The sequence below is a fragment of the Lytechinus pictus genome, chromosome 11 (assembly GCF_037042905.1).
Source record: "Lytechinus pictus isolate F3 Inbred chromosome 11, Lp3.0, whole genome shotgun sequence".
Lineage (NCBI taxonomy): Eukaryota > Metazoa > Echinodermata > Echinoidea > Temnopleuroida > Toxopneustidae > Lytechinus > Lytechinus pictus.
The window spans coordinates 22,288,417-22,432,595 of record NC_087255.1 but is presented as its reverse complement, the minus strand read 5'-3'; the positions used below and the strand labels follow the sequence as shown (position 1 = coordinate 22,432,595).

The 144,179-nt window shown below is 35.4% G+C and overlaps 5 protein-coding genes and 2 long non-coding RNA genes across 8 annotated transcripts in view; 3 read left to right on the top strand and 4 right to left on the bottom strand.

Annotated features, from left to right (window-relative positions):
* Positions 1-19,569, top strand: part of LOC129271009 (histone-binding protein N1/N2-like) — a 21,332-nt gene extending 1,763 nt beyond the window's left edge. The window contains exons 3-14 of the mRNA XM_064107114.1: positions 342-559; positions 2,371-2,904; positions 4,136-4,185; positions 6,801-6,877; positions 7,984-8,148; positions 10,344-10,401; positions 11,252-11,336; positions 12,456-12,541; positions 12,954-13,100; positions 14,457-14,519; positions 17,074-17,250; positions 18,154-19,569. Coding sequence (XP_063963184.1) covers positions 342-559; positions 2,371-2,904; positions 4,136-4,185; positions 6,801-6,877; positions 7,984-8,148; positions 10,344-10,401; positions 11,252-11,336; positions 12,456-12,541; positions 12,954-13,100; positions 14,457-14,519; positions 17,074-17,250; positions 18,154-18,216 — 1,723 coding nt within the window. The 3' untranslated portion in view covers positions 18,217-19,569. The remainder of the gene's footprint in view (positions 1-341; positions 560-2,370; positions 2,905-4,135; positions 4,186-6,800; positions 6,878-7,983; positions 8,149-10,343; positions 10,402-11,251; positions 11,337-12,455; positions 12,542-12,953; positions 13,101-14,456; positions 14,520-17,073; positions 17,251-18,153) is intronic.
* A 2,869-nt stretch (positions 19,570-22,438) lies between these two features.
* On the bottom strand, positions 22,439-31,099 carry LOC129271014 (target of EGR1 protein 1-like). Its single transcript, XM_054908360.2, has 5 exons — positions 30,862-31,099; positions 29,393-29,690; positions 27,963-28,222; positions 27,021-27,204; positions 22,439-26,599 (listed from the first exon to the last, which is right to left on the bottom strand). Exons 1-5 carry the CDS (start codon positions 31,008-31,010, stop codon positions 25,850-25,852), a joined length of 1,641 nt encoding a protein of 546 aa, XP_054764335.2. The 5' UTR covers positions 31,011-31,099; the 3' UTR covers positions 22,439-25,849.
* A 293-nt stretch (positions 31,100-31,392) lies between these two features.
* LOC129271013 (adenine DNA glycosylase-like) lies at positions 31,393-43,790 on the top strand. Its single transcript, XM_054908358.2, has 13 exons — positions 31,393-31,581; positions 32,074-32,186; positions 32,772-32,882; positions 33,300-33,341; positions 33,891-34,076; positions 34,701-34,798; positions 35,804-36,045; positions 37,171-37,274; positions 38,588-38,660; positions 40,492-40,640; positions 41,251-41,460; positions 43,022-43,427; positions 43,702-43,790. The coding sequence occupies exons 1-12, from the start codon at positions 31,452-31,454 to the stop codon at positions 43,148-43,150; spliced, it is 1,587 nt and encodes a 528-aa protein (XP_054764333.2). The 5' UTR covers positions 31,393-31,451; the 3' UTR covers positions 43,151-43,427; positions 43,702-43,790.
* Positions 43,791-62,498: 18,708 nt separating this feature from the next.
* Positions 62,499-99,779, top strand: LOC129271007 (uncharacterized). The gene is made up of 8 exons (XM_064107112.1): positions 62,499-62,884; positions 72,247-72,381; positions 81,292-82,332; positions 83,547-83,682; positions 88,146-88,310; positions 88,783-88,928; positions 96,866-96,963; positions 97,307-99,779. Exons 1-8 carry the CDS (start codon positions 62,776-62,778, stop codon positions 97,541-97,543), a joined length of 2,067 nt encoding a protein of 688 aa, XP_063963182.1. The 5' UTR covers positions 62,499-62,775; the 3' UTR covers positions 97,544-99,779.
* LOC129271569 (HEAT repeat-containing protein 1-like) lies at positions 99,761-119,232 on the bottom strand. Its single transcript, XM_064107111.1, has 18 exons — positions 119,108-119,232; positions 117,730-117,975; positions 116,775-116,895; positions 116,088-116,278; positions 115,079-115,131; positions 113,244-113,367; positions 112,207-112,350; positions 111,435-111,653; positions 110,833-110,960; positions 109,725-109,824; positions 108,871-109,026; positions 107,728-107,862; positions 106,912-107,016; positions 106,134-106,299; positions 104,728-104,882; positions 103,738-103,896; positions 102,878-102,986; positions 99,761-102,187 (listed from the first exon to the last, which is right to left on the bottom strand). The coding sequence occupies exons 1-18, from the start codon at positions 119,213-119,215 to the stop codon at positions 102,099-102,101; spliced, it is 2,508 nt and encodes an 835-aa protein (XP_063963181.1). The 5' UTR covers positions 119,216-119,232; the 3' UTR covers positions 99,761-102,098.
* Positions 119,233-128,620: 9,388 nt separating this feature from the next.
* On the bottom strand, positions 128,621-136,382 carry LOC135156060 (uncharacterized). Its single transcript, XR_010295186.1, has 2 exons — positions 135,754-136,382; positions 128,621-134,984 (listed from the first exon to the last, which is right to left on the bottom strand). It is a non-coding gene; the product is annotated as an uncharacterized LOC135156060 (long non-coding RNA).
* Positions 136,383-140,409: 4,027 nt separating this feature from the next.
* LOC135156059 (uncharacterized) overlaps positions 140,410-144,179 on the bottom strand; it is a 7,136-nt gene continuing 3,366 nt past the window's right edge. For both annotated transcript variants that reach the window (XR_010295184.1, XR_010295185.1), the window contains exon 4: positions 140,410-143,818. This is a non-coding gene — a long non-coding RNA (uncharacterized LOC135156059). The remainder of the gene's footprint in view (positions 143,819-144,179) is intronic.

Genomic DNA, 144,179 nt, shown 5'->3' with positions numbered 1-144,179 from the left:
CACACAAATCAAAATATGAAGGAAAATATTCCTTTGAAATTCAAGAGTTGTGTTATTTTAGAGGTCTGTGATAGAATCCTAGTATTCAATTAATCTAATGATTTTAGTCTTTACTCCATTTCTTGCAGACCTACCCTTATTATTTTATACTAAATCAATTTGATTACATTAATTCTAACATTACAGAGTGAAAGTGTTATTCTTTTTAGTAGATAAATGTAACTACATTTATATCCCATTGTGTACTGAAACTGGGTGGTCCGTCATCGAATCTATGGAAAATGAAGATTTCAGAATCCATTAATTCAATCGTGTATATATCTTGCACATTTAAATTGCAGGTCATCTAAATATGGCGAGACTGCGGAGGAGTGTGGGGATGCGTACTATCAATATGGATGCTCCCTTCTTGAACTAGCGAGCATGGAGAATGGTGTACTTGGCAACGCTCTGCAGGGGGTCCCAGATGATTCAGCCGACTCGGCAGATTCCGACGAAGAAGGAGAAGGAAAGCAAAGTTGCACTGGAAGTAGGGTAGAAAGTGCAGACCAGCTAGAAGGTAAAATGGTTATTGGTATATCTTTATAGAGGATGGCTCAAGTTTATTTTTCATTGGAAATAAAGGACAGCTCATTTGCTATCTTGCATGTACATATATGGAGCATTAAAAATATTTTTAAAAGAAGCCCCGATTAATTCAATCTTTACAATTTAAATAGATAAAATGTTAGATAAAATCAACCCACTCTTTTGAAATAAAGTAATGGATAAATGCAACTGAAAGGAAAAGAGCAATGTGTAGAATTCACCCAAGATTAGATAGATTTGGATAAGTGTAGAATTAGCTGGAGGTGATAGATTACATTCCCTGGTATTTAGATGGTCAGTTTATCAATGGTCATTCACTGGGGATGATTGAATTCTACACTGTCTTGGATCATCCAATTTGAATAGGATGCCATTTGCTTTGTCTATTTAAAAGGAATCTAAAAGAATTTAAATTACAGTAATCTAAAGCGCTTATTGGGTGTGTCATTGACTTGTGAATTCAAGCTAAAGCTTCTTGAAACTATGAGCCATCTGCTTCTTTATTTAAACAATCAGTTGCTTCCATTTAGACTAGAAAATACTCTACTGAACAATAGGTTCAAACTAACAACATTTTTGCATACTTGGACAATTGTTCTCTACATCCAAAGAATTTGTCAAGTATCGTGACTAGTAAATTTATGCAAACTGGATTCTAAATAGTTCATTCATAGAAACAGCTTCATAGAAATGCCTCGTTACAAGGTACAATTACAAAGGATCTTTGTGAATTTTGATAGTCTAGTCTAGTGTACATCTACATTCAAACATTCTTTTGCTTGAATACAAGATTTTCTTGGTTTCTTTGAATGATGAGATCTGTAGTTCATGACCTTGATCTTTTCTTTGCTTGAAGTCATTCAAGCTTTTGTTAACATTCTTGCTTTCTCCTGGGCTTGTGAATTGATGAGTGCAGTTTCACTTTTAGGTGGTTAATACCTCAGTCACATTTGCTCTACGGCGGCCGTACGGCAAGTTGAAAACAGCCGTTTATCCTTTTTTTTGTACCAGCTACATATAGATAGTTTGAATAAAAATGAATAAAACTGCTGTTTTCGACTCGCTGTAAGGCCGCCGTAGGGGAAATGTGACCGAGGTATAAGCATGCAATTCTAGAATCTAACACTAATTTGTCTGATTTCACATCTTTGGGAGTGTTATGCTAAGATTTCTTTGAATGGAATGTACATGTAAGGCTTGCTGGAGAAGTTTGATGTTGAAGATTCAAATTTCTACCATGCATCCAGTACATTTTTTTTATAGATCGTGTATATCTCATTTACTGATCGCAAGCCAGAAATTTGTTTCTATCTAATAGAAATAATAACTGTTAGCTACATTAATGGAGTTATTGTATATTGCCATCTGTCTTCCGATGTTATTAATCATCTTAAGATATCTTTTATCTCGGAATTTGATATTGCCTCATGACTCTATCTGTACAGGTAGTGGCTTTTGGGGAATTTTCTACTTTCAGTTTCAGTACAGTATTAATGCAAGGGTATTTATGTCAATATGATAATTGATAAAAATAGTAATGAACCAGTCATCTTTCCCCTATTGAGAAACGGAAACAAACTCAAATCAGAAATGCATTTGTCAATTTGAGTACTTAGGCCTATAAGTTTTATGCTGAAGCTAAGCACCGAAACAATAGACTTCTAATCTTCTCTGCTAAATCCAAAATTTCTAGGGCAATTGTATTTTAGAAGGTATGATCATTAAGCACAATTCCAAAATAACTTTTCCATTGTCCAAACACTTAAATTATCTCTCCTTCAGCCAAAGAACGAGAAGAAGTGATACAGCAAGTTAAAGATGCCCTGGAGGCTAATATTGAAAGTGAAGAATCGGAGAAGGAAGATAAGGAAAAGGAAGGGGAGGGGGAAGAAGATGAAAAGATGGAAGAGGGTGGGGATAACAAGAAAGAAGAAGCTACAAAGGAGAAAGACAAAAAGAAAGAAGAGGAAGGGGAGAAGAAAGATCAAGAGAAGGTAGTTGAAGAAAAGGATGAAAAAGAAGAAAAGAAGGATGAAAAGAAAGAAGCTGCAAAGAAGGAGAAAGACGAGAAGAAAGAAGAAGAGAAGAAAGATCAAGAGAAGGTAGTTGGAGAAAAGAAGGATGACAAGAAAGATGTAGAAATGGAAGTTGAAGATCAAGATGCAAAGAAAAAAGAATTAAAGCAAAATAAAGAAAAGAAGGATAAAGAAAAATCTGACAAGATGGAGACTGAAAAGAAAGATGCTGAAAAAGTAGATAAGGATGATACTTCAATGGCAGAGAAGAAAGAAGATGAAGCCAAAAGTAAAACTAAAGGTATCAAAGTATTTTCATGAGTTTAAATAAGTGTCTGTGTCAAGTTATGTAATTCACCTCTAACATCAAAATAAATGCATTCTAAATCTTGAAATCTGCTTTGTTTGGATTTGAATTATGTAACCTGTGAACTTGTGAATTAGTTTTATTTGCATGCTTGTGAAATATTGAATTATTTTAGTATACATACAATTTTTGTCTAGCCTGATTAACAGAAATCAGAATTTTGAATCTCTCATGGTGGTGTTTATTGTTTTTGTTCAAAGGTAAATTTTAATGATTATTTTGTTGGATGTGCATTTAAGCATCCCCTTTTCTGCATGAAATAGCTTTGCTTTTTGTTTTCAGTGCTTTGGCCATCTTGTGTCACTTTCTTTGAAGAATAATAGGAATGTCTTTATTTAAAGCCAAATTTCTTTGTCTGGTTTTCACTGCAAACTAACCCATTTCATCAGACTTCTATGAAAATCCGAAACTCGATCGATTAAAAAAAAGAAAGATCATTAATGCCATCTAATTTTGGGGTCATCACTCACCTACAACCTGCCCTCCTCCCCATTCGCAATATATTTCAGGGTTAACAATGGTTTGTATCTCCAAGCCATTGAATGCTTTGTAATTTCCAGTGTCACTGTACCTATGGTAGTACTTAAAATGAAAGAAATTACAATATCCATTACTTTGATATTAATAATCTTTCTTATCAAATAGTGCATTTGTGAACCTGTGATATTTGTGAAGCTTGTGTCATGTTCATTTCATCTTTCTGCTTAGTTTTCATACATTATGTTATATTATTTGAAAAAGAATAATAACTACGGTAATTTTAAAGTAGTAAAAATGTGTTTTATCTCAATGTCTTGAGTATGAATATGTTACATTTTGTGTGTAAAATGAATTTTTAAAGATGATTGATTTTTACGAATGTTGATTTCAGAAAAATGTCTATTACCAACTTTTTTTTACACCTATACATGTATCTGTTTATTTTAAATGCTTACTCTTAAATCTTCAATTCGCAGGCATACTTGTCATGTTTATTTTATGTTTTATCAAGAAAAATGGATACCTAAACTTGAAAAAAAAATTAATTGAATTTTGACATTTAGTGGAACCTTTCACAATTTCTCATAGCCCCATGTTCCATACACTTCTTGTAATGGAATTAAGAAGCTATTGTAGTCGTACGTATTTAGTAACAGGACACAAACTACTATTTTTCATGCTACAGATGATGACGAAGATGAGGAAGCTGCTGGACCCTCTGCAGATGGTGAACAGGTGAGTCAGGATATATACTGGTAATTCCTCAGAAATGAAATTCTTAGGCTAGTATTATGAACTTGAGTATAAATTAAACCTTGGTTTAAAGTTGTGGTTTAACTATGGAGAGCCAATCAGGGCACAAATCCCTAACAGTACAGATCCAATTTATTAACTCATTTGACATCTCAAATTGTTCATAATTGTCTGGAAATGATAACTGAAGAATTTTGAATTATTATTTTTTCATTATAAAAGCAAAAGGAAACAAAATAGTAAACATATGAAATATACAATTTTCAAATTTTTGGCTCCCCATAATTCAGAATACAGGCCTAAATATCTTGGAAATATAACAACCTGTGGTAGTTAATACATAAATAATCCAACCTATAATTCAGTATAGGACACATTTCTTTATTACAGCCTGAATGGGGACGTGATTAAAAGAGCACCAGAAAAAAAATCTTTCAAGCCCAATGATAGGTATTGATGTTAATCAATCTGGCAGTGATGGCCTGGGATTATTTTGATTTTGGCAATGGCCAGGGCTAAACTTAATCCAAGACCGTGGCTTCTGATGTAGGGACAGTGATTTTCCGTTTAAAAAAATTGCCTTTTCCGTTTCAGAAAATCTCAAATTCTGTTTCAGCATGTCAGAAAACGGAAATTCCGTTTCCCCATAGACTTTGTACACACGGAAAAGTGACAATTCCGTTTACACATTGAATCGCACTGGTCAAAATTTGTATCTGCTACTGTACCAACAACACAATAGAATCCGTTCTAATCGGATCTATGCGGGTGCATAAAATATTTTTACAAACCCATTTAGCATGCATACATCCTCACCTTTCACATTATTAGCATTATTTCATGGTAAAATGATATTTCATCGATAATTTTGGGGTTTTTTGGACATCGTTATCATCAGTCAACGGCTTTTGCCAATCCGCCATCTTGGATTTTAAGACCACGATATCGTGCTGTTACATCTTCAAACGTAGAGGGCAGCAACACACGACCGTGTAGTTGAACGATATGTGTGCATGAAGCCCAACCCGGCCGGCCGCGCCGGGTACGGGACGGGTGCGGGGTACAATCGAGTGTGCTGATGTCGAGTGCAGTCACGATGTGTGAATTGTCATGATAGTAGCGAAGAGAGATCGTGTTTTATGGGGTTTTGTGGCCATTTAATATTCTCATTTTGTTGTGATTTTGGAGTAATTTCTGTTGCTATTCTGTGTATTTTGAGGGAAAATACGTTTTCCGTGATTTTCCGTTTGAAATGCCACTTTCCGTTTCAAAAGGCCCTTTCCGTGAATTCCGTCCGTTTTCCGCGATCGCGGAAAATCACTGTCCCTACTGATGCCCTCAGAAATGGCTTTGATGCCATTCCAAATATTTGTAGGCCAAAATAAGTTCCCCTTTTGGCCTGTGTCCATTGTTCCCAATGGTTATCCAGGTCATGTATCCCAATGGAAAGTAATAATAATAAATAATAATAGAGTATTTCTTAAGCGCCAAATCCACATTGATTATGTGCTCAAGGCGCTGCGAAAAGGAAATAAGAGAAAAATTACACGGTACAGGAAGTGACAAAGATAAAAGAATGACAGTCATGACAATGAAAGGAAACTACTGGAAGGCAATTTTAAACAAATGGGTTTTTAGAGTAATTTTGAAATTATCGATATTTGAAATACTACGAATGGAATATGGCAACTGATTCCACAAGGATGGCCCAGCATGTGCAAATGACCGATCCCCCATGATTTCTTGGATTTAGGAACTGTAAGCAATTTTGAATCGGAAGATCGTAAACGTCGAGGAGGATTGTATGGCATCAACAAATTAACATTACATTCTGGGGCAGATCCATGGATGCAGTGAAAAACTAACAATAATAACTTCAATACAATGCGGTACTATTGATCCTTTTTTTTTTTGCTGGCCTTAGATGCTTCCTAAAGTGAGCTCTGCCTTCCGACCCTGTAAGTGCCCCTTTAAAAAAAAAGGCCTTGCCCCTATGAATTTGTTATTCAAGCCCTGTATGATACATGTTCATTATTATTATTATTCATTTCAGGGAGAAATAAACACAATACAGTAGCAAAAGTAATAGTAAAAAATAACCCATTCATGTATAAATGTAAGATTGTAAATTGAATTCTAAAAATATCAATATGGCTCAGTAATGTCAAGCTTTTTGAGTTAATTTAGTCAACAGGAACCGTCATAATCGGGGAGCTGTATAAAAGTAAACATAGTTGACTCGGCTTTGTGGTCTCCATGTTGCCTTTCTGAAGTATTCCTTTAGGAATAATAAAAGATAAAAACCTGGCTTAATTGATGCAGTTGAATCATGATCCAGTGAGTTGTATTTGCAAAGGGTAGAGCTCTGTAAAGGCAAATGCAAATCACTAAAGATATTAAGATTGCCATGAAGTGTCTGAAATACTCACAAGGAGTGGAAAATGGACTACATAAGGTATAGGTAAGTTGAACTCGGGCCTATACTTGCCCAGAACTGTTATATTTCCAATATCTGGAATGCTCTTCATTGAATGATTGATTTGATTTCTATTTTTATCAGCAGTAAGCAAAAGTTAACATTTTTTTTTGTTTTGTAGAAAGAAGATGGAGATGACATCTCAAACTTCCAATTAGCCTGGGAGATGTTGGAACTCTCCAGAGTCATCATCAGCAAGTAGGTTATTATATTTTTTTTAATTCTATTAAAGGACAATTCCACCCTAACAAAAAGTTAAATTTGAATAAAAAGAGAAAAATCCAACAAGCATAATACTGAAAATTTCATCAAAATCGGATGTAAAATAAGAAAGTTATTACATTTTAAATTTTCGCTTAATTTAACATAACAGTTATATGCACATCCTGGTCGGTATGCAAATGAGGAGACTGATGACGTCATCCACTCACTATTTCTTTTGTATTTTATTATATGAAATATGATATATTCAAATTTTCTCCTCATTGTCAAGTGAAACAACAATTAATTCCTCCCTGATCATGTGGAATTAGCATTGTTTAATACTATATAGTTCAGTCAAGTTGGTCCCTATTGCCAAATTTCTAAAAAATGAAATTGTATGATTAAAACAATAAAAAACAAGAAATAGTGAGGGACATCATCGACTGTCTCATTTGCATGTCACTGAGTTGTGCATATCACCGTTTTGTGAAAAATAAGCGAAACTTTAAAATTTCATAACTTTCTTATTTTACATCCGATTTTGATGAAACTTTCAGCGTTATTCTAGTTTGATTTTTCTCTGTTTACTCAAATCAACATTTTTCTGTGGTGGACTTGACCTTTAAAATGAACTCTTGGATTTCTGCTAGTCAAACTTAGTGGGTTTTTTTTTGTATTGTACATAACTATAGATTAATATTCAGACTTTAGTCAAACTTTATTCAATCGATCAATCATCTTAGGCAGAATCAGTTGTATAAACAAAATCTACAAAGTAACCTGGGAGGTGTTTCACAAAAATTTAAGTATGACTTGAGTCGCACTTAAATGCCTAGTTGCGTTTGGTATGAAATGCATGACTGCATTGGTCAAATCATGCCAAGAGGACGCTCACTACTATGTATCAATCAATAAGATTGCGCGTTGCATATCATGTACGCGTTGACACTTCAGTGTGACTCTAAGTCATACTTCAATCTTTGAGAAACATCCCCCACTTGAGTGACACTCTGCAACAGTTACAAACATTTGCTAGTATATACAAGAAATAAAATGAGGTTTTGTTTATTCTTTGTTTTTATTTTTCTGATTTTCTCCAGGAAAGAAGATAAAGAGAGTCAGATGAAAGTTTCTCAGATCCATCTCAAGCTGGGAGAACTAGGACTAGAAACTGAACAATACGCACAGAGTATTGTAGACTTCAATGCCTGCCTTGAGATCCAGAAGAAGTACCTGGACCCAGAAAGTAGACTCATCGCAGGGACGTATCCTTTAAAGCAGAAATGAACCAGTAGCCTAATAGGGCCAGCTTAAGTCCTCAATTAGTCTTGTAATATAGGCCCACTTGAATGATAACATACTAATTCACCACTCAAGTGCTTTTCTACCACACTTATTATGTTGCCATGTAGCAAAACAGGTTCCATGACATTTACTCCGGCGACAATTGCTCCGCTGTGAATTCCACACACAAACGGAATAACCAACGTCAACCCTTGATTTAACACGATAACCCTATCCTAAACCCAACGTGAAACCCTATTCTGACCCTAACCCTATATCTTCAATGAAATAAAGCCCGGAGCAATGTCATGTCACCGCAAAACAAGTACTTTACTCTCTAAAAACTGTTAAGTAATAATAATAATCCGCATTTATTAACACATCGGAACGACGTCTCTAAGCGCTTTACAGATATATTATTTATATATATATATATATATATGTTTAGTTTCTCTGTATGCATAAAATAATAGGCTAATTCATTCTCTGTATTTTTATTTATGATTATCTAATGAGAGACCACAAAAAGTGTTGGGTCAGTTCCCTCCCACTTTAAAGATGAATGCCATACCTGGGCTCTGTCTTACAAAGAATTGCGATTGATCCGATCAACTACAACTATAGACGGCCAGCAACATCAACATCTAAACTGCAAATTTGTTCAAAACATTTTCTAGATATGATGTAAATTCATAAATTAATTATTTTCTTGACAATTTGGCGTGTTTCGCATTTGTTACAAAGGACATTTTGCAAATTTCCTGTTGGAAAAAAATATGACACTCATTGATTTCCATAGAGTTATGACTGATTGGATCAATCGTAACTCTTTGTAAGATGGGGCCCTGGTAATGTTCTCAAAATGGGTTTTTACAGAATCCAATAAAATTACCACCCAAGTGTCTCTATGTATGAATGAAAAATATGTGCCAAATGGCTCTGGGAGAAAATGTGCAATTGCTGAGAAATGAGCAAAAAAAAGCTTGCAATTTCACCAAAATGTAATAATAATAATGATAGTTATAGTAATGATAACAAAATTTATACCCAGTAGCCACTTCAGTTCCAAAAACTGTTCTCAGGTCTTTTTCCAAGCAATATTAGTACACTGTCCCATATACATCTATGCTTTTTTCTGTTGGTGATCTTCAGATTCATCGATTTTCAGCTAAGATTTCATGATTTCACAGAATTAAGTTTATGTTAATTTACTTGATCTAGATCTATGATAATATGGTGACAATTGACCTTGATTTTTAAAGACTTTCTCATGAAATTGTTAGGTGCAACTACTCGCTTTTACCTTTAAAGGGGGAGCGAACTTCCCAACACTGTATATGCTCACTCGTTGACTGTGTGTTATAAATATATGGTTTAAAAATATACCTTTCGAGATAACTGTCAATTACACAGTGAATGAATTAGCTGTGATTTTATTTGCATAGAGAAACTAAAATATTTAAAGGGGAAAAGTACTTGTTTTGCTAATTGTTAACGTTATTATTATTTGGTATGACACTATTAATGTATCGAGCAGTTAATTGATGTTTTATTCAAGAGGGCTTATATTACAAGACTACCCTGCTTAAAATGTTGAATTATGGGAAGGGAACCTGGCCAGATTTAGATGGTGTAATTATAGCATATCTTTATGAATGCACTATCATTACTATGACCGGTCCAACAGTGTTGCCGTTATGAATACAAGTACTTGGAATCATACAAGATTTTAAGTATAACAATTTCTGTTTTATAACTGGGCTATCCTGGGCATAGTTCATGCGCAACATGAATCATGCCCAGGCAATTATGCTAGTCTACAAATTTCAAATTTCCCCCAATGTTTGGGGGAGGGATGTCAACAAACTTAACTAAAGTAGTTTATAATTCTATTCTTAGATATATGCCTTCGTTCGTATGCTATTAAATTTGATTACTTCTCCTCGAAGACCTTTGCACTAAATATCTAACTCAATGAATAGAATACTGTAATTACGTTTTTATTCATTTGCTTTGTTATATTTGTATATTCTACTTCATGAATTTTTGTAAATTGACCCTTTCAGCTTGTGCTGCTGGTCAATTTTTATGTGCATATATACCAATAAATAAATAAATAATAAATAAATAATAGAACATCAGTTTGCTAAATATATTCTTTGACCTATTGCTACAGGCATTACAACCTTGGTCTTGCTTGTTCATTTGACCAGAAGTTTGATGAATCCATAGAGGTGAGTTCTGATTTTCTTTTAAAGGTCAAGTCCACCCAAAAAAAGTTGGTTTGAATGAAAAGAGAAAAATTAAACAAGCATAACAATGAAATTTCATCTCAATCGGATGTAAAGTAAGAAAGTTATGACATATTAAAGTTTCTATTATTTTCACAAAATGGTTATATTCACACCCTGATCAGTATGCAAATGAGACTGATGACATCATCCACTCACTATTTCTTTTGTATTTCATTATATGAAATATGAAATATTCTCATCTCATTGTCATGTGCAATAATGTTTTATTCCTCCATGAACATGTGTAATCACCAATGTTTTCACATTTTGTGGTTCAAACAAGAAGGTCCTTATTGTAAATTCCGTAAAGATTGAAATTATTGGCGGTGGTGATGGTGATTTGTTACCTGATTACTAAGAAAGCATGAATGCTTGTAAGCAAGTAACCAGAGGTCTGACAGCTTACGGTCCTCTCCGAAGAACCTGGTAATGAGGATTAATGCCTTGCCAAAGGGTACTAGCGCTCCAAGCGGAAATCGAACTCGGGTCACTGGACTCCGAATCCCCTGCTCTACCGACTGAGCTATCGCGCCTCTATTCAAACAATAAAAGACAAAAGGAATAGTGAGTGACATCATCATTCATAAACTCAAAATTTTACGACTTAATCCAGAGCTGGTCTGGACCAGCGAGTTAATGAAAGCGGTATTTGACAGACAGCACTAGTCATTTCAATCTTTGGACACATTCAAAATGATTTTACAGCAGCTGTTTAATCGTGCAGTCCAAGTGTCTATTAGTATATTTGCGACAAATTCATTTAATTTTCACATTCTTTTTATTTATACAGCATTACAGAAAATCCAAACAGCTCATTGAAAAGAGACTAGAAAGTCTGGAAAAGAAAGTTTCAGAAACGGAAGGGAAAGGAAAAGGTAGGTATATTTTATTTCTTTTGTGTTTTAATTTGTTTTATTGCACTGGCTCTTTGTTCGCATTTCAAAACAATCAACAATCATCAAATTATTTTCAAACACTCTTGATTTATACCTGAGAAGCTGTTGCATTCACCTGTTACATGGTATTTCAATGGAAGAAAGTGAATCGACAGTATACAAACATACTCCAATTTGTGCATACCTTCTGAAAAAAGCTTGCCAGAGACTTGTCAGACATTGCAACAAGTGATGCATTCAAACATGATTGATAAATGAATGTATCATTACTAGGCTCCTGGGGAAGAATAAATCATAAATGAGAATCACAACAGGTGTATTGTTTATTTACATTAGACTATTTAGCTATTACTAGATTTGGCACCCATAGCTTGCCCAATGTAACAAAACTTGTTACAGTATTCAATTAACATTCTATGCTAGTATATTACAATGTCTCCATAATGGGATAAATGAATCATTTGTGTTTAGACACCACACAATCATTTAAGCATTGAATTGAAATCAAATATTGTATGCATGTTTATGGCTTGCCTGCATAACATCCTGTATGTAGGACTACTTTTTTCTGGAAGCATCATGTATGCCAGCTTTCAGAACGGCTAGAAACAAAACAAGAAATGATATCTCCAGTTTTATAATATTGGTTAAGAAGGTATTGAATATTATGTATGTAGAGTTTCGGCCAAAAATATTTTGACATGTGTGGTTGAATTCAAAGTCAAAGTTAAAAGTCAATGTATTCAAAATCGCTCCTATGTAAAAAGCAATTGTTTATAAGATAGTTCATCTTTATTCCCTTTCCAATGATGCCACTTGCATAAAATTTTGAACACCCGTTACCACGCAAGGTCCATTAGGAAATGGGAGACCTCACACATTTTGACTGAAAATGCAAAAAATAGGCATGACATATCGTGAAAATCATAAGGAACACAGTGCTAAAAATCAAAATTTTGCTTTTATGATGCCAATTACCTTAAATACCAAATACGATTTAGGATGTTGGGTGAATTGACATTTATTCAGAGTTGTAATACCTGTAAATCTTGGAAAATTATAGTGGTTGATGACAGTGTGTTTCTTTTATTTGCTCAGAAAAAGCTGATGAGAAAGACCCCATAGTTTGTGACCAGAAGGAGATTGATGAACTCAAAGAACTGCTTCCAGACATTGTTAGCAAAGTAAGTCATCCCATTCAAGAAATTAAGGGGCATTCATACACAAGGGAGTTTTTTTTTTCTTCATACTATTCACACACTGGAAATTCTTGAGATCTTGCATGAAAAAAAAAATGCTATGATGAAAATATTTATCATATTCCTGTAAGAAATTTATTGAATTCATATTACATGGCATATGAAGGAGTTGCTTGTTTGTGATGTCACAACCATAACTTAAAATATCCATAACTCTCTCATTCTTTGATGGATTTCATCAGACCTTCACCAATATTTTTTTATATTTTATGCTTTTATTAAAATCAACTTATTTTGAGGGTGAGCTTCCCCTTTAAATGATAGATTTTAAAGGTGAATGTAATTTGTGATCGACTTCTGCGTAATTATTATATTTTTTTATAATATCTGTAAAAAGCTTGAGGATGCTAAGGAGATGAAGCTTCAGGCCGTAACAAGCGACGGAGCAGGACCCAGCTCATCTTCTGGTTTTGCCGCCGGCTCCTCTTCTGGCTTTGCTCCATCAGCCTTTGCCCAGTCATCATCAGCACAGCCAATCCAGCAGGTGAGCTTATAAACCAGGGTCCTGTAACACAAAGGACAGCGATTGATCGCATACTTGATTTTCATGATTGATTGTACATTTTAGTCGATGCAATCAATTGTAAAAAAAAGTTCTACGATCATTGCTAAGCTTTGTGTTATGGGCCCCACTTCGAGGTTAGCCCATGGAGACAAATGACCTCTAATATCCCAGTGATACCACTGAAGTCTGAATTCAGACACTTTCAACATATCTTCCACCATGGAAAACACCTTTTATACTTTTTTTTTATCAAGACTAAGCAGCATCTTTGAAAGATATTTCAGAACATGGAGAAATCGTTTTTTTTTAAATCACGAGGGACCAACAAATTAACAGAGTGTTGTCATGAACAACTATTTGATATCCTTTTTAAAAGTGAATTCTTGCATATGGACCTCGTAGAACACACCACGAGCCAACATATTACTTTCATAGGACATTCCAGTTGCTTCAGTTTCATAGGTTTTTCCAGTTTATGATAATGATGATGGGTTCTTGTAAAGCGCCGGTATCCGCCTCAGCTGGGCGCTCATGGCACTTGCTCAAAAATAGGAAATATCTCACAAATTGCAATGTCTTCAAACAGTGCTTAGGATTGTCATTCAGCAACTTTAAAATAATAACAAACTGTTCTGATATAGATTTATTCCAGTTTATGCATGCAACTCTCAGCTACAAGCACCTTGTAAAAAGAACTATTCACCCACACTTTTATCATCGATCATGACATGCTCACTGTCTATAATCCAGTCTGCATAAATTGCTATATCAGACAATCCTCATTTGATGTTAATGAAGTGGGTAATATGATATCAACTGTAAGAACAACTTGTTATTATTTCAAAGTTGCTTTAATGAGGCTGTTTTAGGATCATTGATCACCGAACACAATTATCAATTTATAGGCCTGTACTCTGAAGTCGGTTAAACTAATAGCATGCTCTATCTCTGGTAAAATTATGGGAAGCTGAAAATATCTCAAGTTTGTTTGAATTATTAGTTTCTTATGTAGATTTTGGTCTTTTCCCATGAATTGAAGGTGAAGAAAACAATGTCAGTTATTATTTCTTCACAAATATGAATGTCAAGTTGGCTGTTAAATTGAACTTGTACATGTACTGTTGGAGATTTTTGTCACAGTTAGCTATCCATAGTTTAACCATAACCTTAGACCAAAGTAAGAATTAAAAACAAGTTCACAATACGGGTCATAGTGTTGAAACAAAAAAATATGTTAGTATTTATAACAACATTTCTTTGCTCTCCAACCTTATATACTTGTTAGATATAAAGTGAAAATATCAAAACATAATCCAAACTATTTTGTTTTTTCAGATTGCAGTAAAGAAAGCTGAGAGCGTGCCGGTAACAGACATCTCACATCTCGTCAGGAAAAAGGTTTGTATATAAAGAATACACAAACAGTAACCACCCCACCAACAAAATGATATTTTTTTTAATGGAAAGGTGAACTAAACTTCGGGTTATTTCTATGCAAGCTTGTTTTAGGGAGAGCTTGCATTTCTTGCTATGTTTAGACAGACAATAGAACAGGGGAGTGTTTCATGAAACTTTTATTCAGTGATTTTCACTGACTATTGTTATAAGGTACCGAAATCCTGTCATCTGATCGGCTGATGGGAAATCAGGCTGTGAAAATCAATTCTCGCTACCCCAAATAGGAACAAAAATCTCATAATGCGCGAGACGAGATAATTTTCACTCCGTCGGGTCGTCATCACCACTTCCGGTTTAGAGTCATGCTCGCGCGAGGTTCGCGATACTGAGTTTTCCACCACGCTGAAATCGATGCCAATCAGCGTAATATGTACAGAGTATAATACTTTTTATTAAATTTGGTCAGTTTTGATTCCATTTGAATTATAAATAAAAATAAAAAATATATTTCACGTGAGAATAATTTTTATTCATGTTTTTATTTGGTTATAAAAAAATCAAACAAATAATGAATATCTTAAAAGTTTGCATTTAGCGACCGGCCTGACATCACGATCGTATTCAACTAGACACTAAATATATTCAGCATTCATTTCGTTCAATTTTTCGTCGACCACAAAATGGATAAAAATCAGTTTCGGAACTTAAAAAAATCTTAACTGACAGATGAATACCGTGCAATGGAAAGCGTCAGGCAGAATTAGTGACTTTAGCAGAAAAGGCTGTAAAACTGTTAGTGAAAGAGAGGGTTGTGATCACGAACTTTCCGAGCGAAAGCTACGTTGTGTTGTTGTGCATGACGGCATTGTTGATCTAAATGGCAAATGCAGTGCGTTGGACTTCCGAACAGGAAGTTGTAATACCGAAAAAGCTATCCCATAATGCAATGCACGTTACAGGGATTTTCCCGGATCTCGGCGAAATCGCTATTTGGGGTAGCGAGAATTACTAAACTTTTCATGAAACATCCCCCGGGCAGCATTCCAGGAAATTTTGTGTCAGTTATTTGTATCTTGAAACTATTTTTGCATGCTCTTTGATAAGTGATTGTGTTCTATATTAATGATGTTGTAGATTGTTTCTCTTATTCAGTTTATTGATCATTGCATGTGCTTGATATTTAGTAGATATTTCATTTTATAGCAGTGATTTTTATTCATTAGGTTTTAAAGCCAATTTCAATATTAAATCAGTTGTGAGTTTTTTTCCCGTGAAAAGTTGAAGGCACTGGGCCTTGTCTTCATAATTAATTTTGTTATGTAATCTGCATGTGTGCCATATACTCTTCATATTTCATTCATTCATGCCTGTGATTAATCCATTAATTTTGTTAATTCTTTCCTTTCATTCTATCATCTTGTCATCTATTTGGAATAAAAAAGGGGCAAAAATAAATGTTATTAATATGTTAGTATTAAGAGAATGAAATAAATTCAATGAAATCTAATTTTCTTTGCTGTTGAATAACACTGTTCGTTGTATACAGGCAATTGTGTGATATTCTAATATCATCTTCAGTGAAAAATATTTTTGTATTCTACCTTAGTAAAATGAATACATTAAAGAAATCAGACCATATTTGACTAATTGCACCATCAAAGTCTGTAATTTTCTTGCATATAATTAGATTTTGTTTAAAATCTAATTTTCCTGGTTCTCTTGTTTCTGCTTCTATTGAAAACTATATGTCAGGATAGAATGCCTTTATATATCTGCATTAATACTTTGTCATTCAAAAACACATGTTATACTCTCCTGGTAAAGTATTTGTTAAATCACTAAATCAGGTACATTATTTGTGCCATCTCGGGATGTTACTGTTCAGGAAAAAGCTTAAATTCTGGCCCAAGCAACTTATTTTTAGAGTTCAAACAGTGGGGAAAAAAGAACACATCTCTTTTTAAAAATACAAAATGCCTCAGCCTAGGCGATTTTCAGGTTTTCTTTATTCCAAGTGGCATGACTTTTGCATTGCTGTGTTATCAATCCACCTTTTACTAGTGTGATTGTTAATATTGTTTATATTAGGCCTAAAAAAAACACAATTATGTTGCCCTCATGTACCCAAATCAGAAAGTTGGGACGGTCATTTTCTGCACTGCACAAAGAAAATTGTGCATGTGACGTGCAGTCAAACATGCTTTTCAAAAGCCATTAAATACAAATTTGAGTTAATTCTTTCCAAAACTCTAAAATTATATCACATAAACTTGCATTTGTATATATGGATTTGCTAAAAAAAAAAATTAAAAAATTAAAGAACTAGCGACCCTTTTTTTCACATTTCATGGCTGGGTCGGATGAGTGCAACATGATTTTTTATTACCATTACCGGTACTACCATTTATGATTTGCGCTTCTGATCTTAGCCATTTATTTCTTTCACCCTTCTTTATCATCCATATACTAATGCATTGTCTGTTCTGCTGTCTGGCCTTGTTCTTCATTGTATTAACTAAAAACCTGACAGAATTGTTACAAACTACCACCACAGAGAAAACCAGAGGAGACCGATGCCGCCGCAGCCGAACCCAAGAGAAGCCGACAGGATGAGAACGGTGACAAGCCAGCTGTCAATGGCTCTGGAGACTCTGCCGTTGTCAATGGCAACGGTCACATGGCTAATGGTGACATGAACGGAGACAGCAAACACTCACCGGAGAAGCCATCTGTGAGTATCAACGATGCCGTTATAAGCTTCTGAAATAGTATCATTTGATTGTCTCAGAGCAAATGTGACAGAAATTTTGGTATTCCCATGTAAAATGAATGCCAGAAAATTTGCATGTTCAGATATTATAGATTTTCAAGTTCATATCCTCTCCTAATCTGATATTTTAGAACCTGATTTGGGATGGATTTTTATTCTTAGCAAAATACTGAAATTTAAAGCCATTTCATTGTCTCAGAGCAAATGTGACAGATTTTCAGTATTTCAATTTAAAATTAATGTCAGAAAATGCAAATGCTCAGATATCATAGATTTTCATGTCCGTGAATTTGAATACCCGAAGTGTTACTCTGATACCTTAGCATGTGCAACTATCACTGGATCATGAGAAATCTTACCGGTTGAGTGCAGGCAAGCCCACCTCCATCCTAGTCGAGATTCACTATCCACATCCTTTGAACTTGAAAAACCGGAATACTGGCTTGAAGTCATGTGATTTGAAAAGCAAGGGTTTTAGATGTCAGGTGACCTTTTAAAAATCAGGTCATCATGAACTTCAGTTTATAATTTTATCGATAAATGGTTTTCATTTTCAAGGTTTTAGCATCAAAATGGCCGAAATTTACTACCCTACCATGGAGGCTTGTGCGATAATACACGGCGGGTCAAATATGGACTATGCATAAGCTATTGGTGAATTTTACTTCTGTCAAAGCAGTGACTTTGAGACAAAATTTGAGATTATCGTTAGTACCGGAAGCTACATAACATCAGCCGGGCGAGGCTGGGTACCATCGGAGTAATTATGACAACTTGCATCTATCTTTGCTTTTATCTATCATATGTTACTTCTACTATGATTTCAGTGAATTTATATCATCTGTGATTCTCTTATTTCATCAGGAGATCAAAACCAAGAAATTGGTACCGGAGGGAGAGACACCAGCTGCCATGGAAACGTCTTGAAAGATACAGGGAAAAATAGTCTCTGTACCAAGAAGGCCCCTGTAGGAAGTTGAAAACAAAAACATTCCTTGATTTCTGCTTATTTCTGAACAAACCTCAAATAATGATCATGAATATATGATTTTATTTCTCAATGCATAGACAGTGTATTTTATTTGGATACAGCAGTTATGGATCCATTATTTTTTCTATGGTATGGCTGATATTTGTCACCTAGGAAATAAATTATGAATATTATGAACACCTTATTTGAGTAGTATCCAAAGTCTCTGGAACATCTGATTTTTCATTGCATGGGCAATGAGATTTTTTTTTAGTTAGAGCGGATGCTATTAATTTTTTTTTTATGGTAAGGCTGATATTTGTCACATAAGAAATGAATTATCGATATTAAGACCACTTTATAGGAGTATCCAAAGTCACTTGAATATGTAATTTTTCCATTGCATGGGCAGTGAGATTTTATTAAAGTAAAGCAGGGGCTTTTTATTATTTCATGCTAAGGTCGATACTTCATATTGGTAATGCATTATTAATATTGAGAATACGTACAGAGATTATTACACAGGTTCTTCACGGTAAATGATGAATTGATGGTTCTTTGAGTAATATTTAACTCCTTTGGCGGGGTAATGACCACATATCATTTTGTGAAGTAACAAAGAAAGTATGTATGGATATGAGAAAGGGAGAAAAAATTCTCAAATCTTTGTTTCGTTTACACAGACTTGCAAGAAGTAGCAACAGAATGGAAGAGCCATTTATATTTTGCTAATTGCACTTTCGTAATAATTCATAAAGCATCTTTACTTTGTATGGAACCAAAGTCACCTTTTATAGCAACAATCCTAAAAAGTAGGAAAAACTTGTAAATTATTTTGTACATTTTGTATAGTTTGTGTTACATTGTATGCATCTGTTAACTGCTTTGTGTATGTGTATGTAAAATAAGCCATTGAAAATAAAGTTTTCACATTTGAAATTGTTTTGTGATAATGCTTGAAACAGAACAAGTCAATATTAATTGCTTTGAAATTTGGTTATTTAATCAGAATGACAAGAAAGAAAAAATAGTATTTTCAAGTTAAACATAATTATGTATTTGAAGATTAATAGCATTAAATGCTTTCCAAAATTGAATAGGTCAAAAAGAATTTGATATTTCAAGAAATGATGTTTGTGGCATCTATTTGTGATTTTAAACTGGAAAATGAAGAATGTATTCAGGAAACAATATTGGCTATGATTTCATAATGATAAAGTATCATTTTGTTGCATAAGTTAACCAGAATATATATCTCGATATGTTGTCTGTGTCATTTTCTATGTTGAAATAAAAACAACGTACAGAAACATTTGTGTTCTTGTGGTTTGTAAATGACTTGGTGAATAAATTAGCTTTGGCGATTCAGATGTTCAGGTGTATAACAATTTTGATTCGGCAGAGAGTTACCATGATGATGGTGATGATAGTCGTAATGATGATGATATTGGTCATTATGGTGATGAAGACCAACGTCATGTTGGTGATAGGTATGATGGTGTTAGATAGTAATTGATGATGGCGAATGCGACAATACTTGGTAATGATACTTGTGATGATAGTAATGATAATCCTGATGGGGCTGTTGATGATTATTGTGATGGTGATGAAGGTAATGGCGGTGATGACCATGATTGCTATGATTAGGCTGGTGACAGTGGTGATGATTATCATAATGACTATCATCATGTTGATGAAGATGGTGAGGATAATGATCATGATGGTTGTAATTGTGATGATCTCATTGTCAGTGATGACCATGATGGGTGGGTATGATTAGAATGGTGACGGTGATGATGATGATGGTGATGGTGATGATGATGGTGATGACGATGAACGATGATGATGATATAGAAGGTGGTGATGATGATGGTGATGCTGGTGGTGGTGGTAGTGGCAATGATGAACATGGTATAGAAGATAAGGATGGTGATGAAAATGGTGACAAATGGCGTAAAGGCTGGGAGATCTAAACTCACAAGGCCAATATATGAACATTTCCTTCTGTAGACTTTCTACACATTACTACCCAAGACCTGCAAAATGTCAGTATCAACTTAATTGGCATTTTTGTCCAGTTCTTTGAAATCATTGATAATGATTGGCTGAGTAGCACTGTTTAGGAGCCTGTAACACAAAGCTTAGCAGTGATTGTAGAACAAATTTTCATGATTGATTGCATTGACTACAATGTACAATCAATCGTAAAACTCAAGCGTACGATCAATCGTTATGCTTTGTGTTATGGAGCCCTGGGTTCCGTGTCCTAAAGATTTGAAAATAATAATAATAATAATAATAATGCTCAATTCTTGTATAGCGCATCACACATAGCATAGCATGTCCCTATGCGCTTAAAGAAGGAATAGTGTAAGGTAAGAATAAAGTAATCAAGATATTGATATTGGACCATTAGTTCAAATAAATGCTCCATTTTTATAACAAATTTACTTTCAGCCAATCAGATTCAAGGATTTCAGTCATTTTTAATTGTTATTTCATATTTATTAACAGTTTAATGAAATGGGCCCCAGATGTCTGTCAAAGAATGACAACTTGTCGGTTCTTAGAACAGATTGGGGTAACTCAGTAGCACAAGAATGGGTCAAAAGTTGTGTAATGTAATGCTAAACTTATGAACATCTGGAATGTATTATTTTACGGGGTCCCCACATTAGATCAATTTTTCTATGGATATTAAAGGGGAAGTTCACCCTGACAAAAAGTTTCTTGTAAAAATAGAAAATATAATGTGAAATATTGGTGATAAGGTTTGAGAAAAATCCATTAAAGATTAAGAGAATGATTAGAATTTCAAGTTTTTGTTTTGTGACGTCATAAACGAGCAGCTGTCCCTTATGTTATGTAATATAAAATGACTTAATTTCATTTCTTAATGGTTAAGGAATTTACTTTTTATTTTATTTTTTAACAGCAGGTGTGAAATGTTTTTTGTATTGATATACTGAAGGTACAATAAAAAAACATTTTTAATTTTCTGAGAATTCATTGATTTTTTTACCATAAGATATGTAGGAAAGCTGCTCGCATATGATGTCACGATTCAAATACATGTTATCAGAATTATTCTTTGATGGATTTTCCTCAAACTTTCCCCAGTATATTTTTTTCTGCTATTTTTACAATACACTTTTGGTCAGGGTGAACTTCCCCTTTAACATTTTTTTCATGGATTTTTTTAGAGCAATTTTGAATACCTTGGAAGTAGCTGCTCATGACCATGTTACAATCAAAAGCAAGTTATATGCTCACAAGTCCATTACAGAAAGGGTTTTTGGGCAGTTGGACTTGCACTTGAGTATTTTAGATGTTTTCAAAGGCAACTCTACAGCGGGCCCCAGCACCAGGAACGTATTAATTCTGTCACACATTTCATTTTCCATCCTTTTCTATTTCTCAATTTTCTCTCTCCCAACCCATTTTCTCATCCCTGCTTATATTTTTCATGTTTCTCTTGCTTACCCCTTCCCCTTTTTGTAACCTTACTCCGCTCTTCCCCCACCTTTCCCCCTCATGCCTTCTCTCCATCTCACTCACTCATTCCCCTTCCCCCTTCTCTCTCTCCCTCCTTCTCTTCTCTCTGGTGGAGGCACGACAGCTCAGTCGGTAGAGCGGGGATTCAGATTCCAGTGACCTGGGTTCGATTCCCACTAGGTGCCCTTTGGTAAGGCATTTATCCTTATTACCAGGTCCCTCATAGAGGACCTTAAGCCGACAGTCCTTTGCTTGCTTGCATTCATGCTTTTTTATCAATCAGTTAAAAAAATCACCTCCATAAACTTTTCCTAACTCCCTCCCCTCTCTCGCACTCTTATCATTCTTTCTCCCTCTCTCTCTCTCCCTACTCCCCAACCCTCTCTTCTCATTCCATACTCTTTTCAAACTTCCCCTTCCTCTTGCCTTACTTCTACCGCTTCATTTTTCTTTATATCCGTCCTAATAATAATCTAAACGGGCGATTGGTCTAAGCCCGTCATGTGAGCCTAAAAAGTTACAATCACTGTCACAATATTGGGAAAAAACATTGCCATGAATTCCGAAATCTGACATCACCAGCCGGGAATAGTAAGTACCCCTAGCCAAAGATCTTGTAACAGAGGTGCCTGTACACTCGGTAATCAACTTTATCAAATTATTTCTCACTCAAAGACTGGGATTCCTTATTGTTATTCATTCAATTATATTTCCCATTTATTCTATTTTATAATAATACCCATGATGGATATAAAATAAATGTATACGACCTTCAATCAGAGGTTTGGTGAAACTATGGTCCTCGCAGTGACGCAAATGCGACTGTATGCGATAATGGTCGCATTCTGCAGTCACTTCGGGAACCATAGTTCCAACCACCTACTCTATAACGGCCATACATATTTGTTCAATATATACCTGCATATCCGAGTATACTTGTGTAAAAATATCATGCATCTATGCAAACTGACATAAAAGCAAATATATGCTATATATGCTGCTCTCTTAAAAAATGAGAGAATATATTTTATTTTGTCTTGGTAGAAAAAAAGTGACACAGATAAACTCTTTAGAAATCTGTACACTGTATACGATCTGAAATGACACACATGGGCAATTCCATAAAATATGTACATCCGATACATCCGACCCCCTATATGTGGGACCTTCATGAAATTTTCTGCCTCTTATTTCTTGTTCTTTTGACAGTCTGTAATGCTCTCAAGTGACCATGACTTGGTCAGTTTATGGAGTGAAGTAAATCTTGAGAAAAATGGGGTCGGATGTACAAAAAGTTTGATTATTTTACGGAAATGCCCACTAGTCATTTTTATTCTTCATTGATTTGGGGATATTTCATTCCACACAAAATGATAATCTACTGAATTAAATTTCCACACAAAATTATTAACTGAAAGTGGAGTCATGTTATCAGCATGACTGCGAATATCAACAAGAATATCAACATGGCAATGACAAGACTGAGTACCATATCACAAAAACAATTCCAATGACTTTGCCCTTTATGGAAATCTACACTTTGATTGGCAGTTGAACAATATTAATATCTTGGTTCCAGTTGGTTGAAAATGATTATTGATTAAATTTATGCAACCTTTGCATTGACTGAACCCATGATTGTTCAATATACAAATAGCGAATAGGCATGAGTGTGATGCTCTATTCAATGAGGCGTTAGCCGAGTTGAATATAGTGTTTATTTCTTTCATCGAATCCGAAATTTTGCACCATTGCACAAATAAGAATATTCGCTATTTGAGTTGAACAACGCCTCAAAAGTTAGTGAAAATACAAACAATAATCAAGTTTTTCCTATGTTCATCTATGAAAATAAGAGAGAAATTTTCGAAAGCGAAAGTAAAGTCCCTCCAACGCGCATCTGATCTGCAATGACAATGCATATTTAGCCAGTATACCATGCGCGTCTGCAACTACTTAGCGCATGCAATGCGTTGAATCTTTATTTTTTATTGTGACGTCATCTTTTGACCCGAGCAACGGTCGGTACATTATGGATGGTGCACCATGTGCAACGGCACAAATGTTTCATATTCAGCCTCTCATTTGCTCACGTACAACAAGCTAAGTAGGCGTTGTACAACATTTAGATTTTAGTTTTTGCTTCAAATAACAAAGGTGACAATTTGGACAAAAGATGTCACCAATATTATTATTTTTTTTAATATAATTCAATAATTAAGCACATACAGTGTCAAACAATTCCAAACAAAATTTAGAATATGGAATGTATCTGGTTAAAAACAACAGATATGAAAAAACGACCACTAAGTTCAAGTAACTGCCTAAGATGACCTTCCATAAGTCGAAATATCGTCTAAGATGAAGCAATTTTTTTTAGACCAGATTAATCAAAACATATGTTATATACCTTTTCTAAAGGGCAGCTCACACTATGCGATCCACTGCGATGTGATTTCTTTTATAAATTGCATCTCGCATTAATGAAAAGGTTCCAAAATTTCACAAATGATTTAATTTGAAATTCTGCATTATGTTAGGAATAATAAAATATCAATTTTGCTTTGCAACAAGCCGTGTGATCGGAGTAAAGTCGGCTTCAAGTTGCAGCTGATGATGACGTCATTACGATTTGAAATTGAATTTTCTTATAGGTATTTTCTACAGGTAGACCCAAACCAGACTGAATTTCGATTTCAGTACTCCTTACCACTATTCTGAACTCTGATCGCTACTATTTTATCGGCTTGAATGTTCATTTCAAATGTTATTATAATTTATTTCATATTCGGATCGCAACGAATCGCATAGTGTGCGCCGGGCGTAAGTCAAATTTTGTCTACCAGATTTTTCTGGTCCTATGAAATTAGGGAGAGTTACCTATATAACATATTAATAGACTCTTGCTAAATATGTCCTAGAGCAAACTCATCTACAATTTAAATACTGGTTCAGGGTTTTGTTCCAGGCCCAAAGAGGTACCTCGGTACCCCTCTCAATGACAAGAAGACTAGAATTTATCAAATGGTGGAGCATCGAGCCTTGCGGAGTGGCATGTGGGAACCGGTATGAAAAAAGGGAAAACATGAGAAAAATGGTTTAATCTACTACAGCAGTAACCTGGAATTGAGGTTTGATGATCATTTTATTACAAAGGGAAAACAAAAATTGCAGCTATATTTGACCCAACAGATAAAAGATAGTTTGAGAAAGTAGCAACAATTTTTCCAGACATGTCCCAGCAAGATCTTCAAGAACAACTCATCGAGCTCTGGGTTGACGATGAACTAAAGAGCTACAGTTCACTGGTCAAGATTAGGAAAAATTTTGGATTTAATTTATTGGTTCCCCTGACCTTAGGAGCATGTCAACTAATAATATTCACACCATTTTTGGATCAAAATATTCTTGTGTGAACAGTGATTTTCAAACAAGAACTTCGTAAAGAACACATACAGAAACATTCATACGAGCAACATTCTTCGAGACGCCATCACATCCAGCAAGCCTGATTTTCTTTCAGCCCGAGCAAAATCGATGTCACTTCAGTTACAAGATCTGGGTGCAGAACTGGTATTACTGCATTGTGAAATGTCAATAAGCATTTTTTTTCTTAATAAATTGTGTAGTTTGTTGGCATTTCTATATCTTCTGTTGATATTAATTAAGACCCCTCTTGGCCATTTAAAATGCCTGATATTCCAAAACTTCAGGGGGCTTTGTCCCCACACGACCTCCTGCAGGGGCCCCTGGATCCCCCCACGTTCATTTGCGTGTTGGATAGTAGAGCAGAGAAGATTCTAAACAAGAAATGTGGAGCTTCAACTAAAGTCATGGCTAGAATACTCATGGTGTGGACATTTTTGTGATACGTTGCAACTCTTCAACTGCACAAAAATGAAAATGCCCCATACATATACTTTTAAGAAGCCTGGCACAAAAATTTAATGTCTTGACCATTTCCAGAAGAATGTACCGCATGGTGAAACACCTTTAGATTGGGAAAATATGTATTGGATAAAAGAACTAAGCCATGAGGTATAATGTACTTTCAAATCTCAATTCTTTTTTGTCCATCGAACACCATGTTAATCCTCATCTTGCCATCAGCTTTATAATCATGTCCATCTTATCCTTATGCAACAAGGAAGTCTTGGTGAAGGAACTCTTGGCCACAGCTAGAGGATAGTTCTTACCGCTCAAGTACAACTTATTGGTCAAATGCCCAATGCCGTACCAGTCAACGCAGGATTTTGGCTGGTCCAACTGTCCTACACGACTGGTGAACTGTCCACCTTGTATCGGTCTGGCAGCCGAACTCTGCACCTGTCCGTTGCCCTCTGGAGTCTTCGCTGATCCAAATCTGGCAATGAAAGCCGCAGTAGCAAAGCCAGTCATGAAGGCGTCAAAGCCAGCACGGTGGCTTCCTGATTTCTTTGGTGCTAGAGATGTTGGTTTGGTCTGATTCGATCTACTGACACCATCTGTTAGAGGGTTCAACTCAGTTGGAGCATCGGAGCCATTTTCCTTGCCAAGATCAGGGTTATCACCATTCACCACTGGGACAGTTTCCTCACCAACTCCTGTACTTGCTTCAGGCGCAGTACTACCTACATCCAGGCTTTCATCTTTCCGCTCCTCCTCTCCCTCACCATCTCCATCTTTCATCCTTTTCTCATCAGTCTCTCCATCCTGGACGTCCATTTCCTGGTTACGATTCTTGCGATTTCTCCTTCTCCTCTTGCGCTTACGCTTTTCTTCGATGATGATCTCTTCGGAATCTAAGATTGCATTAGGATCATGAGACTTTGGACAGTGGATCCCCTTGGCGCAACATCCATGGGCCTAATTAATAAATAAATAAAAACATTATCACATTGGTGAGTGCAACAATGAATAGGAAGGAGAGAAATCAAGCTTTTATAAACACGAAAAATAAAGTTTATAGTTAACTATAAACCATTAAAAGGAGAATAAAGTATATACATCCTGTTATTGTTTCGATGAACAGAAAAAATGAAAATATTTCAAAAAAAGAACAGTTTGATCATATCAAACTAGGGTATAGTCTCAAAGGACACCAAATGGAAAATTCCTTAAATGTTGTACACTCTTTTATCCTACCACATTATTTAATTCGGCCCTCATATTTGGTTGGTAATGTATTTTGTTTTCTCAATCTTGATTCTTTTTCATTGTTGCTGTTTGCTGTAAGGCATAAAAATTTCCTGGAAACAAATACAATTATGATATATTAACCACATACCGCATAGATTTCGCAAACATCAGTAGTCTTGTTTCCAGAATTTCCTTTGTTTTGCCTCTCTTCGAAGTCTGCAGGTAGTAGGTAACTCTGGTATTCCACAGCATTCATATCGGAAGAGTATTGGCAGAAGACTACAGAGGCATGGGAGAGTCCCTTCAGCTTTCTTATGGCATTGTCTCTTTGGCTAAAACGAAGCAAAATAAAGCAATTTAAATGTAGCAACTCCTCACAGGTAAACAAAACATGGTGCCTATAACCACGCCATGAGGATGACAAGTGTTTTTCATGAAATCACATCTTAAAACCTGTCCTACTTTTCTTGTCTCAAGGATAAAGAGAATCACTGGTCACACAAAATGATGGGCCGAATACACAAAAGGTAACAATTACTTTCTGAATGTTTTCAAGCTCTTCGATTGAATCATTACACATAAGAATTAGCAAGTTTGTTGGAAAAATCTTCGTTAGACAAAATAGAGAGCACATATTCCTTTGTGTTCGCACTGCATCAATGTGAATGCTATCGTTGAAACAGCAATCAAATGACAGCTCATGTGCACAAAATGTAAAAGTTAAATTCAAGAAAATTTTCATAAGCATAATAAACATTTGCTTGAGCTCAATCTTTTTGCTTGCTTTAAGGCCAAGGAATGCTCAAGTCCGAGGCCTTGAAAAAATAGGTCTCACGGAAAAGGTTGAACATCAAAGCACTACAACAATCACTGGGGAATGATAATCATGATGGCAAAGATTAACAATCTATTTTTGTCTGGATAAAATCTGTCTAGATACTATTAATAAGATTCAAGATTCAAAATAATTTAATTGTCATAATTTTAAAAAAATGCATAAAATCATCCTCTGTAATGTCATGGTCTGAAATTTCAAGATAGTTTTATCACTTTTATGAAATCAAAGACTAATATGAAAAGCAGTTAATACCTCTTCCTGAAGACGTATTCCAAGTACGATGCAGGCATCCGGGCTTCGTACTCTGCCACATATTTGGTGTCTATGATTCCGCCAGAGTACATCTCGTAAAGATCTGCAACAAACTGGGCACTTGAGGCTGGAAGATCAGTGTAGAGGTTCTGATAGAGAAACACTAGGTCTACTAGACCATTGTGAAGGGTCAGGGGCTTCCTGGAAGCCAAGATGTGGTTGAAAAGAAGCCGGAGAGAAGGCCACGATTTATCCTCCTTCTAGTATTGATATGAAACAGAATAACAAAAAATACAACTTTATAAAATGAAACATAAAAAAACAACCAACTGATAATAATATGAGGCGTCAATTATCTAGTTGCTTATTCAATGGCGGACTATATGTTACCCCGGCTTTAGGTCCAGCTGCTAAAGGTGCTTGGTACATTCAATTAATTAAATTAATCCTACCAGGATTCATCTCATCTCACCTGGTTTGAGTGCAGCACAACATGGCTTAATTTCTTGCTGAAGGAAAACACACCATGGCTAGGATTCAAACCCACGACCCTCTGAATGGCGAGTGCCAGAATCACTAAACCACAACATCTCTACAAAATAATAAGATACCGGTACACAAAACAACCCCCCCCCAAAAAAAAAAAAAATTAGAATATGATACACTGATAACTGATTGAAATTACTCTCCAGGTAAAATCACTCCAACCAATCAAATTCTGAACTATTATATTACTGTAAGAACTAAATTTTGTGGATAACAATTTATTTATCATCTTGGTCATGTTCCATGATCTTCTGCAACAAGTGTCCGCCAATCAAATTGAATGATTTTAGTAGCTTGAAATTGCTATTCCAAATTTATTGTTTTAACAAATTATGTTATATTACTTACATCCGCCACTGTGTTACTATGGTAAAAACAGACTGTCACATATAGCATCCAACAAATCCTATCATGAAACTATACTAATTTTGAAGAAGGTTCAATGAAAAGATCAGCTTGATGAGGAAAGGGCTAATTCTTCACTGCCCCCCTGCCTCCATATGCCTCCACCTCCTCCATCTGGAGGAGCGTTGTGGCCCATTGGATTATTCTCTGGACTAGCTTTGAAACAGAGGGTCGTGGGTTCGATTCCCAGCCATGGCGTAATTTCCTTCGGCAAAATTTATCCACATTGGGCTGCACTTGACCCAGGTGAAGTGAATGGGTACCCGGTAGGATTTATTCCTTGAACGCTTTAGCGCCTATTAATATGGCGGCTTAGTTACAGCCGGGGTAATAATATGATACCAAGTATCAAAGCGCAGTTGAGTATAAGCACATAGTAACTGAGCTATATAAATGGACATATAATATTATCATTATCTCTTATGGAAAAGAATATATATTCAACTTTCTAAAATACTTTTAAAATGTTGATGGCTTACCTTATCAGGTCCCCTGCAGTACGGTACACCACAGGAATACTGCTTATTGAAATCAAATCCATGTCCCACCAAGAACTGCAGAGCCCCTGGCTCTACCATGTAATCCTCATTACACAATGTCAGGATGTTGAAGGTCTGGGCCAGGAATTTCGGACCCGGTCCTGGTCCCGCTGCTGTCTGGTCAGCTGGACCATTTTGGTCCTCCTCATCTTGGATCTTGAAGCAGGATAGCCCTAACGAAAGGATAGACCTGGTCTTGGCAACCTCGGCAATAGACTTGTATCTATCCTCAATGGATCTACAAAAGAAATGAACAAAACCAGACAATGAATTTACAGCAACAGTAGAAGCAAAAACTTGGTATATGCCAATGACTGTATTCAAAGTGATTTAAAATAATATGGGTACTGGGGTCCATTGCAAAAAAAGGCAGGTTAACATTATACTAACTTTGCCATCTAATGGTAACTACCATGGTAGCAATGATTAAAAGCCAATCAGAATCAAGAATTTCATGTAAGTTACCATTGGATGGCAAAGTTACTAAGTTATGTGCAAGAGAGCACAGATATTAAAAAAAAAAGTGAATCCAATTAAAATCTTTTAACAAAAGGGGAATAAAATATAAAAAGCTGAAAGGGAAAAATTCTATAGGGCATGACCACTTGCAGTCTACAACCACCTAGTCTGTTGAGTTTAGCTTAGGTAACAGTATGAAAAATTATATTGTAAAAAAATATATATTAGTCACATTGATCATCTTTCTATCATTAGAACTAGGTTTTTCTTTCTTTCACAAGAGAGCTAAAAAAAGGCCTCAATTTTCAGGATATTCTTATCTCTTCTCTTGTAGACAGATGTGGGAACATATCAGAGGTGAAACCAACAAACCTTTTGTTTTTTAATTAAAATGTAATTCATACAAATTAACTTACTTTTGAGGCAAGGACAACAGGATATATCTGATCAAAATTCATCCAAGGCAATACATCAACAGAAAATAAGCACACACAAAGAAATATCCAAACATCAAACATATTGTCAACTTAATTTCATTCACATGGATTTAATATACTAGGCAAGGTTATGTCACAACCGTGTTTGGATTGAATGAACAGGCCCAATGTTGTGAATAACTTAATTTTTCTTTCACTTCAGGCAAAACTTTTTGTTTTAAGGAATTCAAATCTATAGATTTATTTTGGTTTAATGGTTAAAAAAAACTTGATACCAGCACAAAATTATACTTTTAAAATTGTACATTCCCATTCCATCACAATCTTATTCTTAGATTTATAACAAATGTTAAAACATGAACTCATGAGCACTCCAGGTGATGAGCAAATATCATAAAATAAATTTTATCATTGTTCATTTTTTTCTCGAACCATTTTAGAAAAATGAAGAGGTCGAAATCACATCACAAAACTCAATGCATGGGATCATGCAAAATAATCAAGGATTCATACTTTGCCATTAGATTTCTCCTGCATCCTAGACCACTGAGCTCTGCATCAATAGCAATAAATGAAGCTGTCTGGATCGCTAAATTTATGGCAGGCCAGAAATCTGAAAAATTATCACGATGAACATCGATGATTGGTACATTTAACGACATTTTGTTCCTGGAAGCTGGCCTCAGATAAAGTGAAATCCTCGTCAACGTAACGTTTCTTAACGTTTAACCGATTTGTGACTTTTCTATATGGTCAACGTTAATCGGGTGCAGGGATAGGGTAGACCGTATTCATGCTGAAAAGATGTATCGAGACTACGCAAAAAAAGAAAAGGAAATTCAAATCAATTTAGTCATGATAGATCATAAATTAGATTGATTCATGCATTAATAATACTCTAATTGAATAAAAGAAGGGTCATAATTGTTTAAAAATCTGATATATTATCAATACTTTTAACGCTAAGCCCCTCTAATTGATTGAGTGGAATCATCCGGGATTTTCCCTTTCAACAAGGCGCGCGCCGAATCGAAATGCATTTCATAACAAACTCGTGGGCGAGTCGAGTGTCAAGCTTTGAAAGCTGTGTGCAGTGAGTACGTATGCATGGAATCAGACTTGGGATAAGTATCAGCTCCAGATTTGAAGATCTGAAGAAGCATCAAATATCAGTGATAATTGCCCGATTTATGTCCATGATGAAGAAGGCATCGAAAATCAACAGTATTTCCGGTAGGTAGAAGAGTTAGTCCTAATGTACTTACGTTTACCAAGTTGTGCTGCAAAAGTGCAAGTGCAAAAAAGGCTACATCATCGATGACATCAATCATGATGCTAACTGATACTCATGTAGTGAAGGTAACTAATAGGCTTATCAGTTTTGGACGCTGGACTATCTGATGATCTGTTATATCTCTGTTGGTGTTGACTTGTCTGGGGGAGCTGCTCCCTAAATGTTTTTGACTTCAGCCTGAGTATGCCAGATCTAGCTTGTATTTATTGGGAGAGCGAATTAAAAACAATGATGAGAGAAAGAGGGAGAATGCAGTCTATGTTATTTCCTTTCCAATTCATAAAGTGGAAAAATAACAACAATCGATCAGAGTTATAAATTCAGTTACTAAATTGCTATTCTATCTGTATGAACATGAGTAACTGTAATTAAGGATATTTCATGTATATTGTATTACTTTCTAATGGTAATATCATTCAAATTCTCATCAGATTCACAGGTACGAGGTCCTATTCACAGATTTTCGGAGACTGAAATCGAGTCTTTGCGTAAGAAATTACTGAAGTGGTATGATGCAAACAAGAGGGATTTGCCATGGAGAAACGTAAGTAGGCTTAGATTTGTGTTGGAGACTAGAACAGTAGGAAGACTTCCGTTATGCTATTTTGTTATTGATTTTCACTAATAATAGATGGAAGCTACTAATCATTTCATCGAATCTGCTTTGAGGTAATTTGTGAAAATCGATGACAAGATTAATTTTTCATGAAATGCTTTCCAATATAATCCTCATTAAAAATTAAAGTATATATGGTATTGATAAAAGTGATCTATAAACATATTTTTCAAATATGAATGAATGAATGAAAACTGTCCACATTAGTTATTGATTACCTATGCTGTTATTAGGAGAAAAATATGATTAAAACAATTTTGAGATATGATTAGGACATTTGCTTGGTAAAGTGAAATATCTCAAAACCTTATTTTGCCTTTGGCTGTATAGGTAAATTGAATTTATTGTTGTGAAGCATATATGAGCATCTTATTGTTATTTGAAATTATTTTTACTTGCAAGTATCTATTTTTTTTCAATATTCTCCTTTTTGCCATTAGTCCCATTTTAGTGATATGACTTGTCATATAAATTTGTTATTTTCCTTCATAAATTCCTTTTTATTGTTTGCAGATAAAAGGAGAAGACACTAATCATAACGCATATGCCATCTGGGTTTCTGAGATAATGTGTCAACAGACACAGGTTGCCACGGTGATTGATTATTACAACAAATGGATGAAAGTAAGTACATATAGCAAAATTGTTTAACCCCTTTTGAATATAAACAAATTGTGAAAGACATTGACTTATTGAGTTCTGAACAAGTTGGATTTTTTTTTTAAATTAAATTTTATTGGTCAATTGAATTACATGGAGCTTATTATTTTTCTTGATGATATTAACATTGTGAAAATCAGAGAATAAAATCTAAATAATCACAGTATGAAAACTATCACTAAATATTGGTTTCAAACACATTTTGAATTGATATAGACATTCTTTTAATGTGTTACAACTTTTTCTTTAAACAAGGTTTTTTTTTAAAGATTTTGTTTATCACAAACCTGACATTGCTCCATCGAATGATATAACGATTATGTAAATTAATTTCATTCGATATGATTACAATTTCTGAAATGTCTGTCGCTATCTTTCCAGAAATGGCCAACTCTTGAATCACTGTCAAAGGCATCTATAGAGGTGAGAATTATATTACAAACAGATAAGAAGAATTTGAGTCTAGTTTCATTTCACACATATATGGTGTAGATATTTATGATACATGTATTTGTACTTACTACTATTGATTACAATTATGATTATTTTTGATAAAAATCTTTATGATATGTAGAATAATGGCAAAATTGTCTGTTTCTTGTTCTACTGAATTTGAGCTTTGTTAGGAGCCACTCCAGCAATTTCATTCAAAACTTTTGAATTACTGACAATAATAAGTGACAATCTTATTAAGGGGCTGGAAAGCTGTGTGGAAGCTGATTATATCACTGAAACTGAGTCATGTACTAGGCTCAGATTACATTAAGTAGCATTTTCAAGTTAATGACATTGACTTTTGGAGTCTTAAGAGGCTTTAATGCTATTTTTGTTTTGCTTTGTTTAAAACAATTTTTTTGTCAGTCTTATGTGATACCCCAATCATTTGAAAGGTGATTTGCATTTACAATTTCTTTTTCAAGATACCTTTGGTAATGTCGTCCTTGTTAGATTAATTATAATATCTATTTATAGGAAGTGCGAGAAGTCTGGGCAGGTCTTGGCTATTACTCTAGAGGGCAGCGTCTTTTAGAGGGTGCTCTCAAGGTTAAGAATGAGCTCGATGGTCAGATTCCAGGAACCGCTGAACAACTTCAGAAGAAGCTGCCTGGTGTTGGCCGCTATACAGCAGGAGCAATAGCCTCAATATCCTTCAACGAGGTACTGTTTTTCAGCATCTGCGCATCATCAAATAATTTTTGTAATTTGTTGTAAGGCAATAATCTGTGTCGTTTTTAATCTTGAAAGATTTTGTATTATTATGTCTATTACATTTTGTTCCCAAGTAATACGTTATTAACAGGAAAAGCACATTTTGAAATGCCCATGTTACCCCCTGACATGTAGAATGTTTTTTATTATTTTTATTATTATATTGCCCCCACAAAATCAATCAATATTTACATTATAAAGGTTTCATATTTTCAGCATATAATGATGATGATGATTTCTGATTGCTAAGAAAGCATGAATGCTTGTAAGCAAGCAACCAGAGGACTGATGGCTGAAGGTCCTCTGTGAGGGACCTGGTGATGAGGATAAATAACTGAGGGCACTAGCACACCATGTGGGAATCAAACCTGGGTCACTGGATTGCAATTTCCGTTACTGTACCGACTGAGCTATCATGCTTCCTATCTGCATTATTTTGATGCACTGGGAGGGGATGGGATAGGGTCTACAATGTTATGACCTTCCCCTTCCTCAGTCACATTATCACAGATTTTCTTCACTTATTGCAATGTGAGATATGCTCATATTTTCTTTTATTGTTTTTTTATCAAGGCTACCGGTGTTGTGGATGGCAATGTGATCAGAGTTCTTGCCCGGTTGAGGTTGATAGGTGCCGATTTTACCAGTAAGAATGTCATGGCAGCAATGTGGTAAAGAAACTCTCTATTATATCCCTCCAATGAATATTCATGAATTTTCATTGATTTGTCAGTTTGTTCTCACATGGTACAGGTAGAAGATAATTTGTCAATTTATTGTCCAGGGTAGTACTGCAAATGCATAATGAAATAATGAACATTCTCAGTTCTGCCCCAGAATAAAAAATATTGAAAACTATTCGAATATCTCACCAAGTCTCAGGCACACAGATCAAGGGATTGTCTCTAGTTGGCATCATTCACGATATAGCAGCGCAGACACTGGTCTGCAAGAATTTGAGAATGAGTGATATATGGAAAAGCAAATATCTATCCTTTTTATTTTTATTTAAATAGTTAAAATGCAATACTTTAAATAGAACTATAACATGGAAGAAGAAGCTTATGGATAAAAAACAATCTCCATAGAAAAAAGTGTTTCATTTCAAAGTCATAACGAACAGCTTTTTACATTTATCTAACTGACCAAGGTCTTACTGGTTGTTTCACAAAGATTTGAGTGTGACTTAGAGTCGTATTTGAATTTCAGTTGCATGCAGTATATATAATACATCGGGGAAGTGGTCAGATCATCAGAACAGGATGTGCACTACCTCCTATTTATTAATAAGATTACACATACTATAACATACTGTGCGCGTCAGCATTTAAAGATAAATACCAGTGATGGTAATTCTATCTCAAAATTAGTTCAAACAGAATCCAATGAAATTACCACCAAAGTATGTGCCATTTTTTGTGCCGAATTGCTCTGGGAGAAAATGCGTAATTGCTGAGAAATGAGCAAAATAAGCATGGAATTCAGATGTCGGGTATTTATTTTAAGCAAAATTATTAAACTGTCCCACATGCTTTTCTGTGTTAGTGATCATCAGAATTATCGATTTTGAGCTACTCAATGCACTCAAACTCTTTGTGAAACGACCCCCTGGTGTTCTCTAATATGTTTTCTAATCACAGTTAATAGCTTCTTATTGTACTTTCTTCCATCTATAGGGACCTTGCCAATGCCATCGTCGACCCAGACCGACCCGGGGACTTCAACCAATCAATGATGGAGCTTGGGGCGACGGTCTGCACCCCTCAGGCACCCCAATGTAACACCTGTCCGGTCCAATCCCACTGTAAGGCCATAAAACAGATGGATCATCTGACCAGGGACCCTGCTACCAAACTGACCAAAAGTATTCTAAGTCAGCCGCCACTGAAGAAAGAGGAGATCCGAGATATTGAATGTGGTAAGGGCCCCGTGACCCAAAATTTAGCGATTAATCGCTAATTTGAAAGAACAATTTTGATTGGTTCCTATCAACTCTAATGAGCAAAATGCACATGCAACGATGACCTTGATAGGCCACTTCATTTAGCGATTAATCGCTAACCTTTGGGTTACGGGGCCTACGATATACTTACACTACTATAAGGACTTTTGATTTATGGTGGGGGGGACCTTAGGCTACGCACTTTGTTTACAAATGATAAAACTATGACAAATTTTGATATTTGTCTTACTCTAAATTGTGGTAAATATTCTAAAGATCATTACCCAAAAAGAAAATATTACAAGGCTCACAATAATGAAAATTATTTAGTGTTTTAAAAACACCTCTGGGGACTGCCGCAGAGTTTGGAAGGGACCTAAGGCTACGCACTCAAATCAATTTATCATGCAAAGTAATTGTATTTCTTGTGCCTCAATTTCTAAAATATGTTTGTATTATTGTATGATAATAAGATATTAAAATGAATATAACTCCCAAACTGCAAACAGTTGCTGCTCTTGGGGAATGCGGGAAAGCAACTATGAAAGGACACTAGTGCCTTTGTAGCAGGCTTCCATCTATAAAATGCAGTATAGACTTCTGACAAGTTGCCTTATTTGAAATTATATTGGGTGACAGGTCAAATTGGTATATTGCATGATGTGAAACTTAAAATCCAAGTCTTTCTGACAAACTGAGAAAGTTTTGATAATTTTCAGTGGTCTTTTCACTCTAAATTATTAATCTTTGGTGTGAGCTTTTACAAAAGGACAGTAGAGTTTATAGGACCATACATGTAGGTGATAGCTAGTGTACTGGTTTTATTACAGGAAGCAACAATCGGTGTAAATATGTTCTTGATTGGTTGGGATTTTTTACCTGATTGCTAAGAAAGCATGAATGCTTGTAAGCAAGCAACCAGAGGACCGACGGCTTAATGTCGTCTCCGAAGGACCTGGTAATGAGGATTAATGACTTACCAAAGGGCAATAGCGCACCAAGTGTGAATCGAACCCGGGTCACTGGAATACGAATCCCCCGCTCTACCGACTGAGCTATCGCGCCTCTTGGTATGAATTTGATAATTTGTATTTTAATTAGCTGCTGATGGATGCACACTCTGCTTGGATGGGCCTCCTGATACTAAACTAGGAGTAATGAACTACCCCAGGAAACCAAAACGAAAGCCATTGAGACAGCAAGTCGTAAGTTTACTTCATCTGTTTTGACTATTTACATAATGAAGTCGGGGTCTTCAAATCGGTTTAGTTGATACTTATTTAAGGATTGCTTAAACTGCAATCTTTTCTCTGATATTAGAGTACCACCCCTATAGCATTAAATGTCATATAAAAGGTCAAAGTTTGCTCTAATACAAGTTTCTGCACTAAAGGGCATAGCATTAAAAAGTATAGGGGAAGGTGGGGTAAGCTGTGACACTTATTGCTTTTTTGCATGTTAGAATTGATATGATTAATAATCTTGCAGAAATAGTTACCGTGCCTTAAAATTTAATTCTTTTTAAATATTTTTCACCTATATATAACTTTCTACCCCCACACTGAAAGTCATTGTCACCTTTGAAAAAAGTAATGTCAAATGGCTCAACTTGCCCCATCTGTGGGGTAAGTTTAGCCACCTTCTGGGGTAAGTTGAGCCACAAAAATTATGTACAAAATGTATGGGGGAAGAACCAGCATATCAATGTTTTTATTTAAAGTCTTTTCGCTTGCTAATTCTCCATAAATACTAACATCCTCTAAAAGGAAAAGAAGAGTCCTGTAAATTTGCTCTTTTCTGCCTGCATATCGATGGCCTTTTAGGGTTTTGTTTGTTTTTCTATACATTACCATAAGAATTACCATGGCTCAACTTGCCCCATGGTGGCTGGCTCAACTTCCCCCAGTCCTAACTTAATGCGATAATTTCCCATCCACACATTTCTTATGCATCCATCATGTAAAAGACTATGACAAGAATGAAGATCCATACCTGGACTAATAATGTTGTTCTTATGTCTTTATTATATTTGAAGACGTGTCTATATAAAAAGTGCTGATCTATTTCACATCCTTTTTTACTTTTTTGGCTGAAATTTCATTTTTTCCTCTAAAAAGTACTTTTTGTTTCAAAGTTGAAAACAGTGTGGTGGGGTTAAGGGTTATGCAATGGGTCATCAATATATGACACCACCACAATATCTGACTCATTCATTATTGGCCTGGGGCTGGTGGCTCAACTTGCCCCTATGCTCAACTTACCCTGCCTTCCCCTACAGGTATCTTTTTTAGCTTAAGTTGTTCTTGTTGCCCTAATCAGATGGCGATCTGGATAGGGGCAGCACCTCCCGCCTTAACTTGATTTATGTTTCAAGGGGGTTGACAAGTGGCAACAAAGACAAAATAAAAGCTAACTCAATAAGCTACTGAATCAAATTCTGCCCATTGTTTTGATAACAAGATTTCATAAAAGAGGAATTGAGAATTGATGCAAATGTATCATTATTTTGTTTTTGCAGCATGCTGTTTGCATCGTAGAAAGACAGTCAAGTCAAGATTCGGAATATCTCATGGTGCAACGACCAGATACTGGTAAATATCACCTTGCACCCTCAATAAACCTTTTCACCCTTGATGTACTTGTATATATTCATCTCTATCCACCCTTTTCTTTTATTTCTATATTTCCATTAAACATTAATTTTTTTTTCCTTTTTACTCTTTTTGTCATTTTGCTCACTTTCAGACTACACAGTGGCACAGTATTGTGAATGCTGTGTTTCTTTTATTACATTTCAGGATACGTATCTCCTTACATATTGAAATATTTAACACAATTCAAATCCTCTTCAGGACTGTTTTTCATCAAAGCACCTCCATAAAAGTCTGAGCAATATCTTTTACCATGATTTCTCACTTAGCTTTTTTTAAAACTATTTTATATTCTCCCATAATCTAGCACAGCTAAACAAGTGGAATGTTGGAATGTCAAAATTAAAGATCCTGAATGGGATATCCATCTTGAGACATGGCTCAGAGTTTTGAAATTTCCACTCATTGTCGTTGACTTCTTATCCTCCCATTCAGCAAAGCCAAACAATAATAAGTTCAAAATGAAAGATGCCGAGTACGAGGATTCCCACTGAGAGGCAGGCCTCTTAATATAGAAATTCCCCCTCAGCATCTTTGATTTCTTTTTCTCACATTCTGCATAGACAAAATAATGGGAATGTAAGAATTACAAATTTAAAGATGCTGAGTGTGATTTCCACCTAGTGGCATGATTCAGAATGAAGTCACTTTCATTCAGTGTTTTTGACTTCTAATCCTCCACTTCATTTAATCAAAACAGTGGGAATGTAGGAATTTCGAAGTGAAAAATGTTGAGGGAGATTCCCACTGAGATATGGCTCAGAATGTAGAAACTTCTTATAATAATGATAATAATATGGTCCATATTTATATAGCGCAGCTACTATAATTGCATATACTCTACTGCGCTTGATACTTAGTATTATATTATTACCCCGGCTGTAGCTGAGCTGCCATACAGGCGCTAAAGCATTCAAGGAATAAATCCTACCGGGTACCCATTCACCTCACCTGGGTCGAGTGCAGCACTATGTGGGTAAATTTCTTGCTGAAGGAAAACACGCCATGGCTTATCTTCCCATTCAGCAAAGCCAAACAGTGGTGACTTGTAAGAAGTTCAAAATGAAAGATGCGGAGTACGAGGATTCCCACTGAGAGGCAGGCCTCTTAATAATATAGAAATTCCCCCTCAGCATCTTTGATTTCTTTTTCTCACATTCTGCATAGACAAACAATTGGAATGTAGGAATGACAAAGTTAAAGATTGCTGAGGAGGATTTTCACTGAGAGACATGGCTATTTAGAAATTCCCACATCTTCAACTTCTTTTAATCCAAACAGTAAAAATCTAAAAATTTCAAAGTGAAAGATGCTGAGTGGAATTCCATCTGAGAAACAAAGGCCTGCATTCTGAAGTCTGGTTTATTTCGTCAAGATTAGTTCATGATATGATGATCGTGCTTATTCAACGATTGGCTCATTAGCATTTCTTTTGTATTCTTTGTTAAGTTTCTCTCACAGATCCCTGAAATGAGCATGGATTCAGATTCTCACATGAGTTTCCGCGTGAATCGTTTCTGGTATGCCTCAATATTTATTTATATGTGTGAACGATTTGCTAAGCCCTTTGTCTTCAATTAAAGATGACATTCCACTCTTACCATAAACTATAAAATTTATAGAAAAAACCTTTAATGATTGTGAAATCTATCTCTGAAAATTGGTTTCATTTTTTTGTAAAACGCACTGTATGCTAGCAGCCTCACCATTATCATTTTCTGATCTCATAAACATTTTATTCCTGCTGTCATCCTTGATAAACACAATACAGGTCTATTAGCTGGGATGTGGGAGTTTCCTAGTATAGAGATAGCAGAAGACACCTCTCCAAAGAAGATGAGAAGCAAGATGGATAACTATCTTAAGGGCACCTTGAATATGACCTTGAAGAATGTTAGAAAGAGAAGACACATATGTCAGGTAGGTAGTTAATAAATTAATTTTAAAAAAGGATATGGGGTATTTGCCCTGCTCCATTACATTAAAAAATGCCATCAATGCAAAATAGCCCATTTGGATTTTTGTAAGTGGGTTCAATGCAAATGAGCCCTTTCCAAGGACAAAATGTTTTGATCATGTAGTCCTTCACTAATTAAATTGTAATAAACTGACTCTAAACTTTTTACAACATTCGTACAACAAATAAAATGCAAATGAACAAAGCCAAAAAGCATTCCTACTATCCATTAGTAGATCAAGTGGCTGCAGAATAGTAAAATCTTCACTTTATTTCTAAAAGATATGCCTATCAAAACTAATGCTTTGGTACAGTAGCCAATGGAATTCCTATAATAATACTACTTCTGCTAATAATAGTAATGCAACTTGAAACATGCTTTTATTCACTCTGCAGAGTGATTTTGGGTCAAAATTATTATAAACCCAAGTTGAGTCGTAGCCCATCCCTCAATAGCTTGTTTCAAGGAATTATTTTTTTTCCTGCCTGGTACCCATTTACTACACCTGGGTGGAGTGCAGCATAGTGGTATACAACACTTCATGCATTTTTACTTTTCTCTCTAATTCCAAGTTTGTGCACATGTTCTCTCACATCCAACAAACCTACGAGCTAGAGACGATGATTGTCGAGGAGGAGGAGGAGGATGGATGCGAGAAATCTGAAGAATCTGAAGACACCCCACATCATCAGTGGGTATCAAGAAATGCCTTTGAGAATCAAGCTGTATCTACCGGTATGAGGAAAGCATTTGAAGCATACAATGGCAGGGCTATTACTAAGGTAATCATGAAAATTTAATGTCTTGTATCATAAGTTCTTATCTTATGTTATTTTCCTATACTATAGTTCTCATAGCATAAGTTCTTTTCTTATGATATAATTCTTACAGTCTAATAAGGTTCTTTTTTGTACCTTGAGTTTTATACATGTATTATAGGTACTTTCTAATACCATAGTTCTCATAGTACTATTGCTGCATTATGATTCCAATTCACCATCATCATTGGTTTTTCTTTATGATTATATATTTTAGCAAGTGCTTGTTTTTCTTTCTTTTTACTCAATTTATATTTTAATAATTTGCAGTCATCAATTCTGCTCATATAATATGATTATATAATCAATATATGTTTTGATTTGTCATATTTTCAAGCATTTTTGCTTACAGTGGCAATCCATCTTCTTGCAACTGATTTTATGTTCAATGATAGATTTATGTCTGATTTATTGTCAAAATGTATTTGTTATATATTCATGTTTTCATATCATATTGTTATGTAGAAGAAAAGTAAATGAATCAATTCAAATCATATCGAATTGAATAAATTTATGTCTTATACCATAATTTCCTTTATAGTATAACCTCATTTCTTTTAAAGTAATATTGAAATAGAGCATATATGTAGGTGTGAGGAAAGTTTTTGAAACAAACAATGACAAAGTGAATCATGGAAATAAAGGGTCTTATACAGTATAAGTTCTCTTTTTGAACTCTAAGAATTAGTGTATAGTATAAGCTCTTTTCCTTTATTGTAATTCTTAGTATAACTTCCTTATTATTAAATTCTTATTCTCTTATTCTTACTTTTTTTCTTATACTTTATCTTTACATAGTGTGAATCCTTTTCTTATCCTGTAATTCTTATAGAATGAGGAAGTTTTCCTATTCTTAAATTCTTAAAACATAAGTTACTTTCATAGAAAATTAGAAATAAGATATATCTTCATATATTTGAAAAAGCCTTTGATGCATACAAAGACATGCCTTGCGAAGGTGAATCCTGGAGATGAAACGTTCTATTGCATATTAAGTTTTTCTCTTTTAAGTTGATTATTATGAATAGATCATATATCTACAGGAATCAGAGGAAAGTATTTGATTTATACAATGGCAATACCATTGAAATTGATTGTCTTATATAGTGTGAGTTCTCTTCCTTTTAGTTGAATTTAGAACCAGATCCGTGTATTATAAAAACAGTTAAGATATGTCATGAAAATTAAGTCTTTTAAAGTATACATGTAAGTTTTTTCTTTTTAGTTGATTATAGAACTAGATCATGTATAGCTATATGAGATAAAATGATTGATACATTCAATGTCATAACTATTACAACAGATAAGATATATCATGGAAGTCTTACAAAGCATAAGTTATTTTCTTTTTGAGTGATTATAGCAATATTCTTCGAGAAAATACTCCTAGGAACATTTCATTATCATAACCATTGATAGATTAAACTCATCTCAAAGAAAGTTTTGGGGGATTTGATTTATAGTCAACAAATCTACTTCTAGTCATCATCTTTATGTCACATTTCTTCCTTCTTCCTCTGTCTAGAAATCTGGAAAGAAATCTAAGAAATCAGAAATGGAGAATGGGAATGCCGCCAAACAACGCAAACTCGACAGTTATTTTACAAAGAAAGAAGACAAGACATCAAGGTATTTCACAAAAGAAGATTCATGATGAATTTTTGTGAAGTTAGTGCCACAATGTCTACCAAGTCTAGCTAACCAATAATTATAGTTTATAGACAAATAGAGTGGGTCAGACAATGTCAGTGGATCTTTCCTGATTTGGCCTGAATATGCAACGAGGGTTACAAAATATACACAATCACAATTTGATTTTACACACTTTATCTCATTGTAAGTGCTCTAGGTCAAATGAGAAAGACGTAATATGATAACGGAAACAAATTACACAGGAGCTCCTGGTAATTTTGCCACCGAAACACTCGAAAGTGGGCGCGTTGTGGTCTAGTGGTTCTAAACTCTCGCCTTTTAAACAGAGGGTCGTAGGTTCGAATCCTAGCCATGGCGTGTTTTCCTTCAACAAGAAATTTATCCACAATGCGCTGCACCCGACCCAGGTGAGATGAATTGGTACCCGGCAAGATTAATTCCTTGAATGCACGAGCGCTGAAAGGCAGCTCGAGCTAAAGCCGGGGTAATAATAATAATAACAATGCGCCTAGATGGTGCTATACAAATGCCTATTATTATTATTATTAAAAGAGCCCTGGATAATAGCAAAAACTGGAGCCCCTTTAATTCCCCAATCGCTGCAATGTTAGTGCTTATCCAATGTTGCAGATTTAGGCAATTGTTTGTTGAAAAGGAGCCCCCCCCCCAAAAAAAAATATATATATATATATATATATTTGGCTATAATGAAACATCAGTGTGTTGATGATAAGAAATGACTACACAGTATGTGAATTCTCCTGATACTGTTCAAATTAAAAACCCATTGTAATATAAATGAGGTTTCCATGTTCATCATACTCCAGCCGCAAGACAGAACACAATTTAGTTGCTGAAAATTTTGATTACATGTAATTGAACACACTTTGTGCCCAATCAGAAAAAGCATAATATCAATAATAATGTTTCAGATGGTGAGAAAATGTCACAAAAACCCACACATTATTATCACTAGCCTAATCCGACTCAGCAGGGCCCAAGGAAGAGGGTCATCCCTAACTAGGTGGTTTCAAACTGCCTCGATCACAAGAATCCCTTTTAAGTTAAGAGATCTTTATCAGACAAAAAAATAACCGATAATGATTCTCACATTCACACCGCCCGGAAACATACCCTTCGGGAAAGTTCTAGAAGTTACAAGCATGCGCAGTAGGGTCTGATAAGCAAGCAAGGCGCGAGATTCAAAATCACTAGCTCAGTTGCCAACCACGGTGCCAGTGCCCGAATACACGCTGGGCTAGGAAAGTTCCCGTAATTTGCTTTCACACTGTCAAAATACCTGCGACCTTTGAAAAATCCCTGCTCTCGTAATTTTAACAAGTACCTTCTATTTAGTGGGCATTTTCCCGGGGTATTTTCTTTCAGGGATATTACATGTAATTTGCTTTCACACTGCCAAAATTACCTGGAATTTTCTGATTGGGGTAAATCAGGGCAAATTTTCTGATCAGAAAATACCTGGAACTGACAAACTTTGAGGCAGTCTGAAACCACCTTCTATGTTTTCTTTCCCTCGTTATTATTACCTGAAGAGCAAGTGGTGCATGAATAGGATTTAACAATAGGTGTATTCAGACCGCCCCAAAGTTTGAGAATACCAAGTTTTGTCATCAGGAACTTTGCCCTGATCTGCCCGATTATAAAATGCCAATATGAAAGCAAAATTCTTGTAGCAAATACCCACTAAAAAGAAGGTGCTTGTCAAAATTACAAGAACATTTGCATAATTTTTTTTTCTGAGGTCTTGGGTATTTTTGTTGTGTGAAAGCAAATTACAAGTCCTTTCTCAATACATTGAGCAGTTGGGTACCAGAGTGCCGTGGCCTTGCCTGCTAATCATACCGTACTGTGTATGCTTGTAACTTACCCAGAAAGGGTCTGCTTCGGGTTGGTGTGAATGGGAAAAATAATCATCGGGTATATCAAGGTCTAAACAAGTTTTAAAGGGTACTCTGGTAATCAAGTTGGTCTGAATATGCCTAAATATTCAGGAGGACGATATATATATTTAATACCTTATTGTGATAGGACAACTGGAGATATAGAAATACCCAGCTGTGCAATACAAGGTTCCCAGCCCATCAGGGAGACTAAGGACAATTTTAAGTCAGGGAATTTTACAAAAATGCCTGAAATCGCAAAAAGTCAGGGAATTATGTTTGGCTTCAAACCAGTGCTGAACTAGTTTGCAGACAGCAAGTGGAAAACAAGACGGTGAGTGTGAAAAAATAATGCAATTACTTCCAAGAACTGCTTGGCTGCTTCATCGACAGTTCAGGGTAACATGTGAAACTCGAAGTGAGTTGAAATAATTATGAAATTTTGAGACTTCTTATCAGGGAAAATCAAGAGAATTTAGTTTTCTTGAAACACTGGGAACCCTGCAATATTGTGCTGTTCCATTGTCAGCAGACATTTGTATGTCAGTAAGGCAGTTCATAGATTTTAAGGAATGCTTCTTTTTTTAATAGAGAATGAATCATGTATAGAAGATTACCTCATTATAGGAAGGCCATTAATTATTCTGCCATTTCTAATCATTTAAAATTTGTTCAGTGTATGAAATATAATGTGCCAAGTAGACTAGTTAATCAACCATATATGTATATATAGTTATTAAACTGGGTTAGTAGGGTAACAGCTATTATATCAGTGTCACTTATAATGCATTACTTTTATAGATAGGTATTCACTTAGATAGATATTATCTCTGATATTTTCTTAGTTGTAAAGAATTTTTTTATGCATGGCAGTTAATTGCCTTCGTGGTGTAAATAATCGTTCTATGTACATTGTTGATGTATATGTGCCAAATGAAAGTACTTTGTGTATTTCTTAGATCGTAATAATTGATAAATTCTAATTTCTCTTGTGGGATACCTTACTTGTGAATCTAAATCCTGTTGGTTATAAAGTGTAATGGTGCTAGCTCTAACATATTTTTTATGATACATTTATGTCAATAATTCCTTGTATTTCATAACATTCTTGTACCCATATCATGATTACTATTAAAATAATCGTTAAAAATAATTCAGATAATAATGATATTATCATGGGTATTGGTGCTGTAAGCCTTAAAAATGAAGTTGAATTACCATGTGGAACCATCAAAGATGTAATGGCAGATATATTTGCACAGACTACTGTTAATAACACATTTCACTGTATTGTAAAACTAAAATATACATTTATCACTATAGGACACCTTTGTCTAATTCAATTTCATTAATATGCATATTGCTGTTAAAAGTTTAAATTGCATTTTTTTCCATGTATCATAAATCAAAATCATTATTCTCGTTGAGACAAACATAAAAAAGTTTCAAATAGTTGTAGTGTTTCGATTCATTTCAATTCTATTTGAATAATCTGAATATTTAAATATTATTTTTCAAACCTCATGATGATGATAAGTTTGTATCAGAATTTTAAGAAGAGTTGAATTTTTCTTGAAAACATAATTCAGAGTAGTGTGTGAATGTAATTAAAATAATAATTTTTTTATTAATCGATGGCATACATTTTCTTATGATTACACAGATTTAACTTTTCCTCATTTTGCAAGCACTCAGTATTAGAAGGTGATTTTTATCATCAAATTCTCCATAGCCTAGATTTAACCCTTTAATTTTCATCAAAATAATTATTGATGATATTTTCATTTGGACAGTAAAAGTGTTGTTTATGTGCAATAGATAAAAAAAAAATGTTTCATGTATATTTGTGATACATGTACAAGATCAAGATTTGAGTTAAACATGAAGATCATTTGAGAATTAGATATCAAGCCTTGTCACTTTAATTCATTTTAGTAAGAAATTCATTCTGATTATTTGACTGATTAAAATTTCAATCATAAATTTTAGGTGCTTCCTCATATACAAATATTCTGGTACTGGTTAATGACATTATACAACATTTTGTATTAAATTGGTAACATTCCAAAAGTATGTTTTTATTTATTTTTTTTTCAGAAAAAAGGGAATTACTGGTACTTGATTGATTTACATTTCAATCATGAATGTTAGGGGCATATTGTACAGATATTCTCGTGCTGATCGGTTACATGAATTCATTGTATTAATTGGCAACATTCCAAAAAGTTTATTTTTGTATTGTACTTGTAAGACATTACAAGGGCCCTGTATTATCAAATAAGAGTGAAATAAAACGTTTGTTAATTTCATTCATAAATAAATTCTAATGAGGTGATAAATTTAACATTTCAATCATGAATATTACGTGCTTCCTTTACAGATGTTCAGGTGTTGATCACTAACATCAAATCATGGTATTAAATTGCAATATAACAAAAAGGGTTATTTTACTACTGTACATTCAACAGGGCCCTGTATTATCAAAAGAGAGTAAAATGAAACATATATTTTGTTAATTTTATTCATAAATGAATTGTAGTATGGTAATTAATTGAACATTTCAATCAGGTATATATTTTTTTTCTTTTACAGGTTTTCAGGTGTTGATCACTAACATGGTATTAAATTGACAACAGAACAAAAAGTTCAATGTACTTTGCAGTTTTAAGACATTCAACAGGGCTTTGCATTATTATCAAATGCAAGTGAAATTAACATATTTTTTTTTATGTTATTCATAAATGAATTCTAATAAGTTGATTAATTGAACATTTCAATCATGCATGTTTTGTACTGTATTTCTTTTACAGATTTTCAGGTGTTGATCACTTACATCATGGTATTAAATTGGCAACATTCCAAAGTTTATTCGTGATAATGAACTTCATAAGACATTTGAACATGGCTATACATGTCCCAATTCATCAAATGTCCACTTGGTCGAACACCAACTATTATTTTTTTTTCAAATTTGCTTTATTTCATTTTCACAGAAATAAAATGGTCGTTTATAATTACAATGACATATGCAAATGTCTACTATATAAATTGATAATCTGGTAATGAACAAAGTTTTCATGTTACAAAGTGCAAAATGAGAAGTAAACAAAGTTGAAATTAATATTAGACCATCTGGACATTAGTCCAAATTGATAATAGACCAAATGGCCTTTATTAGCCTTGTGATATTAGACTATCTGAAAAGTAGACCAACTGTTTTTAGACCAAGTTATTGTATACCAGTTAGTAATGATATACACGTGTCTTAAATAAGCTTTAACTTTAATTTGTGCCACACTTAAAATAAACTTGACAGTGGGTGATTTCAAGTTCAGTGTTGACCTCTTGGTGTTGGTGTTAGGTCAATTTTTACACGAGTATAACACCAAACATAAAATGAAGATGGTCCTGAAAAGCCACTCACTAGGTGTTGAGTTGTCCATATTTTGATCTGGATTATTTGTTTTAACTCAGAATAGGTTTTGGAGCTAGGAAACGCAATCCAAATTGTGCTTTCAACACCAACACCGAACTTAAAATCACCCGATATGTCCTAACTCCTTAGTATGCTGTATTTTGCTCGATTCAACATGGGGAAAAGAATCCCTCACTTTTATTGTAAAATTAATCACATAACATGAAAAACCAAAGATGTGGATTAAAGAAGCAAAGTTAAGTCATGCAAACATTGATACATTATCAATTATTTCAATGGAATAATTTGATATTCTTTTCACTTGCATATTTGAATGGTAAAATTATTACAACTTTCTAAAGTTTTTGTAAAAAAATGTTTTTACCCAGGAATTATGCACTTTAGATAAGGACAAGTGGGCATTTTTTAGTTTTGTTTTTAATAACTCTTTTTATATAAATAAATATGAACAACAATTATAAAAAATATAGGTATATATTGTTTACTCCTTCAATTTGTCTTGTTTTATTACATTGAAGTTAATCTGATGTAAGAATATAGGCATACTGTAAACTGTCCTCAGTATTTACAAAGGCATGTATACAGGGCCGTAGCCAGAAGCATTTTGTTGGGGGGTGTACCAGCTAAATTTGCCAACTAAATTTGGCGTGACAGCGCCAACGTGAGTACAGGGGGAGTCTGATGGGGGATGTGCCCCTCCCCTACAATAATCACATGCTAAAAGATTTTTAATTTTTAGAATTGAATTAGTGGCATTTGGTGAATACTTTAAGGTAAATTATACAAAGATATACAAAGATATTTGCACTTTAAAAATAAACATTTTGGATCAAAATAGAAAGGCTAGTGTGCCGTAGTTGCTAACTTGCAGTATAATGATATACCCTATGCATTAATAATATCAAAATCAAAGATTTTTTAATTTTTAATTGACCTTCTGTGCAAGATGTCTCAACTAAAATTTCAAGAGTGCTACTGCTAACAGTGGCGTACCGTGGGTCACGGCATTGGGGGGGGGGCACCAGCAAAAATTTAGAGTCATTAAGTGGGCGCGCGAAGCGCGCTCAAATTCAATTGCCAGGTATAATGACCTGATAGGGACATTTTAAGGACTGTGCCATTAAAAGGATATGTATCTTAGTGATCAAATAATGCGAGCGCGAAGCGCGAGCTGAAAATGTTTGATATTCAGTCCTAAAAAGGGACATAATAAGCAAAGTTTTGTAATCATGATACGTACCTGTCTTACAAAACAAACAATGCGAGCGCGAAGCGCGAGCTGAAATTTTTTTTATAACTTAACCCTAAAAAGGGACATTTTCAGGACTATCTTTGGGAATTTATGAAGTGCGTACGTATCTCATCATAGTCATCTAATGCGAGCGCCAAGCGTTTGCTGATTTTGTTAGAATTACACTGGCACATGAAGCACTTTTTGTGGTCATTGTAATCATGAACATGATACGTATTTCACTAATGAAATATTGCGGGCGAGAAGCGCGAGCTGACAATTTTTGAAATTCAGACCTGAAGAGGGGCATTCTATGGCTTGTTTGTAGGAATTTACTATTTCACTAAATTAAGTGATGCGAGCGCGAAGCGCGAGCTGAAAATTTGTTATAATTAGATCAGAAAAAGGGACATTTTAAGGAGTGTCTTTAGGAATTCGTGCACTGCAAAAACGCCGGTGTTGATTTAACACCAGCCCGGTATCTATATCGGTCCACACTAATGCGAACGTAAGCACAGACTAGAAATGTTTTATTAAGGCCTTAAAAGGGGGCAATCACTTTAAGTATATAGTCATGAAAAAAGCATATGTCACTACATAAAACAATGATAACTTGAAGTGCAAGGAGATAGTTTGGTGCATAATCTTTATGGGCTTAAAATACAACAGGACTATATATCTCATTAGTCAGACAATGCGAGCACCAGGAATGATGCAACCCCAACCTGCCCCCATCCCCACCCTAAGCACCTTCTGACACCATAAATTAAAAAAAAAAGTTTAGTAAAAATAACTTAGAACATTTTTGTGTTTTTTGCCAACTGCAAACTTGTAGACAAGTCTACAAGTTGTAGACTTGTCTTCATGAATTTGCCAACTGCAGAGTTACCAGTCATGTGTTCTGTTCTTTTCAGATCTGAAACGGGGCAGTACTTGTACATCACTTTGCTGACTGGTAGAGCGTATAGTGTTCTGCCACTTTAATAGGCCCACCTTATAATTTGCCAACTATACTTTGGCTTTGATTATTCAACTTAAACCTTGGAAATTCATCCCACCCAATATTTATGTAGCTAGTCTTGCCTCTGATTTTACAAAACTAATGTGTTTGTTAAATCGTCAATAATTGTGGTATAATTTGCAAACTAACAAGCTTGTTCATATTGGGGGAGGACTGGGGGCTTACTTTGTGTGTTATTATAGCTCCATCTGTTTTGTACTTAGTATTTTGCTGACTAGTAGGGCTCTAAGCCTGGCTACATGGACTTGGATTTGCCAATTGGTTGTCTTTACTCTAAAAAGTCTCGTAAAACTCTTCGAAGTTAGTACCCCTATTTTTCTTTCCTTTTCTTTCTTTCTTTCTTTCTCTCTTTCTTTCTTTCTTTCTTTCTTTCTTTCTTTCTTTCTTTCTTTCTTTCTTCCTTCCTTTCTTTCTTTCTTTCTTTCTTTCTTTCTTTCTTTCTTTCTTTCTTTCTTTCTTTCTTTCTTTCTTTCTTTCTTTCTTTCTTTCTTTCTTTCTTTCTTTCTTTCTTTCTTTCTTTCTTTCTTTCTTTCTTTCTTTCTTTCTTTCTTTCTTTCTTTCTTTCTTTCTTTCTTTCTTTCTTTCTTTCTTTCTTTCTTTCTTTCTTTCTTTCTTTCTTTCTTTCTTTCTTTCTTTCTTTCTTTCTTTCTTTCTTTCTTTCTTTCTTTCTTTCTCTCTTTCTTTCTTTCTCTCTTTCCCCCTCTCTCTCTCTTTCTTTTTTTCTTTTTCTCCCCTATCCTCCATTTTGCCAACTGGTACATGATTTTGCCGACTGCCACGAATGTTGGGGGGTGTCACACCCCCCATACCCCCCCCCCCCCCCCCCTCTAGCCACGGCCCTGCATGTATAGTTAGAGGTTAATAATCTTACTCTCACAATACCAGCAAAGGCTTTTGAATAAAGATATTGCAAGGCCCAAGTATTTTCCCTGTCAACAATACTTATGAAAGATCAATGAAATTGTAAAATGAGGGGGGGGGGCAAAGTCCTAATGACTACCTGTTGAGCCACAGTAAGATGGAAAATTGGAGGGGGCAATTGCCAGTGAATGTGTTGAAATCAATGTAGTTCTGGATGGACAAGAAAGCTTGTGAGTGCGTGGGGGAAATGTGCGTTTTAATTGTGGGTGTGTGTAAAGGCATAGGGACTGAGTGTGTGTTTGTGGGAGACTGGTTAGGGGATAATGGGTGTATATATATATATATTTTTTTTTTAATCAAAAATAGATTTTTATTAGAGCTATTTTTCCCCAGAAAAATCGGCATATCCAACAGAAGATCATGATGGATTCGGACCCCCATCCCATTCTGTTGCCACTTCTCAAAGCAATCTTTATGAAATTACATGAAAGATGCTATTTAAAAAATGCATAAATGTCTTGATAGATCAATGGCATATCCCCCCCCCCCATTCAAACTTTTCATGCAAAGATTATATACGGTTTACGCTTATAGCTGCACTTTATATATTTTACAGATTACATCTTTTCCACTTTCAGGGGCCGAGTGCCAACCCCCCTCCCCATGATTTTCAAGAAGTGGTGAAAAAGAGGAGGCAAAAGGGGAAACAAGGAGAAAAGGTAAGAGTAAAGAAAAGAGAGATGGGGGGGGGGGTCTTGGCCGTGTAGATGTATAATACCTCTATAATTCAAATAGATGTAAAAATATGAGGTCACCTTTAGCCCGCCCCCACCCCATCTTGGTGCAGCCCTGTCCACAACTTTTTTTTAATAATATCTTGAAATTCGTCATTATTCATCAGTTTATTCTTGTGCTGACAATGGATTCATCACGATCGTTTATACTGAACATTATGCTTTCTTCTCCGCTGGCTGGAAATTGAATCTTTAATCTTGAATTGTGATAATAAGGCAACCGGTGGCTGTATACTACCTGATCTAGTGCCATCTTTGGCCAAACATTGCCTGAGTAGCACATATCCCCTCTACTCCTCTTTTAAGCTATAATGTAACATTGGAATAAGTACACGTATATACTTGGTTTTGTCTAGCATTCCTCAGCAAATATAGGGTTGATTGACGTAATCCTTTGTGCAATCATTAGGTAACATCTTCCCTCTTTGCTCTTTTCCTCTGTTCTTTGCCCTATCTGTATCACTGTCTTGTTTTTCTGGTGCTCTCATTCTCTTCCCATCCCTGTTCTGATTCCATCATCCAGCTCTGCTTCCCCTCTTATTCAGAGGTGGATCCAGGGGGAGAAGTGCCCCTTCCTCCTTTATTTGCTGAAACAAGAAAAAAGGAGAAAGAAAGAGAAAGAAAGAAAGAAAGAAAGAAAAAGAAGAAAAGGAAGGGAGGAGAAACAAGTAGAACTAGAAGAAAGGTGAATAAAATAAGGAAAAGTTAGGAATTGGAAAAAAAAAACCTAACGATACTCCGCTTGCGCTTTGCGCCCGCATTGCCTACGTATGTAATGAGGGGATGATGCTAAAAATATCCAGCTTTGAATTCGATAAACTTATAATAAAACTGAACACATTTCTGCTAGCGCTTCGATCCTTCATTTTTGTTGTTAATGTTATGTAGAATACACATGTTCATGATTACGAAAAGGTGCTTAAAATGCGCCGTTTTCGGGTCCGAATTAAAAAAATTCAGTAAGCGCTTCGCGCTGGCATTATTTGATTTGTGAGATCTGTATCTGTGTCCCTGCAAACAGCCAGTGCAATGTAGATCTTTTTTTTCAAGATTTCCTAAAATGGTGCTCATAATGTTCCGTTGCAGTTCTAACCTTTACTTTGTAAAATTATTGAACCACCAACGTTGGTAAAATTAACATTTCGATTACTTATCTCGGCATTAATGGCGCTCGGGGTAAACAGTGAAGTTACTCCCCCCCCCCCCTAGGAGTTTGGAAACAGCGTGAGAAAATAAAGTAGGCAAATTCTTTAATTTGCTGACGAAGTCAGCAAATTGTATGAAAATGTCAATCATTTTTATTGCTTGCTACGCTCGCTCGTAAATCATTGGATTATTAGAGAAGTAACCCGATTCGGCAAGCGAGATGAACAAAGAATGTATCATAAAGCCAAATAGTAATTTGATGACGAATTTACATATCTGTCACCAAATATATTTACTCTCCCGTTGTGCTATCGTTGAAGGCAAACGAAGGAAATAAAAAGTATAAAAACGACATCATCATTTAGTTGTATGACGTTTGTTCTTAGTAATAGTATCTCTGTGGGACGTGTATGGAAAAATGCAGTCATGACAACGCTTTCTTCTCGTCAACTTAAATCACTTCAAGAAAGAATAAAACCAGGGCGGACGTGACGTCGTCTATTCATCGTTCAAACAACTTTTACATCATGTGTATTTTTGAGATCTATTATTTACTTTCTCATCTTAAAAATACATGTGGGTGAAAGTACATGTATCTATTGAAACGATCGCCACTCAAAGATGATCACAAAGACGAGAGGGGGTAAGATACAAGAAGATGAATAAGAATGCACAGTATGTTTTACCTGAATGTCGATTATATTTCCTCAAATTTCACTCTATTTGAGCAAAGCATTTCTCCGATTCAGAGGTTGATTGCTACATCTCTCCATTTAGCTCTCTCTGTTGCTATTCTGGTATATATACACCTTTGTACTTTGAGTCCACTTCAAATTAATCTGCTTTCTAAAAATCCATATACATGAATGTATCCAGGTGCGATAATCCCTCGTTGAAATACTCCGAGTGCATTTTAATAGTTGTATGAATATGTGCTTGTAGAGATTACAGAATATAATTGCATAGGATGAGAGTTTAATCCGTGAGAAAAAGAGAAAGACTTAACAATTAACGAAACTTTAGATATCACTCCGGCGGCGCTCTACTATATTATATTAACGGGGTAGAAATGAAATGAAAGAATATTTAAAATGTTCTTTCATTTCATCACTGCCCCTCCAATTTTCTTGTTTTGGCCATTGATTTTAATGATGAATAATGATATTTTATAATTGCGAAGAAAACCATGACCCTAATAAATTTACTAAGCTATAAGAGAGGTGTAATATTCTATGTTTGTTATCGAAAAGCATTTTCTAATACTAGAGGAGGGGGGGTAGAAGGTGTCAGAAAGGCTGAACAGTAACAATTATTCTGCACGTTTTAATATTCATTTGTTAATCCATGGATTAATTGGTTTAAAATACTTTGCTCCTGTGTGTTAACTGCGTGTTTTAGTATCTTTGCAATTTAAACAAGTATTATACCAGCCCTATATTCTTGAATCTAAAGACTCTGAAAATGCCTGATATATATGTATACCAATGTGCAATATTCATGTATTTATGTATCCACAAATTATTACCAACATCTATTATTTCATATTTCCAACTGAACAGAAATATTCATGAATATCAAACTAAGCATTCCAATAATTTTCACTTTCCTTTAACAAAAACTTCAACCTACCAAAATACAATTTTTTATAAAGGTCCATTAATTTGGAATGAATTACCAATTACAATAAGACAGAGTCCAACGCTTAATACTTTTAAAAGAAAAATGAAATCTTAACTATTACATAAGTACCTCTGAAATGTAACAGTTTGATATTTTAAATAAGAAATGTATGTCTGTGTGTTTGCAGGTGTTTGATTACGAATGGTGTATGTGTGTTGATGTTGATGTATGGGTGTTTGATTTAAATGTACTATTTTCAACTAATTTTACTTTGCTAATTTTAATCAACAATTCCATTTTTAAATCTTCTGATCTGTATGGAGATTGGCTTTTAATATAAGGCTCTGCCTTTCTGCCTCTCCCAATACTTTCATTTGTACATTTGTATTATTTGTTTTATATGTTTTCTTTATACTCCTTTATATGTGTGTATATATCTACATTGTTATATGTTTTTTTAATGAAAGTATTGAATAAATGAAATGAAAAAAAATGAAAATACCATGCACAAGTTTAAGTTCGCGCGTCGATCAACGCAGAACAAAATGAGAAATCATTATTATATAGGGGCAGTTAATGTACAGCTATGGACTGCTGGGATACCAATTGTGATGTGATAAAATTAAATTTAGATTCATGTCCTCTTTTCGGTGGCTTGGCTTCAAGCTAAATGATACTTATCCTACACTTTTGCAGTTATTATCGTAAACACTTGATTATTCTAACTTTACTGATTTCTTACATAGACTCTGCACTTAAGTTATTAAATGTTTATGTTCAATGGCACTTACGTTTCTGATTTTTCTGCATTGCGGCAATAACCATTTTATGTGCTGGCCGATTTTTTTTAATGACTTATTAAAAACTTGTGTCTGAACGTGCAAATGACTGAATGAAAGAGATTGAAATTAGAATTCGTATTAATTCATCTTCACCCTAACAAAACGTTTAACTTAATAAATGTATTAAAATTCAGCGAGCTCAGGTATAACACTAAGATCGGATTTAAAAAAAATGAGCAAACTTCTTAATTTTTAGCTAATTTGGTAAAAAAAAACAATCACTATTTCGATTGTATTTTATTATGCTCAATATTCAACTTCTCCTCCAATAATGCATTTCCTTATCAAACTCGTAAAAATCATTATCACAATGCGCTCAATACATGTGGAGCAGATCTAATCATAAAATAAATATTCTTGATAAAAATTGGGTTACTTTTGTTGTAATATTGAAATACAAAATGGATTCCAAATATTTTTAATCAATAATGATCATTATTGATATAGTTTTGATTCATGGAATATATAGTGATAATAATGACAAGGAATGCAAAGCATGATTCTTTCTATTTCTATTTTTATTATTATTACAATCATGATTTAAAAAAATACAAAAAAATGTGCACTTGGGGTACTTGTTATGTAATTCTGGAAACCTTCTGGACCCGTGAATTGGAATTCCCTGCCCAACGATTAAGGGATCTCCAAGCATCGATACTTTCTGACATTAACTGTAATAAAAGAAGCTAATTTGTCAATTCTTCACACCAACAAGTCAAGCTAACATGACTAGATCTACAAGAAAAATTCTACGTAGATATATATTTTTTTTACTTTACCTGCACCCCCACTCTCTCCCCTTCCTTTTCTCTCTCTCATCATTCTAACTTTATTATTGATGTTATGGTTATTACTATAATTTTCTTCTAATCTATGTCACTCAAACGTTGTAACTCTTGATACCTTGTAAAAATGTTTTTTTTTTGCATTTTATTTTGTAGTTTTGTAAACTATACGGACTATCGTAAAAGTGCTTGAAAGGGCAAGTAAGCTCCGCCCCCCCAAAAAACGATGTTTTGGAGGTCAAGCCTTTCACACGTAAAATTCGTACCGTAATTTGAGTGCCAAACTTAACTGGAATTCACCTCCGGAGTAGAATTTGAATTCGTGATTATGATTAGTGTTCGTGAGTCTAGTTTGGTTTCACACGTGCTAAAATAAGTTATTAGCCTTATTTTTCACTGGAATCATCATCACTCAAATTACGATTGTTTTACCGTGTGAAAGGGTGGTTATAGAGGTGGGCTATACAGGGGTTAAAATGGGTGGTATTTCAGAATCAAGTTTCACATATCTCATTTGAAGCAGAATGTTGTCCTGATCGATATGGCACCAATAAGTTATTAGCCTTATTTTTCACTGGAATCATCATCACTCAAATTACGATTTTTTTTTTACCGTGTGAAAGGGAGGTTATAGAGGTGGGCTATACAGGGGTTAAAATCGGTGATATTTCAGAATCAAGTTTACATATCTCATTTGAAGCAGAATGTTGTCCTGGTCGATGTGGCACCATTTTTAAGAAAATCGGTTGAACAATGGGACAGTGCGAGTCAAAAAACGATTTTGAGGGGGCGTGGCCGGCCTAAAAGTGCTGAGTCATTCGTCTCTTGAGAATGAAAAAAAAACCCACCATTTTCTTATTTGAAGGACTATTGAGCTTATTCTGGTGTCTATTTTTGTTTACTAGCCTGATAAATCCATTGACATTGTCAAAATTGCTTTAAATATTCTTAAAAAATATTGAACAATTAAGGCCATTCTGGTTTTAACCCTACAAAGCCGTAGGGGCCATTATGGCCCCACCTCTCATGTGCGTGTGGGGGTATGTGTATAAGAACAATGGAAAACCACCCACATTTGAGGACAGATTTCCGCCCATGTTGACAAGCCCCTGTTAAACTGTTAAATCAACATTCGTAAGGTTGGAGGAATGACATGTTTCCAAATGTTGCATTTACCACTTAAAATAGTTCGACCCAACATTTAAGATTATACTTCGTAGTTCCGAAGATTCGTAATTCCGAAACATGTAAATTGCCTATAATATGTACCTCGATTTCGTTAATCTGAAAACGGAAAAAAGGGTTCGTTAATCCGAACATTTGTGGCGTTATTCCGAAGGTTCGTTAATCCGAAAATGAAATATGGTCCCTTATCCCGAAGCTTCATTAATCCGAAAAATGAAATAATCTGTGGCGAAGCAGGGAAAACCGAAAGGGCAAGCATGGAGGGGGGGGGGGTAAGAAACACCGTTTCATTTTCAATTGTTGAGGAAGGGAAGGCAGGGGCGCGGCGAAATGTATTTTCGTTTTTTTTTTGGGGGGGGGGACCAAAAAGAGCCCTATATGTCAAATGGATCTTTTGGTGATATTTTCACCATGAGACTATCATCCGCGTGAAGTTGCTGCATGTTTTGTAGTTATTAAGTTGAGCAAAGCCTTTTTGAAGTTACTTCTGATTATTATAAAATTTATATTTAGGCTTTTTACCCGGTTTGGAAAAATGTTCAAATCTGAAGTTCTAAACTTGCTTTTTTTGGTCAATTATGGGGCTAATTAGGCCCTACTGTTAAAAGGGCATTCTCGTGAGATGTTGCGAATACTAATCGCAAGCTCAAACTTTTGTACATTTGAATAAGAAATGAAAATTAAACATTCCGAGCAGTCCTTGAAATCATGAAAAAGGTGTGTATCTAACTAAATAATTAACGCGAGCGCGAAGTGCGAGCTGAAAGTTTTATTATGCTGACCAGCAACGGAACCTATTAACGACGACATTTAGCGACTCATGAGTATAGGATACATATTTAACCAATCGAATATTAATGCGAGCACGAAGCGCGAGCTAAAAATTTGTGATATTCCAACCTGAAAACTGGACATTCTAAGGGTATCTTTATAACCAGAAACAGGGTGAGTACCTTACTACATATCGACTGGGCAAGCGCGAAGCGTGACCCCAAAATCGCGATTTTCTAACCTAAAATGTATTGTGTTGTATTTCAAAAAGGGTATTCAATTTCGAAAAAAAGGCACATTTCATTTTGAAAAAGGGACATTTTTTTCCTACTGGGATTTTTTTTATCATAACCAGCAAAAGCTGTATAGGAATGACATCCTCCCCTGAAAAAAAATCCCTTATTTGGAGGTTATTCACATGTGACCAACACACAGTCCCCAACATTCTTAATCTATTCGCTCAGGCAGCAATTGCTCAGAGAAAATAAAAATTAAGATCATTGATCCACGCGCCAATTCTTGATGAAATATACTATTGAACCACAACACCATTTTTGTTACTAAAATAAATTTATTTCATTTTAGGAAAAACGGACCTTCGGATTAACGTACCTTATTGCGTTTTCGGACTAACGAACCTTATTTCGTTTCCAGACTAACGAACCTTTGGAATAAAGAACCTTATTTCGTTTTCGGACTAACGAACCTTCGGAATAAAGAACCTTATTTCGTTGTCGGATTAACGTTCCATCTGAATTACGAACATTCGGAATAACAAATGTAACCCACATTTAAATTGTTGGATTCAGCTTTATGCAAGATTGGATATAATATTTGCAATAGGTTGGTACTCCTCCAACTTTTCAAATGTTGATTTAACATTTCGGTTTTTCGAGTGCAACTTTAGTTCGCCTCAGTTCCCGTTTATCAAATCTTATAATTTTATGCATTATCACAAGTGACATTGTGATGTTTGACTGTGAAGTGTTACTTTGATTGCATTTTAACCGAAAATGGATAAAATCTCAATCTCAAATCTTTCTCAGCTAGCCAGGGGTGGTGGACTTGTGCCAACGTATTTTGATATATTCCTCCTTCCACTCTATGTACTTGAAAAATAGGGAGGGGGGAGGGCGGTCGCTCCTGCCCAAATGTGGTTCAGCCACTATATTCCGAACTAAAAAGGTATAATGTGCCTTTTCATGTCTTTGGCAAACAGAATCGTGTGTTTAATATACAATAAATATTTTTGATCTTTGAATGCTTGAATTATTTGCTACTCTGTCATCAATGGCGTAACTACGGGGGGCACGGAGGGGTTCCCCCTATTCGCTGGCAAAAAAAGGGGGAGGAGAAAAAGACGGGGGAAAAGAGGGAGAAAGATAGAGAAACGTAGTGGGGGAAGAAGAAATGATTGTATATTGTATCATATTATGTTATACTATATGTTATTGTAGGCCTATTACATAAGAAATAGTTATTCATAATTTTATGAAACATAATTTGCTAAGGGTCTATGTGTTCATCATTTCTGGTGCTGGCATTGTCTGTTTTTTTATCCTTTTGTACTAAAACATCCCGTTTTCAAGTCAATATACGTCAAAAAGGCTTATATTTCCTCGCACTTGGAATTGTTTTATGCAGTGACATGCAGTGCTTCTTTGTCATGACTATACTTAAAGTGATTGCCCCCTTTTGAGGTCTAAATATAAAACATTTCCATATGTGCTTACGTTCGCATTACTGGTTTGGCGAGATATGTCTGCTCTTCATGAATTCTTGAAAACAGTCCTTGAAATTCCCCCTTTTCTGGTCTGAATATCCAAAATTTCAATTCTAACAAAATCAGCAAGCGCTTGGCGCTCGCATTAGATGGATATGGTAAGATATGTATGCTCTTCATGAAATCCTAAAAGATATTACTTATAATGTCCCTGTTTAGGGTTAATATGTGAAGAAATTTCAGCTCGCGCTTCGCGCTCGCATTGTTCTTTAGAACATGGTCCTACTAGGTCCATGTTTAGGGAGACAGGTATACGTATCATAATTAGCCTACAAAAATATGCTTATAATGTCCCTATTTTAGGTCTGATTATAAAAAAATTTCAGCTCGCGCTTCGCGCTCGCATAATTGATTAGTGAGGTACATATCCGTTATTTGCACCCTCCTTAAAATGTCTCTATTATAGGTCAATGTACCTGTCAATTGAACGCGCTTCGCGCGCCCACTAAGTGATGCTAAGGTGGTGCCCCCCCCCAATGCCGTGACCCACGGTCTGTCATGTCCGTTTGAAATCAAACATCAATTTACTTGACCGAGTGACTAAGCTTCGATCCCGAGACGTACACCACCCCCCCCCCCCCCCGTCTGACCAACTAAATAATAGCATTTTGGTATATTTTGTTACTGGGGCTACAATATCACAACAATCATTACAATGTAGATCAACAAACCCAATTAATATGTTAATGCCATACACCTTCGATTTTCTTACGTCATAGCGGAAAGAAAGAATCTAAAGACAGAATAATTGTTCCTCTTGAAGACGTATACAGCATGTGCAAACTCATCCTTTATTCTTCTCCCCGAAAGAAAAGTCTCACCGTTATTTGTTCCAGACCAACGAAGGCCATCACGGCATGAGCGAATGATAACCCCATCCACTGATGACATCATGGTAACAACGGGACCAGGCCACGCCCATCAATAGTCTATCATACAAGCTTGGCAATTTTTTTTTTAATGGTTTACCCCATCATTCCAAAAGAAGCACGGTTTCAGAAAACATGAAATTGGTGAGTACGTAGGATCGGTTTAAAATAAAATATGGTATGGTAAAATAAAGCAGAATAAAATAAAGGAGGTGTATACGACAGAGCAGATAATAAGATCAGAAAGATGTGACAAGATGAAACGCAACAGGTCAAACATAAAACATAAAGCATTAATATATATATATATATATATATATATATATATATATATATATATATATATATATATATATATAACACATAAAACATACACATAATTGACATGAGACTTAAATCATTAAGCATTAAACATTAAAAACTAAACAGAAATTCAGGAAACTTAAAGAATGAAATATGAAACACAAATTAGTCTTTCGTTGGATATTCATTTTGATTTTTTATATCTAGGTTTATATTTTCTTACATCCTCATACTTTTGTCTGTGTGCATGTAATAATTGTTATTTCGTTTTCGGACGAACGAACCTTCGGCATTACGAATCTTATTGTGCTTTCGGAGTAACGAACCTTCGGAATAACGAACCTTATTTCGTTTTCGGATTAACGAAAAGTCTGAATGACGAACCTTCGTAATATTTGAACCTTCGGAATAACGAACCTTCGGAATTACGAATGTTACCCCTATATTCATGTTATTATTGATTTGTATAAAATGGATGAAATGTCAGTGGGAATAAAAATAAATGTTGAATTGAAATTAATCATCATTATTATTAAAACAAAAGAGATTGGCGAGACGGAAATAAAAGTTAAAGAAAGAAAGATGAGATGAGATGGAACCATCTAAAAGAGATAGTGATATAGAAAGATGAAACATTCTAAATTAAGACAAATAGTATTATACGCATATATGAAAAACTTGAAGCTTTAAAAAAGAGTGACGTCATGATGGAACACTTCAAATTATAGGGACAGGGAACACTTTCAAATAAGAAAAAAAAAATGTGGCGAGATTAAAGTCAGCCAGTCTTGAAATTAGTCTATACTCCAAGACAAAGTTTGCCCCCAACTCCTCAAGACATCTTTGGATCGATCTGTAGACAGGATTCACTCGACCATGAAGTTGAAGATGTTTGCTCAAACTTCTTACATAACATCAGCGAACACGCATCAAACACCTTCACAGCTCAGTCCCCGCTGTCTCTTGGTGGGTCGGCCCGGATATTCCACCGCATCTCGCGCCTGCTTCAACCGGCTTCTCGAAGTTCTTCGACAATTCTCCATTTCGTCTCGTGATCGTTCTCTAGAAAATATCCACGATGTCGACGGAGAATATAACAACCCTCGATGTCTCGTACATATTAAACGGCAGACAGTCAACCATTGGGCAATCCACATCTATGTCTTCCCACGGAATCACGAGAAGCGGTAAGTTATATAATAGATAGACTTCATTCTTCTTCTTAAGTGAGGTAGAAAATAAAAATCGATGAAACAAACAGCTGGTCGAAAGTAGTTTTCGCTGTTCCAGTGTGTCTTCTTTATCGATACCATCAGGAATGCTACTTTATGTTTGTTAATTATATTCTTTGAAAAGATTGTAATTGGAAACCTGATTGGAATGCAACAATAGATGTCCCACGGCCACGAACAAAAGACAATCCATGGTTAAGTTTTTCATCCCCAGTTCATGGACCTATTAGAGATGGACATTCAAATTAACGCTATCATTTATTTGATCGAACGAAATCCGTTGCCTAGTGATTATGTGCATCTTATTAAGAAGCAGACGATTTTGTGACATAAAATATGATATTTTTTGATCCGCACACTTCCGCACGCGCATAATGACCTCAATAACATTAAGAGATGAACGATCTTGAGCCATGTATCTCTGGAATATTAGGAGAGAAAAAATGAAAAATGGGATTATAAATAATATACAGTTAATGCACAGTATGAGGGTTCTTATAATAGGCAATAAATCACAATATTGCCTCTATATGCATACATTTTCCCAAATAAAACACATGGAACTAAGATTGCCAAAGGTAAACCAGAACTGCACATCAATTTTCCAGGATTTAAGTGATTTATCATCTTCTGCGCGTACAGTTTGCGCAATGTCAATGTCTAATCACAAAGTGCTTCTTTCAACTCATGGCCTATAATTAACGACGGCGGAACACGGTAGGATGAAAGCAGAAAATTATGAAGAGAATGTTTTTCAGATCACAATCACGGACACATGCTAGTGAATATTAACTATTCGATGATTGTCCATCTGTAATTGGTCCAAGTTCAGATTTACGGCGAGGTATCCATCAATCAATCATTAATTTTATTTGGAATACATTCTTAATGACTTGTTCCTATATGTCTTGCAAGCTAGCAAGCTAGCATGTTCTTGTGAACAAAATGTACTATGAATTTATTGTCAAAGTAACCAACTGACACAAGTTGTATATCTCCTACAGTTGTATTTATAATCTACAGAAATCCCATGCACATTTGAATTTTAGCTTTTTCAATTTGGTAAATAATCTTCCTTGTTATGATCTGAGATACAAGACTGAAATTTATAGTACGTAAACTGTTACCACCACAACGAGGGTGACGACATCGATAAAGATGGAAGGGTACCTATGGGGTCGGAATTTGAACTCATTGTGGTGGTTGGATGTTTTTAAGGGTTGTGGTGGGTGATGCTGCATGGTGAGTATGATGATATGAATAATGAATGCCGAGGTGGTACTGGTTGTGGTGCTGGTAGTGGTGGTTATTGCATGGATGGGATGAAAATGATGATGATGCTGCTGATGATGATGCTGATGTTTGTTTGTATTTATTTTCATATAAAAATAAAATATATACATGCTCAATTTAACATAACGTACAGATCATATGGAGGATGGCCCATTTCAGCGGTATTAATAAAATACCACTGTTCTTCCATGGGGTCCTTTGTTGATGATGATGATGAAGATGATGTTGATGATGATTGCGATGATGATGTGGTGGTGGTCGAGCTAGGTGGTTAAGTTGAAATTTAGATGATGAATATGGGAAGTGATGGTGGTGGTTCTGCAAGGTGATAAAGTGGTGTTGGAAGATCAAGCTGGCCATGTACTTTATGAAAAAAATACAGTAATGACGACGGTGATGGTGATCGATGGTGGGATGCGTTATGATTGGTGGCGGTGTAAATTGTTGTGGTGATTGGGGTAATACTGAGCCTGAGGTACAATAGAATTGGTGTCAGTATGGTAGTTAATAACTCGGTAAGTGGTAATGATGACGGCGACGACTACGACAGGGGTGATGGTGATGACTGAGTAATGTAATGATGCACCCGGTCCGAAAAAAGTGCGATATATTATGTTGGGCCTTTTTAATATTATTATTGGCAAGCTTAACGATATTTGGTAATCACGATCATTGATTCTACACGAATAATTATCTATAACTATTTCCCTATATTGAGACATTCAATGACAATCTGCACTGGAAACAGATTTATGGATAGGCACTGAATAATACCCTTATCATTCTGAACTATTTTGTTTTGCATACTCATAACGAAATGTGAAACTTCAAAGGCATTTGGAAGTTTCTCTTGAACTAATTCTTCTAAAATAAGCCTGTTTTGAAAGCGCAACCAAACTCCTCGCTATATACTCACAAAGGCAGTCGTTTGTAAAAAAATTTAAAATTGATAAGAAAGTAACGATAGTGTAGCCGTATTTCATCGAAATTTTGAAAATTGAGAGGACATAAGTAACAAACAGTGAAGATGAAAGAAAGGGGAATTATTTGATATATTTTGAATTTTCGTATTTTGCTTAAAGGAATACATGGGGCCAAAGGGAAAACCCAATTTCCATATATTCATATAGGTTCTTAATTTTTTTTTTTTTTTATATCGCAGTTGGTTCAGTTGCATTCCAAATACACTGAGCAAAATGAAGATTAAAAAAGAATAGCTCATGAATTAAAGTGATTTGAAAGATGAACATATCCCACTGATTTAATCACATTAACGTTGAACATTTACCAATTTGAAGATGGAAAGTGATTTAAGAATTGAAGAGCAAACCAAGGTAACGAAGAAGAGGCAGAAGGCGATAGATGTATATAGGAAAAGGGGAAGGAAGAGATGAGTTGTGATTTGAAATACTAGTATCATTTGATGTAAATGGTAGAAAAAAGTGGATACGAGGAGGCGTGCTGGAGACGAGCAAGAAGAGAGGAAGATATGAATTGTGATTTGAAATAACTTGCGATGAAAATGATGAGAGAAAGTGGGTATAGAGGGCGGGGGGGGGGGCGTGTCGGAGATAAGTAAGAAGAGAGAAAGAGATACGATGTGATTTAAAATATATATTTTTGAAAGCTATAAGCAAAAGTGGATATAAAGAGGGGGCATGCCGGAGACAAGCAGAGAGAGAGAGAGATGCGATGTGATTTACAAAACAAATGCGGTGAAAAATGATAAAAAGAAATATAGACGATAGAGGGGCGTGTCGGAGAGATGCGTATGAGGGCCGGGGAGGGCAAGAAGAATGTTGAGGCGGAAGAGTGGAGGAGCAGAGTATAAAGAAAATGAAGAGATGCAAATAGATATGTCCCCTCCACTCCCACGACAATGTGACCATTATTGATCCATCGCAGGTCCACGTGACAGTCAGCATGCCCTGGAAGTGTGATATGGGTCGAGTTTTCTTATTCTTTTTAGAGTTTGCAGAAAGGATTGACCCACGTGACGTCATCCGCCATTCTTTGCTCCATATAAGAACATGCCCACAATGGAAAAGAATGCCAAGTTGTGTTCCCTTTTCAATCTATTTTGAGCGATGATGGTGACGATGAATGTCCCCATCCTCCCACGCTCTGATCATCAGAGACTCGACCGAGATGAACGCGTTGCTGTGGTAACGATGTCTATCGTTGTGTTTTATTAATGCAGGAATATGATGTTGAAAAAGGCGCCATTTATTTTTGACACTTCGGAAAAATAAACTTTTGAGAAAGTTTGATATCAGTACTTAAAAAATAAAAGGCACAATTTATTATTCAGCGTGTATAGGCCTATTGTTAATCCTTCAAATATATATATAGCCTCATGACTATATAGACATTATACTTGTTTAATAACTTGATACAAATTCGTTAATCAATCAACTTTTTAACTGATTGTGTTTATTTTGTCTTTTGGTTTTGCTGCGTAGTATTATAAGTGCCGTGTTAACAAACATTTACTTTTCGAATACAGTTCCCTATTGGCTTCTCCCTCTGCATTTCTGTCATCTATTTTTTTTATTAAAAGAAAATATTTTTCACGATTTCTCAATACTTTCCCGTACAACACAAACCCGTAAGTATTAAAGCTTATTTCAAGTTTTTGTAAATATGAAGAGCTTTAAATTGGCAGTCAGAAAAGATAAAAGAATAGCCCTACATGTACATCACTAAAATGATGTGGAAAAACCCCGATTAAGATCTGAAAGATATTAGTAAAAGTTAACTTTTTGTAAATACCAAAATGTTAAAAGTCCGGATCCCAGCAACAGGGCTTTTCTTTTTGGTCCAGAAATACTTCTCAAGCATTAGAATTGGATGGTAATTTCAGGAATATTCATATATAGCATATTGATATTATATACATTTGTGATAACTAAAGGAAGTGCGAAATATGACTAACCGTTAAATCCAAATTGTCATCAAGATTCAATCAATGGAAAAGGATATAACGGTCACTAATGATACACTCTTAAAACAAATCAGTCAAATTGACCAGACAAGTAGTCAGCTGGGTGCAACTGATATGCTAGTCATATTTCTGACATATATTCTAATTAGAAATAACTATGTTCTAGTAAAATACGACAAGAAAATAGTCAAATATGACTAGAATAACAGCTGCACTCAGCTGACCCTATTAACTAGTCATTTTTGACTGATTTGTTTTTAGAGTGTAGAATATTATTAAAAATTTACCAAAGCTTTAGACCTTTAGACTGATTCTCTTTTTAATGAAGTTGACCGCCTTCATTTAAATTATTTGAAAATCTTCCTATTGAAAATTGAATTCTAAACATTATTCGTGATCACTATACTCATTATGAAAGAACCGAAATGTTAAACGATTTCCAGCACTAAAAATATATGTTTCTGATATTCTTGCCCCCCCCCCCCAAAAAAAAAAAAAAATCAAAACTAGTAAGTCGCTCACTGAGCAAGTCGAATCCTGCGTATGATCGAAATTTCTAAGAATGAGTCAGCAAAAAATAATCAAATTGTCCTTGTTCAATCTGTGTTATAACTTGAAATACATGTAGCTCGAATTTCTACTTCAATCTACATAATTTATTAAGTCTTGCATATGCATGACCTGTTGCTATGTAAGACAGTCCTCATGAAGAGTATCAGGTTGTAATAATAAAATTTGTTTTATGATATACATAAAATGTGAAAGCATGGAGAGTGCATTTTATCTCACTGGTGTATTCATATACCGGGCGACATTCTTTCGTATTTCCGAAAAACGTGGACACAACAATAATTGTGCATTATATTGGTTTCTGTACACTGTAAAGAGGCATGTTGAGCTGTCTGGCCTGGTTCTACGTTCAGAAGGTCAATAGTCAGTTCATAAGGAACTATATTATTATAAAGAGATACCTTTTATTACATGGAGGGATGAGGGATACAAGCACCCAAATTCGAAACAAAGCCTAAGTTTAAAGAACAAGTCCACCCCAACAAAAAGCTGATTTGAATAGAAAGAGAAATATCAAACAAACATAACACTGAAAATTTCATCAAAATCGGATTTAAAATAAGAAAGTTATGACATTTCAAAGTTTTGCTTAATTTCACAAAACAGTTATATGCACATCCTGTTCGGTATGCAAATGAGGGAACTGATGACATCACTCACTCACTATTTCTTTGGATTTTATTACATGAAATATGACATATTTTTATTTTCTTGTCATTGTCATGTGAAACAAAGTTTCATTCCTCCCTAAACACATGGAATTCCATTATTTTAACATTTTGTGGTTCAAGCAAGGGGGTCCTAATTGTCAAATTTGTAAAAAATGGAATGTTGTATAATTTCAACAATAATAAACAAAAGAAATAGTGAGTGAGTGATATCATCGAGTCTCTCACTTGCATATCACTGAGTTGAACATAGAACTGTTTTGTGAAAAATAAGCGAAACTTTAAAATGTCATAACTTTCATATTTTACAACCGATTTTGATGAAGTTTTCAGCGTTATTCATGTCTAATTTTTCTCTATTTATTCAAATCAACTATTTTATTGGGTGGACTTGACCTTTAAATGGCAAATTAAAACAATCAGCTCAGTATTAGCTTTTGTCTTATAACAGTTTTTATTTCTTTAATTCAATATAATACAGAAACCTGTCTATATCTTCTTCAGATGGGTAATTTGGAAAGTGTGTATATAGGCTTGTGAATAGGATAAAAAAATGTAAGATGTTTGACAAACATTTCAAATTATACATCTCTTTTGTAAATTGGAGAATAGTGTTCGGGCTGGAACGGTGGATCGCTCCAGTTCGCTTACGTAAAGAATGTTTGTGCAAGGTGTTATGTTTTTTGTTGAAGTTTTACATTTCTATAAACTCAGGGTCGGTGATCAGATATGTACATTGCAGAGACGCTTAGTCATCGGAGTGTCAACTCCAATTTGATATTATCATGACACGAATCATAATATAGAAATCCTATTATGCAATCATTATGATGACTAAATTATTATATTAATAGAAAAAGGAGAACATTTCTTTCTATAATAATTTCATTTTCCCCAAATTGATCAAAGTAGAAGGAAAATTATGAATATTTCGAGCCTATCAAGAAATGACTGGGCGGCAGAAAAAAACAAAGCATGTGCATTTAATTTGTTGTTGAATATTTTTTATAAAATAATTGAATTTTAGGGCTTGTGAATTTGTCATTGCATACGAAGATTCCTTTAGATATAAAGACCATAAAAATGGTCTTGAATATTTGCAATTTTCAGATTAAATGCACATCCGGAAAAATGATAATACCGGATAATGATAATAATGGAGAATTGATTTCAAGGGCGGCGGCGAAAATGAAAAGCAAGCGTATATCATTGTTTGTAATTCAGTACCGGTGATTTGCAAATGTTACCGAAATATATATATATAATATGTTTTTTTTTCTTTCTGAATTTTCCTTTCATTTCATTGCTTTGGCATTACATAGAGACGTCCACAATACATATTATAATGAATCTTCGAATTCCTCATTCTGCTTCTTTAGAAAAAAAAACCCATTGTGATACTGAGCTGTGATGGTGACGTCTACCGTCTATACTCTCACATATGTTTTCTTATTGCGTCATCAAAGAAGAACCTTTCCTCCAAGGAATTTATTTATTAGGGCCTTATAATACCTTGTTGGTGTATGATTAGGAAAATAAAGGGGATCTTGATTTTGGGGGCCCCTGTAGTGTATGATTCCCTTACAAAGACAAATTCATTGCAGTACTGCAGCAAATGGGGAGCTATAGGGGTTAAAGTGTCATCTGTTTGGACCAACAACTCTTTACATTTTTAGAAAAAAAAAACACGAATTTGAACCCTTTTGTCCCGTGATTTGGAACCCTCGAGAAAAAGGGTTCCCCGAAAGGTCCTTTACGTTCTCAAGAACATTGGTTCTATAAAGAACCTCTAAAGGTTCCAAAGTTGTTGTTTATAACCTCTTATGGACCCTTTGAAGGTTCCAAGTACGGGACAAGTATAGAATCCTCTAAGAACCTTTGGGCAATTCCATAAAATGATCCGCCTTTTTGTACGTCCGACCCCCATTTTTCTCAAGTCTTACTTCACTTTATAAACTGACCAAGTCACGGTCCTTTGAGAACATTACAGACTGTCAAAAGAACAAGAAATCAGACACATAAAATTTCATGAAGGGCCCCCATATAGAGGTTTGGACGTATTTTTTTTAAGAGTGTACCTCGAGTGCATGACCTAAATCAATGAGCTTCGACACTATGGACCCAATTCAAGTAAACCATATATATGGTGATTTGATTTATTACGACCACATGGAAGATTTCAGTTGACGGAAAAGTTTAAGCCCGGAGACAGCAAACATATGTTGGATAACAAAAGGAAGACTTAGAGGAGAGCAATCATTGTGTTACAAATATTGTAAAACGAGTGGTTCTATTCAGTACCAAGACACCACAACAATATTTGGCCTAATGACATAACCAACTATCTGCTTGAACGCAGGGGGGAGTTAAGGACGGGGTCTTCATACACATTCAGATGACCCCCTTCAATTCCCTATCTTGGGGCGAAAATGACAATTTTGATTTAATTAAATGTTCTCTTATGCAACAACATCATTCATACAATACACATTTCATAACATAACAAACGTATCAATTACTGTTGTTGGCATGTTGTTAGAAAAAATGTACTAAAAAATAAAATATAATTCCAAACAAAAATGATCTACTACCAAATTATTATTACATTTACACTTTGCAGGAGAAGGATTGCCATCATAAGAAGATTGCTTTAAAAAAATGACAAAACCCCGGATTCCAACTCATTTGAAGAAGTAAGATAGTTTGTAACGGACGGACATTATCATATATATGTCCATATTATGGATGTTACAGATGGACATCTTTGAAAAGATCATCTTAAAATTCGATTGTTTGCAGGGTACCCCTCTGACTTATCTGGATTTGAAATAAATCTAAATCGACTTTAGCTCGGGACCAATCTAATTCTGGATTTGACGTGAATCTTACAGATTTGTTATCAAATCTCGAAGATTTAGAGTCAAAATCTTTGAGATTTAAGAATAGATCTTTAAAGGGTAAAAATCTATGGATAAGCTACCTATGCACTTTAAAAAGTTCATAATTAACTCAAGATAATCATGGAAATTGCATGTAATGTATTAAATGTGTTAGCTATATGTTGATTTATACTTAAACGTCATACTTTTGCCTATTATTGATTGGTTGCTTTTATTTCTGTATTCATCAGATAAACGTTTACAAGATAATATGTAAAAATGTAATATATAACAAATATATGATATATTATGGTCAATACAGTATAAGCATTGGATCAATAATATATTTTGGAAAAAATGTATTAATCATTAAACAAAATGACAGTTTAAAAGAATGCAAGAGACCGCCATCATGATCGATTGGGCTTGATAATGATGGCGGCCTCGTAAAAAAGGTATATGTATTTCTTCATTGATCAAAGGGTGCCATGCAGGTGCAGTATAGGGAGATGCTATAACCTAAAAGAGTGTGATGCATAAGAGTGAATGGTGTTTCTTTTAAGATTAGCTTTCAAGGAGTATATTGTTGAGCATGATTTGATATTGCTTGAAAAATTGTTATTATCATTATAACTAAATGAACCATTAAATCTGCCAATGTCTGATTTGGAGTTGCCTTAAAGCGCATCATTCCGAATGAATGGGCATAATTATCATGATTAAACATAGTTGAAAAATCAGTCTCATACAGTTAGCCTATTATGAACTTTATTAGAATTTATTGTCCTTGTTTTTTAAAAGGTGTCACTGATTGCGCATTGATGTTTGTCAGAGAAAGTTTTAGTGATCATAATAACGCTATATTAATAATTCTAGTCAATACAAGCAAAACTTGTAATATTTATCAATGATTTATATAATAATATATCATTATCTTTTTATATTCTGCTATTTCCCCGTCAGATCTGAGGAAATGGCGTCTGTCCGAGAAGAACAAAGTTGAGCTGTTTGGAGTATTCTGTCTTGGGATACTGATCTATCTATCATGGCAACTCATGTATGGAGTCACACCAACATACCTCTTATATTTCTGCCAAGGTAAGGACTATTTCCTAAATTCTCAAATCAAATAAAACTATATGATAAGCGTAGATCTCTGTCCGAGGAGACCTTAAATCACCTGTCGATCTGCTTTATGCCCACAGAGAGAGAAGGGGAAAGCACTAAGCAAACGTAACAGAAAAAAAGTATTGATATGATACATCCATTTAAACTTTCGCCAGGAACCTGCATGTTGCCCCAAAAGTATTTATAGTAATTTTTCTATCCAGTGGTAACTACCAAGAAATCCTTAATTCTAATTGGCTATTGAGCATCATAACCATAGTAGTTACCATTGGATGGCACAGTCAGTCTGGCCGACTTTGGACGCAGTGGCGTAGCTAGGATTTTTTTCCTGGGGGGGGGGGCACTGGGGGGGTCCTTGCTTTTTCAGGGGGCACCTTTTTTTCTTTGTGTGTGTGTATGTGTCACAAGGGCGGATCCGACTTTTGCCAACAGGGGATGGGGCCCAAAATTATCTTCACCTATATTTTCCCCGATCAGTCACTTCTTAGCTTTATTCTTATAAAACAACATAAATATGAAATAATCTCATAAGCTCAATATAAAAAAGTGCGAGCGCGAAGCGCGAGCGATTAAAAAAAAAATCTTTCATGTATTTTGTCCTGAAAATTTAACATTCTGGGCAATGTTTGTGACCCTGAACAAGATGCGTATGTAACTAGATAATTACTGCGAACGCCAAGCGCGAGCAGAAAGTTTTAATAAATGTTCTAGCATGATCGGAAAGGGACCTGTTAAGGACTGTTTACAGCTACCTACAAATACGGTACAACTTTTCAATAATGGGAGTGCGAAGCGCGAGCTAAAACTTTTTGACATTCCAACCTAAAAAATGGATATTCTAAGAACTTTTTGTGATCATAAATTGGATAGGTATGTAACTAAACAATTGATGCGAGCGCGAAGCGCGAGCGGAAGAAAATTGAGATATTAGACCTAAAAGCGGGACACTCTATTCATATTTTGTAAATCATGAATAGGATAGGCCTATGGTTTATTGGGTATCATTAATAATGCGAGCGTGAAGCGCGAGCAGACAATTATTGATATTCTGATCTGAAACAGGATAATTTAAGCATATTTTAAATAAAGAACATGCAGGCTGTCTCAATAAACATGTAGTCCAGGATAGGCCCCATAGACAAGGGGTCGAACCTTGTTTTTTTAGATATACAATGTTTTTTAATGGTTTCTTGTCAATTCGAGGGTGCTGATTCCGAATCCGAATGATGCCACTCTTGTAACCTTGAGCATTTTCCGCAAATTGGCAAAATCCAATATGGCCGCCAAAATATGCAAATTACCCATGAAAATCATAAAATTGCCAACACATTAGCTATAAAATGCATGTAGTTGTTGTGCAGAAGTGATATACCAATTGGAAAAGCGATATTTGACAAAATATTTATTTTATTGATATTCAAAATGGCCGCCATAACCCCTGTATACTTTATTATGTAGAATATGAATGGGGAAAATATTTTTTCAAACAAGAGCACTATTATTGCATGTGATTGTGACCTGCGAGTGGACTACTGTCTGAAAACATGACTATTAACAAAACTATGTCATTTGTATACTATCTAATGTGCTAAATGCTGTATTATGATATTCAAAATGGCTGTCATAGACCCCTTATACTGTGTACAATATATAAAAGGGGACAAATAATTTTCACAACCTTTGAATTTGTTTGACTTTAAAATGCCAATAACTGCGAAATATTGGTGTAACACTGTCTGACAACAAGGATTTCTAACGAAACATATAATTTCCCTTGCAATTTCGGTAATTATGCTGCATGTTGACATTCAAAATGGCTGCCATAGGCCCTATCTGTATTATGAACAAAGCGAATGAAGAAACTAATTTTCACAAGAGTAAAAACAATAAAATGAATGTAATTGTAATCTATACGAGTGAAATATTGTCTAAACACATGATTTCTGGCGAAACATATCATTTCATTTTTCATGCATAAGATAAATGCTGTATTGTAAAATTCAAAATGGCCCCTATGGGCCCTTACAGTATTATCTACAATGTAAATGGGGACAAATACTTTTGAAAGAATTAGGATTTGCCTGACTATGAAATCCATATAATTCTGTTGTATAAGGAAAATATTGTTTGAAAACGTGATTTTTTAAATGAAATATAACATTTCCTCTCCCATAGGTGATAAATACTGTATTTTGACTTTCAAAACGACCGCACAAGCCCCTACAAATTCTGTAACATGCGTATAGGGAAACTAATCATCACCAGAATGAGAACCAAAAACGCACGTAACTATGTGATGTATAGGTAAAATTTGGTCTTGAACATGATTTCTGACTAAATACATCACATAATGGTTGAGAAGGTAATAAAGGCCTTACTTTGAAATTCAAAATTGCTGCCATAGCCCAAAGTAGTATGTACATTGTAACTGGGGACAGATAATTTTGATAAAATTTTTATTATGAAAATGGCTTAATTTTGATGTAAGTGTTAAGTATTGTCTAAACCCGATGATTTCTAACGAAATATATCATAGCTTGTGTCATAAATGTGATGAATGCAGCCTTTTAAATATGAAAAATGGCCGCCATAGTCCCTTATCTTAATATGTAAATTTTGAATGGGGAAAGATAATTTCCACAAAGAAACATATTGCAGCCATTTTGAAATTTAAATATAGCATTTATCACCTAAATAACATAAGAAATTATCTATTTGGTTACAAAATCATATTTTCAGACGATATTTCACTCATACATGCAACACCATTTAGTCAAGCAAAGCCAAATTCTGTTAAAATTATATGTTCCCATTCACAAAGTACATGATAGGCCTACCGTTAGGGCCTGTAGCGGCCATTTTGACTTTCAAAATACATTATTTATCACCTACCTGGCAGAATGAATGATATATCTTGTTAGGAATTATGTTTTCAGACAATATTTTACTCTTAAATCACAATTATATGCATGTTATGGTGCTGACTCATGTGAAAATTGGTTTCCCAGATCGATTGTACATAATACAGTCAATGTCTTTTGGAGGCCATTTTGAAAGTCAAAATACAATATTTAACACAAATATGAAACCCGAATAATATATTTCGTTGCAAATTATATTTGAAGACAGTATTCCACTAATTTACCACAAAAAAAATACGTTTTAGTGCTCACCTTGTGATTGTTTTTGTCCTCTCTCACATCGTAGATCATAATTTTAGGGCCTTTGGCGGTCATATTAAATATTAAAATACAGGGTTTATCACATACATGGCATGTTAAATGATAAATTTCGTTAACAATAATGTTTTTAGTCAGTATTCCACTCGTTTATCTCAACAAAATGCATTTTAGTGCTCACTCTTGTGATTTTTTTGTGTCACCATTCACATTGTACATAATAGTGTTAGGGCTTTTGAAGGCCATTTTGAATATCAAAATACAGGATTTATCACATAACTGACATAACAAATGATATATATCGTTAGCAATCATGTTTACAGACATTGCTTCACTCATAGATCATAATTACTTGCATTTCAGTGCTCAATTTTGTAAAAATTAATTTTCCCCATTCATATTGTACAAAGGTCTATGATGGCGGCCATTTTGATATAAAGAAAATAAATATTTTGACAAAAATCATTTTTTCAGATATTATTTCACTCCGGCAGCACAATTGCATGTACTTTAAAGCCAATGTGTGGACAATTTTATGATTTTCATGGGTAATTTGAATATTTTGGCGGCCATATTGGATTTTGCCAATTTGCAGAAAATGCTCAAGGTTACACGAGTGGCATCATTCAGATTCGGAATCAGCACCCTCGAATTGACAAGAAACCATAAAAAAAACATTGTATATATAAAAAAACAAGGTTCGACCCCTTCTATCCTGGACTAATGCGGGCGCGCGTTTTAGTTTTAGATTTAGACCTAGAATCTGGGCATTCTGAATACATTTTTTAAATCATGAAGATCAATAATGCAAGCGCGAGCTGAAATCATTTGATATTACAGTCTGAAAAGGGTCAATTTAAACACTATTTCAAGTACTGTGTAGGAAAATTGAGAAGTGGATATTGATCACACTTAATGAATGATGCGAGCGCGAAGCGCAAGCTGATATTTTTTGTTATTGTTTTAACAAAGGACCGGGACATTCTAAGGACATATGAAAATGATGACTATCTTTCTATTATTCCTAAGCTTGTCGATATTCCATTCTGAAAAGACCCAAATTAGTTAATAGGAATTCATGAAAATTATATTTTCTTATTTGTTAATCTAATATGCGTTGTGACAGTCTGGAAGTTGTTGGTTTTAAGGCTTGAAAACTAGAAATTTTAAGCATTTCTTAATTATGAATACGCATTACAATGGTTAATACGTTTTAACAATTAATGCGAGCGCAAATGGCGAGCTGAATTCTTTTAAATAAAATGTAATGAAAAGGCCTTGGGTTTTTGTTTGCTTATATAGAATTAATTTTATCATACAAGGTATACTGGTTCAGTATGCCTGAGGCAATTACACGTAGCGAAGTAGAGACCATAGCGGAATCTATTGCTGATGACGGCATGAAGAAGTTTGTTGATGGTGGCGCCTTTCGAAAGATAATACGTCAATCAGTGCATGACGCAGTGAAAGATGCATTCAACAAGCTCACTAATCGGATTTAGGTCAACGAAGGCAAAATTTTGGATTTGGCATGCAAATTAGCAGCAAAGGAGAATGATTTAAGATCCCTATCGCAGACAATTACTAAACATGCATCGTTACAATTGCTCCGATGGATCTCAAACGATCAAGAGCAATATAGTCGACGCAATTGTTTACGTTTCTATGGAATTTCAGAAGCTGGCGGAAAAGACACTGATGAGCTAATCTGCAAGATTGCAAGGGAACATCTAAAGCTGTCCATTTCAAAGAATGACATCGAGCGGTCACACCGATTGGGCGCAAAGAAAGAAGTTTTGGAAAATATAGATTCGGCTGAGTTACGTCACACGAGAGTTACACGAAGTAGATCAAAAGATCCTCACGAGTCGTCGAAGACAAAGCCTCGGGTGATAATCGCGAAGTTCGTGTCATATAGAGTGCGACGTGCAGTCCTTTCTAAACGCAGTGAACTAAAACATGGGCATTGATGAGGATTTGACGAGGGTCAATGCAGACCTTTTGAAAAAGACTAAAGCAACTACTAAAGTCATATCTGCCTGGTCATCGGATGGCAGAATAATAGCCCTACTTCCAGCAAGCGGAGGCAAAACTGTCAAACGTTTGATCAGGGCTGAGAGTGATTTGGACACTATAATCTCTTGATGTATCCTTGATTAAACAGGACTGACATTACTGATGAAGATTTTAATCAATGCAGGGTTGATTACATATTAATCATTAATTTTCATGGACCTGATGTAATCCTTCGTTATCTACAACTAGAACTCATAGTATTAACTTTACGGCTGTGTATTCTTTTTATATTGAATAGTGTTTTTAACTTTTTGTTCTACTTTTGTGTAGTTTTTAACTAATGGTGAAACAATTTCCTTGCGTCAGTTGCCTTAAAAGTGTAAAAAAATACTCAAAGAGCTTTACAATGTACTGTCTGTAAAAAATGGGTTCACACATATTCACAATGTGATACCACATTGTGCTGCACTCGACCCAGGTGAGGTGAATGGGTACCCGGTAGGATTTATTCCTTGAATGCTTTAGCGCCTATATATGGCCGCTCAGCTACAGCCGGGGTAATAATAATATACCAAGTATATTTCAGCGCCTTGAGCACATAATCAATGTGGATTTGGCGCTTTAGAAATACTCTATATTATTATTATTATTATTATTCCAGCAATATATGAAAACTATTTATCATATCTTGACCGTTTTAACAAGTATATTGTCACATAATGGGTGATACCAACTGTGACATCTTAAAGTCTCCATTATCGACTGACACTAAACGTTTACAAGAAATTAATAACTTATATTCTTTAGATCAAATTAATATAACCGACTACACAAGGGTCACATGCAATTCAATGACTCTCATAGATCATATGATTAATAATTCACTTGAAAATATAAATAAATATGGTGTTATTTACATTGGTATCAGTGACCACTCAATGAGTTACATGATATGGAAATCAAAACATGAAGACGCTTCTCGAATTATTAACTTCAGAAAACTATCTGGTATTGATCTAGAAGCGTACATGGAGAGATTAAATGACCAGTCTTGGCATGAGATACTTAATTATGATAATATAAATGAAGCATTTATCAAATGGGAAGAACTTTTAATGTCAGTTGTTGACTATTGTATGCCTATCAAAAGTAGGAGAATTCGGAGTAAAAAATCGCCCAGGATGAACTCAGAAATTGATTCGAGAAAGGGAGAAATTGAAGAAAAAAGCCTGGAAAAGTAAAGATGAAATTAAAATGATAGAATATTGAAAGATCAGGAACAAAATCACTTACCAAATTAGGAAAGAAAAGAAAAAATATTATATTGATCAAATAACAAAACTAAAAGTAAATGCTGGAAATATATGGACTGTTATGAAATCATTATTACCTTCTAAGAATTAGATTAATCTGTTAAATATTTAGGCATGTATCTCGATCCAAAGTTGAAGTGGGATACTCATATTGAAGAACTGTGTAAGAAAACTAATAAGCTTGTCAAATATTTAGCACGTCTAAGACATTTCGTAACTGAAAGTAATCTAAAATTATTGTATAGTTCAGTTATACTTCCCTTATTTGATTATGCTGATATTGTATACGAATCCACAAATAAGAAATATACTGAACGTCTTAAAACAATTCAGAACAGAGCTGGCCGTATCATTTTGAATGTTAAACCGCAAAATCGAATATCAAATAGAGAAATACACCAACGACTCGAATGGAGGTCATTACAATCACGAAGAAATATTCATGTATATACAATGGTGTTCAAATCATTGAACGGCCTGGCTCCATTATACTTAGCAGATTCATTTAAATATTGTAATTACTCATAAAATTTAAGAACCGTAGGTAATGTAATTATGCCCAAACCAAATACAGAAAATTGCCGTAGAATGTTTATATATAGAGGTTCACGCCTATATAATGACTTACCTTTAGATATGAAATTAATCAAAAACTTAACTACATTTATTACTTCTTTGAGCTCTAAGATTTCAAATTACATTGTAATTTGATCTCTGAGCAACGCGTTGTTTTGCCGGGAGGGGGGTGTATTTGCTTGTAGCTTGAACTCATAACTTTAAATGTTGTTTTATGTCTATTGTCTAGTATTCATTACTTTATATTTGTTTAACAATGTTCTTTTATGTTGTTAATGATGTTTATAATACAATCCGATCTATTTTATTATGTTCTGGACCCCTAGGCAGAACAGAGTGGTAATAATTACCACTCTGAATGGGCAATCCAGCCATTCATATGTATTTATTTTATTTTGTAATTATATCTGATGTATTTTGTTTGTATTTTGCATGTTTTTATGAATGGAAAATAAATACAATACAATATAGAGTACTCACCAATCAAAATGCGAGCGTGCAGCGCTAAATAGGCCTACGTTTTGACAGTCAAATCTGAAAATTTATATTTTGAGAACTTGTATGGAATACACAAATTAGACAATATGAACTTTGCAAATCAAATAATGCGACCACGCAGCGTGAGCTTAAAATGTTGATATGTAGACCATATTAACGGACATTTTACAGAGTGCATTCTATTTGTAAATGAAAAATATATATATAATGAAAGCTCGATGTCCGAGCTGAAATATGTTTTGTACATTGACTTTAAAACTTGATATTTTTTAAGCTCCATATCAGCCTATTGAGCAAGATATACTAAGAAATTTGTAAACTTTGATGCTACTACTGTGGTAGAGAAGCAAGTAACAAATAACTCCAGTGTTTCTCAATAAGACATTGTAACACAGAGTAGTTAAGAAATTCTTTTTTTTTTAGAATACAACGTTGGCCTGGAATCAACTCCCTAACGAAGTTGTCAGCAGAACACCACCAGAGGTGTTTAAAGCCAATTAAGATCGAAGAAAGCCACCTACGTTTTGACTAAACTCATTTGCGCCCTCTCCTAACCCGGTGCATTATACCTTACGGTCCTGCACTGTATTACATCCAGATTAAGATATGAATCTTATCGAGCGCGAAGCGCGAGAGAAAATTTTATTTAGTAACATGAAATATATTTTTTTTACAAGTCTTCCCCAAAAATTATTTTATTCACTCGTCTTCCTGCTCTTATTTTCCTCTTCTTTTTTCCTTCTGTCTTTCCCCTTCTTTTCTTCTTTCTCCTTTTTTTTGGCTCCGCCAATTTTTTTCAGGGGGGGGGGGCACCTGGGAGGGCACACCAAATCGCAGGGGGGGGGGGCACGTGCGGCCCCCATGCCCCCCGTAGCTACGCCACTGTTTGGACGTGAATTACAAACACAAATGATTTCCTGATCTTGCGCCGATGGCATCCCCAAAAGACTTTGGTTATATTTCCTTTCCAGATTCAGTAACTTTGTCATAAAAAATTGAATGATCGGTAATATTAATAAATTGTGAAATATTAGAATAGATGGTTTATTTCCTTCTTGGGAAACATTGTTTATTAAACACACTCATACATCTACTACCGGGCCGAACAAATTTTTTAAGATTATGACAAACTCACGAAAATGACTTAAAGAACTACAATGAGAATCTCAACTTTGAAAGAATAAGAATTCAACATTGTTTCATGACCTGGTTTTCAAACAGTGATATGCTGTTTGTGGATATTGTCTCCTAGATTTTTCACCTTTGTTCCATTATTGTTTTTTTTTTTAAATCAACAGTTTTTGTCCTGACGGGGGCAGCCTTGGGAGCATTCATAGCAACTCACATCTCACTCAGTCTAGCACCTCACTGCACCCCAGCTCACATCATGATCATCCAGTACATCTTCTTCCAAATCAACAGTCTTATCGGAGCCTACTTCCTCAGGAAACTGGAACGTGACAGCGCCAAGTGTCAGCAAAGCCAAGAGAACTTCCTCCTGAACCAGTTAAAGATCCGAGCCAATTCGCAATATGGGAGGGACTTTGAGTTTGATACCATCAAATCGGTTGCAGAGTTCAGGGAACGCCATCCCCTGACAGATTACTCGCACTACGCAAAGTATATTGAGCGAGTTGCTGACGGGGAATCCGATATAGTCATACCCGGTTTTCCATCAAGGTTAGGTATATCTTCCGGTACGACTGGGAAACCTAAACAAATTGCCATTTCGAAGGAAAGAAATGTCGCTTTCCTGTTCAAGATCATGCCGATGGTTTTTCATTTCGTTAAAGTGCAATACACACCAGCGTTGTCCCCTTTACAGAAGAAATGCTTGCTGTACGTCCACACTGAGCCTTTGAAATCTCCTGGAGGGTTGTCCATCTGTCCGACAACCATGCTGTCGCTTCCTGACATTCTTAACCGGATTCAATTCAGTACCCCACCAGCAGGGATGCGACTGACTAACGAACGATGTGCGCTCTACATTCACGCCCTCTTTGCTCTCAGGGACCGTTGCCTTGGCAACCTCGGAACCATCTTCTGCTCCACGATGTTCACATTCTTCAAGGTGCTTGAGAGCGATTGGCCGAAACTGGTCAACGACCTTCGGCACGGACAGATCGCCAAAGACCTTCGGTTAGAAAGCAGTGTCCGAGGGTCTCTGGAAGCTGAACTGCAAGCTGAACCAGAAAGAGCAGATGAGGTGGAGAAAGAGTTTTTGAAAGGTTTTGATGGCATTGCACTTCGTCTGTGGCCTCATCTTCAAGGAATATTTGCTATCTCATCTGGAGCGATGGTGGTTTATGCTCGAAGACTCAAGGACAAGTATACTAAAGGTAAGAGCACAATGGTGAAAATTAAATTTAGGTCTACCTAAACTTTTTCCCTTCAGTATTGCCATGAGTCTGTCAGCTTATGGGGAATGGATTATTATTTGCTGATCCCAGACTTTGTGTAAAGCATTGGAAATGCGTGTAACAGATCGAGACATATTTTGGAAGCAACTCGGTGTCCCATTAAAAAATTATTTGGCAAAGCATGCATGCTTGGAAAACTGTCAGGCCCCACAGGAAAAGTGAAATTATGATTTTCCCATAAAGCAATTTTCAGTGGCATTACATCTGCTGATCATGAATCTCGTTCTATTCTGGGGGATTTTTTTTTTCCGAGTGGCGTCCTATTCCTCATGAAACACACGATAATCTGATTTTAACAATTGGTAATAGCAAATTGAAAACTAAAACCAAATCTACAAACTGAACAATAACGACTTTAATATTTATCAAGGACTGAGTAAAAACTTGATACATTTTTAAATCTGGAGTCTCTCTCAAAAAGGATTTACGATTTTGGCACACTAATAACAGGGCTCAGCAGCCAATTAAAAAACAAAGTCATATTTGAGTTACTATGATCACAAGTCTTTGTCTTTTCTGATACTGATTTTTAAGGCAAGGACAAAATTATCAACATTTTATCGCTCGTTTTGCAAACGTACATATAAAATCGATTTGAATAATGGGCTGACTTATATTATCTTTGTTTTTGACATAGAGGAATTCTTTTACAACGCGTCGGCTCCCCACACTGTTTTAAAAAACCTGATTTTACAGAAAAAACCCAAGATTTTGCAGAAAGCAATAACAAAATCTCTCTGTAAATTCATAAAAACGGGATTTTTTTTTTTCAATTTAACAGAACAGGTCTGTTAAAAAGGGGAAAAGGGTGTTTTATTCAAGGAAATTTGTAAGGTTCCATACACCAAATACCAATATCCTGTAATTTTACATGATAAATGTAAGATTACAGGTGCTCTCGAGACTCTGCTGCAGGAACTTCTTTTATTTTAAGGATAAATTTTCTAACAGTGCGTATAATGATATGTGTTTGTCTAAGTAAATATTCTGTCCTAATTTTCACTGTTCATTTCGTTGTATATTTCATCTCTGGAGCATGTACGCTTTCATTATTTTCATATCGTTGTGGAAATAATAAATTTGATATTTAGGAGCGTATGAAAATGATAATTTTATATATCATTTTTCATCAGGTCTGCCAATCTTATCAAGTGTATACAGTTCCACTGAAGGCACTGTAGCCATGCTGTACGATGTCAAAGGATTAGACTCAAAATATATCATGCTTCCATCCGATGTCTTCTGTGAATTCATTCCCGTCGAAAATGGGTAAATATATGCACAATAATGATTATTTCATTTCTTTTTTTTAAACAAGTGCAGACTTAGTTACCAATAATGGGTATAGCATTTTCCTTTATTTGACTGCAGGATAAAAGAGCATTGTTGATCAAATATACCCTTCCTCACGGACATAAGTGCCGTGGCCGGGGTTCGATCCCCGGACTTTCAAGTGTATCGTCAGGCGCCTTAGACCACTCGGCCACGGTACCTCCACATTAATAATGATTATTGTGTAGTTATTTTTACACAATTATTGTGTATACCTCGTTCCCATTGCCGTGCGATCCTTTACACACACCACGATTGGCTTTTCGTAGCTGATCGCAATTTTTTGTGAACCATTCAAAAATTTTCTACGATCAATGCGTTTGCCACAATCTGATCTGATTATGATCTGATGCGATCTGATACGATCGCTACGATTACTCTACGATTAAGACCATTGTTTCAATCGCAGCGCAATTCAAATGTAATATAAGATCTCAGTGTTGAAATCAAGAATATTACTCGCCATGAGATATTGTAAAACACTTAAAAATAGCATGTTGTAATTCGGCCGGTCATTCTAACAACACGTTGTTTAAGCTTTTAAACAATTGTTTATACCTAAAAAGCTAATGTATGCATGGACAAAGTAACAAACCTGGCTCATTGCATAGCCCATTGAAAGTGCTTTTATGATTTTTTTGGACCCCCCCCCCAAAAAAAAAATGACTGCCATAAGTTGCAGTGCTCTGAAGTATTATTCATTTATAAATGTTATTGACTCCCCAGCCATTATAACGGACCTTGGAATCTATTTTTAGAAACCTTGTTCTTTCATTATTTCATGGTCATTGCGTAATAGTCTCACCACACAAACAACGGGGTATTATCATCCATGCACCCACTATTTAGATCCTACTCTTCTTTTGTTTGATGTTCGTTGTTGACCCCTTCTTTCATGTTTGTTGCCAATCAAATAATGTTTGTTTGAGAAATACTAACAGAGCTATCCAAAGCTAAACTTCCCATCGTCATCTTACGATATCTCTAAAGGTATCCACAGAAAAGGAATCAAATATACATTATTAGATAAGATTGTGCGAATATTGTTTCTAGCAAGTTATAATTACGGATGAATCTGATTATCCGGACTACATAAACCAAGCAAAGTAACTAATTTGGGAGAGATTTAAAGTGATAAGATTGTAATGTAGTTTACAATGATTATGACTTTAAAAAAAGCTCACTCATCAGATAGCACTTCTGGCTATATATTATCCCACCGTGTAAATGTGAATAAAATATGTAGCTACAATATATAGAGACATGATCCCTCCTCTATAAATACATTGTACTAGATCGTCATAGCATAAGTTGATTCCACTTGAATACAATTACTTTCTCAGTAATGACATAAATTGCAATATGGATTATCTTATTTTAGGTATGTCTGGTTTCTCTTAGATCACTTAAAAATATACACTCAATTCAATTCAAATTCAAATAAACATTTATTTTCTTCCATTTCATTACATTTTTCATAAACATTAATTCATACAAAATCAATTTGTTATGAAGAATGTAATGTATGCAAACCTGATATATTTGACAATTCATCAACTTTATTATGTTTATACATGATTTTTCATCTATCTTTAAAAAAAATAATTCTATTAACAATGATCTTGGTTCAATTTAATTATATTTTATTTTCTTAACGCACGTACTTGTGTAATTCGGGGTTATTTATTTCAAATATTTAAAAGAAGGGTAGCCCAATCAGCAACAAGCTGGTTTTCGTTGGAGCCCTTCGTACCATGGGTGTCGATCACGGGGGGGGGGGGATGGGGGATATATCCCCCCAATATTTCAAGTCGGGGGGATGGCCTGTATTATCATCCCCCCCAATAATTTTGGGTAGAAAAATTATAATAATGATGATGAAAAAATGAAAATTTTGATCATGATGATTATAGTGATGATTATGCCATCAATCAGTTTGTTTCCTTCGCAATTTGTGTATATTGTTATTAAATAAAAACATTCTTTTTCAGGACTATTAAACAGATGGGTGGAGGTTCAAGATGAAAAAGAGTGAAATGTTTTTGTATATGATATTTTTAACACATGACATAAAAGGACCCCAACGAAAAACAACTTTTGTGGATAGGGTGTTCCATCCCACCAGTGGTGAATAAATTGATTTTAATACATCAATGATTAATTCAAAAGGGTGGACAATAAACGGGAGTAAAAGGGTGGCAAGATAAATCGTCTAAGGAATGACCATACAGCTATTACATACAGTAATAGCTCTATGGAATGACGGTAAGCCCGATGGCGCACGAGAAGCCACACAGTTTGTCATTTGTGCTAGTCTTAATAAAATTATTGGTCCGAATCTGCATGTTATCATCATGCATTAAGAAAAAAGATATTGCCAGTCGGGTTAGATTTAAGAGAGAAGTTGTATACACAGAGGCGTCGATCCGGGGGGGGGGGGGGGGGCGATCACCCCACCAATGAAAATATTTAGGGGGAACATATCGTTTTGCCCCCTCCCAATAATTCCGCATGTGCAACTAAAAAATAAGATTGTAATGCTACACTGAAACCAGCAGCAAGCGAGATTGAGATTCCAACTCGATTTTGATTTAAAATCGTACTCAAAATGTCTGCTTTTAAGATTGGAATATAAACATTTTCAGCTCGCGCTTCGCGCTCGCATCATTTCTGTACCAAAACCCCATACTTTTCATGATTAAATAGGTGAATAGAGTGTCCCGTTTTCAGTTATATACCTCAAAAGAACTCCCGCTTCGATTTGCAATATTTTTTTGTTGGATATATATCTTGTTCTTTATTAAAAGCGTCCATTAAACTGTCTTTTTTTCCAGATCGAAATATCAAAATTTTCAGCTGGCGCTTTGCGCTCGCATCTATTATACCCATCTTAATCATTGGTACCAAAAATGCTTAGAATATCAAGCTTTCACGTCAGAATATAAAGAAATTTTAGCTCGCTCTCTAGTGAGATACATGTATTTATGCTCCTCATGAGTTACTACAAACAAACCTATACAGGTACATTTTTCCTGTTTTCATGTCATACTAAAAAATTTCAGCTCGCGCTTCGCGCTCGCATTGTTGGTGAGGGTGGGTGGGTGTAGGGGTGTTTGGGTGAGTTTGTTCGTTTTGTATGATCGAGCGCCTTTGGAACGTTGATTCATGATTTTGCCCCCCCCCCCCAATCTGAAAAATGGATCGACGCCCCTGTGTATACATCATGCTCAATAAACAGATCACTATGCACATGGTCCAGACAATTTTTGTCATTTTTTCTTTCGTATGAGTTTAGAATAGGCTTACTTGTAACACAAATTGAATTTTCAAAAAAAAAAATTATATAAGTACAGTACACTACAACAATGAAGGAGTTTCCAAGAACACCATGCATATCAATTACTCCAAAATGTCCTAACTTGTGATTTTAGTGGGGGTAATGTTGAAAGATCCCCATCCACAAGAACTTTTGTGTCAATCATCCCCCCAACCAAGAATACCGATCGACACCCATGCTTCGTACACAAACACAAATATAAAACATGGTGACACATTCAAATATAAACAAAGAATAGAGCATAAATACTAATATTGAAAAATTAAATAATGAATAATCATAATTAACTATGGAAAATAACCAAAAAAAAATATGATACTGCACAAATATTACCTAAAAGTAAACGAAAATTATATATACACATGAAAAAGATAAGATATGTACAAAATGAGGAGAAAGAATAGAATAGATTCCACCATTAGTCCCTATTACATATCAAATGTTTTTCCCATTCTAATTAACTGCGGTATAGGGTTGTTTATATAGTTGGAATTTTGTAAACATGGCTTTTAGGAATGAGTTTTGTTGAGCATTTGAATTAAAAAAAACATTCCAAAATCAAAGCTAACTTGATCTTTTTTGTGTAGAAATAGTTAGCATTATAACCTTTTCATAATTAATAATTCTCATTATTCATTTATCTTTTTGTTTATTTATTAATCAATTAATTTATTTGTTTAAATATATTTTTATTTGGGGGATTTGTAGTACATATCATTATGCGATGTATTAGAAATGGAAAGTTTATCAGGTATATTCATCTTGGTGCATTCCTTTAAAAATATTTGCCTCTATAGGTATGAAGAGGAGGGGGGGGGGACATGGCCCCAAATGTTCCATCATCAAGGGGGAAAAATGAGCAATGGAGAGAAAAGAAATGAAAAAGTTGAAATATGATATTAGTTTCTATATTCACAAAATATATCACAAAATTATCAAGAGGGTCAATTGCATATACTGGTATTGGTAGGGGTTGTGCCTTTTTGTCTCCACTAACTAAAAAATATCATTTTTCTTAACATTATTTCCAAAATGGAATCTTTCCCCTTTAATCCACATGCAGTCATGAAAATCAGCCGCAAACTTTGTTAGCCGAGGAGGTGACGGTCGGACAGTGTTATGAACTTGCTCTCACAACGGTCGACGCTCTCTATCGATATCGCATGGGCGACGTCGTAAGAATCGCTGGTTTCCATAACAAAACACCGCTACTGGAGTTCCAATATAGGTCAGTATTGTGGGTCCGGGTGGCATTGAAACTTGGGCATCGATTATATTTAAAATACCACTGAACGCTGCTCTACATTCAGTAAAAAAACCCTTCCGTTTATCCCCAAAAGCTGTGTATTGTTAGAAGTCTAGATATCGCAGGTTCTATCATGTTTTATTTATTAAAATGAAAGAATGTGCACCATCAACAATATATAACAATTTCATAGATAAAAAGATGCGGAAGTACATTCAATGTATTGGAATTATTATCATATTACAATAATTATGAATTGAAATTATGGGCATTGTATTATAATCATTACAAGTTGAAATTATCAAATGTATTGACAATATAATCATATGCAGATATTTTTGCGATAACATTAACAAATACAAAGTTATCATTAGGCCTATAGTTTTGTTTGATTAAGATTTATGAAATATGCACTTTAGTAATATCTTCATCATATCAAAATTGTTTTGAATAGAACGGGAGAAGTATTAAATGTTCGATCAGAAAAGACACCTGAGGCATCCGTGGCGGGCGCCATAACAGCTACCTTGGACCAATGGCAAGGATTAACCTTAGTGGACTTCACTGCGACGGAAAGCCCGCTTTATGAAGAAGCCATGGGTAGGTTGCACACCATACACCACTGGCGGATCCAGGGGGTGGGGGCACAGCCGGCCCGTGCCCCCCTTTTGACTTTTGAGAGGCACAATTAAATTTTGTAATGTAAAAACGCCGTTAAAACAGAAGTGTGCCCCCTTTCTTTTTTTTTTTGCTTGTCAATTTTTTCGTGGACGAAATACCCTTAATTTTTTGTTTTTTTAAAAAATTTCTTTTTTGCTTGCCAAATTTTTCCTCGGGGAAAATGTGCCCCCCCCTTCGAAAAATCCTGGATCCACCCCTGAGTTTGTCCCACAAAAAGGAAAACCGTCTTTAAAAATATACATCATAGTTTATTATTGAATATGTTTGACAAAATATTTAAAGGGGAATGAAACCTATGGAATAAGTAGGCTTGTGTCGAAACAGAAAAATCAAAGAATAAGAAAAAAGAAAGTTTGAGAAAAATCGGACAAATAATGAGAAAGTTATGAGCAGTTGAATATTGCAATCGCTAATGCTATGGAGATCTTCCAATTGGCAATGCGACAAGGATGTGTGATCACAGTGAGCCACTGCAGTTTTTTCGCCCTTTTTTCGCCGTTTTGTGTGTTATAACCTATGGGAAATTCAAAGTTGCAGTTTTTTCGCCGTTTTGAAAACGGCTAGAAAAGGGCGAAGAAAGGGAGAATTTTTGGAGAAAAAACGGCCAAAAAACGGCTACATTAGGTTTCCTATGTAAACATTGAATTATTATGGAGTGCCATCATTGTTCAATATAAGCGGAGCTATTTATTTCCCAATAAAAACGGCGAGAAAACGGCGAATGTTAAGGACAAGGATCCTGTTAGAGGAGTGAAGATACTGATAGAAAACGGCTAATAAACGGAGAGAAAAGGGCTAGAAAACGGAGACAAAAGGGCGAATGGGTAGTAAGGTGTGTGTTGCATAAAAGGGAGAGAAAAGGGCGAGAAAACGGAGACAAAAGGGCGAATGGGTAGTAAGGTGTGTGTTGCATAAAATGGAGAGAAAAGGGCGAGAAAACGGAGACAAAAGGGCGAATGGGTATAAGGCGTGCAGTGCATAAACGGAGAGAAAATTGTGAATGGGTCCCAAGGAGTGCATTGCATGAAAGTGAGAGAATGTGGCGGGACAACGGAGAGAAAAGGGCAGATGAGTTGTAAGAGGTGAGAGCATGAAACAGAAAAAAAAAAAAAAGGGCGAATGGGTAGTACGAAGTGCATTGCATAAAATGGCAAAAAGAAATGTGAAAATGTGTGATATGCATTAAGAAAAAGTGACTATAAAACGTAAAATATATATTTGCAATTTTTATGCCAACTTAAGATTTTCTGAAGAACTCCTTTTGGAAATAAGCTCGTTTTCATGGGTAATATTTAATAATAATTCTCATTTCATTCATGTAAACAATTTTTTATTTTACTTTCGGGGGGGGGGGGTTACGCCTTCTTTCATAAATCTTATTTACATATTGTATAGGCCTACTACATTAATTTTTTTTTTTCAACATTTTTATATTTCATGTGGAATTTGATAAAATGTCAATCAAATGAAAATAAAATTTAATTGAATTGGATTGAAACTTCTTTGAATACTTTATTCTTTACTCTTATTTTCCCTTCTTCATGGGCGGGAACCCGAGGGGAACGCATGATACGCATCCCTCACTTTTTGGAAAGGGGGCATAATATCTTCCCCCTCTACTATTTGTGGTCTTTTATGATGGAGAACAATAAATCATTCAAAGTCGAATGTAGTTAAAGAGCTTAAATTTGCCCTATTTACTAAAAAAAATGCAAAATTTCTCACGCCGAATATTGGCACGCAGGTTGTCAGGGAAGTAATCTACAAAATTGCATCGTAATTTGTTTCATGCAAATCGCTATTAAGTAATTATGCTAATTCATGCGTAATTAGTATGCAAAATCATACTTTTTCCTCTAACTCCCTTTATAAAGTTTAGAATGTTCTATTTTTTTTTGGTATAAGAACTCTTTGTCTACATGAACAAAATTGTGATATCAGATCAATTTATTTTGTCTTATTGTTTTTTGCAATTCCGTATGTATTTCTTTTGTTTTTTACATTTTGTTTTTCATTATTTTTTCGATTAAATTTGTTTGGGACTCTTCTGACAGAGCTGCCAACCGTTACGTTCTTGCCGTATTTGTTACGTTTTTTCACCCACGACGTTACTTTTTTTCTTTGTAAAATACGTTTTCTTAAAATTTCGATCGTGTAATATGCAGGCCGTCGATGCCCCTATAACTGGCCGTGATGCCTTTACAAAAAGTGATCAAGTTTTTTCTACCTGGCCGACGTGCCCTTTTTCAAAACTGGTCATGCCCTAGCTTCAGTGTAAGATTAAAGTTTACAAAGTTCTCCCATATTTCACAAGCAAAAATACAGAAGAGAGAGAAAAAAAAAACAAAGTTAAAAAATAACTCAGATCAATTAAAACTGCAAGCCATTTTCCGTGATTTTCTGGGATCTACACACAGACACACACACACGCAAAGTTAGCATACAGTGTACATGTACCAGCTGCCGCACGTGGCTTGGCCTGCCTGCCTGTGTGGTGTGTGGCAGGCTTGCATGATCGGAGGAGATTTGCAAACTCTGAATCAAAGTGAACAATCTCACATGATTAACAGTTTTTTCCCACAAAATCGGCAGGACATTTTCATAATGACATATATATGGATCCTCAGATTAATGATTTGGTGATGGAGTCGTAGGAGCAAGTTATCGAGTTTTCATTACTAGATCGATCTAGTTGTTTCAGCTTTTGTTTTGAGTGAAAATGAGTCTTCTCGTGTTCGCACCGATAACAAGAAGAAAATACAATGGGGATAAAGATGGTGTGATGCCGCGATGTTCATTTGATTAAAGTTTGACAATGTTTCACCTTCAAATTTTATTTGTTTCTAAAAAAATTTAGTTTTCTAACAATTTTTAAATATATTATAAAAAAGACAAATATCAGTAAGATTTTTTGGTTAGATGATTACATTTGTTTTGTTTGCTTGAAGCTTAAATTTTTGTTTTCTCTTTAATTCTTTCTTCATTTCTTTCTTTATTGCTTTCTTTCGTTCATTTTCTTTCTTTTCTATCTTTTTTCTTCATCCTTTCTTCTATCCTTCCTGCTTGCTTTTTTTTGTTCTATCTTATTTCAAATCTTTCCTAGTTTTCTTTCCTGATCCTTTCTCTCTGTTCATTTTTTTTTCTTACCTTCCTTCCTTACTTTCCTTTTATTTCCTTTCTTCTTTCTTTCCTTATTTTTGGGGGTTCCCTTCCTCTCCTCTTCTCTTTTCATTCTTTCTGCCATTCCATATTTCTTCCTTTCTTTCATTCTTTTCTTGCTTTCACTCTCGCATGATAATGCGAAAGGCACTTTTCATGTTCCTGATGCTGCAGTCACATTTCCACTACCACGGCTATGGCGAGTCGAAAACAGCCATTTTATTAATGTGTAGATGGTACAAAAAAGTCTTAACGGATGTTGTTGACCCGCCGTAGGGGAAATGTGACTGGGCCATTGGTCATGTAAGTAGTATCCAACAAACCACTTTGATATACTTTAATTTTTGGGGAGGCATACATCAGCCTCCATGATGTCATGAGCTGGTTCGATCTCGTTGATATATTGGTCAAAACTGTGTTTTATAGTGTTAAAGACCCCAATGCACTTGAGCTACTTCGTTTTATAGGAAAGCTAACTTTTAAAATGTATAACAGAAGCTTTGGAGTGAATGCCCTAGCTGTTGCGACTTCTATAGGCGGTGCTGCACCATCCCGAGTTTGCTCAATCTCGAGATTTTAGCCCGATCAGCCCTCTTCGCGATTAATCTCGAGATTCAAGAAACCCCGTCTGCACCATCCCACGAAGAGCGATTCCTGCTCGAGCGAGGCAACAAGCCCGATATTACGAGCATGCGCACTTTCGGATCTTGGAGTTTCAACGGCCCGCGCTTTTGAATAACTTCCCGCGATATGCAAGCAATGTACTCCTTTCACTAGCACTTTCGCCGAATTCAACCGGTGTTATGCAACAATCCTCTCAGCTCAGCGAGTGAAGAAGTGATGTATTCTTCGTTAAATATGATGGCGGAGTAGGAGGCAACGACAGAGGGGGAGAGAGGGAGAGAAGGAGGAAAGAAATGCTATTTGCTCACATTTTTCGAAGGAATAAGACAACACTGCTGTCAGTGTTGTTATTGAATATGACCATCGTCGATGAGCGCCTCCCCCTACGGTCTGGTCTCTCCCAAAATCCATTCACTGGTGGGACACCATCGTTGCTTATGAACGCTATTCGCATGTATAAAGTTGACTTTCGCACGTGTTTATGTTTTGACCAAGGCGGAAGTGGAACGCGAATTGCATTATGGACTGACGTCATGAATAAATTACCCCGAGTCCAATCTCGAGTGCGTCTGCACCGACGAATTAGCGGGATAATTCGTAAAATAGCGCGCTATTTTGCAAATAAACCCGAGTTGACTTGGGATTGCAATCTCGAGATTAATCCTACGAACTAGCGCGATAATTGCGTCTGCACCGCCAACTATCTCGAGATTTTTCAGATCGGGATAATTTGCCGGATCAGAAATAGCGCGCTAATTTGAAAACTCGGGATGGTGCAGACGGCCCTAATGGGGTCAATTAATTACACCGTCTCGCACGTTTTGTGAACAATGGAAGGTGTGAATGAAGGTGTGAAGATTGCAGTGAACACCTAACAATAGGAAGAATATGTTTCAATTTAAGTTACGCAATGATCACTTGTGATCTCTCGTTGTGTTTCTTCAACCCGGATGAATCCCCAAACCACATTGTCCAATCACGGACCTACTACAATAGTCAGCGTTTGTGAAAACGGAATGATAATCGAGGATGATAGTGTATTTTTTATGTAATTAAATAATGATGGTGGTGATAATGAAGGGGGATAAAGAGGAAGAAGAGGACGAGAATGATGGTGGTGGTAATGATTTTGATGGCGGTGATGATGATGACAATAACATAATTATTTTTTTTCTTGATAAACATATTATGTGTGTAAATTTATAAAAAAGGATGAAATTTTCTTAAGAATTATGATATAAAAAGGACACATTCTTTTTTCCAGACCCGGTTTTGGAAAAGACTTATATTATAATTTCTGAAACAACTGGGTCTGGAAAAAAGACTTTGGACTTATATTGTACTTTTTGAAACAACCGGGTCTGGAAAAAGACTTTGCACTTTTGTGCTTTATCAACATATTACTATAGATTTTAGTTTAGAACGGATTCGCCTAAAATCCCTTCAAATTTATTATATTTGTGGGTAAAGTGCATTATTACATTTCTGGGTTTAATTGGGTAAAGTGTTATTACATTTTTGGGCGATCAAAAATTATTACATTTGTGGGTAAAGTGTTATTACATTTTTGGGCGTTATTACATTTGTGGGTAAAGTGTTATTACATTTGTGAGCGATTATCACATTTGTGGGTGTAACAGGCCCCCCCATATGTGCATTTCTACCAATAGCCTATATCAATATTATGTTGTTGTTATTATTTGATGAATAATTTTCATAGAAACAACTGGCTCAGAAAACTATTAAACACAGCCTTTCGTGAAAAGCTCCCCTGGTTGTCCCGAGAAGGTGTGTTTATTTGACTCCCTTCCCTCATCCCACCCTTTCGAGAAAAGCTATCCTGGTTTTCTCGAAAGGGTGCGGCCATTCCCACTTCGCAAACGCAAACGATCGTAACAAGCCCAAGATAAAGAAAATAATACAGTACAGTATAATTGAATACATTTAGCACATTGCAGCATCTTTCCAAAAGAAAAATGATGAAAAAAAATCATATTTATGAAGTATCAATTTTTTAAACATAACAAAATACGGTGAAAATGAATTTATAGATTTTTGTTAATTCTCTTATGACAGCAGAAAACACGTGTTTGATATACGAACCACAAGTGACAAAAGATTTTACACTCGAAGAGGGGCGAAATCGGAAGCTGAGAATTCTATTTTCAGATAGAGGCCGATTGATTTCAGCCATTTTAAAATTCTTATTTTTAGTAGGTATTTGTGATTACTTTATGGTGGAATTTTGATGAATTTTAAGAAAAAGTTAGATATGATTGAAAGAAATGAAGATTGTTCGGTATTATACACTTCCTTACATTACATGAATGTTATTCCAAGTTGTCTCAAGTACATGCACTCACCCGCTTATGTGGTACAACATTATTTGCTGATTTGTACTTGTTTAGTCCTATTTATTACTAGTTTTATTACTTTTTTGTGCCTTTCGTCATTTATTAGCAGTTTTGAAGGCTTTTTTACCGATGGGGGTATTCACCCTTATATTAGCCGTTTTGTAGCCGTTTTCCACAAGGGAGGTATTCGCCCTTTATTAGCCGTTTTGTAGCCGTTTTCCACAAGGAAGGTATTCGCCATTTATTAGCCGTTTTGTAGCCGTTTCCCACAATGGAGGTATTCGCCCTTTATTAGCCGTTTTGTAGCCGTTTTCTCGAAGGGAGGTATTCATTATTTTATTCTGATGAAAATCATTGTTGCATACAGTTAGCTTTCCATAGTCGGTACACTTTTTTATCGCCGTTTTTTAGCCGTTTTCTAGCCCTTTTCTAGCCGTTTCCTATTGGGAAAAAGGGAGAAAAAACGGAGAAAAAACGGCGAAAAAACGGCGAATCACCCAAACCAGTCTGGCTCACTGTGGATGTCACATGTGAACAACTTTCCCTTTGATGGACTATAAAATACCCTCAAAATGTATCTTTCTGCTTTTTCTTGTGGTGATACAAACTCTGTGCCCATGATGTATTCTTTAAAAATCTGTATTACATGCCCTCCTATAGAAAGAACACATGATCTACTGATAGATGTGATAAAAGAGGCAATTTAAGTGAAATATATACTAAAGTAATGGGGAGAGTTGTTCACAAGTGACATCACACATCTTTGTCGCATTGCCAATTCGAGGATCTCCATAGCATTAGTGATCGCAATATTCAAATGCTCATAACTTTCTCATTATTTGTCCGATTTTTATCAAACTTTCGTTGATCTGTTTCTTTGATTTTTCTGTTTTCACACAAGCTATCTTGTTTCAAAGGTTTAATTCTCCTTTAATATCAATAGGAAGAATGAAATTTCTTTTTTTCATTTAAGACCAAATACTTGTAATAGTTCATACATTGAGGAGTAAAAGCTATGAATAAAGAGCTATGTCAGATACAGTTTGCGCAGAAACTCAATGTGTGAATATTAATCCAATCTCGTTTTATTGAAATAATAATATAGTAATGATCCGCCCCTTTCTTTCATACGCAAGTTCGTAGCATCCTTAACAACTTTGGCATTGTATTTTTAAACTCTTCTTGCTCATATATGAGTGAACTATTCATATCATATCTGCCATCAAAATGAAGAAGAATGACTGAATTGTATGACGATCTACATGAAAGATCACATATTGAATGGCTTTGTTGAAAAGAGAACTAGGAATCAAAATTTCCATTTTTAAAGGACGAACTGCATATTCGGTTTGTTTGCCATGTGTGGTAACATGGAGCTTGTTGAGGAGGAAGTTAAGACGTGGTGTACTGCCGAGGTGGTGTAATGTGTCTGCAATTGTCAGACAAATTAGTTTCAAACTTTCTTTAAAAAACACCCCAAAACACACACAATAAACGATGTACTTGTGCCGTGTTTTACCTGCAAATAAGTGTGGTATAGTGAAACTTAATTATAAAACAAGTTCACATCTTATTTAGATATCATATTATATAATTGCATGCATTTATCTGTTCTTGCACATTTAAGAAGAATAGCGTGAACAGATTTTTCCTCGACCTTGTAATCTTAAGTCTTAATTGTGAGTTTATCACCTTTTCTGTATTTTCCTTATTCCACAGATATTAAAGACTGGAGTTCCTGCGGATACTACATGATTTTCATAGAATTAGAAGAACCTTATGCAACATTTGGGAAAGATCTGAAACAGAGAGATAAGGTAAATATCTTACCTGATTACAACACATTTATATGCAATATTTAATATTCTTTTATCACACTTGAAGCATCTTCTTCCTTTTTTCTTGTTTGGGATGGGGGGGGGGTAGGGGATGATGGTAACATAATTCATAGTGGGATCTTTCTTGGAGGTGTAGGGTAGGAAAAAGCGATTTTTTTGTAGTCTATGTATATAAGCATATTGAAGAAAACAGGTGGATGCATAATAAAATACAATAATGATAAATAGGCACAATGTCACTCTTGTGCATTGTATTAAGCGCTAAATAAATGTTATAAAAGTTGCCTTTTATTATTTTCCAAAATCATCTGATCTTTTTCAGTTTGCGGCCGACTTGGAAGCCAATTTGCGATTAAAGGCCCAACGCTACAACCACTATCGCAACATCAACGCCATTGCTCCCATTCGACTGATCTTCCTTCAGCCCGGTGCCGTGGACGAACTTCGTCAATACATCTTGGACCGATCCTCGGCCACCGTTCAACAGCTCAAACTCCCGCACAAGCTCCGCAAGACAGAATGGATTCGTCTTCTTTGCAATCGTGAACTTATTCAGTGATTAGAAAGTATCTGTTTAGATCTGTTTCATAAAATCAGCAGTTTCATTATCTTGGGACATGTCATCTTGCACTGCACAGTGGCTGCTGAGCCCACGATCGATGAAAAATTTGGCCAAATTAATATTTGGAGGTTTTCTATATCTCTGATTTCTATCTCAAACAATACAATATGGATTTTCAGATTTTCACTTTCATCTTGGTCAAGCACTGAAACTATGCTCTTGAAAGTTTTGAGGTCAAAGACTTAAGAAAATAATTTTGAGGCTTTCTTTGCTCATTCATGTGATTCATTTCCCCCAAGATTTCTCTGTTTTCTTTTTTGTAAAACCGTTTTTTGTAGCCCTCATAGAAAAGACACCTGGGTCTTAACCCCCTTTATTACCGACTCTCAAATGATGCAGCTTATATCATTAAATTGCAAATGTGCATTCATAGAGTATGCAATATCCTGCCATTCAATAATTACGTACAATAATCTTCAATCATAAGTAAAGTACCTTAAGTCATATTGCGACATAGACAAATATTGATATGAAGAAAAGCAATATCTTTTTTTTTTGGTAGCTATAAACCCAATAAATTTTTACACCTTGTTCATATTTGTGGGAGAGTTAGAGTAACAAAATTGTTTCTAGGTTTTAGTTTTCAACTTGTCTTATTCTAACGAAATACGAAATATTTCACAAATGGCATAAGTTAGATACATAAACAGCTATTATATTTGTATTTATTGAACAAATATTTATTTAAACAACACAGATATTCATTAAATGAAAGTCTTTGTTTTGTGCTGAACTTTTCTAAGAGAAATGTGAAGATGTACATGTAATATCTAAAAAGGTATGTTATTTGTTATGGATTAATTTGCCTATGGCAAAATAGTGTGCTATCTATTTAATTAAATTCCTGGTGGGCGTTTCATAAAGCTGTTTGAAGTTATGAGGCACTTTACAAATGACTGGTGGTCCTATCTTAGGAGCAAAACCATTCCAATGAAAATCTCTTGCGCATGATTTCCCTAAAAAAAAAGGATACCAGTCATTTGTTAAGTTAGTAACTTAAGAACAGCTTTATGAAAAACCCACCAGGTATTCTGTTTTATAAATTGCAAGTTCCATATTCTTTGAGGTTCTAAACTTCTAAACATAATATTCTGTTTTCTTCAATGACATGGCTAAATCTTACAATAAATTAATATTTCAATAGTGGAATTTGTTTTTTTAATGAAAAGTACACTTGCATTATATAAAAACAATGCAATATTCAAATAAAGCTTCGCAAACACATGCGAAATGCAGTTTCAAGTTCCATGATTTTCAATATTTTAGTAAATCAAATTTTTTACTTGAAAAAAATGTGTTTTTCTGTGAAATTCTGTGCACTTCCCAAATTTGATGAAACTTTTGTGTCTTCAATATTGTGGAAAATTGGGGACTTTATTCTAATTTAAATGAGGTATGGTCTGGTGATAACATTGATAAGCAACCACTTGAGCTAATCTTATTCTATGATTCATCATTTGCAAGCATGCTGGTATAGTTCCCAGAGTTATCAGAATCATCATTTGAGGTATATATACATGATTGCCTCTAATGAAGGTCATATTTCATTTAGCTTTCACTAAAACCCTTACGGTACTTTGTTATCAGTGCAGAAATAATTTTATATAAAATATTTATCTCTAGTGCATGCAAAGGTGTACTAGTATTTGAATTATTTGTATTGTGTAGACAATCATTTGTTTCTTATTTAGATGCCTTTGGAAATGTTTGAAATTTGTTGTTATATTATTCCATGCCTTGAGAACAAGGAACTTTGTATAATTCATTAAAGTTTTAAGGCATAAATTAGAAATTTCGAAATGCTTGCATGCTCATCAAAATAATAGCATGCCTTTGAGATTATAGAACAATATAATTGTTATCATTCACTTGTATATTGTACATATTCAGCAATATTTGTACATTTCATGCAATGTATTTTATAATTCTAATTTTCAGTGCACATGATCATATTTCATTTGCGCATTTATGAATTCTGAAAAGCAATCATCTGTAAATTATGATTAACTTCTATCTCATATTGATATGTGTATAAACATGGTGCCTTCTTTTATATCATATATAAGTCTTTTCAAATATATTGGGTGCATGTGGATCATTTTTTATATTGTTATATATATAGAAGGTAACAGACTCAAATGCATGACAATGAATAAAGAAAAATACTATACTATTTTTTGTATGTCTCGAGCTGTATTTCTTATAATGCCATATTGAGTATGTATATGAAGCAAAAATATATTCCTCTGCGGAAAATATGACAAAACAGAGAAAAATCATGATTTTACCAGTCAATACCCGTCATACAAAGAGCTACGAGTGATCAGATCAACCTTAGCTATGTAAAAATCCATCAATGTCATAATTTCTACTACAGGAAATTTGAACAACGTCCTTTGTAAATAAAGAGAAGCCAATTGAATTTTCAAGAAAACTATGAATGTATAAATATACATCATATCTGGAAATGTTTTGAACAAACATGTATTTTATATGTTGCTGGCTTTCCATAGTTGTGGTTGATTGGATCAATCGTAACTCTTTGTAAGACAGGGCCCAGTGATATAGTAACTAATAATGATTATGATCTTAATGTTTGACATGGATGAATTCCAATCTGAATCATTTCAAAATAATGATCAGAATGATTCGTTATGTACATCTTAAACGTGAAAAAATCCTATTGTCTATTTCTTTTTATCCTATTTTCAAGCCTAATATCCTACTTTTCTTTAAAAGTTTAAACAAGTGGAATGCCTCTGGCCGTCTCACCTGCATCACGCGATTCAATATAGCAGCAGTGCTGATTTTGAAAACTACTATAACTCACACAAGATGTTCAGTGATACTTGGTTACTCTTATTTCCACGTTTTATGAACTAGACCAATACACTTATAGAGATATGATGGCAATTCAACAAATACCCCCAACGTGGCCAAAGTTCTTTGACCTTACATGACATTTGACCTTGATCATGTGACCTGAAACTCGCACAGGATGTTCAGTGATACTTGATTACTATTATGTCCAAGTTTTATGAACTAGACCAACACACTTTCAAATTTATGGCTGTAATTCAACAAATACCCCAATTTGGCCAAAGTTCATTGACCCTAAATGACCTTTGACCTTGATCATGTGACCTGAAACTTGCACAGGATGTTCAGTAATACTTGATTACTATTATGTCCAAGTTTCATGAATCAGATCCATAAACTTTCAAAGTTATGATGGTAATTCAACAGATACCCCCAATTCGGCCAAAGTTCATTGACCCTAAATGACCTTTGACCTTGGTCATGTGACGTGAAACTCATGCAGAATGTTCAGTGATACTTGATTAACCTTATGTATAAGTTTCATGAACTAGGTCCATATATTTTCTAAGTTATGATGACATTTCAAAAACTTAACCTTAGGTTAAGATTTTGATGTTGATTCCCCCAACATGGTCTAAGTTCATTGACCCTAAATGACCTTTGACCTTGGTCATGTGACATGAAACTCAGGCAGGATGTTCAGTAATACTTGATTAACCTTATGGCCAAGTTTCATGAACTAGGTCCATATACTTTCTAAGTTATGCTGTCATTTCAAAAACTTAACCTCAGGTTAAGATTTGGTGTTGACGCCGCCGTCGCCGCCGCCGTCGGAAAAGCGGCGCCTATAGTCTCACTCTGCTATGCAGGTGAGACAAAAAACAGACCAAAAATCATCATTCTAACAAGTTTCAAAGATCCTATTTTCCTGGGGGAAAATCCTACTTAATTTCAATTTCCACTTTAAAAAAAATCCTAGTTAATTAGGATAAAATCTACCACTTGGCAGCTCTGATTAAATCACATGTATTTGTGATTTCTAATGATAACAGAGCAATTTCCATTTTTTTAAAGACATAAATCCACAAAAAAAATTTAAGGGTCTTTTTTATAAAGTCACATGTTTAATTAAAACAAACATGTATTCAGATTTGAAGATATAGATTAACATGCTCCTCCTAAATTATCGCTTTGAATTTAAAATAAGATCTAATCATTAAGAGGTCTTTTTATAACCAAGATAGTACCTTTGATGTAGGAATTTAATGTTAAAACTTATTTGCCTCTCATTTACATCTAATGAAGAGATCTGACTAGAACACTGTATTCAAAGGGAATAATCACTCAGCAATGCATAGAGGATTCACAAACAGAGTAAATGTATTATCAAATGCCCGTCAAATGACACAGAACTAAGAAGTCTTTTTGTGAACCAAAACAGCAGTTTCGCTCTTGATTAAAACAAAACATTTACTCTGTTCTTGATTCTTCAATATGTCGCTGAGCAAGAAGTCTGTATTTGCACTGTACAACATGGAAACATGGACAAGCAAAGGACTCTCCTAGATCAAAATTTATGTAACAGTTGTGCCCCCCATTTCTGGATCTACCACCTGGGTGATGTAAAATGGTACCCAGTAAGAAGTGAAGAACTGTGGAGTTGGATGATTTCCTAGAAGTATTTCTGAAGTGGTTCTCCTAGAGTCTTCTCCAGCTCTGATACTACATCCTGACAGTGCTGTTCAACCTCCTCAGATTCATCTGTCAAACAAAACAGAAAAAACCCCATAGTAAACTCATGGTATGGTGGAGCGTTGTGGCCCAGTGGATTAGTCTTCGGACTTTAAAGCAGAGGTTTGTGGGTTCGAATCCCAGCCATGACGTAGTGTCCTTCAGCAAGAAATCTATCCTCATTGTGCTGTACTCAACCTCAGTGAGGTAAATGGGTACCAGCAGAAAGTAATTCCTTAAAAAACTACGAGAACCAGAATCAGTAGCCGAGCTTAAAAAGGGGTAATGTATGAGGGCTTTGAGTACCTATCATGGTGGATACATCATGCGCTATACAATTACAAATGTTTCTTTCTTCATTGTTTCTTCCTTCCACCCTTCCTCCTTCCTCAACTATCTTTCCATCATTCATTTGATCTGTCCCTTCTCTTTCCTTCCTTCCTTCTTTCTTCCTTTCTGTTTGTTTGCTTGGTTGTTTCTTCCTTCCTTTCTTATTTCTTCATACTATCCAAGTACTTCAATTAACTGGTGATTCATACAAAATTGTCAGCACTGACTACATTGTCGGTGCTGACAACTTCAGTGAATCCTTGGTTTTGATTTGCTGAGAGGCACTAACCTTTAACTGTTACTATGGTAACTGTAAGAGAAAGTCAAATTGTCAGTGCCGACAACTTTCATGAAACCGTCCCCTGATGTAATAAGCTATTCCTGACTTACCTTCCATGAGTTCAGCCAAGAATGGAATAGTTTCAGGCAGCAGTGAGAGGTAGTCCTCACCCAACTGAGAATGAACGGCCTGAAGGACTGTGAGGGCAGCATAACGAACCTGGAAGAACAGTAACATTCTACAAGTCAACCAATAGTTTCAGTTTGGCAAACATCCATGGTCATCAAGATTACTCTTTTGTGAACGCTCTCAGAACATGTTTTTACATCTTCAAAAAGTTTTTGGTCATGTAAGGGGGTATGTGAATTAAACAATCCAACACATTGGACATTCCAGTAAAAAAAAAAAGGATTTAGAAACACAGGAGGTACAGTGTATTAAGGAACTCCTTTATTTTTGGTCACCTAGCTACATAACATTAAATCAAAGGTTGTGTATGATATTGTGAATGCGTACAACCTTTAGTGCGCAATGGTGCTATTACATTAGAGGTTTTATATGCAAAGGTTAAGGGGGCATGGACTTTATGGAGGGCACAAGTAATGCATACACTACATTTTTCTACACTATAGTAGTGATGATATCATGAAGGAAATTGATGGCTTAGCTTAATTGATTTATTTTGGAATTTTTGAAAATCGTTCTAATTTGTAACCAATTACTTGGCGACGTTATGATCATATTATCAACCCGTTTTACAGAAAAAAATTATGCACAAGTTTAATTGTGCAATGTTGGTTCCAACTCAGGCATTTCTAGTATTTACGTTGTGCAGAAGCTTGCAGCAAGCCTTATGCTTCTTGTACTAATGTTAGCACCCACTGGTGAGCTGCATCACCACTAACCGTAATACCTGTGCATCATTTGTTGTATGATATACATGACAATGAAGCCATGTAACAAGGCTCACCTTTGGAGAAGAGTTTCTTGTCTTGAGAAGGATCTGATAGTTCAGAGGTTGCCAGGTGGAGGGGTCTCTAGCGGCAACCATGAACTGAACGATGCATGGTGTCAGGTGACCTGTGATGCGGTCCTCATAGGTGTCATCTCCTCCTTGTGTGTTCTCAATCTGCAGGAAGAGAATCGGAATAAATGTGACAACTTGGGAGTGTTTCACGAAAGGACTTGTCAGACGTTTTAACCGACAAGTCCTGTTTTATCAGACAGTTACCATAGTGACAGTGCATCTCAACCAATCAAAATCAAGTAAAGTTGTCAGATCTGACAACTTGTCAGACAAAAACATTGATAAAATGCTCCATTGGAAGTTTATAGTTCAGTTGGTAAATCAGCGGTCATAAAGGAAAGCAGAACATAGAGCCAAAGGCATATGCACATTAGGATAGTTTTATGCATATACATGTACCTTTTCATCAAAGGGGAATACTTAGTGTGGATTTATTTAAAAAAAATTGATTTAAACAATAACTGTACTAGTTATAAAAATATTTATTGTGGAAGAGGTTTATGGTACACCGTGTAGCAGGTCCTAAATGGAGTACGAAAAGTAGACAGAGATAGAAGTGAAACAGAGAGGCGAGAAATTGGAAGATTGAAAGGTAGAGTACTCTTTTCTGAGGTGAGTGTAGTCTTTAAGAGGACTGTAAACCAGAAAAGTTTGAGAGGCTTGAGTAGTTAGAGAGATGGGAGAAGGCTGGCTTGAGTCGGCCAGTGGAGTTGTACAGCAGGGAGAAGAATCACCATTTTTTCCCAGCAGTTTGACTGTCCATCTTCAGGAGCCTCATGCATCTCAAAAAAAGATTACTCTACCTTCCAACCATACCATCACGCAAACCTTCAAACATCATCCCAAACAAATAATAATAATAGCTGGACTTACAAAGCACTTTTTAACAGAGGATAAAAAGATTACAAAATAAACAGACAGTAGCGTAGATACCTGATCAACAAGAGGCTGCATAAGTTTCTCAAATCTCTCTTTGCTCACAAAGTCTCCCTTATCATAATGAAAACACTTATGTAGACAATCGAGAGAATAACCCAGAAGACTGGCTGACTTCTCTTTTATATGAGGGCCATCATAGAAAGGCTTGTCTGAAAAAAGAAGGGTTAAAGAAAAAGGTTTACTTGTGGAACATCTGAATGGACATAGACATATTTCTCTTTACTATGAGGGTCATCATAAAAAGGCTTGTCTGGTACGGTGATAGGTTAAAGGTTTATACGGAACATCATTTAAATGGACATAAAAAAAAATTGATAAAAAAAAAGCTTTATCAGTGTTATTTAAAGCCCATATTAGTACTTTGAAGGATGTCACCAGGCTCATACAATCAGACAATTTTCTCTTGTAGGTACATGTATGTAGAATTAATGCTTCCCTTGTTCACAAGTTAGCAGTTCTGTAAGTGCATGAACTGAAAAGATGTAAGAGCAATAGTTTCTCTTTGAGGTAATATTATACAGAGCATTTCTTTAAAAATAAAAATTATTCCAAATTTGGAATCTGCAATTATATAAACTTACCTTAGAATTTTAAAGCTGCTGCCATGTCAGGCAGCCATTGAAATAATCAGGTAACATATCTTATCAGCAGCCAACCCTATGGGTGTTTAGTAGGTCCATATGAATAATTAAAAATCCATTTAGTCTTTCTATCGTACCATGTCAGGTAACGTTAAAAAAATAAGATGCAACATTTATATAGCGCTTAATACAATGCTCCTACGCGCTGCATACTGTTACCCTGGCTTTAGTATGGCTACCCTAATCAGGTGCTAGAGCATGCAAGGAAAAACTCTCTTGCTCCCTGGGTAAGCTTTAGTTTTATTGGAAGGCCTCTTGCTTATCTAGGCCATAACTCATATTAAAATTTGTTGAATAAAAATCTACTGACTCATCATCCAGGTTTTAAATTTAGTCCCTAAATACAGGGGTGGCTGGATTCAACTTCCACTCACAGAGATCCCCCTGACATCATCCCTCCACTTTTTCATTAATTATCATTACAACTCGTATTAACATACACATGGCCCCGTCTTACAAAGAGTTACGATTGATCCAATCAATCGTAACTCTATGGAAATCCATCAGTGTCATAATTTTTTTCCACAGAAAATTTGCACAATGTCCTCTGTAAACAAAAAGAAGCACAGTAAATTTTCAAGAAAACAATGAATGCATGAATATACATGATAGTTAGAAAATATTTTGAACAAACATGTATTTTAGATGTTGACGTTGCTGGCTGTCCATAGTTGTGATTGATTGGATCAATTGCAACTCTTTGTAAGATGGGGCCCTGCTGGGATATGTGCAAAATCTTGAACTAATCTTTAAACTGACCTGTTTTGATGACATTATTAGCATCGAGGATTCCTGCAATGTTTGCTACCAGGTGACCAGCAAAAAGACAGAAGAGGCTCTTCAGTTTCTCTGCTATACTATCGGCAAGGCGATAGAAGGTGAGGAGCCTCTCTGGGTTGCTGCCACGAGTCGCCCATTCATATACCTGAAGGAAAAGAAGTATAAGGCTATATCTCAGTCTCACAAAAGTTAATTGTAAGAAAGCGCGATAGCTCAGTCGGTAGAGCGGGGGTTTCGGATTCCGGTGACCCGGGTTCAATTCCCAAGTGGTGCACTAGTGCCCTTTGGTAAGGCATTTATCCTCATTACCAGGTCCCTCGGAGTACCTTAAAGCGTTGGTCCCCTGATTGCTTGCTCACAGGCATTCGTGCTTTCTTAGCAGTCAGGTAAAAACTTCGGTATAACATTAATTATATGAGAAAGCATGGGATTTTAAAGTTAAAATGTACCTCTGAAGCTCTAGAATCAACAAGGAAAGTTCAAACAATATGAAACCATCTTAAGCATAGTGCAGTTTTTAAGCAACAAGGTAACAATACATTATCATCATTTATCTAACAAAAAAGTTCCCAAAAATATCATTCCCCCAAAAATATATTATCAGAAAGGAAAAAAGAAAATAAAGAGAAAACAGAAGGAAATGAAGATAAGGGGGCTTTCACATTTGATTGTGCGATCGTTTGCAATCATTTGGTCACAATACATGTTGCACACAATCGCAACGGTTGGAAAGGTGAAAGAAAATTGGTGCTCCTACCTTGAGAAACATTGGTCTGAATGTAGCCTCGGAGAGCTTCATTACCATGGTATTCATAGCATCTATCACATGACCTTCAATACTTGATACCTCATCAAGAGAACTCTGAAAAATATAATCAGATAAGATTACAAGTTGATGATGGAACATAAAATCTAGATCATGATTTGATTAAAGCATTGCATGAAATATACTGAACGAGCAGGGGAGAAAAGGGTGGACTCTGATTCGGACATACCAAAAAATTAATCATTATGATTTATTCATAATGTGTTCTAATATCACAAAGCACCTGTTTCATGACATATTATGATAACATACATGCAATTGATTTCATATAGTAGATTTTGATTACAGTGACCTGGTGACTTGCAATTGATAAGTTTTATTGTCTACTGGGCCCAGTCTTACAAAGAGTTACAATAGATTCAAGTGAAAATTAAATTGTGATTGATCAAACATTAATTCCATAACTACATGAATTTAGATCAATCGCAATTTGAGTGTTACTTGAATGTATCGAAACTGGGTGTGAGACGGGTTACTGGCAGGCACCCATTCTTTCTAACAGTCAGACAAACCAACCAAACCCAATTCAGTGATCTTTAAAGCGAGGTCTAAGAACATCTCCAATGATAGACCTTATGCATATGATGCCATAATCTCATAGCACCCTCCCTCAGAGGATATAGGAATACATGTAACAGAGTTGTCAGAGATGAGCCAGCTGCAGATCACCAATGCATGTAAGGCAATGGCTACAGCCTCTAAGATGGCAGCATGATGATGTCAATGTATAAGGTCAATAATAAGTACCTCTGCATGGGTTGACCGATACTCCAAAGCTTGTAGGAAGAGGCTGACCGTAGCATGATGATGGCTCAAGAGATCTTCCTTGGGTAGTTGGTCAAGATGGTCACTCAAGATGGACATCAGAGGACCGATGCTAGACTGTAATAAAATAAACGTAAATCAATCTTAATAATAATAACAATAATTAGAAATATCACTTTGCGTGATTAAAACCCTCACCCTATACCATTACCATGGTAATGCAGATTCCAACCCATTTACAAAATCTTGCATGTCTCTACTTCAAGATGAAAATTTGTGCCAAATTTCATGAGCACTGGCTAAAAACTGGGGAAGTAGTTTGATCCACAATGAGTATTCCTGGATTTTTGCAATATGTGGTAACCATGGCAACACCATTTCTTACAAATGCAAGAAAAGTGTCTTGCACATCTTGAGCTCAAGACCTATGTGTGTGCCATCTTTAAGTGCTCTGCGTTAATGCATCATAACTACCCTGGTTGCCTGCATTACATCTTCATGAGACACCATTGTTCATTGCTGTGACGACAGAGGCTTACTTGTAATACTTTTCATGAAATTGAATGGTTTCCAAAGAGGCTCCATTTATATACTGGTATAAGATAATAACTGGCAACATCTTGCCCAACATTCCACTTCAAAACATATTTCCAGAAGAATACACGGAGGGGTCTTTCTCATATCACTGATTTAGAAATCACATGGTCTTTTTTTTAAAGGTTTTCAGCTGTAGACAACAGGAGTGTTTAATGGCATTGACAGGTACATCCTGATACCAAAGTCAATATCTACACGTCTATAAATTGCCCTTAATCCTTGGATGCTCCAGAACCTGATCAGGGTAGGAACCAAAAGCTGGAATGGTAATGTGCACTGCATGAAACAATGACACTGTATTAAGTGCTATACTGGAAACTTTGGAAAAATAACTTAGAAGTACGTAATCCCCTTTTTTCATAATCAAGTCTACAACAATGTTTTGACTTGCTCTCAATATTCAACTTTTAGAAGGTTGACTTTTGCACATTTACCTATAAATGTTGCATATCATCATCATAATGATTATGCTCTACAAGTTTTTCATTTATCATCTTCATCTTAAGAAGTAATTCGTTTTATCCTTACCTGACTTTTTGTCACACTGATCTTGTAGCATTCACTGACTGCAGGAATGAGAACTCTCGGGGGTAGCGCTGTGGAGAGCTGGTGACGACATGCCTTCAGACGTAACGTCAGCTGAGACTTCTCTTCATCTTGACGATAACCGGACAGACGACACACCTTGGAAAAATATTGGCAAAAAGAAATATCTTGTAGGTAGATTGATAAAAAGTAATAACCAGGGGCCCGTCTTACAAAGAGTTACGATTGATCCAATCAATAGTTACTCTATGAAAATCCATCAGTGTCATAAATTTTTCTACAGGAAATTTGCACAATGTCCTTTGTAAACAAAGAGAAGCACAGTGAATTTTTAAGAAAACAATTAATGCATGAATATACATCATAGCTAGAAAACATTTTGAACAAACATGCATAATACATGTTGACGTTGCTGGCCGTCCATAGTTGCGATTGATGGGATCAATCGCAACTCTTTGTAAGACGGCGCCCAGGACATACAAGGGAATAAAATTAAGTACAGTTTGCCATGATGCACTAATATCCCTTTGCAATATTTCACAGAATAAAACATGAAATGAAATGTGGAATACTATCTAGGACCATTTGAAATAACATATAATCTAGTCTAGAATGATTTCTAATTCTATTCAGAATACTATCAATACCAAGATCCATTTAGGATTATATCTTGATTCATCTATTTAGTGTCTACCATATTGCTTAAATGTCCTCGAATATATTGTGCTGCAACAGTTTATAATTAAAACTACAGGCGAGACAAAAATCAAAGAATGCTATTCAAAGATTATCATCAATCATTGAAACCGAACACCTCGTCAAGGATCAGTTGTTACCTGTTGAAGCAGCTGACCAAGATATGGACTAAGGAAGTGAGGGAGAGTCTCCAAGATCTTCTGTATGGTTGTCACTGTGCTCAGAAGATGTAAATCAGAACTAAAAAGTAAAAGGGAAAAAATGAATTAATTTCAAAATCTCACTGACCAATAATCAACTTTTAGCAGGGATCATCATGATTAAACAGCCCTACACTTCAGGGCAAGTGTTCATTTAAATCCTGAAGCCAGAATTTTAAGTATTTTACTCAGTATTCTATTTAAGTAACATAATTATCCATCTTAGCTATTCAATCATCATTTTGGGGTAGGTATTCTGCTTAAAACTAAATCAGCCGCCTACCTGGTTTTAAGTCTGGCTTGCATGCAGTCTACAAACGTACATGTGCATCCCGTACACAGTTGGATACATACATTGTGCGTTACTTGGCTTAGATGTTATGATGTCACAAATGTTATTATTTTTTGGTTTGATAAAGTAATATAGAAGTGATCTGAATATAAGAATAAGCAATTTGCTTAGCCAACTAAAATGATAAGTAATATACTTGGGGGCATTTCACAAAGCATCTTTCCAGTGATTTTCACAACTAATTTGCTCTTAGCCAATCAGAAGCAAGGATTTCCAATAGCTAAAACAGATGCCATTAAAAATCACGGACAAATCTATTCATCAAATACTCGCATGGTCTCAATATCATATTTCTCTTTTAAGGGCTGTTGCATAAAAGTTACTATTAAAGTAACTTTGCCGTCCAGTGGTAACTACCATGGTTACAATGCTGAACAGCCAATCAAAATCAGGCATTCCATGGAAGTTACCGATCGTTGGCAAATAGAAACTTTCATACAACTGGCCCTTCAAAACAGACACGCAATACAGAAACCTTACCACCTAAAACAAATTACAAGGATCTTCATGAATAGAGGTTAAGAGTTTTTCACCAATTTTAACATTCTTAATCACTTTTTATGAACAGAACAGAATGCTTATATTTTTCCAGATAACAATTTGTTGAGAATTGTAACTCGTTTGCTGGTTTTGCCTGTCTATTGGTTCAAGTCAAAGTATTTGTTCAGATAAATTGGAAACTAATATCAAACAAACCTTGTTACATGAGTCTTGCTTGTCAGTGTATCCAGTAGAGGTGGCATGAATCGACCAAGGTAGGGTATAGCATGGGCTTTTATACTACTCACTGTTTCAGCTAAGCAAAGTAAACCACTTGCTAACACCTATTATAAAGAACATAGGGAAAAAAACCCAGCAGTGATAATATGATGCACTTATTCAATATTGTGAAGGGAAAATGTTCTTGTACTAATAATATCAACATGAGAAATTCAAAGTTAACTTGTGAACCTTGAATATATATATGATTGCGGTAAAATTTGGCTAATATAGTTGGTGAGAACAATAACTGGACGGACAAACAGATGGATAGACCACATGAAAATATTATGCCTCAACCAACCACTAACCATGGCGAGTGGAGTCCCAAAATAGTGTAGCACTAGAAGCAAATATGGTGAATCATTAAAACATTAACCTAAACAAAGCAAGCATATTCTATTTGGTAATTTGAAGGTCTTTTTCAAGAAAATTTTTAATGGAATGTAATTATTCATGTGCTTTATTTAAACAGAATGAAATAATCAATTAGCATGTAATTTCAAATGGATAAGACAAAATGAGAACAAAACTTCTACCTGGTTGTTGATTTGTGTCTCCATGACAACATCAAGTGCGACCTCCATCACCTTGATAAACTGCTTTCGATGTTCACTGCCGAACAGTTTGCAGAGTAACTTGAGACTATAGAGGGCAGTCTGGCGATTGATGTCTAGCTCATCCATTTCAGCCTGGTTCTCACGAGATGACTTCGCTATTACAAGCAACGTATCAAGCATAGCTAGTAGCATTGCAGTCTGTAAGGATTATAAGAAATCAGTATACATACATGTATGATATATGTTCACGAGGGCATTCAGGGCTAAACATTAGCAATGTGTGCTGTGAAAAAAAGCCAAAAAATGATGTCCGAAGAACAGTACTCTACGACAAAGTGTTCAGTTGAGCACCACAATAAACATTTCAATACTTAAATGCACAGGTAAACAATTTTTTTTTGGGTTTTATATTACTTACACCTCCCACTTATCTGTATAAAAAGCTAAGTAATAAATAAAAAAAATAGACGAGTCGAGCCTATCTTCATGTTGGTCAAGTATGACTTCTCAAACATTATGTGCAAACTTGAACTTGACTGGTCATTCCATGGATGTGAGAATGATGACAGCATTATGAGTATTATATATATATATATAGAATGTTCAGTAATCTGAGTGGTCAAAATCTTAGGACGAAGGACAATAACGCAGCACATTGATCTAAACCTGTCACCTTGAGGTTCCAAGCCTTATCCACTGGACCATAATAGTAACCAAAATAAAAACAAGATTAATGTTTTTTATTATTTACCTCTTCCTCCTCGAAGCCTTCCTTGTTTTGAATGAGTTTGTTATTAAGAAGCTCTATAGCTTTCCTCCTGACCGTCGGGAGACGGTTAGAGATCAGACCTGATACTACACCAATAAACACCTTGGCAGGTAGCAAGTAGTTAACCTGGTAAAAGAAAAGAATAACAAAAGTCATTATTAATTGTAAAATGATAAAATAATTCATTTATTTGGCCCCCAAATCCAATGGGCAGAGGTGTATAATAGTACAACAAATGATTTTATCGCAACTACATCACTCATAGTGATTATAATCTTATTTAGTCACAACAGTTTTTCTTTTGATTAATACTTATTGTTCACTGCACTTGGTATTCCTTTTTAGTTGAATATCTCTTTAAATTTTAAATTCTTATTTGTGGCTTTGTTATCTTGTATGTTTCAAGAAGAAGAGATCAACCCACAAGCTTCTCATTATAAACATGTTGGTGGCGCATGTATTATGAAAAGCATGAACTGTGACATAGCATGAAAAGACTAAGCAAGTGGAACTCCCCTGGCAGTCTCGCCTGCATTATGCAATCCAATACAGCAGCAGTACTGACTTTGGATACTAGGATAAATAATGTTTCACAAAACACCATTCATTTGATAACAAAATACAATGTTTTTTTTACCCCAAATGACCTTGGACATGTGACCTGAAGCAAGATGATCTGTGATATATTACCTTTATGTCCAAGCTTCATGAAATCGATCCATTTACATTCACAGTTATGACAACATTTCAAAAATTTAACCCTGGTTAAGATTTCAATGTTGAAACCCCTAACATGGTCATGTGACCTAAAACTCTTCCAATACCGGTGATACTTGAATACTCTTTTGTTCAAGTTACATGAAATAGGTCCACATACTTCTCAAGTTCTGACATTTCAAAAACTAAACCTTGGTTAAGATTTCAACGTTGACAACGCCATCGTCGCCGCCCGTTGGAAAAGCGGCGCCTACAGTCTTGTTGTGCTATGCAGCCAATACAAAAAAAAATAGTCACTGTACCTTGTCTAAAACATCATAAGCCTTGTGAAGAAGAGCTCTCCAGAACTTAGCAGTGTTAGGATCCGTGTTATCTTGAATACAGTGGGCTACATGAGTAATGTAACACAGTGTCTGCTCAAGAAGCCTAGAGTAAATGTGAACACAGATATACTGAATTTTTTAAATGGAATTAATATTAAAGTAGTATTTGATGATTTAATTGTTTCTTTAATCAGACAGAGGTCATTGCCATTTCATCTTATAATCTTGTTTTACATAAATTATCATTTTTCAAAATATTGTTATCAATTTTGAAAATGCAGAGCTGTTTTTTTTCAATCAATATTCCTTTTCTTTTATCAAATTAAAATAATAATGTTTTAATTATTTACATACTAAAAATTTCTTCTTTATAATGCCAACATTAAATTATTATATGTTCTCTTTTAATAAGACTGTAAATATAAAAGATATATAATTGCTGAACACATTTGATTGCATTCAAGTTTTAACAAACAATTATAGAAATGAGAATAAGGGCATACAGAGATATCTCGATTCTTTAATTTGCCTGTGACCTCCTTTTGAGTCAAAGTTTCTTGACTTCACAAAAATGCAATGAACTACTCTTCCTGTAATATACATCTGTACATGAAATGAACGACATGCTTCCTTCAAACTGCATTCCAAGTAAACAAGAGAGTAAATTACATCATGCACCTGTCAATTATATTGTGAATTTCACAAAAGTATTTTAATTATCTAGTACCGTGTTTACACTTAATCGGCATTTGAATCGGCTCGCGGTTCTGAACCGCGAGCCGATTCAGCATCGGCTTTTTCATAGCGTGTAAACGCGAGCAACTTGAATCGGCTCGCGGTTCAGAACCGGCAATTTGCACCACCAAAGTAGTAGGTTCTGAACCGCGAGCCGATGCAGAATCGGCTTTTTTACTACGTGTAAACAGAAAGCCGATTCTGCACCGGCAATTTGTGCGCATTTCAATTACTTTACCATTGTGACGTAATTGTAAGCGCACTGATCCAGCGTAGTCTTTATTATAACGTATATTGTAGGTATGCGTATCATTTCAGGTTTTTGCATCGGCTCGCGGTTCTGAACTGCGAGCTGTAACAACGTGTAAACACAATCCAAATGCCGATTCTGCATCGGCATTTGGTTCAGAACCAATTGCCGATTAAGTGTAAACACGGTATAGAAGAAGCAGATTCCCTGTAAACTAAAAACATCTGCTTCTCTCCTCATTTCCAGAAAGTCACCTTCACAGCTGCTTGAAATCAAACTATGGCATTTTTTTGCTCTCCTGTTTTATCTTAAAAAAAAAAAATCCCCTTTATTCTTTGTCTCAACTTTTCTTTTCCTTTCTTCCTCCTCCTTATCTTTCTTCTAACTTAGTTTAAAATCTTGTCTCAATGCAAATGTGATGTATGAATTACAAACTGAGGGAGGGGGGGATAGTAAATGTTTTGAAGATATCACAACTCAAAAGTTTTGATTTTCTTCACATATATTGTTTGTTTTTATTTTTCACCTATGACTGTATCTGTTTGGTAAGTTTAGTTAAAGTTCACTTCATGTGTATTTTCTCCTTGTGAAAATTTAAACTTCCAATGGAAACAAATTTCTGCATTGCAGAATATAATATTGTACAAATCTAGGATTTTTTTTAATGTGGAATATATAAACTTATGAATAAAAATATACTGGACAAGAATATGAAAGTTTATGGGACTGTCATTAGATACAGATTAATTAGGCAATTTTTCACCATTTTCATTAACTCTACATGATTAACACTAGGAATAATCATATAATCTTTTGGAGCTTTACTCACTTTTGATATAGTGCCTGCATGGCTGCAGATTTCTCCTCAGATAGATTCACAAGCTGTAAAAACAAAACAGTAATATTCTAAACTGATTATCTTCATCCTTTTTTTGTTTATATGATTCAATTTTTAATTATGCTTTTGCACACCCTTTGATTTAGCAAAAGAATCAAATAAGCAATATTTAAATTGTCTCCTTATAATGTAAAAAAAAACTTGTTTTCTCCCGTTCTTTTCAAATAAGCAAACATGAAATATTGCATATTTTCATGCAACAAAGTACAAAAGAAACAGTGAGTGACATCATTAAAGGACAAGTCCACCCCAACAAATAGTTGATTTGAATAAAGAGAGAAAAATCAATCAAGCATAACACTGAAAATGTCATCAAAATCAGATGTAAAATAGGAAAGTTATGACATGTTAAAGTTCTGCTTAATTTTATAAAACAGTTATATGCACATCCTGGTCGGTATACAAATGAGGGGACTGATGATATAACCAACTCACTATTTCTTTTGTATTTCATTATATGAAATATGAATTACTTTTATTTCCTCCCCGTTGTCAGTTTTATTCCTCCCTGAACATGTGGAAATATTTAACATTTTGTGGTTCAGTCAAGTTGACTGTTATTGTAAAATCTGTAAAAATTGAAATATTGTATAATTCAAACAATTCATCAGTGAGGGACATCATTGACCCTCTCATTTGCATCAATTGTTTTCTGAAAAATAAGAAAAACTTCAAAATGTCATAACTTTCTTATTTTAAATCTGATTTTGATGAAATTTTCTGCATAATGCTCATTTGATTTTTCTTTGATGATTCAAATCAACATTTTTTCTGGGGTGAACTTGACCTGCAATTTGATCACTTGTTTGGGGAATACAAGCATAATTTAAAATGTCATCATTTTGTTGGGATGGACTTTAACAAGCATTTAATATACTGACCACTCAATTACTCTAATCCCTCCATACCCAAGGGTTTGAAAGTAGATCATAATATTCACCTGTGAAATGAATGGATCACTTGTAAGAAGCTGAGATAAGAATCCCACTGATGTAAACTTGAAATGCCTCAGCTGCCTTGGACTATGAGACTCTTGATCAAAGATCAGGTCTTGTGGTGCGACCTTTGACCCCGAGGTCAATCCTGTTGAACGTGTTGACCTGGTAGAGCGAGATGGTGTCTTGGAGACATCTAGGTCAGAGAAGAAAAAAGTCAGAGATTCAAGATATTTCACTTTGGAGTGTTCAAATGGCATACTTTTATTTCATTGCCAACGTCTATGTTTTAAGTAAGAGTCAATCTAATTGTTAAATTATAAAAGTGATTGTAATAAATTACCGGAATTGTACTATTGACAAATTCCACAATCATATCAACTGAGAGTTTCAGAAATTTGATTTTTTTTCCTCACAAACAACAATAATCTGTTCTTACCATCTTGTTCATAATTCTGTCACAGAATATATTTTCAGTATACCTAGCACCTAAAACCCATCAACACCCTACACCTATGAAAACCCAACACCAATGTTTTGTTTGAGCTTACCTTCTTTCTTTCCTTTGAGAGTTGTAAGGTATGACATCTTTATTCAGACAGATCATCAAGTCCCTAACACCCATCAACACCCAACACCTATTAACACCCCACGCCAATCTGTCTATTCTACACTCTTCTGTTTGAGCTTACCTTCTTTCTTTCCTTTGAGAGTTGAGAGGTATGCCAGCATCTTAGTCAGACTGACCACCTGGATTTCAGGATCAAAATGATGACACAGCGTCAGCCAGAACTCTAGATTCCTTCCAGGACCCTGAGAGGATTACAATTTCAATCAAAACGATGTCAGCTAAATAAATTACAAAGATTTGATTGATGGAAGACATCTTAGTTGAATTCCAATGACAAAGGTCATTATTAGACATCAACAAGTAATGAAATATTTGCATTCATACACAGATTTACTTATCGCAGATGGGCAGCAAGAACACACTGAAACTTAGAAAGTACAAGGGTCTGGAAGGGTCTGGTATGATAAGTAGAGAAAGACCAAAGATGAATGCATGACATGGTAATGCAAGCTGGCCATAAAGATGCTTGGAATATGAGGAATCTGCAGGACAGTGAGAAACCATTTGATATAGATAAATACTGCATCAATAAATGTTTATTGTGATGATGATCATGATGATGATTAAAAAGAGGTGATAATTGGGGTGATAATGATGATGATGGATATGATGACGGTGGTGGTGGTGATTAGGATGATGATAATGATAAAGATGATGATGATCATCATCATCATCGTCATCATTACAAAGAGGTGATAATTGGTATGATAATGATGGATATGATGACGGTAGTGGTGGTGATTAGGATGATGATGATGCAGATGATAGGATGATTGGTGATGATGATGATTAAAATGATGCTGTGATGTGCTGTGATTTCATAATGACAATGACAATTGCGATATTTAATGCTGGTGAAGATGATTTATGATGACGATGATAATGTTGGTTGTGATGATGTTGGTGATGGATATGATAGTTGTAATTAAGATAATCAGGCCTGATGATGATCATGATGACGGTGAGGATAATGATGCTGATAATAATAACCATAATTATGACCATTAAGAATATACCTTAGTTTCTGTCTCTTCAGGAAGCATAGCCGTAGCACCTTTGGTTGCATATCCACCAATCAGCAACAAGATAACCCTCCACAGATACTCTGCCCCGCCCACAGACTGAACCAGGTGAGTGAAGAGAGGCAGACGACGATGCTCCGGGATGTGAGGGAAGGCATCAACAAACGTCTGCATCACCATGGTAACAACATCCTCTAGGTTGCCTGCCAAGGATGATGGAAGAGATTGGTCCTTGCTTGCCTGGAATAGGAGAATGTAGAATGAATACAAATAATAATAATTATACTAGCTTATCTGGTGCCTAATACATCTCTGTCAGGAGTCTCTAAGCACTCTACAATAAATGCAGCATAATTACCCTAGGTTTAACCAAACTACTGTTGTTCATTCAAGAGTCTCAAGGAATAAATTCCTGACAGGTACACATTTACCTCACCTGGGTTGAGCGCAGCACAATGTGGATAAATATCTTGCTGAAGGAAATTACGCCAAGGCTGGGATGTGAACCCATGACCCTGTGTTTCAAAGTCCGGAGGCTAACCCACTGAGCCACAACGCTCCATGCAATTATTGTAAAGATGAAGAGATCTTCCTACATTGCTTTTGATGTCATTTAAAGAATTTTTTAATGCTTGCTGAACACTGCGCCTGATTTTCTCAATATTTGAGAATCTCTTGTTAACCTGTTGAAAGTAGCCTATTACCTTAGCAGAGATAACTTCAATATTGTCTTTGCTGTTACTCAAAATGCAAGTGATAGGAGACTACAAAAAGCAGTGGCTGCAAAGCACCCATCGCCTATACCCTCTTGTCTTGCTTTCATAGTCATTATTTTTTTATCATCTATAAATTTCTGATGGCAGGTTTTCATAAGAAAAATCTGCACAAAATCACATTCAGTAAAAGAAAACTAATCATTTGTTGATCAGGATTATAGGAATTCACTCCCATGTGGAGCGTTGTGGCCCAGTGGATCAATCTCTGGACTATGAAACACAGGGTCGTGGGTTCGAATCCCAGCCAAAGCCAAATTTCCTTCAGGAAGAAACTGATTCACAATTTACTGCTCTCAACCCATGTGAGGTAAATGGGTACCTGTAGAATTCCTCAAAAAGCTGTGAGCACTGGGAATGATAGAGGCTCTGGGGTAATGTAGGAGTGCCTTGAGCAACAGACAAGTTGGATATGTGCAATATACAAATATCCTTTATTATCATTATGTAAAAAGGGGCAATTTGGGGAAATCTGATTTAGCAAAAGAACAGGCCATCAGTCATGAGCAAAGTTGCGCATTACTTATGAACGGTTCAATCTCCTAGTCCTTGCTTTCCTATGGTCTGGATTGAGCTGATATCACAAAGCAAGTACATACCTTGACTAGAGCAGGTATAACAGTCTGGACAGTCTTGTGGATGATCTGAAAGCTATGACTATCGTCCTGACGAAGAAGACTCGCTCCCATGAACGTGAAGATGGCCATGATGTTATGCAATACATGCTCCTAAAGAAACAAAGAAAAAAAATATAAAGTACACTGTAATTACAGAAAAAGAAGATATCAAAGTAGAGTCAAAGAATAAAGCGGAAGCTATGACTATCGTCCTGATGAGGAAGACTCGTTTCCATAAATGTAAAGATTGCAATGACGTTATGCAATACATGCTTCTAAGGAAAAAAAGAAGATAATATAAAGTACACCGTAATTACAGGAAAAGAAGATATCAAAGTAAAGTCAAAGAATAAAGCGGAAGCTATCACTATTGTCCTGACAAAGAAGTCTAATACTCCCATGATCATGAAGAAAGGAAGAAAAGATTATTTGGAGATGAAGTATAGCCTGGATCAACGTAACATCAGATAAGGATTTGGGCACTTTGACTACAATCCTGACAGGAGAAACTTGCTCTCATGAACATGAAGACAGCTAGCTATACATGCTCCCAAAAGTCAGGAGGAAAAGGTAAAAACATAAACATGGTTACTCAGATCTCACTTCTGGGGAGCATTTCATCAACACTTTAGTCTGACGAGTTGTCGAATCTGAAATGTTTCCTTGAATTTGATTGGCTGAGAAGTACTGTTACTATGGTGATTGTCCGATAAAACAGGACTTGTCGGATAAAAAGTACTTTAATGAAATGCTCCCCTGATTTACCGCAACATATCAACTCAAGTTTTCAGTTCAACATGACCAATCCAATTTGGCAAATTCCAATGATTTTCATTGAAAATCAGGAAAATTCTAGTATTATTCTTCAAAAAATTGTCAGTCTCACCAGTTTCTCTAATAATGCACACTCCTGAATCAGAATGTATTTATCATATTTATATAAAAATTTATAGCTACATGTATTTCCTTTGAATTTCCTTTAATTCAGTATTGGTACACAATTGGTGTCTGGCAATGCTGAACGACTTGTCTCAAGTGTGAGAAAGATGTAACAGGTCCACCTCTCTACTGAAATTGTTTGAAAGTCAATGCACAAATAGTTTTAAACAAATTTGCACTACCCTTTTTTCAAAATCTTCTTAACATATATTTTGTTTGTAAATTCTTATTTTCCTTTTTTAAAAAATCTGCTGCATATTTCATATGTTATCATGGGGAAACCAACTCGCATATCTAATGAGATGTGACATTTGACCTGCAGACTCCGAATTTCGAACTTAGCCTCTATTTTGGTGTCATCTACCTACACACCCAAATTTTTTTTAATCCGTTGAATTTTTCATAAGTTATCATGCGGAAACCAACTGGCATATTTAATGAGCTGGGACCTTTGACCTGCGGACTCCGAATTCAAACTTAGTCTGTATTTTGGTGTCATCTACCTACACACCAAAAATGTTTTTAAATTTGTTGAATATTTCATAAGTTATCATGTGGAAACCAGCTCACATATTTAATGAACTGTGACCTTTGACCTGTGGACTCAGAATTCAAACTTAGCCTGTATTTTGGTGTCATCTACCTACACACAAAATTTTTTTAAATCCATTAAATATTTTTCGAGTTATTGCGCGGAAACCAAGTGGGGGGATGGATGAACAAGGGCAACGCTTAATGCCCTCTCCGGACTTCATCTGTGGGGCATAAAAATAATAATAAAGACAAACCTGGCCAACCTACAGTGTATACACGTCATGCCAAGTGAACCAGTTAGAATTATAATGCATGAATCTATCTCACATTTTAGATGCTGTCAGTAGCCCTACTGTACTATTTTATCATTTTAACCTTGACTGCATTAGAACATATCAAGGGACTTTTCCCTGTCCATTCTGCATGACCCGGCCCTGACCTATATTATGCATATCCATTCATCTGTCTGGATAGTCAGCAGTGTGACAAGCACTCTTTTGTATAGGTATCTACTTTAATGAGCATGCTGAAATCATATCAATGGGAACATAAAAGAATCTTTATCATGCGCCAATTTTACTCTGCAGAGTGCCCAAGGCGCATTAAAGAAAGGAGAGAGAGAAAGAGAAAAAAGTTTATGTATGCAATGATAAATTAAAGGAGTAATTGACAAGAATACGAAGCGTTAGATGCAACGTCAAATAACATTTATGTGTAAACGGAAAATACAATCTTGGATAACCGGGAGAAGATTGACCCAGTGAACCAGGTCAGCATGTACCTGTGCAAAAGCCCGTACCCACATGCCTATTTGACTAAGGAACCAGAATTGGATGAATGTACCTGTACATGTGTGTCTTTAGGTGGTTTCAAACCGCCTCGATCATAAGAATCCCCGTTAAATTACGAGAACTTTTTTAGGCTAAAAAATACCCATTAATTCACACCGCCCCGAAACATACCCTTTGGACAAGTTCCTTAAATTACGAGCATGCGCAGTATGGTCGGATAAGCAGGCAAGGCGCGAGATTCAAAATCACTAGCCCAGCAGCCACCCACGGCACCCGCCCCCAACGACACGCTGGGCTTAAAGTTCCCATAAATTGCTTTCACATTGCCAAAATACCTGCGACCTTGGAAAAATCCCCGCGAAAGTTCTTGTAATTTCGCCAAGTACCTACTATTTAGCGGGTATTTTCTTTCGGGGAAATTACGCGTAGTTTGCTTTCACATTACCAAAATACCTGGATTCTGAAAACGTTCTTATCTTTTATCTTATCTCATTGAGATAAGAAGACGCTAAAATTATTGCAAATCTCCTTAACGCGTTCTTATCTCTGTAAGGACTGGCTCCTTCTTATCTTCAACACGCCCATTTTAAGGATATTTACCAATCAAAATGCACTTTATATTGGCAGTTTAACCATAGAAGCGTTCCTTATGTCAAGAGAATATCATGGGCGCTGCGCGTACACTGTTTCTGGCGCATTGCGCGAAATATGCATTTCATACGCAATGACCGATTATTATTTCGAGATACGTGCACAAATAAAGAAAGAAAGTAAAGAAAAAAGTAAATAAAGCAGGTACGAATAAAGAATAAAACAGGAAGAAAGAAAGTAAGTAGGTAAGAAAGGAGACAGAAAATGGTCAGAATGAAGCAGAAATTAAAAGAAAAGATGAAAGGAACAAAGCAGAAAATAATGAAAGAAAGAGTAAACGTAAGAAAGCAAGCAAAAGAAATTCAGAGAAAATCAAAAATTAAAAGAAAGAAAAAAGTATGAAGAAGAGAAATAAAAAGGAGGATAAAAAGCACGATTATCAATGATAAAAAGAAAGAAAAAATTTAAAAAATGAAGGTAAAAATAAAGAAAGAAAAGGAAAGAAACTTCAAGGGAAAAACAAAAAAGGACAAAATAAAAAGATAAAAAAGGATAAAATGAAGGAATAAAGAACATAAAAAAGAAAGCAGTTAGAAAAAATGAGTGAAATAAAGTAAACAAGTGGAATGCCTCTGGCGGTCTCACCTGCATCACGCGATTCAATATAGCGGCAGTGCTGATTTTGAAAACTACTATAACTCGCACAAGATGTTCAGTGATACTTGGTTACTCTTATTTAAACGTTTATGAACTAGACCAATACACTTACAGAGATATGATGGTAATTCAACAGATACCCCCAATTCGGCCAAAGTTCATTGACCCTAAATGACCTTTGACCTTGGTCATGTGACGTGAAACTCATGCAGGATGTTCAGTGATACTTGATTAATCTTATGTCCAAGTTTCATGAACTAGGTCTATATATTTTCTAAGTTATGATGACATTTTGATGTTGATTCCCCCAACATGGTCTAAGTTCATTGACCCTAAATGACCTTTGACCTTGGTCATGTGACATGAAACTCAGGCAGGATGTTCAGTAATACTTGATTAACCTTATGGCCAATTTTCATGAACTAGGTCACATTTATTATGTTTGTATATCTTTTGTAAATATGTTTCTATGTTTGTACTCTCATACCCCGAGAGTCAATTAATCTTATCTCTTATCTTTCAATCATTGACTTTTTAACAAGTGTAGAGATTGCGGAGTGGGTGTGGAACCATCGTGAGCGTTTCAGGAAGCATTGCTGCATAACTGAATTGCGAGCTTGAGTCACGTACTTTGCAGTTGTGCTCAGAAGCGGATCTAGAGGGGGGGTTGGGGGGGTTGCAACCCCCCCAAAAAAAATCCGGGGACCATTTTTTAAAATCTTATCTTTTTTTTAAAACTTGTAATTTTAGAAAACGCCATTTTCACACACAGATTTTCAAAAAATTTCCCTACTGTGGGAGGGGGGACACCCCCCTCCCACACCCTCCCCCCTCGCTCGCTCCGCTCGCTTGGACTCGGTCGCTACGCTCCCTCGCATACAACCCCAACCCCCCCCCCCCCTTTATAAAAAGCTGGATCCGCCCCTGGTGCTTTAGCCTCAACAGAAGTCTAAATCGAAGAGTTCGAACTCTATCATAAGGTAAGTTTTCATGCATTTCTTTGAGGTTAAAAATAACTTTTAAGATCTAGATTATCAGTAGCGAGGGACGTACATTCTTACAGACTCAGTGTATACTCACACACACACTCCCTGGTCCACTTGAACAGAGGCTGTAGCATTAGCAGTTAGCTCATTTTTGCTGACTCACAACCCAAGGCAGCCATCTTGAAAAGGTTAAATTGTATGTCTTCTCATGTATAATTATATGACACCTAGATAGATCCTTGTGATTTGATTGGTTGTTTGATATTGAAAATTCAGCCCATTTTACAATGACGTCATCGACCGTGCAATTTTAGATCCATTCATCGTGCAATTTTGGTTCCATACGATTTTGTCCATTGCACTCGCGCACCGAGACTGCAGCTGCAGGCACCAGCAGTGCGCATGTTGTAATGACGTACATGTAACAATAAACAGACCAAACTCGCACTGCATGAGTATGTTTTGCATCGAAATTCATGAAAATCATTTTTCAGGTGTCATATAAACCAAATAATGAATGTTTTTTTCATTCGTGCAATGGACAGAATACTTCATTCGGTGAAAGATGAAATAATGATCCATTCAACTCAGCTACGCCTTGTTGAATGGATCATTTCATATTTTACCTCATGAAGTATTCTGTCCATTGCACTCATAAACATTCATTATTTGTATACTATTGAATGTCAATCCCACAATTATCAACTTCAGAGAGCTTGACAATCAGTGAGCATTTACCCATACTAGCTACTAATATTCATTTGCATATACCCTGAATCACGGGGCGGTATTCTGAACATTGTTTTTTCTCCATATTTTATCTTTTCTCAGAGATATGACAAAATCGGTATTCTGGTGGATGTCATAACTTTTATCACAAAAATTGTCAGAAATTTCGTCTCTTCTCTTTAGCGCGCACCAAAAATACGCGGTTTTAAATGCACGTAATCCTTTCATACAAGCAAAAGATATGACAAAAGTTATGACAGGGGGTAGCAGTCATAAATTTTTTCATATCTTTTAGTACCAAATATCCCGATACCCTGCAGACTGAATGTCAAGCATATAATCATATTATTTAGATTAGATTGTGGTATTAGTTTCACTCATAATCCATGACAATTTTCAAAATTATATTTTCATGCTGCAATTAGTTAGGCCCTACATATTACTTCCTCCTTTTTTTTTTCTTCTCTGTTTTCCTTCTTTTTCTACTTCTCTAAAATCATTCACAGCTCCCTGCCTCTCTTTGTAATTAAGCGCATCAATATTCGCGTAATTGCGCGATGCCAGCAACTGCACTGGGGATACGTCCTACCTGTCACGGGGCCTTCCTATTGGCTAGAAGGGCTCCCACTGGGAACTAACGATGATTTTGATTGGTTTGCTTCCAAAAAGATGGGCGGGAACTTAGAGAGATATGACAGGGAAAAGACAATGTTCAGAATACCGATTTGTGACAATCATCTCGGCGAGAAATGACAAAATTTATGACGAATGTTATGACAGTGTTCCAAAATACCACCCATGGTTTCAACCAATTTTTGTCTCGCCCACCAGATGTGAAGGCGAGACTTAGGGATCCAAATGTCGTCCGTACGTCCGTCACAAACCTAATGACACATTAACTCCACAACCGTAAGTCGCTTTTCAACCAAATTTGGATGGTAGCCCTTGTAAAAAAAAACCATGGTTTGATGTTAAGGTAAAACCATGGTTTTGCATTGGATCCATCGTACAGTAATTTCATAGTTTAACCATAGTAAGATATGGTTTAATTATGGTGAAATCATGGTGCACTAGTGTTTAACCATAGTTAAACTATAGCTTTAGCATGGGTAAACCATGGTAACCATGGTTAAATGGTGTTAAATTGGAACGCACTTACCATGACATTACTATGGCATAACCATGGTCACAACTGTGGTTTTATCATATTTTAACAATGGTTAAGAAAGTATAAAACCATGGTAAAGAGAAGGTGAAACCATGGTTAGAAAAAGGTGAAACCATTGTTTTACAGCTGCCAAACCACATAATTACAACCCGAATCACGGTAAAACCATAATCAATTGTATGGTAGACCCACCTTTTGACCATAGTGCAATATTGTATGATGATGGTTAAACCATGTCAAAGTACTGTCTAGCCATGGTTTAACCATGGTTTACCACGGTTAAACTATAGGTTTAGCATGGGTAAACCATGGTAACCATGGTTAAAAGGTGTTAAATTGGAACGCACTTACCATGACATTACTATGGCATAACCATGGTCACAATTATATTTTTACCATAGTTTAACAATGGTTAAGAAAGTATAAAACCATGGTAAAGAGAAGGTGAAACCATGGTTAGAAAAAGGTGAAACAATTGTTTTACAGCTGCCAAACCACATAATTACAACCCGAATCACGGTAAAACCATAATCAATTGTATGGTAGACCCACCTTTTGACCATAGTGCAATATTGTATGATGATGGTTAAACCATGTCAAAGTACTGTCTAGCCATGGTTTAACCATGGTTTACCACGGTTAAACTATAGGTTTAGCATGGGTAAACCATGGTAACCATGGTTAAAAGGTGTTAAATTGGAACGCACTTACCATGACATTACTATGGCATAACCATGGTCACAATTATGTTTTTACCATAGTTTAACCATGGTTAAGAAAGTATAAAACCATGGTAAAGAGAAGGTGAAACTATGGTTAGAAAAAGGTGAAACCATTGTTTTACAGCTGCCAAACCACATAATTACAACCCAAATCACGGTAAAACCATAATCAATTGTATGGTAAACCCACCTTTTAACCATAGTGCAATATTGTATGATGATGGTTGAACCATGTCAAAGTACTGTCTAGCCATGGTTTAACTATGGTGTACCACGGTTAAACTATAGGTTTAGCATGGGTAAACCATGGTAACCATGGTTAAGAGGTGTTAAATTGGAACGCACTTACCATGACATTACCATGGCATAACCATGGTCACAACTGTGTTTTTACCGTACTATAACCACGGTTAAGAAAAGGTGAAACTATGGTTAAGAAAGTATAAAACCATGGTAAAGGGTAGGTAAAACCATGGTAAAGCGAAGGTGAAACCATGGTTAGAAAACGGTGAAAACATTGTTTTACAGCAGCCAAACCACATAATTACAACCCAAATCACGGTAAAACCATGATCAATCATATGGTAAAACCACCTTTTAACCATTAGTGCAATATTGTATGATGATGGTTAAACCATGTCAAAGTACTGTCTAACCATGGTTTAACCATTGTATACCACGGTTTAACCATAATGTGCCACAGTTAATCGATGGTTTCATTGTAGATAAACCATGGCTACCATGGTTTAACCGTGGTTACAACCTTGTTTTTATTGTGGTAAATCCATCGTTTCAAAGTGTCTTTACTATGGTTAAGAAAAGGTGAAACAATGATTTTAAAACAGAAACAGCGATAATAACATGGTTATGCAATGAAATCCAAAGTATAACCATGGTTTCACTACAAACCAATCATAGAATTACCATGGTCTTGCATCCTCAAAATCATGGTAAATGCATGGTTAATATTGGATCCATTGTGCGACATACCCATGGTTTAACCATGGTGCATGATGGTCTGATGATGGTTAAACCATGGTGCACCTTGGTCTGCCCATGGTTTGGACATCCTTCAACCGTGATCGTACTACAGTTACTGTGATTTAACTATGGTAAATTTGAAAGGATTTACAACAGTATTACCATTTCCATTCATGAATTCATCGTGCATAAATTATCTCGGCACGAGCAGACGACTTAGACTCGAACTATATTGATCGAAATAAACTTCGAATTAGTGGTGAATAGGCATCATAATTACACAATAGGTGTTATTTTGGGGGCAATGTAGATCAAGTAAGTAGTAGTCAAGTTGGACATTACTGTTTATTTTGATGATTGTGTTAACCAAGCAAATCGGCTGGTCGACGTATTTTTTTTTTCTTTTCGATGCACCGATTTCGCAAAATCTGCACCGGCGCTCGATGACATCGATCAAACACCGATTTTAAAAACGATCAAAGTTATGATATTTCAAAATCTTTGAGTTTTTTATATTGACACCTAAACATGGCCTAAGTTCAGTAACCCCAGATGACCTTTGACCTTGATCATGTGACCTGAAATGTATAGCAGATCGATCAGTGATACTTGGTTACCCTTATACCCAAGTTTCATGAAATAGGACCAAATTCTTCCAAAGTTATTATACCATTTCGAAAACTTAACCAAGGTTAAGATTTGGTGTTGACGCCGCCGCCGGAAAAGCGGCGCCTATGTCTCACTTCTGCTATGCAAGTGAGACAATAAAACCGTGGTTCTCAAGCTCAAACCAAAGTTTAACTGTAGTTTCACAGCCAGAAACGATGATAAATCCCTGGTTCTACAAACCAAACCACAGTAGAGCCATGGTTTTACAACCGACCTCTGGTATAACCATCAACTGCTATACCACCCAAACCAGAGTATAACCATGGTCGTATGGTCATACACAGCATACACGTCATCCAACCTGTCTGCTTTTTACCTCTATCATATTATCTGCTGAAATGAGATAAAGTGGAAACTCAGTATAAGGAGGACCTTGGGATCATGAACCTTGTTATTATACCTGGAATCTAACTTCACCAGGGCACAAAAACAAAAGGACCTTGGACCAGCAAATTTGACTGTTATATTGGGAATCTCTGTATATTGAGTTTCTAGTGTATCAGCGAAAGAAAAGAGTCAATCAAAATACAGTTACAATGTACACATTCGGCTACATCATCAAAGAGCCACATTGGTGATGGTATAATAAGAAATTACATTTGAAATTGTAGGTCAGTCAGACAGATAATATGACAGAGGTCATATTCCACACTACACATCGCCACTTATTGTATCAATCAGTGAGTGATCACACAATGACCTAAAAAGGGACAAAATGCAAATCAGTGTTAAGAACAACGCAATGAAAACTTTTAATAAAAATAAAGTCAAACACATCTAATACAGTACTACATGTACAGCTCTGGAAACATTACCCAAGTTAGCTGACAAAAGAGGCAAGTCTTTATACATGGCAGGTTTGAATACATATCTATAAAAGAACCCACATAAATGTTAATACATTCTTTATAAATTTTGTGCTTTTCACACAAACAGTTAGCACAGATATGGCAAGCTAAACTAAGTAAGGAATGTATACATGTACTCCTGAAAACTGTTTTATTACTGCTGATTTCATATAACTGATTTGGCCAAGAAGGCATGTTAGAAAGACTTTATACAAAAAACAAAAGAAAATAACTAGATGGATTCTCGACTGCACACAGTCGAAATGTATGCCTCCGCCATTGCCACTAGATCAGAAATATGTTGCACAGGTAATTTCCCATAAATCTTCAAATTTGTTCTATTCTTTTTATATTAAATAATTTATGCCTTATCCCAACATAAATAAACACTGAATGTTCAGTGCATGTTTGAGCTGCTAAGAAAAAATTTTACAGGCCGGCTCGGGTAGGAATCGAACCCACGACCATCTGGTTATCAGACAGGCGTCATACCACTTGACCACCGAGAAGCCCGATGGCTGGTAGTCGGTTTGATTCACATAATAGCAGCAGGTACAGTACTGTGTTGATATATCACATAATAGCAGCCAATAGCCATCGGGCTTAATTCCTGGTGGTCTAGTTGTATGACGCCTGTCTAGTAACCAGGAGATCGTGAGTTCGATTCCTACCATAGCTGGCCTGAACATTTGGTGTTCACTTATATTTGGATAAGGCAAAAATTATTCAATAAAATTAAATCTACCCAACGGAAAACCTTGATTGATATTTTCTATTATCATATTGATCACTCTCATATATGCATCCAAGAACCATTAATATTGAATCTACAAGCAATTGTGACAAGAGACATGAACTCTTAGACCTTTGAACTTCTCAAGTCAATGTCATAATGTATGCATTGTCCATATTTGAAATTGATCTATCGAAGTCTTTGGTTTATCACAAGAACAATTTCATGCATACACTGACCTACAATCAAACTTGATATATGAAAATAATTTTTAGTATTCATAAAACACAAGAAAATTACTAAATGGATAAAAAAGTTGTAAGTATATGACCTTTATGACCTTTGAACTTGGCCCTGCAACCCCCCCAAATTACCCCCCCCCCCTATATCAAGCATATATGTACCAAGTTTGGAGTTACTTCCTCTAACATTCCTTTAGTTACACAAGAACAAGATATTTTAAGGCATACTGACCTCTGTGACCTTTGACCATGTGACCCCAAAATCCAATCAGATCATTCTCCCTCTATTATGTATATAAAGAATGTACCAAGTTTGAAGTTATTAGCTCCAATGGTTAAGTTATCACAAGAACAGGACATTTTAAGGTATATAACGACCTCTGTGACCTTTCACCCGTGACCATAAAATCAAAACAAAGTATTATCCCCCCAGGATATACCCTCATACCAAGTTTGATGTAAAACCACTCCACGGTTCTTGAGATTTCGACAAAACAAAACGGGACGGACGTACGGACGACCCGAAAACGTAATGCCTCCGGCCACTTCGTTGGCGGAGGCATTAAACAATCATAAATATTCTAAATAAATTAAGAGTTAGCACAGATATGTCAAGCTTAATTAAGTATGGAATGCAGAATGATGTCATATACTCCTGAAAACTGTTTTTTTTTTTGCTGTTGATCTTATAAGATTTGGTTTGACTGAGAAGACAAGGTAGAAAGACTATATGTATATACAAAAAAAAATCCCTGAATAAACTAAATAAATTAATGTACTTTTCACACAGAGGTAACACAGATATGGCAAGATTAAAGGACAAGTCCACCCCCCCAAAAAAAAAAAAAAAAAAAAAAAACCTTGATTTGAATAAAAAGAGAAAAATTCAACAAGCATAACACTGAAAATTTCATCAAAATCGGAAGTAAAATAAGAAAGTTATGACATTTTAAATTTTTGCTTCATTTCACAAAACGCTTATATGCACACCTCAGTCGGTATGCAAATGAGGGAACTGATGACATCACTCACCCACTATTTCTTTTGTATTTTATTATATGAAGTATGAAATATTTTGATTTTCTCGTCATTGTCATGTGAAATGAAGTTTCATTCGTCCCTGAACACGTGGAATTCAATTATTTTAACATTTTGTGCTTCAGGCAAGGAGGTCCTAATCATCAAATTCGTAAAAATTGAAATATTGTATAATTCAAACAATAAAAAACAAAAGAAATAGTGAGTGACATCATTGGCTCACCTAGTTGTGCATATCACTGTTTTGTTGAAAATAAGCGAAACTTTAAAATTTCATGCTAGTTTGATTTTTCTCTATTTATTCAAATCAGCATTTTCCTGGGGTGGACTAGACCTTTAATTTGAAGATTAGAGACATCGAGTCAAATTTTCAAAAACAGTCAATGAAACATACACTACTCAATGCATCCTCTTCCCAGTGATACATGCTAGCAGGTTTTACATCCATATTTCATACTGTTAAGGTGACATTGCATTAACAAAGATATTACCTGAATTTCACAAATTTACTTTCGAGCTACATATTCCAAAATATATCCAGATCATCTCCTATAGTGGTACATGTTAGCACCAAGTTTCACATTTATATTTCAAATTGTTAAGGTGACAATGGCCCGTATTCTGATAGCGTGGTTTAACTTAACCCTGGTCTAAGTGTGGTAATAAACTGCCATATTTAAACCTAGGTTTAAGTTTCGTATTCCGATAGCAAGGTTTAAGTTAACCCTGGTCTAAGTGTGGTAATAAATCTTCAAAAAGTTAAACTCGCGCTGGGGGTAGTTTAAGCCTGGTTTAAATCCAACAAAGCATGGCCAACAATTTTTTTAGAATGTATGCCTATATTGCATTGCAAGCTACTTCCTCAGTTTTTAACAGATTTTCATGGAATTTGGAACACACATTGTTCTCAAGGTAAGGAGGTGTAAGAATTTTTTTTTTCTTTTTTGGAAATTGTGTTGCCATGGAAACAGTATATTATGGCAAAAATTTTGCCGTTTAAAATACTTTTATCAGTTTTCTACCAATTCTCAAGAAAGTTGGCTCACACATTGGTTTTGAGGTAAAGATGTGCAAGACACATATTTCCATGTGTCGGAAATTGTGTTGCCATGGTAACGGTATATTATGGCAAAAACTATGTATAAATCTTGCTGTTCCAACTACTTCCTCAGTTTTTAACCAATTCTCATGAAATTTGGCACATACATTAATGTTGAGATGAAGATGTCCAAGATATATTTTTGTCTGTATCAGAAATCGTGTTGCCATGGTAACAACATATCAAATAAAGAAAATAAGGTGAGAATTTGGTAGTTCGAACTCCCATCTTTTTTCAGCCAATGCTCATAAAATTTGGCACACACATTAGTCTTAAGTTGAAGATGTGCAAGACATATTTTTGTATGTATGAGAAATCATGTTGCCATGGTAACAACATATTACATAATGAAATTAGGTGAAAATCTGAACTCCTTCATTAGTTTTCAACTAATTCTTATAAAAGTTGGCTCACACATTGGTTTTGAGGTATAGATCTGCAAGACATATATTTGTGTGTGTTGGAAACTGTGTTGCCATGGTGACAGCATATTAAATCAATAAATGTGTAAACACATCTAATGGATTGAACTGCTTCTTCATTTTATGACATAGGCCTACATGTATGCTCATGAAATTTAGAACACGAGGTTTTGATAAAATAATCTGCAAGGCACATTTTCTCATTCATCAAAATATGTGTTTGTACGGTAACTACACAAACCAAAATAAGATTAAGACAATGCTAACTGTTGTTTGGCTACACAGAGAACAACATGTAGCTGTAGGCTTAGTACTAGTTTTAAGGGGGTTGCTAGACCTCTAACTTTAGATCTCGAACTACAGTCCCACTACAGTCCCTAGCTTTAGATCTAGGTCTAGATCCTTTAGATCTAGTAATAGAAATAATCCAACGTTAGATCTCCAGCCTACTTTATTTTAAGGCCTAACGTTAGATGATTAGATCTACTGTAGACTAGCCTCGAGACTAGCCAACATTTACTTTTTTATTTATTTAGAATCTACATTGAGCATGTCGAGAGTCTACAAATCTCTAGATCTAGACCTATTACATGTATTACATTGATATAGATCTAGTTCTAGGTCTAGATAGGGTTTAACTTTTAGTCTAAGTTATTTAGTCTAGATCTAGGCCAGCGTTAGAGATTCTAGATCATACAGTAGACTAGATCAGCCAGTTAGGGCTAGGCTAGAAATCTAGAATGAATATATAGCACAGACTAACGTTAGGCCTAGGCCTAGATCTAAATTCTTACATAAATCTAGGCCAGGCCTAGTCTAGTCAAGACTTAACCCAGGGAGCTCCCTGGGTTAGTCAAGACTGAGCTGTTGGTCTAGGTTTGGGCCTGTTTTCTAGTCCTGGATCTGGAAACCTAAACGAGTCCCCAAAAATGTTTGAATAAAAAACTCTTCAAAGAAACAGATATGGACCTAAAACAGGAGTAGAGAGATGTCTTGAACTAATTCTAAATTTAGCCAGGCTCAGTTACTTGGCAAGCAATGCAGCGATAATGAGATCTAACACTGTACTGTCTGTAGACAGGAATAACCGTTGTTTCTGGGGATTTATTTTAAAAATTCTGACATTTTACTGTCATATAACATTGCCTTGGTGAGAGAGGCCAACGTAGAGTGTCATAATTCAGCGGAACAACCAATACAGAGACTGTTCAAAGCTTTTTGTCTAAGACAAATCAGATCCATTCCACTAGATCTAGCCTATGCCTAAGGTTACTTTAGAATAGTACTATAATCTATCCCTGTCCCTAAGCTAAGCCAGCCTAAGTCATGAATGCTGTTCTAGGCCTAGACCAATATTTATCTTCAGTCTTGGTTGCTCCACTAACTCACTAGACTATGTTTTGCTTCAGGAAAGTTAAAAAAAAAATCAAATAGGCCTAGGCCTAACTTAGTTAGTAAAAACTATGTTCAATTCTCCTCCAAACAATTGGGCCTAGGCCAGATCTAACTATAGGCCTATTTAGACTCAAGACTACTCTCAAAAGTTATAAAAAATTCCCTTACTTAAAGTTAGAATAAAGACGTCGACCTCTTAGCTTATTGTTTTAGATCTAGGACTAGGGTCTAGACTCTAGTCTAGAGTGGTTGAGGGGAATCTATTCAATTTAGATTTTGACAAACATGAAAATAAATAAATGGGACTGATACTCAAAAACTGTGCAGGTCACTCGGTTTGGGGTTGAAATGTTTTAGTAATTAACAAAAATAAATATAATTGAAATGAAAATTTCTTACCATATATGGGTGATGAATGCTTTTCTTTCACTACAATAGTTGTTATTAGTTTCCATAATATCAATTATTTTAAGAAAAAACGACTTTAGTGCCATTTTTTCAACTTTGTTGCAATCACCCCTGCAGCAGTAATTTACCAAAAAGGTGCTAGTCTTGGTTAAAAGAGGGTTATTATTTTCAAAAAGAATTTTAAACCCGGGTTTAACCCAGGTTTAGTTAAACCCGGCTATCAGAATACCAAAATAATTAAACTACACTTGGACCAGAGGTGAGGTTTAGAGGAGGTTTAATTAAACTAGGGTTAACTTTAGACTAGGGTTAAATTAAACCTGCTATCAGAATACGGGCCCATGTGTTTGAACAAATAAATTTCACAAATTGACCTTTGACCTACATATTCCAAAATCCATTCAAATCGTCTTCCTAATGATGGTACATGTTAAACACCAAGTTTTTACATCCATACCTCAAGCTGTTTAGGTGATATTGCTTTGACAAGAAAATAACCTGAATTTTACATACAAGGACCACATATGAAGTTCACACCTTACGCAGTCTTGAATAAATTAAGTTTATGAGCAAGTTTGGATAATCCATGTGGAGTTAGAAGTTTCCAATACATTCTGTAAATCACTGTAATAGGGAAACATTGAGTAAGCAACTCTATCAACGTCCGTCAGCATTCAATCAATCTCGGGATATTCAGTATATTTCAAAATCTGGTGAGAAAACTCTGCATAGATTACCTGATCCTCATCAAAGAGCCAAGGATACTTCAGTCGGTCATCAGTGATCCTTGGCCGAGGGACAGAATTTATGATCCATGCCCTTCTGTCTGCCAGTGTCTTCTGCATGCAGAACTCAACTCTCTTGAAGTCTGGCTGCCTTTTTTTCAGTGCTCATCCACTCTATGTGCCTTGCAACAGTGTCAGATTTGGAAAGAATAAAAAATTATACTTAAAAAAAGAAAAAACAAAGAATAAAAAATTATACTTAAAAAAGAAAAAACAAATAGATTTAGAATCCTCATTCATTTAGTTTCTGTCAAATCACTTTTCATCCGAGTCCTTAATAGATATTTACAGCAAATTTTACTATAATAGCAAGTTTTATGCAACGACACGCCAGTCTTGTTGCCAAAGACAAGAACAGAAAAGCTCCACTTGGTCACACTTTGCGACTATCTGTCACAAACACACTGTACCAGTTAACATTTGGTGAAAGACCATAGCAGAACCATATACATGCGAATTAGACTAAAAAATTAACTTTAGGTAAAATCTAACAGAGAAATGCATTACAAAATGTCACAACAATGTAGCCACTGTAAGATTCCTGCATCAATAGTGATACTCAAACATTAGTAAGTTATAATGCAAGAAATATTCTCATATTTTATGCATTTACTCACATTTACTTAATTCATCAACTCTTAAGGTGCCCCATACACGTTTAAAGCGTTTTTACTGGCCAAGTTCTAATCCTCTTTAATAATCCTTCTGGTTGAGTCTCATATAACTATGTCATGTGAAAAAGAGAAATGCCTTTAAGTTTGGCCATTATCAAGTAAAATATTTATCTAGAAGGATGAATCAATTGCCAAAGAAATTAAATGGCATGCACTTGGGCAAGACTATGGCACATTGAGAGTTAATTGGGGTTTCTGTTTGGTACCAGATACTTACTCTCCACCCTTCACCAGTTGCTGTGCACCGAGGACCACAGGTAGTTTGTAATTTTTACTCTCAATGGGCCTGTCACAAGTTCGTCCTCTTCCATGTCTGCAAAATCGTAGAATTTGTCTTGCCATGTCTGCAGGAAAAATATCTTCTTCTTTCACTCCAAATGTTGTGCACACCACCCTAAGCAGCTCCTGTTTTGAGGTCTCCTCTGACTTGTTGGTTACCAACACCCTTCTTTGATTTTGGCCATATATCAATAAAAATTTGTACCTGGAATGAAAAGTAATTGATTTTCTTACTAAACCTGAATTTTGAATAAATAATGTATGCAAAGAGCTTTCAGGATAAATGTGTGTAATCAAAAGATATTGCATGTACATGGACACAAATATTCAGTTTTTGCCTCGATGCAAGAGGCAAACAAGACATATTCCAATGTTTGTCTGGGTTTGGTGATACATATTCCATTCATTTATCTTTTTTTCTAGTATTAGTTTCCTGTCTTCGAATATTAGTAAAATTGAAGGGATGGTCCAGGCTGGAAATATTTATATCTCAATAAATAGAAGAAAATTTACAGAGCAAAATGCTAAAAATTTAATCAAAATCGAATAACAAATAAAGTTTTTGAATTTCAAATGATATTATTCTGGTGAAACAGTTCTAGGCATGTCTTTATGAATACCCCGGTATTCATTAGGTTGGCTGGTGATGTCATATCCCCACTTGTTCTTTTGTGTTTTATTATGTGAAATTTGGTTTAATAAAAAAAATTGCTACCAAGAACTAAAACAATTGGATTGACAACTGATTAAGTGGACTAGTTATTTATTGCCTCAACTTATTTCATCATAATGGAGACACATCATTTACACATGTATGAAAAAATGAAACATTTACGATGTCATGTAATGACATAAGAAAAAATTGAAATGTGACATCATCAGCCCACCTATTGAATATTCATGATGATGTGCATATTCCAAAAAATATTGATAAACTTTGAAAATCAATAACTTTGTTATTTGATATCCAAGTTTGATGAAATTTTCAGCATTTTACTCTGTGAATTTTACTCCATTTATATACTTTTAGATATAAATATTTTCAGCCTGGACCATCCCTTTAACTTCCCGCTACCAGGAAAGAAAATTGTATTGTAGTCTATTAAAAATTTTGATTTGAAATTAAGATACAGTACTATTACGACACAACGGTCCAGCGATGGTATTTCCATTTTTCATCACATGAAAATTCATTCATTTCATAATAACCAACCATACTTAAAATTCATACAAATTTCAGACAATTCCACTATTAGTGACACATATGGAACAACACTTCCTGAATTAATAACTTAACCCATTTGTGACGAAATTCCACATTACGTGGTTTGGCCTCGGATTTTTCATGAATAGTTGTAGGGCCTATATATGAAAATACCAAGGAGACTCGAAAGTAAACACTAGAACTATTGGCATTACTTTTCTTTTGGTAACAATCATCGCCGCTATGGCTAGGAAAATGCGCATATCTTTCAGTTGTGTACAACTATGTAGATCTACTATCGTAATGTGCATGCATGCTGTAGAAATCGTCGAAACAAGGAGCCAGCCACGTTCCCACAACCACACTCTGAACTTACCACAAAAAAAAAACAGATTTTCACATGGAAAAACATATACAGACATATGAATTGTACTCCCGCTTAAAAATAAAGGATTTATTAAAACATACTAGGCCTACTTTGCAGCTAGCTGATCCATTGATCAAGTATTACTAATTAAATGAGGACTAATTAACCCGCAGTAGCAGAGTCTGTAGCCTAGGCCTAGAGACTAGACCCATCAAAAAAAAAGAATACAGATCAGTGGACTGAATGCTGTTGCCGTTCAAAAGTATAACATTAATTAGGACCACCGACACCGTACTCTAACCGTTAACGTAAACTTTAAAAAGTTAAAGTATAGATCTAGATCTAGACCCTAGTCGATAGTCTAACGTTAATTAAGCCAGTAGGAGATCTAGTACAAAATTTTTCTTCATACTCAATGGCAGCCAACAAGTTTTTTTTTCAGGTAGGCCAAGCGCTAGCCTAAGTTAGGCCTAGGCTAGGGCCGGGACTAGGCTATGAGTACGACGTGTTCCACCATAATAATAAATCTAGTCCAAAGGCAAAGTCCAAGGCAAGCTCAAGCCTATAATATATAGCCATAAATAACTTTTAGGCCCTACATGTAGCCAGCCCCAATGCCTGGCTTCAACTTCAAGTTGAAGTCAGAATACATTTCTAGACCCATGCAACACTCCTAATCAAAATAAATGCAGCAACATTACAGACTAAGGCAAACTCTTGAAATAATCCACTGCACTGACAGTGACACTGCCTGCTGCAGAGTGCAGTACCGTACGGTTCTACTCGGGCTTGGTACGGTACGCGCACAATCCGCCGAGTGTTCAATTTCCGAGTCATGCAAGGCCAAGGAGGTGCCAGGAGTGGACTAATTCACGAGAATGCCCAACAGATTACTGATTAGATAAGCTTACTTACCGTTAAAGGACAAGTCCACCCCGACAAAAAGATAATTTGAATAAAAATATAAAAATCCAACAAACATAACACTGAAAATTTCATCAAAATCGGGTGTAAAATAAGAAAGTTATGACAGTTTAAAGTTTTGCTTAATTTCACAAAACAGTTATATGCACATCCTGGTGGGTATGCAAATGAGGAGACTGATGACGTCATACACTCACTATTTCTTTTGTATTTTATTATATGAAATAGGGAAGATTCAATTTTTCTCCTCATTGTCAAGTGAAACAACGATTAATTCCTCCCTGAACATGTGGAATGAGCATTGTTTAATACTGTATGATTCAGTCAAGTTGGTCCTCATTGTCAAATCTGTAAAAAATGAAATATTGTATAATTCAAACAATAAAAAACAAAAGAAATAGTGAGTGAGGGACATCATCAACTTTCTCATTTGAGTTGTGCATATCGCTGTTTTGTGAAAAATAAACAAAACTTTAAAGTGTCATAACTTTCTTATTTTACATCCGATTTTGATGAAATTTTCAGCGTTTTGCTATTTTTATTTTTCTCTATTTATTCAAATCAACATTTTTCTGGGGTGGACTTGACCTTTAACTATCTCCTGACAGTTCCATAATTTGTCTGTTCTCCTATAGTTTCAGTTAAAAAATTAGTTGAATGCAGTTAATTGCCTGAATTTCATGAACTTGAAGCTTAGCTAGCCCTTGGCCTTCGAAGCATTAAGCTGATTGTATCTGCATGCATGCACGGCGTACGTGTGTGTGTGCATTTGTCTATGGTGTGTATAGCATACATGTGCGGGTTGTGCGTTACACATGTGGTACTCGGTGGTACTACTAGTACATCGACGCGCATAAAAAAAGGGCGCGAAAATGAGCGGGAGGGGTGGGGGGGGGGGGCCCCTTACAAAAATGTCCTGTGGTAATACCATATAATTACCATAGGACTTTACCACACGATTACCACATATATTGTTGTGTGGTAATGCTGTCTTAATGTCCTGTGGTATTGTGTGGTAATGTCGTGTGGTATTGTCCTGTGGTAAATTGGAACATTTACCACACAACATTACCACAGGAATACCACATGAATGGATTAATATACGGTAACATTTACCACACAAGGGATTAATTTATGGTAACAATTTTTACCACATACCTGTTACCACACAATTTACCACACGATGGTTACTACACACCAGTCACCACATGCATTACCATACACCATTTACCACATAGATTACCACACACCATTTACCACACGACAGTTACCACACACCAGTTACCACACCATTTACCACACACCAGTTACCACATGCATTACCACACAAATTACCTCACACCAGTTACCACACGCGTTACCACACATCATTTACCACATGAATTACCTCACATTTTACCTCACATTTTACCACACGCCTTACCACACAAATTACGTCACATTTTACCACACACCGGTTACCACATGCATTACTACACACGATTTACCACACGCGTTACCACATACACTACCACACACCAGTTACGTAACTGGTGTGTGGTAATGCATGTGGTAACTGGTGTGTGGTAAAATATGAGGTAATTCGTGTGGTAAATGGTGTGTGGTAAACACTCACCAGTTACCACATGCATTACAATTACCACACACGTTACCACACATATTGTACATACTACACATAATACCATGCATCAGAGTCATTACCCAAAATGTGTGTGGTAACTAGTGTGATGGTATGTGTGATAACTGATGCATGATAATGTATGTAGCAACTGGTGTGTTGCAATGTGTGTGGTAACTGGTTAGATACATCACAGATCATGGGTATGATTTTGGTAGCAGTAGAATGTGTTCATGACCCTATGGACTTTTATAAGATTAAGAAAATACAACACCTTCAATGAACAAACAACAAATGATTTTACAAGTGATATAGAAAGTACTGGTATTTAGCTCATAGAGTCATCAATTTACAATACTGGTTTACATTTGCTATTGACAAAAAATGTATAACAGCTGCTTTACTGTAAAAACAGTGTAACATAACAGTAACTATCAAAGAAATTACAGAGCATATAAATACTTTTAAAAAAGATACATTTCTTCGAAATACTTTAAAAAGTTACCTCAAAGGCTATCAGGCTTTTCAGCAAACCAAATTAACGACCATTGTATTTTTTTTTGCAGGTCACACATACAGAATGGACTGATTACTCTTTGTTTTATGCTTAAAGACAAAAATGATTAAACTCTTAATCATTTTTAAGAAAATGAACAAAACATAAGGATGTGTCTACAATAGGTAATATCATATAAGTAGCTGCGGCAAAGTGCACTGTACTCAAAATTGCGTATAACAAAATGCATAATTATCCCAAGTTTACTTCAAGGCCGAAGGGCAAGTAGAAATAGACGAGAGATGATAATATATATTTGGAGTCCACTCAGTTTAGAATAGTGTTCAAAGGAACGAATAATTTGATCAATTTACGCACCAAAAATGAAAACTAGGACAATACCCTGGCATGTAATATCTGAATTAAAGGAAAATAACACCCAAAACATAATACCACATGATCCCATTGATAAATACAGGACAATCAAAATGAATCCACTCATACCCTAATCCAATTACGGAGTACCACCTTTTCAAAGTTGGCCTCTTACAGTATGGTTCGAAGTTTCTGGATGGAGGTCGCCATTTTCGCGGGGTTAGTTAGAAAATTATTACATCAGCGACGAACTACATCTCTAAACGTTTAGGCATTATATATTCTATTTTATCAATAACAAATCAAATGTACAGATAAAACTCATAAAAATATTAGTTAAAATTTGTTTAATATATGGTAGGTTCAAAATACAATTTGATGAGTTTTAATGATAAGATTTACACCCCAATTTCTGATTGATTTTCGCTGCCAATTTGTAAATCGTAGATTAGGGTGTAATTTTTATCATTAAAACTCATCAAGTCGTAATTTGAACCTATCATATAATATTAAACATATTTTAATTAATATTTTATGAGTTTTATCTGTACATTTGATTTATTATCGATGAAATAGAATATATAATGCCCAAACGTTTAGAGATGTAGTTCGTCGCTGACGGAATAATCTCCATCCATAGACTTCGAACCAGAAGATGCCAACTTTGAAAAGGTGGTACTCCATACTGGGAAATCGGATTGGGGGTATATGAGTGGATTCATTTTCATTGTCCTGTATTTATCAATGGTATCATGTGGTATTATATTTTGGGTTTTATTTTCCTTTAAGATATTGTACTGGTTTATATCATGGCATTACAAAGTTCATCTGTAGTGCACACTGTGTCAAGTGCACAAACCTATTCAGGGTTCCCACAGAAATTTGAAAACAGAATTCCATGACCTCTCCATGACTAAATTGCTGCTTCCCATGACTTAATTCCTTTCTGGCACAGTTTACAAAATCAGACATGTTATGATCATGAACACCAATTATAAAAGTAGAGTACAATCACAGAGTATGAGAGTTGTGAGACATAAAAAACTAGAAAGCTGTCATAGCCAAGAGGTAAATGCAATTCCATGACTTTTCACATATCTCTGACTTTCCATGACCAATTTTTTCCAGGATTTTCCATGACTGTGGGAACCCTGTAATAATACTGCATTGACAGCTATCATTTTTAAAGTTAATTTCAATTTCCTTCAAACATTTTATTCATCTCTTTTTGGTTGGTCCTTGAATATATATACAATACAATGTTTTGGCAGGTCGTCTATAAAAGCATGTACATCGTAAAAAAAAAAAGGCTTTTGGCAGGAACTTTTGGCAAGTAGTCAACAGTATCAATGCATGTAAATTTGGGTGAAAGAATCATACATGTACATTAATTCTTAAGAAAAGTTTGTGGTTGTATTACACTATCACTTAGAGGTATTAAAAAGACAGCAGTTGCAGCAATTATTTCATGAGAAATTGTCAAAATATTGTACATAATCTCTAGATCTGGTACATTAATGTAAACTTGTATCTTTGTAAAATTACTAATTTTGAACTTAAAATCAATTATTCTGATGATCACTAACACAGAAAAGCATATGTGGGACAGGACAGTGTATTATGATTGATTTGAAAAATACCTGACATTTGATAGAATTACATGCTTATTTTGCTCATTTCTCAGCAATTACACATTTTCTTCCCGAGCTATAATTATGGCACATATCTTTTATATTTTGCTGGTAATTCTATTGGATTCTGTTCGAACTCATTTTAAGATTGTTACTACAACTGGTAATTTATCTTTAAAGTTGTACTTGTATATGATACGGGCTCAACATAATCTAAAATAAAGTAATTTTTACCATGCAAAATAGTGAAAATTTTATCAAAATCAGATAAAATCTATAAAAAAAACAATTACAAAAATATTGGTCATCAACACATGCAAGTAGATACATGTAAGTTTATGATATCATGCCCACATTTTTTTTGTTCTCATGTTACCAGATAAAATAATAATTTACTTCATGTGTGCAATAAGTATGTCTTCCAATCCCATGTAGCAAAAGAACTTCCAGCAATAATCAATACAGGTAAGTCACATCAATACAGTTTACAATCCGATTTGTTTCATTCTTGGTAAACAAAATTAAATGCACAATTTTATATACAAAATAATAAGTTGGGGATACGTGTACATGTACAATGTACGTCAGTATGACATCATCAGCTTGCTACTTGCATATGCTTAGAGCTCTTTCACCAAAATAATGCAGAGGTTAGAATGTCATACATTACTTTATTATCCCTTGTCTAATTTGGATGAATTGAGACGCCATCCTAGTCAGCACATGAGATTAAAAAAAATTCAAATTACCAGGCAGTGACAGTATTGTTGTAAGTACAGAGCAAAGATCAGGAATATGGTAGGTCTTCTCAAATTGTATTTGGATTGATCCAAGGTTGTTGACAACTGGAGGAGAGGAAGGAGCTAATTCCATGGCCTTGGAGCAGTAGTGGAGAAAGTTGCATCACCATTAGCTAATTTGTAGGTGCGTAATGATCACAAAAATAAAAAGGCAAGTGCGCCTAGAATGAAAATGACGCACAAGGGATTCCTTATAATAAATGTAATCTGGATCTCTGTCATTGACTTTGAAAATCAGGAGACAAACACTGATGTTCATGTATATCCTTTCCTTGACTTGCAGCCAGCGAAGTTGGCGTATGGCAAATGGCACAATAGATGCAGCATTCTGTACTATCTGCAGTCAGTCCAGATCGCCCTAATTCAAGCACGAAGAGCATTACAATAGTCCAGTTTAGATTGCGCTAAACCATGGACTGCTTTGTGGCAAGTAGAAATATAAAAGGCACTTCCCATTGGCCTTTATTCTTCCAATCTGTTTGATGTTATACTGGTAGGGAGCAGGTTCCAATAGCACTATGAAAGGAGAACACGAAACCAGATGAATGGATGCTGATTCAGGACACCTTCCATTTCAACTTAAGGCATCTGCAAAAATAACAGAAGAAGATAAACATAAAAGCCTTTCCTGCATTAACTATTTAATATTCATTAAAAACTACATGGTTTCAATATCAATTTCCAAACTTTTTTAAAAATGATTAAAAAACAATGTGGGGTTTGTTACATATTTATACTTAAAATATTAACATGTAAAGTCAAGTCCGGGGAGGGGGCTTGATGCCCTCAAGATCTGCTGCACCTCCAAACCATCTCTGTATAGGGGAGGACATTTTAGAGTAAATTTATTTAAAAAAAAAATATTTATTTTAATTAAACATGATTTTAATTCATGCTTTTTTTAAATGTGTTTTAAATGGTTATGGGATAATTCCATCAGTTTGAATAA

Bases quoted from the DNA above. Each gene is read 5' to 3' on its own strand.
- LOC129271014 (XM_054908360.2), bottom strand. From the start codon at position 31,010: ATGTCGTTAAATGTACCAATCATCGATGTTCATCGTGATAATTTTTCA. The intron at 28,223-29,392 runs GTAAGCCATCAA...TATCAATACTAG, and splicing joins ACTGCAGGGGACCTGATAAG to AAGGAGGATAAATCGTGGCC. The intron at 27,205-27,962 runs GTATTAACTGCT...GCTTCGTTTTAG, and splicing joins GAATACGTCTTCAGGAAGAG to CCAAAGAGACAATGCCATAA.
- LOC129271013 (XM_054908358.2), top strand. From the start codon at position 31,452: ATGCATGGAATCAGACTTGGGATAAGTATCAGCTCCAGATTTGAAGAT. The intron at 33,342-33,890 runs GTGAGAATTATA...ATCTATTTATAG, and splicing joins TGTCAAAGGCATCTATAGAG to GAAGTGCGAGAAGTCTGGGC. The intron at 37,275-38,587 runs GTAAGTTTACTT...TTGTTTTTGCAG, and splicing joins AGCCATTGAGACAGCAAGTC to CATGCTGTTTGCATCGTAGA.
- LOC129271569 (XM_064107111.1), bottom strand. From the start codon at position 119,215: ATGGCCATCTTCACGTTCATGGGAGCGAGTCTTCTTCGTCAGGACGAT. The intron at 112,351-113,243 runs GTACAGTGACTA...TTCTTTTACCAG, and splicing joins CTTATGATGTTTTAGACAAG to GTTAACTACTTGCTACCTGC. The intron at 103,897-104,727 runs GTATCTACGCTA...CTCTTCCTGCAG, and splicing joins TGCAGCCTCTTGTTGATCAG to ATTGAGAACACACAAGGAGG.
- LOC129271007 (XM_064107112.1), top strand. From the start codon at position 62,776: ATGTCGACGGAGAATATAACAACCCTCGATGTCTCGTACATATTAAAC. The intron at 62,885-72,246 runs GTAAGTTATATA...TTTCCCCGTCAG, and splicing joins CCACGGAATCACGAGAAGCG to ATCTGAGGAAATGGCGTCTG. The intron at 96,964-97,306 runs GTAAATATCTTA...GATCTTTTTCAG, and splicing joins ATCTGAAACAGAGAGATAAG to TTTGCGGCCGACTTGGAAGC.